Source organism: Humulus lupulus, chromosome 9 (assembly GCF_963169125.1).
Source record: "Humulus lupulus chromosome 9, drHumLupu1.1, whole genome shotgun sequence".
NCBI lineage: Eukaryota > Viridiplantae > Streptophyta > Magnoliopsida > Rosales > Cannabaceae > Humulus > Humulus lupulus.
Window position 1 is genome coordinate 32,665,857 of NC_084801.1, and position 144,179 is coordinate 32,810,035.

At 39.2% G+C, this 144,179-nt stretch overlaps 1 protein-coding gene across 1 annotated transcript; it reads left to right on the plus strand.

Moving 5' to 3' along the window:
- The first annotated feature begins 18,175 nt into the window (after positions 1-18,175).
- LOC133799591 (protein LONG AFTER FAR-RED 3-like) lies at positions 18,176-77,890 on the plus strand. Its single transcript, XM_062237593.1, has 5 exons — positions 18,176-18,229; positions 18,346-18,444; positions 18,787-18,861; positions 19,694-19,825; positions 77,717-77,890. The coding sequence occupies exons 1-5, from the start codon at positions 18,176-18,178 to the stop codon at positions 77,888-77,890; spliced, it is 534 nt and encodes a 177-aa protein (XP_062093577.1).
- The last annotated feature ends 66,289 nt before the right edge of the window (positions 77,891-144,179 follow it).

Sequence of the window (144,179 nt, forward strand, 5' to 3'; positions counted from 1 at the left end):
GGTGGGCTTCTGCCCCCACCTCTATCTTCATTTCTCTGATCGACATTTCCTCTGCCTGAGTCGGCCTCATTATAATTGTGGCCATCTCTGAATCTTGATTGGCTACGATGGGATCGACTGTTCCCTCGGTTACCTTCCCGGGCTGGAACCTCTCGAGCGTTAGAGGGTGGCCTGCGTTGGTCAGTAGGTCCCCGTGCATTATCATGCCATGGGGGGCCCCGGACCGCAGAGCCTGTCTCTGAGTTCCCTCTGTTACCAGAAGGACGCTGTCCTCTGCTCGGAGGGTTTGGCTCTTCACCCATATGGCGTCTAGGACTGCGGGGCGGCTCCCCAGCCCTATTCTGCCTTGGTTGCGGGGGATTGCCGCGACCAGCCTGGGATGGAGGTTGTACTTCAGGATCCCTCAGCGGAACGTCGTCCTGTGGCATCGGTGGCTGCTCGGGTCTTTGGGGGCTCGAGGGCTGAATCGGTGGGCCAGGATTAGGACCCCTTTGGGGCGGCCCATTTATAGGTTGATCAGGCTGTGAGGCAGGTACAGCCTGATTCCTAGCCAACTGTAAGGTTGCTTCGAGGGCTGCCATGGCCTCCCTCTGGCGACGGTCCATCTCTGCCTTTCTTTCACTTAATTCTTGGTGCTATCACTCAATTTCTTGTTGCTGTCGCGCCATAATCTCAGCGGCACTCTCCTGGCTGGCCCTCAGATTGGCCGGTTCATCCTACAATACCCCAGGGTATTCCTCGGTATCTCAGAATCCATTTCTTCCTCATCAAACTCTTAATGTGGCTCATTCTTAGCCATGTTTGGGGGTGGAGGCGGTTGAGATGGTGCAGCGCTAGCCGCCTATCCAGCCTTCTTTGTGGTTTTCGCCATTGATACTTCAACAATATTCTATCAAGCTCTCAATGAAAGCACCAGAATGTTGACCCTGATTTTGGTCAAATGACACGGAGTCAAAATTGTTTGATGTGGACAGATATGTTGAAATGAGAATAATGACAAAAATAATAAAACACACAAGAATTTATAGTGATTCGGCCCCAAAATCTGGTAATAACCTACGTCCACTTGAGCTGTTATTGATATAATATTTTAAAGGAGTGATCAAAGAACTAGGGTTCAATGAGTTTCACCAACCTCTAAAGAACAAAACAATATATTGTTACAGATAATTAGAAAGCCAAAATTCCCTTCCTTGAGCTCTCTTTCTCTATTTATAGGCTCAAGGAAGATTACTTTAATTTGTTACAGATATTCTTTCCTAATTAATCGGATAATCAAGAATTATTGGAGACACTCTCGGGATTGACTAAGATCTTTATAAAATTATCTTGAAATATGCGGAGTGTACGACCATGCTGGTCATAGGAAAAGCTCAACTGCCTATGCTTGCAATATTTCACTGGTCGATACTCTAACAGAATTCTGCCAGGTGTCACCCACGTGTCTAGAAATCACTTGCCACGTCATCCGTGCCTGTTTTTTGGATAACAGTTATGATTAAGCTTTTGCAGTGGATAATCATAACTTGACCAAACTAAGCGGTACTTTAATGTTTAAAAGAGAAAATAAAGAGTTATTTTAAGTATTAAACAATAAAGATAAGAATGTCTTATAAATTCTCTAAAATTAATTTGACCGATCCTAAGGCGGCACTTTAATTGTTAGAAAATTTTATCATGGAAATTAATATTTATTTTATGTGTTTTAATTGTGCTCATGCATCACGTTTAATTTCTAAAAACTTTGGTATTTATTTTCCTAAATATAATAATATTTATTTGTATTTATTGCCAGCAAAAATGTCTATTGGTGAATTACACACCGATGCCTTTCTCAAATCCTTTGTTTTTTAACCTGAAAATATGCAACACTGGTTTCGAGGCATGTTGACTATTTTTTCTTATAAGAAGATGATGTCAATTGTCTGTGAAAAACCTCCAACAGAACCACCTCTGGCTACTAGCTATGAAGCAGAAGAAAAATATGCAAATTGGATGAAATCCGATCGATTGGCACGTTATTGCATGCTTTCAACCATGCTTGACGAAGCAAAGGAAAAATATATACACTATGACTCAGCACATGAGATGTGGCGAGCAATGACAGAGGAATTCTATGCTGAGTGTCATCGTTTATATCAAACGAAAAAGGTAAATATGATTTACGTATATTTTTTCAACTATGAATAGTAGATTCAAACACTATGAATATAAGATTCAAATTTTTGGATAGTAGATTCAAAAATATATGCCACTAATCTAGATTTCTTTTGTCTTTCCTTTTGCAGAATCAGAACCCTGAAAAGGAGGAAGAGACTGATGAGGATTTTGGTAGCAAGTAAGGAGCTAGAGAAGTTGGAGAGCAGCATTTTTTTAATTAGTAATTTTATTGTTAGTTGAACAATTTAAATTTCTTTATTTTGTTTTAGAAATTTTAGATTTCTTTAAACAAAGAATACTACAGTCTAGAAATTTTGTTTATTGTTAGTAATTTTGATTATTAATATTTGAAAACTTATTTCTATTTTTGCATAACATTTATTTCTTTTATTAATAAAGTAGTTATTATTTAAAGAAATTATCTATTTACTTGTTATGCAAATGCTTTGGGATAAACAAAGTTTACATACTTATAATGAATGACAAATTTTATAATTTTTAATTACTTAAAAACACCTAATCCTAAATCTATTAAACTGATTCCGATAGTGAAAAATATCTTTAGCACTTGAGATTGGGCCATATGTTAGGAATGAGTTTCCTAATACGCAGCAGAATGGTGGTGTGGTTGGCCCAGTGTACAACAAAATTTTTTGTAACATATTTAAACTACCTTTAAATATGCGGATCCATTAATATACATATATTAATCATGAACAAGATGCTAATAGAAATCATACCTCTTGAAGCCTATCAAGTGTCCTTGCTATCTTTTCGTATTTAGAACGATCTTCCTATCCAAGCCGCTCCCACGTACTCACACCAAGATCTTCCAAAGTGTTCTCTACTCCTCAAGAAATGTGTGGGCACTTAGAGAATGAAGGATAGTTTATTTGTGATTCTTCTTGATGTACTCAACTCATGAGATCAAGATAATAGGCCTAAGAATTGGTTCTTTATTTTCAGGGAGAGAGAAAACTATCGTTCTATTTTTCACAGAGCGAATATGTGTAGAGTAGTCTCACTCTCTTTTCTTTTCTATAATAATAATCTGATTAGTCTTACTTAACAGAAAATATTCAAAATTTAAAAATAAATCTGTAACCATTTTACAATTTAATTTTTAATTAATTAATTATTCTATTAATGAAAAAATCCAAAAACCAATTTTCGAATTATCTATTAATTAATTAAATAAATAAATAAAATTGAAAATCTCATCCCTGAAAAACACTGGTGCTACACGCCACACACAGTCCTGGACTGTGTGTGAACGTGTAGCTTCCTAATTTCTAGGGATATTTGTTTTTCAAATTTTATTTAATTATTTATTCAAATTTCTTTGTCAGATAAGATCTAACAACCTGATAACTAATTCAAATTTGAATTCAAATTATTTATCTTTTTAATTAATTATCAAATATAATTAATTATTTGAATAAATATTAATCTTTTAAATTCAAATCCAATTTGAACTTATCAAATTATTTTCTCCCACTCAAATAAAGATATTTAATTAATTCTACTAATTAATTAAACCCAAAATTTTCGAAAATAAATATTTAATTAATCATAATTTCGAAAATTACAATTAATTAATTATTTAATTAAATTTCAAAATTTAATTATTTAGTATAATTTCGAAAATTATACAATAATTAAATATTAATTAATTTGGTTAACTACAACTAATTTGTAATTAATTAATTAATCACCATTATCATATAATTGCATATTTGGCCTGAAGAACAAATTTCTTCCTAAATATGTCTTTAAACTATTTTCCCTTCATATCAACTCTTACCTTGAACAGCGTTGATAGAGCCGCTATGGGGACCTATGGACCTATAATTCCAAGCTCCAATAAATTTGAGATTATTAATTAAACTCTTTAATTAAATAATCTTAATTTATTAATCTCATGATTATTCCACTATAAATATTAGATTGAACTCTTGTAATTATAGACATTTCATTTACTGAGTACTTTATAATCATAAAGCGTCCATTGATTTAATCATTGCATACAACTTGACCCTCTAATAATGGTTCATAATTAATCGGGAATAAAATTACCGTTTTACCCTTTTAATTATGTCTTGTTTCCTTAAGTACCATTGACTCTACTAGTGAAGGTTAATTCATAACTAAATTATGAATTTGAGCTCAATAACCTTTCAGTCCCAAAAGTCAACCCTTAAGAGAACCATCATTCAATCTCTTCCGAGAAGGTATAGATTCCATATCTGTATACTTTGTCCCCAGCCATCTATATTAATGAGCTCCCAAAACAAAAGTTTTTAGCCTGATCATTCTGACAGACCCTAACAAGTGAATCAAAGAACTCATATAACATAAACAGGAGTTCATAGTAACCTCAGGATTAAGATCTATTTGTATATGATCATCAGTTGATATATTTAATTAATACTTCGAAACGGTATTTAACTAAGTATTAATAAACATATCTGGTCCAGTTCTATATATTCTCTAATATATAAAGCACCTCCACTAAAGTGTCCTACCACACTAGTGATCTGAATCTAGATCACATGTATTCATAATACTATTGGACCGTACTTGCAGTAATTAATCTAAAGATTCCATAACTTTATTTTACTGCGAACTATTCAAGTTCATTTATCTCAAACACAATCCTCTCGTACTAATACGTGTTTGAGATTACATTCATGAACTTAGGAATTTTCCTGATATTTACATAATATTATCATAGAATAATATAGTCCATAAAATATATGCATAACAAATTCAATTTATTTATTTATTTCATAAAAACAATGTCTACTACATATGCTTTCAGGGCACATCTCCAACACCATATTGGTCTAGACGGAATAAATAGGCTTGTAAAGGATAGTCCTTTAAGAGAACCATCTATTAGTTCTCTCCCTGTTTAAAAATCTTGTCTAGAAGGCAAAATGACCAAGATACCTTTCTCTGCTAAAGGTTCAAGAGCCATAGAACCACTTCAGCTAGTACATATGGATGTTGCATTCCACTTAATGTACAAGCAAGAGGAGGTTGTGAATATTTCGTCACTTTCATTGACGATTATTCGAGATATAATTACCTATAATTAATGCAAAGAAAATCTTAGACTTTTGGAAAGTTCAAAGAATTTCAAGCAGAGGCTAAAAAGAAATTAGGTAAATCACTAAAAGGCACTTCGATTTGATCAAGGAAGAGAGTACTTGGACTGTGAATTCAAGAACCATCAACGTGAGCATGGCATTCAATTCCAACTCACTACACCTGAAACAACACAGTAAAATGGTGTTTCAGAAAGTCGGAATAGAACGTTATTAGATATGGTTAGATGAATGATGAGTTTCTCATCATTACCACTGTCATTTAGGGGCTATACGATTCAATGTGTTCTATACACATTGAATGATGTTCCACCTAAGTCTAACCAAAAGACATCCATAGAATTATGGAATGGTTGTAAACTTAGTTTACACCATTTTAGAATTTGGGGGTGTCATGCATACATGCTTAAAAGGAAGACCGAGAAGTTGGAAACGCGCTCTGAAGTGTGTATGTTTGTGGGATATTCCAAAGAGACTAGAGGTGGAATTTTCTATAGTCCAAAAGAAAATAAAACCTTTGTATTGACAAATGCAACTTTTCTTGAATATGACTATGTTAATAACCACAAACCTCGTAGTAAGGTTGTACTGGAGGATATGGTCTCAAATAAAGTCGCAAAGTCACCAGTAACAATTAATGATAAAACAACCAAAGAAACCACAATTCCTGAAAAGGAAAAACTAGTGCAACGTCATAGTGGGAGGATTGTGTGACAACCTATTCGCTACGAACATGAGGCATACGTTCTTGTATCAGATACTAAAAAGGACGATCCATTGACTTTTGAAGAAGCAATGGAAGACCCTGATGTTGATAAGTGGTAAGATGCCATGAATCAAGAAATGGAATCAATGTATTCCAATTCAGTCTGGGAACATGTAGATCTGCCTGACAATGTTAATGCCATTGGATGCAAATGGATCTCCAAGAAGAAAAGGGGTGCAGATGGAAAGGTAGAGACCTATAAAGAAAAGCTTGTGGCCAAAGGCTACACACACACAGATGGTGTAGACTATGAAGAAACATTTTCTCCTGTGGCCATGCTTAAATCCATTCGCATACTTTTATCCATAGTTGCCATCTATGATTATGAGATATGGCAAATGGACGTCAAGACAACCTTTCTGAATGGCCACCTTGATGAAACCATTTATATGGAACAACCAGAAGGGTTTATAAAGAAGGATCAATATCAAAAGGTATGCAAATTGTTGAAATCCATATATGGATTGAAACAAGCATCAAGATCTTGGAACTTAACATTTGATGAAACTATTAAAACATATGGTTTCGAACAACATGTTGACGAAGCATGTGTTTATAAATACATCAAAGGAAAAATTGTGGTTTTCTTAGTTCTTTATGTTGATGATATCCTACTCATTGGGAATGATGTGGAGACATTATCAAATGTAAAGAAATGGTTGGCTGACAAATTCTAAATGAAAGTTTTGGGAGAAGCGAGCTATGTTCTAGGCATTAAAATTCTAAGAGATAGAAAGAACAAGCTCCTAGCACTTTCACAAGCAAATTATATTGATAAAGTGCTTGAAAGATTCTCTATGGAGAATTCCAAAAAGGGTCAATTGCCGACCAGACATGGAATTACTCTTTTCAAAGATCAGTGTCCAAAGACACCACAAGAGCAAGAGGATATGAGAAAGTATCCCTTTGCATCAGCTGTAGGGAGCCTAATGTATGCAATGTTATGTACTAGACCTGACATATGTTATACAGTAGGGATTGTCAGTCGTTATCAATCAAATCCAGGTTTGGAACACTGGATTGCGGTGAAACATATTCTCAAGTATCTAAGGAGAACGAGAGACTATATGCTAGTATATTCGGGTAGTGACCTTGAACCTGCTGGATACACTGACTCAGATTTTCAACCTGACCAGGATAGTAGAAAGTCTACTTTTGGGTCAATATTCACTCTTAGTGGTGGAGCAGTTGTCTGGAGAAGCATTAAGCAATCCAATATAGCTGATTCAACAATGGAAGCTGAATACATAACAGCGTGTGAAGCAGCTAAGGAAGCAGTTTGGCTGAAAAAGTTCTACACAAATTTGGAAGTAGTTCCAGAAGTGGAGAAACCACTTGTTCTTTACTATGACAACAGTGGAGCAGTGGCCAATTCTAAAGAACCAAGAAGCCACAAGAGGGGAAAGCATATACAGCGCAAATACCACTTAGTCAGAGAAATCGTACATAGAGGACATGTGTCCATTCTGAAAATCGCATTAGAACACAACCTGGCGGACCCGTTCACGAAGACGCTTCCAACAAAGCAATTCGAGGGTCATGTACGTAATATGGGATTGAGAGAAATGCCTCACTTGCTTTAACTACAAGTGGGAGATTGTTAGGAGTGTGTCCTAAAAGCATGTAAAGTCATTTGTTTATTCTGTGAATAAATAAATACAATAGTTTATTATTATTGTTATATTTAGATTATTAAATTATTATTTGAATAATTTTGTAAATATCAAAAGAATTTCATATTCATTATTGAGGATGTGATCTTGTATTAGTACGAGAGAATTAAGATCACCTGAATGAATAAAAATAGTGAACAACAACAAATTAAAGTTATAGAATTCTTTAATTGGAGTTGTAAGTACGGTTTACTGAGTATCACAATGATACAAATAATCTAGATTCGGATTATTGATGTGGTAAGACATCTCGGTAGAGGTGCTTTATATAATATGATTATATATGACATGGACCAATGTGAATTAAAGTCTTTATCCAAAAACCATTTAACAATAAAGACTTGTAATTCATATCATAACTGATGGTCATTTATAGATCAACCTAAACGAACTCTTGTTCATGTTTATTAAATCTTTTGATTCATTCGTTAAGGTCTCTTCAAAGAATGAGGCTAATGACTTTTGTTTTGGAGATTTAATATCATGGATGGCTGGGAACATGTATCAACAATACGGAATCTAATCTTTCCTAACGGATCGTATATTAGTTCCCTTAAGGGTTAATTTTGGAACTGAATGATTTTGAGCTCAAATCTATAATTAGATTATAGATTAATTATTCACTAGTGAATTAAAGGTACTTAAGGAATAAGAAGTAAATTAGAAAGGTAAAATGGTAATTCTTCCATTCTAATTTATGAACTAATTAATTAGAGGGTTGAACTATTGTAAGATGGTTATATCAATGGTCGACTTAAGAAAAGATTTCTGTAAAAGTATCTCTATAACATAAAGAGTGCAATTCTGAATTTATAGTGGAGTAATATCAGAATTAATAAATTAACTATTATAATTAAAAAGTTTAATTATTTAGTTTATTTATTGGAGCTTAATGTTATAGGTCCATGGTCCCTGAAATGGCTCAAACATTCACTAACAAAGGTAAATACAAAAATGGGCAAAAAGGACTTATGTGATAAGTAAAATAATTTTCTATGTATCAAACATAATTATTTTTTAATTATGTGTAATTAATTAATTAAGAATTAATTAATTATTTGATTTAACAAAAATATAATTAATTTTGAATTAATTTATTTTTGGGATTTTTGGTATTTAAATAATAATAAAAATTGGGAAAAATCACATGTCATCATTGGCATGTGGTACACGTGTAGCACAGTGCACAGTCACTGTGCTACACGCATAAGACACTAAGAAGTTTCTTGGTTCCACAATTTTAGTTATTTAAATATTAAATAAATAATGAGATATTGTAATTTGATTAAAATATTATTATTTAAACAAAAATCTGATAACTGATTAGTTATTTTCAAAAAAATTTAAATAACTAAGATTTTATTTTAATATATTGGATATATTAAATATAGGATATCAGTTTTTCATAACATAACTTTTCAGGGATAGAAAAATATCTAGAAATCTCTCTCAGAGAAAGCGAACAGTGACATAAACAAAAGTCACTATTCTTCACAAAACCTAGGTCCAAACTTTATCAGATCTCATGTATTGAGAACATGTGATAAATAGTTTTTTGCCTATTGTTTGTATAGCGAGCCCACACTCGTTCTTTGTGTGCTGAGAACATTTTGGAAGATCCTGGTGTGAGATCTCAAGAATTTAGCCATACAAAAAGATAGTAGCAAGGAAGGACCTGAGGTAATTTTTCTATTCATGTCTTTGATTCAATATATATATATATGCATGTGAAGAAGTAGATCTAGAAATCTTATAGGATTAAACTAACAATTTGATTGTTGTTCCGCTGCGTATAATCTCTGATTTGATAAATAAAACCAACAAAAAATACATTTGAAATAGATATTTTCGTAATAAGCTGCTCGAGATACATGTTTTTACATTCATACTCAACTAGCTACATATTACTTAAATAGATGCATTTTCAACGATCATCGATGTTATTATTTCAGGTCTTTTGTAGCACATTCACTTACTATCATTATATCTAGCCAGTCTTTGATGTCGTATAGAATTTCTTTATGCTACGTGTTGCACAAGAGTGCCACATCATTAGGCTGATTTTTTAGGTCTAACAAAAAATAAATTAGATATTTAATCTGATACCATATTAGAGATTAGAGAAATCTGAACTTTACTATTTTGTGCAAAAATCTTAATACAATGAGGTAAACAATCTTATATAGCTGGACTATAATTAACTTTATGATAGTGTAACTAACTAACAAATATTGTTACATTTAATAATCCATGTTCTATGTTTTGGGGTTATGGGTATTATTGTAGTTGGTTTATATTTGAGCGATAAAATTATTAAAATCAAAGGTGGAATCCAATATAAAGGAGTGGTTGTTCTTTTATTGTTGGATTATAAGAGCTTGAAAAATAATAATCAAGAAAAATGAGCACTAGAATAGTGTATTGATTGGGGGTAGCATATGATTATGCATAATTATTAATGATCTTTTGTTATTGCAAGTTTAGTATGCCCTACTCCCGTAGAGAATGCAGTGGAAGAAAACAATATGGTAAATCATTTCAAACTTTTGGATTAAATATTGGGCTTCGTTTAAATAAATTCTTTCCTTCGATGCTCTTAACTTGAATCTCATTGTCATTGAATTGGATTTTACTTGAAATTTAAAAATGCTTCCATCTTTGATTGTGAGAGCTTGTGTTAGTGGAAGAGATCAATTTGACTAAGGTCATATAATCTCTCTGCTGCTAAAATTTGGCTGCACAAGATGATTGTTACTATTGAAGGGTTTGTCTTCAATACTTATTTTATATTGGGACTTTTCCTATGTACAGAAAGGATTGTGTTGCAAGGGTTTCAATTTGTGCGTAAAGGAAAAAATAAACGCAACTTTTTTCTTTATCTGTTTGGATTGTTTTAGAGTGGATTCATGTGTCCTTAGTATTTACTTATCCAGTTTGATAGTGAAACCCCAAAATATTACTTGTTATTCATATTTTCGCTTCCCTTGAAACTGTAAAACATGAATTGGTAGAGCTGAGGCAAGGCATATAAAATTGTTGTTAAGGAACTAGGTTACTTTTAGCTCTATCACTACTACAAAAAAAAGTCATTTGGGTCAGTTTCCAAATGCCACAAATTATTTATTGCGTTAGTTTAAAAAGTAACACTAAATCTCGTGACGCAAAACTCTCTAGTATTTTTGTGAGTTGGGCACTGACAGTTTTCAACTGACGCAAACACTAGCATTTATGATAGTTCTGCACTATCACAAATGTTATGTTTGTGGCAGTGCCCAACTGACGCAAACCACCTTAACTTCAGAAAATAATCAAAATCAAATCTCAAAACCTAGATTTAAAAAAAATTAAAAAATCCATAGATTATTCAAAATCAACAAAATTAGTGCAACTAAATTGTGAAATATACAACATAGAAATGTAAAAGCAATAATACATTATCAAAACTTCATTAACAACAAAAGCAGCAATTAACACACAAAAAAAAATTAACTTTATACAATCAACCAAACTTCCCTTAAAAAAATTTCTAAACTTAGGAACAAAAATTATTTTCAAAATTACAATATTGTTGAGACTCAATCTGTTCGAGCCACCACCACCACTACTTGCCAGCACCTAAGTTATCCAAAGAACCACCACCACCAAGAAATTCCCGCAAAACAAAACCCAAGCAGAGGAAAAAAAATGATAACAATATTAAAAATATTAAGAACATGATTAGAACAAAAAAACAGAAAAAGAGAAGCATCTCACCCCCATAGCCCCCCGATCTCAGACCCTGAGCACCCCGACTCCCCGACCTCACAACACAGAAAGAGAGAGAGAGAGAGATTACGATATATGTACCCAGACTCCAAGCCCGCATCGTAAGTCCCAAGTCCTCGCCAAGACCGTCAAGCCCCACCGTCGTGTCGTTCGCCTGGTTCCCAAAAACCCACCGTGAGTGAGAGAGAGAGAGAGAGAAAGAGGCCATGAGGGAGAGATGACACGAGAGAGAAAGAAAGAAGATAGATGGGAAAATGGGAGAGAAGAGAGAGGCTGAGATGGAGAGAAACGAGAAGAGAGAATGAGAAAATTAGGTTACAAATTAAATGGGCTTCAGCCCATATTTCTTTTATTATAAATGCATTTGCATTAGTGAGTCATTGACGCAAATGACGAGGATTGTTACAGTGCCCCATTGATGAAAATTTTCCCCTCAACAACTTCACCGAGCCAATAATGCAAATAGTCCCCAATAACAACCTCAGTGTTTAACCTAACGCAAATACCCTTTCTTTTGTGGTAGTGTCCAACTACCACAAATGTTGAATCTCTATCAACGGCGTCAGTCAACTACATTGACTAATGCGTTTGACTGACATAAAAGAGGTATTTTGGTGTATTGTATGTATTTATTATTAGAGGTACCACATTACTTGTAGCTCTTTGTCTGTTTTATTAAGAGTACCAATTTACTTTTAGTTCTCTGTTTGTATCAGGTTACTTTATAACATACTACGTTATCTTATGTTAAAAAAAAGAGTAACCCAATCTAGAACAAATGTATTATGTTATTTTTTATGGTAACTTAATTTGAAACAAATATACTAGGTTAATTCTGATGGTAACCTAATCTGGAACCAAATATCATATAAAAACTAATGTCCAGTAAACAAAAAATAAAGGGTGAATACCATTTTATACCCTGTATTGTGCAAAAATTACCAATCAGACTTTCTGTTTTGTTAAATGACAATTCAGACCCTACGTTTTGCAAAAGGTAAAAAAAATTATACATTGGGCTCGATTTTGGCCAATTTTTTTTAAATATAACTAAAATGCCCTACTTTTATAAATTATTTAATTTAATAGATAAAAATTGAAATAAAAATTAAAAAAAGTCAATTATAAAATAAATCAAAATTAAAATTTAAAGCCACATATTCAATCAAACCCACAAATCAAAAATCATAATCCATAACCAAATCTCAAATACCCAAATCAATTAAACCAAATCTCAAATACCAAAAATGTCCATCACCCTTGGGTGGGGTGGTGGGGGCCTTGGTCATCAAAGCCATGGTTGGGGGTTCAAACCTCCCCCAAGCTCAATTAATGTATATTATGTATAGACACAGGTATTTATCCTTGAAGATGGTGGTATTGGTTGTAATGCCTTGCTAATTAGGGTATGTTACCACTTTTGAATAAAACTAGTGTTGGTCTCGCTAAACGAGTCATTTGGACTAAAACATGTGATTAAGCCACTAAGGGTTCAAGTGTTAAAAATTTGGTCAAGAAGTCAACATTTACATTAAAAGAAAACTTTAATCATTACATGGGATCCCAAAATACAAGTTTAAAAGTCGATTATAACTCAGGGAATACAAAATAAGTCGGCTTAAGTTGCAAAACATGGTCCAACCCTACTTCCCCTGCCATATCTCGACCATGGTGGTCGAGTGAACTTCTTATGTACATGTCACCTCTAATGCTCTCCAACTCATGGCTGGCCAAGCTTCTCCTTACCCTTACCTACACCACAAAGCACCTGTGAGCCCAAAAGACTCAGCAAGAAAACACATTAACGAATTCAGATAGTCAACAAAACATAACAACATGTTCAATAGCAATAACTAGAACCAAGCATACACACTGTACAAGTAAGTGACCATAGGGTCACACAAGTGCATGTCGCACTCCGTTCATTCATATGGCATCTGAGCTAATCAAGGGCATAATGCACTCCCAGGGTGGCCTAGCGGTAAAGGTTTGCTGTCAACGCGCATAATGTCGATCACGACTTATAAATCGAGTCATACAGATGCTTGACTTATAAGTCGAGCCTTGGAATCCCTCGACTTATAAGTCGATCCCCTTTTTAACCAAATATACCCTTGACTAGCAGGTCGAGCTTTAATTCGATGCAACAGACAGATTCTTGGCTTATAAACCGAGCTTCCTAGTCAGAACAAACATCCACATAATACACTCATCATACACACGGATACAATGCATTACAGTGTACTGAAACAGATATGCACATGCATAATTATAATCATGCTCACTAGCTAGGCCTGAGATCTAATTACGTTTACATTTGAAAAATGGGCCAAGCCCAAATCATATTACATTAATAGCTAGGTCAAGCCCCAATCATGCATCTCACGCATTGGGTGCAATTTTCTTACCTTTGGTACGAGTGTAAGCAATTAGGCAGGAAAGTACGACTCCCGAGAACAATCCTCGTCTGAGCCCTCACAGTAACCTAGTCACGACCCATAAATAACATTCTCATTACTATTCGATTCAATACTTTAATCCCGAGACCAATCCCATGCTCTCAAAACTTCTAATTCCCCCACAAGGGTGGGGAAATCGTCCCCCGAGCCTTTGGGCCTATGCCCTAAAAATGCAAAATGAAGGCCCCTGAAAATAGCCTAGCACCACCGCACACAGCTAGGGCCCCCTTCTATGCAATATCCCAACGCCACGGCTTGGTAGGGTCGTGGCACCCCTACGTGAACCCAGAAAAAGTGGGTTTTTCCACCATTTTTCTCTGAGCCAAGCTCTCAAAACTTGCCGCAAAATTGCCTAAAAGTCCCAAATGAGTTTAAAACACTCAATAACATATCATAAGTAGTACCAACACCTCAAAAGCTAAACTCAATCAAATCATAACCCATCCCTTGATTTAAAATTATTCAAAAACTTAAACCACAGCTAAGATTTACCAAGAAAACAAAGCAATACCTTACCTTAAAGAAGAATCACGACCCTTATGCTTCTCCTACTTGAATTCCCAGCTTAAACTTTAAAAACAAACAAGGTCCTCCAATGGTGTGTGAGAGAGGGAGAGTTGTGAGTGTGTTTTTTCCTTAGTGTCTTGTTTCCTTCCTCTGAAACCTTCTAGTGCTTAAGTCCTTCCAGCTTGGCAAAAGACCAAGCTACCCCTAGTTACATTATTACTCAACAAACGCCTCCAAGGACGAATCCGTCCTTGCCACATTTCCTCGTTAATCATAATTAACATCTCTCAAATTCCCGTTATCTCCAATATCCTGAAATAGTCACTAAATAATTCCCCATTACCCAATAAATCCCGGTAATGTGCTAAATTACTAAAATACCTCTAAGTTCACCCCGAGCCGGGTATTTGACCCTGTTATGACTAAACTGCTAACTTGCTCCCTATGATCGCCTCATGCCAGATAAACTAAATATATCCACATAATAATGTGGTCTCAATCATAAAACACACATATATTCAAATATGCCCTGAACAGGCCAAAATTACGAAAATGTCCTTCTAATAAGAAATGGGCCCATATGCATGCTTAGTACACCTAAACATGCAAGCATAATCATATCATAATATAATTCACATAATAACATGATCATAACACCTAAGCATATAATTAATTCAATTATTGCCTCCCAACCCCCTAATCTAGGCACTAAGCCATATTATGGAATTGGGGGCGTTACAATTATCCCCTCCTTAGAGGAATTTTGTCCTCGAAATTTGACCTGAACAGCTCAGGATACTAATCCTGCATGGTTGTCTCCAATTCCCAGGTCACCTCCTCGACGTTTATGTTTTTCCATAATAACTTAAGTAAAGGTATGATTTTATTCCTCCAGACCTTGTCCCAACTGTCTAATATATTGACTGGCTACTCCTCAAGGGATAAGTCTACCTGTAGCTCCAGATCTTCATAGCTCAGTACATGAGCCTCATCATATACATACTTCCACAACTTCACAATATTGAACACATTGTGCACGGCTGACAATGTCAGAGGTAAGGCCAATCCATATGCCACCTGACTAATCCTCTCTAGGATCTCTAAAGGTCCTACAAACCTAGGGCTCAGCTTGCCCTTCTTCTAAAAACTCCGCACCCCGTTTAGTGGTAAGACTCTAAGGGAGACATAGTCTCCCACCTGGAACTCCACGTTCCTGCACTTCAGATCTGCGTAACTTTTATGTTTACTCTGTGATGCGAGCATCCGAGCAATAATCTTCTTGATATCCTCACTGGTCCTCTGAACTGCTTCAGGACCCAAGTATATTCACTCACCCATCTCATCCCAGTGAATGAGTGATTTGCATTTCCTACCATACAACATCTCATAAGGGGCCACTCCTATGGTCGCCTGGTAGCTGTTGTTGTAGGAAAACTCTATCAGAGGCAAATACTTACTCCAGGACCCTTCAAAGTCTAGTACACATGCTCTTAGCATGTCTTCCAATAGATGGATAGCCCTCTCAGACTGACCATCAGTCTGAGCATACTAAGTTGTACTAAACTTCAGTTGTGTGCCCATCCCCTTCTCGAAACTTCCCTAAAACTTGGAAGTGAAAATGGGGTCCCGATCTGACACGATCGACCTCAGAGCACCACCAAGTCATACTATCTCTTTCACATAGAGATCTGCATACCGATCAACTGTATAAGTCATCCTCACTAGTAGGAAGTGAGTTGATTTGGTATATCTGTCTATAATAACCCACACACCGAATGGTGTTGGCCCACTGTCCTGGGCAATCCACCACACCAAAAACTACTTTCCACAACACATAATTATAAGTCTTTTGAAAATGTATTATAATATATACTATGTAAAAAGTGGTAATGTAATAGAAATAAAATATAAAAAAATAACCAGCCTACCTTGATACCTTTTTTCCCATTCTCCTTCTCATCTCTTTCTCTTCCCTTCGCCCTAGCCGCCACTCCCGTAACCACCATCATCCTCAGCTCTGACCACCTAACCACCATCCTCACAACCCTTTTTCTCCGAGCCAAGCACCAAACCTAAGGCACCCATGAACCTAACCCTCGAACCAAGTGACCCCAGATGGGAGCCCACCTCTGCATACCTTCAACCCAGTGCGACTTCCATTCGCGAGCCACCACCAGGCGCGATTCTGCACCTGTTCCTCTATAGAGCCCTGAGTGTGCACCAAGCAAGGGCCTAGATTCCACAAGCCCAGGCGCGCCTCCCCTTAATGTGAGGCCACGTGTGTCTCCAAGAAAACTCTTGCATCGAGAACTCCATGCACCCAAAAAAAAAAATCGGCCCCGACCTCAGCTTCATGAGCTCCTTTTTAAGCAACACCACAACCCGAGCCCCAATGTCGTTCCACCACTAATGAGCTGCTCCTTTGTAGATCTTTCTGCGTAATATTTTTATGTACCTTGGATTGGTTCAGTTGCGTTTGTGAATTGTTCCTCTTGAGTTTCCATCTTTGGTTAATTCTATTATGTATTGTGGAAATATTGCTCCTGTCTTGATCTTTGAGTGTAGCATTGTGATTTTGGGGAAATTACACAGGGGTCTATTGTTGTTTTCTTTGATCTGTGAGGGTGGCATGTTGCTTTTTGGACAGTCATTTCTCCTGAACTATCGATGAAAAATATTGCTTGAGTTGAATCTTTGGCTTTGGATTGTGTTCTTGAGTTGTTTGTGATGCTTAACCACTGGTCCTTTTGGATATTTAACTGTGCCTTGATGTTATTGGGAAGCTTTGGTAGTTGATATGCACGCGGATATATTGCTAGATTGCCTTATTGCTTGATAATATTTTATTTGTGAAGTTCCATAGCCATTCTTGGCTATCATTTTACACCCTTATGGTAGCCACAAAAACAAGAGATCAAAAGGGAAAACCCACCACTCAATCAACCCCAGCACTAACAAAAAAGAAAACCATAGCTAATAAATTGACCCCAAAAGCCACCAAGCACTACACCATAGCCATTATGCAAGTTTGGTTTGTTTTCATTAAGCAAAAAAATCATAAATGGAAAACAAAATTTATGTTAGTGCCCATCAAAAGCTACGGATAGATCCAACTAAATTTTATAACTTCCATGCCTAGTTAGTTACCACATTTGCTAGTTAATTTCATACTGAAGAATAAGTTGAACAACTCTAAATTAATGCATGCATGAACCTTGTTTTTTAGTTCTCTCAACTTTTACATCCTTGAAAGAATGGGAAGATGCTAGTTTGTTTAAAATGAACATTAAGTTATGTGATTAATTTTCCTCATCTTGTGTATTTATCTCGTATTTCTATTTTTGCATCAAATAGTCATGTAAACAAATTTAAAAATCAATATTCATTTGTCCTTATCTTAGTTTGAGTATAATATATTTTTGCGTCATATAGGCTTGGTCTATTTAATGCCTTTTAGATTTATGTTTGTGTTTATATTCAAATTTCTTTCAATAATTAACTGTAGTTGGAAGTACTGGCTGCACTAAGGACCTTGATAACGAAGTCAAAGAGAATGCACAAATTTTTTCTTGAAAATGATATTGTTTTTTTATTTACTTAAATTGCTTTGTTTAAGAACTGTCGGCCTTTAGATCTAATTTGTTGAATGTTTGTAGCTGAGATTCTTTGTGCTTTCTTCGCATTCACTTTTGCTATGCAGAATTATCGTTTATTTGAATCTTTTTTCTATCTAAAATGCCAATCATTATAGTTTTTTGTAGTTTTTGTATCGGATCATGTGTTGTTACTGTATCAAGTGGAAATTTTTAATTGTATTACAATCTTGTATTGCACATTCTAACCTAAGATACATGAGGAAGCATGGTGGGTTATAAGACTTATAACTGTTATTATTCTTCTTTCAGGTAGCCATTCATGCTATAGGTGATAGAGCAAATGACAGGATCCTTGATATGTATGAATCCATAATTTCTAAAAATGGAATAAGGTATCGAAGATTCCGGGTAAGATTTTTTGCTCTAGAATAGGGTAGAAAATGTGATATGATTCGTTGATTAAGGAAGAAAAAATTCTCTTTCTTATTTAGGCATATTACAATCTACAAAAATAGGAGCAAATCAAATTAAATCTATAGTTGTACATCCAGATTTCTTGGAACAAAAGAAAATCTCTAAATTTACAAAATACAAAAAAACCAGGCAACAATCAGACCAGACTCTCTGATTTGATCAAGATTATTAAAGTTACCATAATCTAAAGCTCCAAGTAGCAATTATGTATTGCAAAGTTTTAATATTGATATTTTTTTCCATGCTTATTTTTGCATGACTAGAGCTAATTTTCAGATTGTGCATGCCCATCATCTTTTACCTATGACTGCAGACCAGTTTGGTGAACTAGGGATTATTGCTTCAGTACAGGTTCATCACAGCTCTTTGCTGCACTCTAGTAACATACTATAACATTTAAGGTTACAAGAAATGAAATATAAACACCCATTGCCAATATTGTTATCTACTGTTTGAGTTGGGGTTTATTTTATTCAACTTTTAATTTTTAAAATTTATTTATTTTGTTTTAGTTTTTTCAAGGTGCTTTTCCTTTTGGTTATTTGTTTTTGTTTGGTGGTATAGTAAGTTGCTGAAGTATAGTAAGTGTTAGTCCAATCTTTAGTAAGAATTGGTTAGAGTTGTGAGTGTCTTTTAGATCATGTTTGGAAAGAATGATAGGGTTGGAGTGTATAATGTTTATTAAGTGTTTAGGTTATGTAATTAGAAAGCATATTAGAATTCACCTAATGAGATAAATAAGTCTAATTGATAAATGTGGGATAATTTTATTCTAACCAATTCATGTATAAACAATAAAAGTATGTGGTGGCAGGGATACGCAGACATGTATAGGTTGCTGAGATTACAAGCATATTTTTAGGGAAAATACCCATGTCATGTTAGTGTCATTACTGGTCAATTAATTTATTGATGATACTTTACGTAATTCATGTTTAGGATTACTTTACAGAGAATGAGTTCCTTTACGTTTGTTGAATTGGTTGAACTTATAAATACTTTACGTAGAATTGGTGTAGAATTGGTTGAACTTATAAATACCTCAATATTTGCTCCACCTTGGCGTAGAATTACCTCAATATTTGCTCCACCTTGGCGTAGAATTGGTTGAACTTATAAATACTTTACGTTTGTTGAACCTATTTATATATTTTAGGTAATTTTATATGTCAAATGTTAACAGCCAGAGCACCTATTGTATGATTTTGAATCTGCCACAAAAAAGCTTGGATTGGATAGGGCTCGAAAGGGTTCTTATTTGTTTGGGTCACTTCTAAGTGGCAATGCTACTTTAGCATTTGGTTTAGACTGGCCTGTAAGTTTATTGGTCTATGCTTAGGGCTTTTGCAGCTTCTCTCTCTCAAGTATTCACCCAGTTAATTCATCCTCACAACTAATCTGATTTGTCTTAGGTTGCATACATAAATCTTTAGGCAGTATCAGAACAGCGATGACTAGAAAATCTCCTGCATGGGAAAGTGCATGGAATCCTTGTGAAAGTATTTCTATGAGTGATGTATTAAAGGCGTAAGTAAAAAAATAATGTTTGTTCTTTTTCATTTTCTCTATTTTGGGTATATTAGGATAAGAGAACATATGATGTTTTATTTATAAGTAGTACTAATCAGCTCGACAAAATGATTATGAAAAAATAACAAATTAATGTTTTAATGTTCCATATGGGACAAAGCAAGACATTGGGTAGCTATACGGTTGTTCAACACAAAAGAGTTTGTTCGATTTTCTGATCTTTGTAGAGATTGGCAGTATTTTGTGTAATATTTATGCTGCAGTCTTGCTTCTGAGTTTACTAGGAGATTTTCCTAGTGTTTTGCTGCTTAGCAGTTTGTATCATGGGGTGATTTGTTTTTAAGTCCCACATTTTCCTTTTATTAATTTCCATTAATATAACAAGTAGTGGTGTTTTGTTTAATTTTTTTTTATCAGTATTTCATGTCTGTTTTTCTTCATTCCAATCATTATTTTGTCTTCATTAATATAAGGTTATAAATTATGTTGGACCTCAAATTAACTTCTGTATAAATTTAATATGAATTATACCATGAATATACATTGATCTTAAAACATTTTTTCTCATGTTTTGACCTAAGAAAACTAATAGTCGATTTTAAAATATATGTTTGATAGTTCATAGATTTATTTTTTATGTATAGACTTTGTCATACACTGTTTGTATCATGTATTATAAAGTATGCACGTACGGATTTATTTATAGAACGAAATAAACAAGAAAATATAGTAATAATGACAACTGTATGTATGATCTACTAAAATTAGTAGATTGCCCAAATCGTTAAAGAAATTCCAATTGAATATCTCTTCATTGATATAAATTCTCAATTGAAGTGATTTTAATTAGTAGCACTAACTAAAAAGAGTTAGAAAAAACAATTTTGTACACCATATACTTATTCTCCTTTTTAGAAAAAAGAGAATTGTTTGATTACTGAAAAATTTGTGAATAGAAAGTGAAATTTGACTCCACTCTCCATTTATTTGAAATTCAACTCTGACTATGTCCTTTTTTACTTGTCCATTTTTCTTGTTAATCTTCTTCTATTGAACAATATGTTTGTTATATGCCCGAATATAAAAATTCATTTGGCATCTATGGGCTGAAACCTATTCACCAAATCATTTTTTAGTACATAAATCTCTTTGAGAAGAAGATTATTTTCAATAGTTTTTTTATAAAAAGTTTTTTTTTTTAAAAAAAGCCATGGGAAATATTAAGTTGCACAATGGTTTTATCCAAATGAGCAATAAAAATCAAACAAAAAATCTGTTCTATTTTGTTAAGTTTCGATTTTATCTTGCATTTATCTTCTAGAAACAAGAACTTCAAAATTTCACAGAGGTTACTCATGATCATATCAATTATTAAAGAATGATTTCTTCAACATTTGAGTCATTGTTATTACGTTTACTATTGTAATGTACTCCCTGATTGAGACTACTCATATACTTTTTTTATCTTTTCCAATCATTAATATGCAACATTGAGCCATTGATCTTATAAACAAGAAGAGCGAGAGAGAGAGAGAGAGAGAGAGAGAAATGTTTATAAAGCTATATTGTAAGAGAAAGTAGTTAAGTTAGATATTTCTATTATGACAAGCAATGTTAACTTTGTTAAGTCTTTTGTTATATAATTCTATCTTTGATAAATGTTTGGCTTGGAAAAGTTCCATTTTGATAAAATGTTTGGTTTGGAAAAGTTCCTAAACTCAGGCCACTAAGCAGCTTTTATATATATATATAAAAGCCATATATGAACAATGCAGAATATGACCATGAACTATATTCTTACAAAATATATCTTGAGAGAAAAATTAATAATATGATAACCATATATACCAAAAAATTAATATATAAAAGAATTTTTTTTACTTATTGTATCATTTAATTTTAATTTTGTATTAATCTTTTAGGTATTGATTATATTCTTTAGATTGTGGATCGAATTGGCAAGGAGAATTGCAAAGTTAATTGACTTGATTATTAATTGCAAGAGGTGCGGAAGTATGTTCTCTTAACTCTTTTATTAATATCATACAAATGTTAGAGGAGTTTGAATATCTTAAATATTCATTCGTAGAGAAGTAGATTCTGAGATTAAAATTGTGTGCTGCAGTGATAACGGAAGGTTGAAAACTTGTGTGTCTTAGAGAAGTAGATTCTGGAAAATTTGTTTGTGTGTTGCCGTGATATAAGGAAGAAAACTTATTGTGTGTTGTTTGAATTTTTTTACTTGGTATTGATAGATGGTTAGGTAACCTTTATATGGGAAATGATGTCAGATTTTATCTAGAACTATGTACTATCTTCTTACAAATAAATTGTGTTTGCTTGAATTGGTTTTATTATATTAATAGATATCTCGCCTGGGGTGTGATAGATAATTCGTCCTAACTATGTGATGCTTACTATACGAGAAGTTGTTGGTTCAACAATTGCATGGCCTTCTCAAAAGGTTATTCCAAGAGGTATTTATTTGGTTGTTTGATTATATAAATGCTTGTTCAACATTAAGCGATATGCAATCCAAGATTATGATATTATTATTTGATTGATTTGATAGGGAAGATGAGAAAGACAAAATGATAACTTGGCCAATTTGAATTAATATTATGCACCATTTAATTAAAGTTCTAAGGTCACTTGAGTATAGATAGTTGTAGTAATGTGTGTAATATAATAACTTGTTTATTATTCAAACTCAATTATTGTAAATTTGGTTATGCGTCATGATATCATTGCCTATTTTAGATGAATGATATGATATTTCACGACCTCATTAGTTTTTATTTTATGTTTTATTTACCAGATTCAACAAGTGAAGAGCAAAACAAAATCGGATTTGGAAGGCTTTGGTGTGCTGACATTTGGAAGATCATGAATTCCTACCTTTACTTTTGAATATGTAATTATTTAAGACTATTGTGAGAATATTTTGTTTATGTTAATTAGGCAGTGTTTAATATCTTAAGACTTTTGGATTGTTTTTTAGATAATCTTGAATGTATTTTGACACAATTATTTAGTTATATTTGTTATGAACCATATAATTGGTACTCAAAAATATACCTGTACAATGTTAAGGGTGTCTTAAGTATATTAAATGAAGCGGGTTTGAATTAAAGAAATAAAAAAAAATTATAATGTATAGGTTTATATAATAATAATAATACAAGCTTATCCAAATATTAGAATAATACAAAAAAATGTGTTATTGTATCTTTTACAATAACACTAGTTTATAAGCATAAAATTATGTTATGCAACTATTTTCTATAATGCAGAAAGTGTGTTATTATAAAGTGTATCATAACACTACTTTATAAGTACAAAAAAGTGTTTTATAATCTATTTATAAATAGCATAATGAAATACTTATCTAACTATTAAAATAACAAAACAAAAGTGTTATCGTAGGCTGTACCATAACACATGTTTATAACTGTGGAAAAGTGTTTTGCAAAGTGCTCCGACCTAAAACAACATCGCTTTCCCTAACACATAAAAAAGTGTTATGATATATATTTGATAATACTTTTTCGGTCTTATTGAAAGTATTTTTTTTGGTAGTGATCCCATCACAAAATCCATTGTGATGCCTTCCCATTTCCACTCTAGGGTATCCAAGGGCTGTAATAGCCTCGCTGGTCTCTGATGTTTAGCGTTGATCTGCTGACATGTCAGACACTTGGCCACATACTTGATTATGTCCCTCTTCATCCCCGACCACCAATATAAAGTCCTCAGGTGCTAGTACATCTTTGTGGTGTTGGGATGCAAAGAGTAGGGGGTAGTATGAGATTCATCCAGAATCTCCCGTCTGATAAGAGTATCCATTGGAACACAATCTGACCTTTATATCTTAGTAAACCCATATCTAATACTATATACTCCCTAGCTACTCCAGTTAGGACGTCCCCTCTAATCTTCATCATTTGTGGCTCTTTTAACTGACTCTCCTTTATTCTTTCTAGAAGAGTAGATTGCAGGGTAATGTTGGCTAACTGGCCCACTACCAACTCAATCCCTGCTCTGGTCATATATTCTGCCAACTCCTTGGATATCTTCCTTCAACTATACAATTTTCCTGGACCTCTCCGACTTAGGGCATCTGCCACCGCGTTGACTTTCCCTGGATGATAAAGGATTTCACAATCATAGTCCTTCACCAGTTCTAACCAATGCCTCTGCCTCATATTCAAATCCTTCTTAGTGAAGAAGTACTTGAGGCTATTGTGGTCAATGTATATCTCACACATCTCTCCATAAAGGTAATGCCTCCATACCTTTAATGAAAAGACCATTGCTGCAAACTCCAGATCAACAGTAGGATACCTTTGCTTGTAATCTTTCAACTGGCGTGATGCATAAGCAATCACCTTCCCTACCTGCATAAGGACACACCCTAACTTTTTGCTTGAGGCATCGCAATAAATTACAAAATTTTCCTGATCTGTCGAAAGACTCAAAACTAGAGCGATAATCAATCGTTGCTTCAGTTCTTGGAAGTTGTTCTCACATCTAACTGACCATGCAAACTTCTAACTCTTGTGTTTCAGCTTTGTCAGCGGGGTAGCTATCCTTGAGAATCCTTCCACAAATCTACTGTAAGAACCTTGGCCAATCCCTGACAGCCTTGATCTTAGCAGGGTCTACCTTGATTCCATCTCTACTAACAATATGACTGAAGAAATTCACATGAGGTAACAAAAACTCACACTTCCTGAGTTTCGCAAATAATCTGTGCTCTCTCAACCTCTGTAAGACCAACCTGAGATGTTGCTCGTGCTCTTACTCGGACTGTGAATAAACCAAGATATCATCGATAAAAACGATCACAAACTGATCTAGATATTCCTTGAACACCCTGTTCATCAGATCCATGAACGTTGTCGGGGCATTAGTCAAACCAAATGACATGATAAGGAACTCACAATGCCCATATATGGTATGGAAGGTTGTCTTTGGTATCTCTTTCTCCTTGATCCTCAACACGTGATAACCAGATCAAAGATCTATCTTCAAGAATACCATTTTACCGTGCAACTAGTCAAATAAGTAATCTGTAACGACCCAAAATCGCTAATAAGGCTTAAGGGCCTTGATTAGTATGACATGAGAGCATAATTGGTATCTATGTGAATGAATGATTAAATGCATGACTAAATGAGTAAATGAATATGATTAGATGTATGACTATGAGTATTAGTATGCATGTAGGCCCTGATTAGGTTATAAGGGTATAATTGTAATTTTGGCCCGTTAAGGGCATAAACATGATTATTTGTGATAAATTTCTGAGACCACATTATTATGTGGATATATTTGTGGTTTGAGACTCAAGGCGATCCTCGAGAGCGATTTAGCGAAAAAGTCACAGTGGGGATTTATACCCGACTCGAGGGAGCCTGGGGGTGTTTTCGGGAAATCGGGAAATATATTGGAGACTATTTGATACTGAGGAAAATAATTGGTGACTAGTTAGGTGTCGGGATGTAAACAATAATTATTAGTGACACTCGAGGAATTAGCGAGATTTGGGAGTAATGACCAAAATGCCCTTAGAGTGTTTTAGAAGGCTTGATTTAAATTGGAGGGTAAAAGAGACTTTTTCCTATTAAGATATATACTTATTATATCTGATTATTTGGAGTTAGTGGGAGTTGTAGAAGATTATAGAATCAGAAGGAAAGAAGAGGAGAAGGAAAAACAGAGACTTCATTCCTCCTCCATTCGGTTAGACATCTCTCCACCATTTGTTGTGGTTGTTGGAGCTGGAAACTCAGGGAAAAGGCTAAGCAAGGTCTTGGGGGCTTTGATTCTTGGAGGTGGTTGAGAAGCTAACTGGAAATAGCAGCTAATTAAGGTAAGGATTAAGGGTTTTAACTGAATTTTCCTGGATGTGTTAGGTTGAATTCTGATTTTGGGTTATTGATTGAAACTAAGGGCTTGAACTTGGGGATTTAAGGAGCTAAAGTTTGGAAGAGCATCTAAGACAACCTAGGGTCGAATTCACCCAACTAAGGTAACAAATTCTAACTTTGAAATTCTGGGTTTCTGGTTTTCTATGGTGTTCTTGAGTTCTTGGGCTCAAGAGTGATTTCTGTGTTTGATAATATTTTGGCTGAGCTTTTGATGTTGATGGGTTGTCTTGGTTGAGTTATAGTGGGTTGTAAGGTCAATTTTGAGGTTGGGTAAGTTTTGGAGTGGTTTGATAGAGCTTTGGCTCAGGGAAAGTTTGAAGGAAAAACCCAGAAAGTGGGTTGTACTGGTTGTAGCACTATAGCGCTAGCAGTAGGGCGCTACAGCGCTACACTTCGTGTTCTAGGGGGAATTTCACTATGTTTGTAGCGTTGTAGCACTACTCTGTTCCCATAGGTGGGTTTTTAAGTTATTTCTTAGGGTTTTCGCCTGGGGGCTTGGGGTTTGATTCCACCACCCCGTTTGGTGGAATTAGGGCTTCTTGAGAGCTCGGGATTGGTCCCGAGGCTAGGTTTTGGAATTGAAGTTTGGTGATGATCCTAATTTGTAGCTGTGACTAGGCGTACGCTAGGGCTCGGACGAGATCGTGCTTGAAGGTCAATTTTGCTAACCAAAGCTATCGGAATCTAAGGTAAGAAAATTGCACCTGGTTAGGTGGTTAAGTTGGGACTAAGTGTTCCCTATACTTGTATACATTACTGTATGATTGTGATATGTAATTGTACTGGGACTAAGAGTTCCCTTTATTTGTATATAATGTCATGAGGTGGTATTACGCCACAAGGACATATGATAAATGACCTAAGAGTGCCGGAATCAATATTTGTGCACAGGGCGCGGCTCAGCCACTGGTAGCTGAGGACAACTTATTAATCACTGAGCTCGGTTAAGCTGGCAGGAGTTAGTGGGTATAACACTGGGGGCGGCCTAAGTGAGCCGAAGACAGTGGGTTAAACAGAGAGTGCGACCTAAGGGCGCCGACCCTGAGAATCATTTGATGGTTGTGATAAACTGTTGAATATGAATATGATTAATGTTGTTAACCTGATGAATATGATATGTTGATTATCTGGATGACAAATTGTTAATTTGTCGTTTGTTATCATTGAACAAGTGAATTTTATGAATTGTTGAATATTTGGTCATGCTTGTGAAGTATTTGATTATTGATATTGATCGTGCTGCGACATTATGTTTTCTTGCTTGGCCTCGGCTCACGGGTGCTACGTGGTGCAGGTAAAGGCAAGGATACGTTGGATCAACAATGAGTTGGAGAGTTCTGGGGGCGAGGTGTACATTGTCAGCTGATTGGCTACCATGCTCGAGGGTTTGTACAGGGACAGAAACCTAAAATGTATATTTTGCCATTAGAGTGGCCTGAGTTATTTACGACTTCTAGAATTTTTGTAAACGTGTCTTTTAAACCGTGTTTTGGGATCCCATGTACTAAACAATAATTTTATATGAAAATTTATCTATTTATGACTAAAACCTTTTAACCTTTTCCTAATTATGACTTTAGGATCATGTTTTCAACTATATGACTTGACTAGCAAGTCTTGCACCTTTATAATCACACAGTGTAACGGTCTTGGCTATCCAGGGTGTTACAACTTAGTATTTGAGCCGTCTAGGTTTAAGGGTTCCTGAAGACTGGCTGGACATGTACACTTGCCATTGAAGACAAGCTCGACTCAGGGTTTCATAATTGAATACATGAGATTATATGCTTAAGTGCTTATATGGAATGTGAATGCATTAATTTGTGTGAGCAATAGGAAGCATGAGATTCTGAGAGGGCTTGGCCCTTGACTGCTGTGTGATGATATCAAGGCATGCTAATTAGCATTGCTATTGCATGTGGATGGATATTTGGATAACGGTTTGTATATTGATTATAACTGGTTAACTGATTAAATTGAATTTGTGTGTTTTATCTGTTTATTGGTATATGAAAAGCAAGATGAACATGATTATATTTAGTGGCAATGAAGTTGTTAATTAATGTATAGCAATGTGGATTGATGTTTGTTATGCTTTATATGTGTATGGCTATTGTGATTGTTTGGATCTGCCCGTGGAATGGTTCTGGATATGAACATCAGGGTGGCTGAAGGGTTTAGTTAGTAATGGCGTTACATAATCTATCCTTGGTAGTGGATACATGTTCTTAATGGTCAACTTATTCAGTTCCCTATAGTCTATACACATCCTCAGAGAACCATCCTTCTATTTTATAAATAGGACTGGCACACCCTATGGTGAGAAACTGGGCCTGGTAAAACGCAAGTCTAACAACTCATGTAATTGTACCTTTAGTTCTCTCAAATCTGTTGGGCCCATTCATTAAGGTGCCCTAGACACTGACTTTGTCCCTGGTGGCAGCTCAATGACAAATTCTATCTCTCCGTGTGGCGGCAACCCTGGTAATTCCCCTAGGAACACATCTAGGAATTCACAAACTAACCTAGTCTCTTTTGGCCCCACTGGCACAACCTGAGTGGTATCTACCACACTGGCCAAGAATCCTATGCAACCTCCTCGCAATAGGTCTCTAGCCCTTAATGCTAAAATCGTAGGTACTTGGGGTCCATGCACAATGCCAACAAATACGAAGGGGTCCTCATCCTCAGGCTCAAAGGTTACCATCTTCTTTTTACAATCAATGGTTTCCCCATATCTAGTTAACCAGTCCATCCCCAAAATCATATCAAAGTCGGTCATAACCAACTCTATCAAGTCAACAGACAACTCCCCGCCGTCCACTATCATTGGCAGTGATTTGACCCATCTCGTGGAAACCACTAACTCTCCAGTGGGTAATAATGTCCCAAACCCCACAACATAGTAATCACATGGCCTACACATTCTATCAATAATCCTACTAGAAACATAAGATTGTGTAGCACCAGAGTCAATTAGTACAGTATAAGAAATGTAGCACTGGAAAGGTGAGCTATGACTACTAAGGGCCTAGCCTCAGCCTCTGCCTATGTAAGTGTAAACACTCGAGCTGGAGTCGAGCTGTCTACCCTTTTCAGTTCCTCCTTCTTCATTCTTGGCCAGTCCTTCTTGAGATTCCCCACAATCCAACATAAAAAGCAGGACTTTTCCCGACACTCCCTAAGACGACGCCTTCTACATCTGGCGCACTCTGGATATGTCTTTCAGTTCTCATTGCCACCGTGGTGGCCAATCTATACACCCCGTGGCCTCTTATCCGGGCCAGAAGCCAAAACAGTATCCGGGGTCTTCCTTTTCTAGTCACTACGACCTCCACCCCTACCAGATCCTGTAAATGGAGGTCATGTCCTCCTGATATCTCTTATGGTCGCGTTCTCGTGCCAGATCTTGATCTCAGTGCCCTCTGCAGTAAGGGCTCTCTATACTACCTGGGCGTATGTCATCACTCCAAGTACTGTTGTAATTTTGACATCTTGGGCTATCATAGGTTGTAGCCCCTGAAGGAATCTTTCCTTCATTGTCCCATCAGTGGGCACCAATTTTGTAGTGAACTTGGCTAATCTGTCAAACTTCAGGACGTCTTTTGTCACTGACATACTCCCTTGCAATAGTATACTGAATTCGTCAGCCTTTGCAGCTTTAATTGCCTCATTATAATACTTCTCATTAAATAGAGTTCTAAACTCTTCCCAGATCATTGTGGTTACATCCCTAGTTTGGGACACCACCTCCCACAAGATCCAGGCATCCTCCCGAACACATGTATGTGGCACATGCCACTCTCTCATTGCCCACCACCCTCATAAAGTGTAAGATGGAGGTAATCATAGGCATCCACTGGTCTGCCTTTAGTGGATCTGCACTACCCTAATAAACCAAAGGGTGCTATTTCCTGAACCGCTCATATACCAATTCTCAATGGTTCTCTATCTCTATCTGCCATTGTACGGCCAGTACTAGAGCAGCAAATGGAGCCTCTAATGCAGTGTTCCCTGCCAAAACATGCTATTGCCTCAACTGGTGAATTTCTTCGTCCTGCCTCTGTAGCCTAGCTTGCATATCAGCAAGCACCTGTTGCCAATTTTTAGGAGCTGAAAGAGAGTTTTGACCCTAGTCATTACTTCCAACCTGATTCTTAGCGCCAGCTGGCTCATTAGATTGCCCTGGAAGCATACTTCCAAATCTATCTACAATCAATGACTCGTTTTATCAGGCAGTAATAAAAATATTCCACATCATCCCATGGTTAAAAACTGATCAAATGAGCATTCACATGCAAGCATTGTCAATGCATGTGAATGCTTATTTGATCGGTTTTGAACCGTGGGATGACATGGAATATTGTTATTACTACCTGATAAGTCGAGTCATTAATTACAGATAGATTTCACACATATACAATCATGCTAATAAGCATTGCGATTCATATTCTTGCTTAACCAAGATGCTAATAAGCATGTTCCTAACAATTACAAGCACTAACAACACTAATAAGCACGTTCTTGGCAGTCATATACATAACATAATGCTATTAAGAAATTCCAACACTCAAGAGCAATAATGATGCTAATAAGCATTTTCTAGCACGCATAGATCAATAGCGATGCTAATAAGCATTCCTACTAACATTTAACGGTGCTAATAAGCATCTCCTGGCATACATGTACATATAGCAGCGCCAATAAACATTTCTGACATTTAAGAGCAATAATGATGCTTATACACAATCCTACAACATTTACAAGCCATTATTGTGCTAATAGGCACATCTTTAACAATCATACAACAGTCAAGGGCTAGGCCCTATGAGAATATCTCATGCTTTCTATTTAAACAAGCATGTAAGGCATATATATTTCATTTAAGCAAGTGCACACATAGCTATATTAATAGTTACCAATCCCTGAATTGAGCTTGTCTTTAGCGGCAAATGTACATGCCCAATCCATCATCAGGAACCCTTAAACCTTGGAAGCTATGGTACCAACGTGTAACTCCCTGCTAATTAGGGTCTGTTACCACGTGTGTTTAAAAATAGTGTTGGACTCGCTAAACCAGTCATTTGGACTAAAACATGTGATTAAGCCACTAATGGTTTAGGTGTTAAAAATTTTGGTCAAGAAGTCAACATTTCCATTAAAAGAAAACTTTAATCTTTACTTGGGATCCCAAAATACAAGTTTGAAAGTCTGTTATAACACAGGGATTGCAAAATAAGCCGGCCTAAGCGGCAAAACAGGGTCCAACCCCAGTTCCCCTGTGATATCTCGTCCGTGGCGGTCGAGCAGACTACATATACACACGTCACTTCTAATGCTCTCCCACTCATGGCTGACCAAGCTTCTCCTTACCCTTACCTGCACCACAAAGCATCTGTGAGCCTAAAAAACTCAGTAAGAAAACACATTAATGAATTCAGATAGTCCACAAAACATAACAGCATGCTCAACAGTAATAACTAGAACTAGCATACACATTGTACAATTAAGTGACCATAAGGTCACACAAGTGTGTGTCGCACTACCGTTCATTCATATGGCATCCAAGCCAGTCAAGTGCATAATGCACTCCTGGGGTGGCCTAGCCATAACGGCCTGCACTCAACGCGCATAATGCCGATCACAGCTTATGAGCCAAGCCTTACAGACCCTCGACTCATAAGTGGAGCCCCTTTTTAACAAAATATACCCTCGACTAGCAGGTCGGGCTTTAATTAGATGCAACAGACAAATTCTCGGCTTATAAACCGAGCTTCCTAGTCAGAAAAAACATCCACATAATACTCTCATCATACACACACATACAATGCATTACAGTATAGTAAAATAGATATACACAGACAAAATTATAATCATGTTCATTAGTTGGGCCCGAGCCCTAATTACGTTTACATTTAACAAATGGGCCAACCCTAATCATATTACATTAATAGATGGGCCAAGCCCTAATCATGCATCTCACTGACCCACAAATAACATTCTCATTACTATTCGATGCCATACTTGAACCCCAAGACCAATTTCGTTCACTCGGGACCTTCAATTCCCCCACACAGGGTGGTTAAATTTTCCCCTGCCCTGGAACATCCTTGCACCGCAGCTCGGACGAACAAGGTCAAGGCAACCCTAAGCGAACCCAGAAAAATTGGGTCTTTCTACTTAAAAAACAAGGTCCTACAATGGTGTGTGTGTGTGAGAGAGAGTAACGAGAGAGAGAGGGAGAGTTGTGAGTGAGTTTTTTCCTTAGTGCTTAAGTCCCTCCAGCTTGGCAAAAGACCAAGCTACCCCTAGTTACATTATTACTCAACAAACGCCCCCAAGGCCGAATCTGCCTTGCCACCTTTCCCCGTTAATCATAATTAACATCTCTCAAATTCCCGTTATCTCCAATATCCTCAAATAGTCACTAAATAATTTCTCATTACCCAATAAATTACTAAAATACCCCTAGGCTCACCCCGAGCTGGGTATTTGACCTCGTTATGAGTAAACTGCTTACATGCCTCCTCGGATCACCTCATGCCGGATAGCCCAAATATATTCACATAATAATGTTATCTCAATCATAAACACACACATATGTTCAAATATGCCCTCAACGGGCCAAAATTACAAAAATGCATTTCTAATAAGAAATTGGCTCACATGCATATGCCTTTCTAATAAGAAACGGGAACAAATGCATTCTTAGTATTCCTGAACATGCAAGCATAATCATATCATAATATAATTCACATAATACAATGCTCATAACTCCTAAGCATAAAATCAATTCAATTATTGCCTCCCGGCCCCCTAATCCAAGCACTAAGTCATATTAGGGAATTTGGGGTGTTATATTGGTCCTCCAAGGTGGTGGTGTTGCTGTGGTTTCGCTCCCCCTGTGATGAGGTTCTGTCCCTCCTTCCCCCCATGGGTGTTCCTGGTGGGCTGTGTCGGGTTGGGAATTGTAAATAGAATTGGGGATCATTATCATGTTCTATACATCAATTGTAACATGTAATGATATTAAAAAAAAAATCTCAAATACCAAAATCAGTTCAATTAGATTTCTTCATCACAAAATAATTATATGATTTGAATGAGGGACAAGAACATTTGAGCAAAACAAAACTAATAATTTTCTCATCACAGATTCAATCAAACCTACATAGAAAATTCACAAATTAATAAAATAAATCCAGACCTTACCCTGATTTGATCATCACAAATAACAAAATAAATTTAAAAAAACTTCATCTAACACACCCAAAATGACAACTTTAAGCCTTTCACTTCTCAGCTTCAGGTCCAAAAATGCATATCTAACCTAGAGCACAGCTTGAATAAGATGAAGAGCCTCGTGACTGGGAGTGGAGGTTGAACAAGATGAAGATCCTCGCGACCTAGATCTACGACGTGTTTCTCCGGCCTAGATTGATCCCTGTCCCTTCCAGTTGTCATTATGAATAGAAGCATGTTGTTGCCGTGGAATGGATTCTTGTTGCAGCTAGAAGAACCATGAGGCAAGAAGACGAAGAAGAAGAAGAGGAGGTGGAAAGGAAAGGAAAGGAAAGGAAAAAGAACAAAACTCCAGTTTGTCTTTGTCCCCGTCTGCACCTTTTGGCTTCCATTTTCGACGAGTGATAAAACCCCAGCCACGAGCGTTGAAGCCCCGTTGCGTGCCACCCCATCCCCTTCCAACGCCCATCTCTGTCAAATTTGAAGCTCAAACAACAAGATCTTCCACGGCTGAAGAGATTTGCCTTCAACGACTAAGATGAAGAAGAAGATCGCCCGTGTGCCTAGCCGACAATGATCTCCACTCCTGTCGTCATTGGCAACGATTTGGTCCAACGAGAATTATAGCAAGGAGAAGACAAAGAAAAGAAGAAAATGAAGAGACAACATGGACGTACAGTTTTCCTTTTAGGGTTTAGATATTTTTTATAATTTTTAATTTAGCTTAAAGATTATTTTAGTTTTAAGTATAAATTTAATCAACTAATTAGTTTAATTAAGTTTTATGGTGCTTTATTTTTATTAAAATATAATTTTAATAATTTTAATTTTGATTTTTTATTTGCTAAAATTAATTTAAAGTTTTAACTAATTTAAATATATTTTAATAATTGTTTTTTTTATTAAAATATATTTGTTTTAATCAACTAATTTATAAAAATATAAGTATTTTAGTCATATTTAAAAAAAATAACCAAAATTAGGCCCAATGTATTATTTTATTCCATTTGCAAAATGTAAGATCTAAAATGTTATTTAACAAAACAGAGAATCCGATCGATAATTTTTGCATAACACAATATCAAAAATGATATTTACCCATAATTATATACTAACCTTAATTATATACTAATCATAAATTTACCATTGAATAATTTCGAGAAAGATATTCGAAAAATGATATGGAAAACTCAACTAACTCAAGGTACTCAACTTGTCCATTAATATTCATAAGTTTCATTATTATAGCATCATTGGCAAACTTGACTATTCTGAAACCATCTTATTGGTTGGAGATATACCGCAACAAATGTGAGATATGATATCTCTTATTAAATACTTTCTTTCGCAAACCATTTGCTTGAAGTCGTACCTCGTGGCACGAAATTCAACACATTTGAAATAAACCCCCAAAGTGGAAATCTATGACTGGATTTTCAATTTCGAAAAGTGACAGGACACTGCTGTAGCCGATTCATCAGCTCCTACTGAAATTAGTGTTTGATTTGGACTTCTTAGCACTAACACACTATATAATAATCTAAATCACATGCTTCGGGAGTATTTATAAAAAAAGATTCATAGGATGAACCACGTTGACTAACTACAGGATATATATATATCATTATTAAACACGGTAATTAATTAATTGCTTAAGATAGTTCGTTAGAGCAACGTTGCTCTACCCTATATTTCAAAATATCTCATGAAAATTTTATTTTATTTTATATTACATCATACATTAATTTCTTTATATTTTTTTTATATTATTTATAAATATTATTTATTAGTTAAAATCAAATAAAAAAAATTGAAAAAGAAAAAAATAATAATAAAAAATAACTAATAAGAGAGAGAAAGGAAAAAAGATGTAAAAATATATTAAAAAAATATTTACATTCACCTTTAATGCTTGGTACATTTAGTTTTACAATTATGGGTATTTGTGCAAATGTATTTTAGCTAAGCATTTAAAGCATCCAATGGAGAAGGATTTTAACCCATTTAGCTATTTTTTTTTACATATTGACATATATAAAACATCTATTAGGACTGTTCTTAGTTAAGCTTTCTGTTTAGTGAGTTGTTATTTAACCAGCTATATAAGCTGGATTTATTCACCTTTTTACAGAGTACTTTTTCAGCTTTATAATAACAAGAAAGTTTTCTCTCTTTCATTTCTAATATGGTATCAGATCCAAACTAATCTCTGAGTTTTCAAGATTGATTCCTTACCAAGATTTCAAGATCGCTCTTCTATGGCTAGACCTAAAACTCGAAGCTCTACTGTCGATAACACTCTGATGACTTAAAATCCAGTTGATGGTGCTCTACCACCATCCCAATCGGTCAACCATGGAGTTTTCTCACATTGCCGATAAGCCACCGCAACTGCGACACAACCCACACAACGACTAGTCAACTATGGTGATCTCCCTACATCAACTCGATTCAACCCTCTAGATTCTTTAGATTGACATGCCTAAGTTGACAGAAATCCATACTCCTTAGGCACCAGAGATCACCCATGGCTCATTCTCGCATCTCCCCCACTCACTAATCAAAATATTTAGGATTTGCGTCGTGATTTCAAGATTTCTATTAGGGCAAAGAAAAAATAAGCCTTCCTTGATGGATCCCTTTCACAACCAACTCCAGATAACCCTTTTTTCTGTAACGCCTCGTGTTTCGGGCACCTACTAGTAACCGGTTCGGACCGGTGAAAACTTATATGAATATTATTTTGATTAGTAATATAGGCTTGAGAAGCCAAAATCATGCTGTTCATGATAGCCATTAAGTGTGATGTGTGATTGTAGCCAAATTAGAAATTCGAGTCTCAGACCGACACGAAAACCCCAACTGGGTAAAATCTCGGATAAATTTAAGTTGAATAATTGTGGCAAAAATAATATGGGCATAAAATTTATTGGAAATTTATATTAAAATCTCTAGAAATGCATTTTTTGTGAAAAATGCACATTATAGGCAAAAAAAAAAAAGATTTTGGTTAATTAAATTATTTTAAATAATAAATATTTGAGTGTGACTACTTAAATTAAATTGCAAAGTCTATTTAATTTAATTACCCTAGATTCAAATTTCAATTAGGAGAAAGTAAGAAAAATTACCACAATAGTAATTTTTTTGGGAAAATTACCATTAGCCTAAGTTTGATCAACTTAAGTTAGAATAATTAGAAATTAATCCAAGGGTAATTGGACATTAGTGGGTCGTCAGCTGGGTGTGGTAATTTTATAATTTTTAGTCCAATTTTACAACCTATAAATAGGTAAAATGTCAAAAAGTCTTCATTTGTTACAAAATTTTGTCTCTGCAAAATTTATTCTCTCTAAAACTCTCTTCCTTCTCTTATTTTATCTCATCAATTCCTACATAAAAACTCATATATCATGTCTTCCTTCTATACACATAGTATTAGTTTGAGTTTAAAGTTAGAGAAAAGCCAGACAATCAAATGTAAAAATCTTAACTCTACTTTGTCAAAGTTTGAGTTTTTGATCTTAGTTGAGTTTCCATGTGAGTATAAACTCATTTGTGGTATTATGGGGAGTACATTAATGTAGAGGAAAGGCTATGCAAGGGTTTGAAGAGCTAGAAGTCACCTAGAATACAATTAAAGTCATCAAGAGGTATATGGTCACCTCCCATGAGTTTTTATTCAAAAATTTTGTTGAATCTGATATGCTTAATTTATTTGATGTGTTTAAATCATATTTTGGGGCTTTAATAATGTTTATCTACTGTTTCATCATGCATGCAAGAGAGTTTGGATAAATGTTAGGGTTGGAATCCAACATTCCATATACAAAATTATGATTTTGTAAGAAAAATGTTTAAGTCTGAATTTCCAAGGGGTCAAGCGAATTGTTTATTAATCCAATTCTGAATTTTCTTGTTTGAATGGTTAAGTTTGAGATGTATATATACTTATAATGTCCAAAAACGTGCAAAATGATTTATAATGACTAAGTTATGATTTTTACAAAATTTGTGTGTAATTTGGAAAATTGCTTTTGAAAATCTGGGTAAACAACCGACTTTGAGTGGTATTTTTCATGGGCAAATAATTTAGCTTTTGACTGATTTTTCGAAATTTGTTTTGTTAAATAAAAAGGATTCAAATAACCTAATTTTTGGAATTCATAATTTTACATATCCTAATATAGGCATAATAATTTTTATACCTAAATAACAAACTAAAAGGATTTTATGAACTTCCAAAGTTCACTAAAAAGATTGGTTTTTCTTTAGGCAGATTTGTAATAAGGTTTTAAAAATAGTTTTCACAAAGTTTAATTTTTAATGAAATTCGGCAAGAAGTTTCTTGGAATAGCTAAGTTTAATTCGGCAAAATTTGAAGATCATTGGAATTATAGTTTTTAAAATAAAAATTTCTAATGTAGGTTTCCTACAACTTAATTTTACAAAGTTTTTTACTTAAGAAAAATAATGGAAATTTATCTTAGTATTTGACAAAGGAATGTGTTTTAGTAATAGTAATTTTTAGTGTAGGTTTAACACAATAAAATAAATTATTAATAATCTAAATATTTGAAAGTTAATATTTTATGAATTTTTTATTTATTTGGTTTAAGAAAATTTAAAAAGGGGTCCAATGCCCAAAATTTTCCAAAATTAAATTAAGATAATCTTTTTAAATAAAAATCAACTTTTTATTCCAATTTCTCTTAATTAATCTAAAACTAATCAAAATTTATTATAATTGTTTGAATTCAAATTTAATTATCAATGATTTTCAATAAAGTGATTTTATTAGAAAATATGTGATTTTTATTGGTAAAAATCAAGAAAATGATAAAATCGGTTAAGCTAGGAGGCTTCCAAAACTAGTTTCTATGACTAGGCTCGATAGTGAAAACAGAGTGAGAAATTTTGTAAAAAACCAACTTTAAAATAATTAGACTTGTTAAGAGAAGTTTTGTCGAAAGTTTTAAATGCCGCTTAGAAGACTAAACTAAGTAAGGGCGATAATACCCTTACTTAATAAACGATAACGACTAAAATGTTCTGATAGTTTGTTTATAACTTAATTTTCATAATTAATCTGAGTTTACTATATGAATTACACTATTAGCAAAAAGAAGCGTATACCTGTGGCTTAAGGATTTACGCTCGGAGCAAAGGAACCCAAGTAAGTCAACCTTTGACTTCTTTGGCTACAACACGAAACATACTAGTGCATTGATTGCTAGAAATAGAATGTTACACTAGTTGTGGGAATGGGCTAAATTAAAGAAAATGATTAGGGAGTGCTTAGACCCTTTCTAGGATTATGCGGAAGGTACCCTGCCTATGTTAGCAAAAGTGCAGACTGTTTCTGCCTTTCACATTCTTTTATCTGGTTCTAATCCGTGACAATTATTATCGGTACGGTTCAAATTTATGACAATTATTATTGGTCCGGTTCAAGTCCTTGAGAATTACTATTAGGTCCGGTTCAAGTTCGTGACTCTCTGTCCTATGCATACTTGTAAAACCTAGAAGTCTCGATGAGTCGGTGTAACTCTCGTTACACTCTTGATAGTACTTATGCCCTAGGTAACACAAAGGTTACCCAAGTTGGGGAATAAGGCAGGGTTATTAGTGATTAAGAGTTGGGTCTCCACTATTGTTTGTTTTTAGAGGGCCGCCCAAACACCCGACTTTATTGGCAACTCCCAAGTTAGCTTCTAGAATTATTATTTTTTATGAATATTTTTTCTATATATATCTCCTTGCTCTGGGATTTTCTGCGTGCAGGGTTGATTTTACTATTTCTTGTTATCAAGCATAACTATAAGTTTGTCAGAATGCTTATGCATTCTTGAATTGTCTGTTTAGGGTTCGGATTTATCCAGAACTCTAATTCCGTAAGTGGTTTGATTTCCAATCAATGAATTGGTTATTGACCCCTATCTACTTTTATGATTTCATGCTGTAAGGATGAACTTATGAAGCATTTTCGCTTACCTAGTAGTTTCATGTTGTAGGTAAGTGCAAGGGCAAAGTGGAGCAGTGAGCACTGGAATCTGCTTGCGGGAGTGTACATGTGGCCCGACCTTTGGGAAATGTTTTGAGAAAATGTCTTTTGGGGCTAACATTATTTTATTTGTTATGTTTACTTTAAATTTTTAAGAATAGAAGTAACTGGTTAAGTGTGTGCACACAACTTTCTTTTTTAAAAAAATTTACGTGAATTTTTGGGGAATGTTTATAATGAAAATGTTATTTGCTGCATTTTTTTGGTCTTGTATTTTCGGGTTTTTACACTTTCACTCTTGGCATCGATGTAGTAAGATGATTATGTCCTAGATCCTACACTCACTGTCTCCAGAAACTAAAAGTACCATAATGTTTCTTAACACTGCATCAGCTATGTGGTATGAGTTGAACACCATATTCGACCAAGGCAATGGCCCACAAGATGTTTGAACTTAGGGAAACTCTAATTGCTCTACATCGAGGGGTTGACTCAATTACTTGCTACTTTTCTAAATTGAAGTCAATTTGGGATGAGATTGATGAGTTACGACCACACACCCCGTACACTTGTGCTACGTTAATAAACAATCTTTATTTCCATAATCAAGAACTGGTTCTTCAATTCCTAACTAGTCTAAATGAATCATTTTACTATGTCCAAAGTTTAATCCATGATTGTCCATGAAGTGCTACAACGCAAGCTTGGCTCTTCTTACAGTTCTTCTTTGATATTTTTTGCCTCTCCTTACACCAATCATCCTTCCAGGACCAAGAAACCACGTCCCACTTGCTCCCACTATAAAAAACCTATAATTTTAAAAGACAAACGATATCTCCTCAATGGGTTTCCTCCTAGCTGTGGAAATTGCAAACCTCTCACAGAAGCCTCCCCTAATAGGGACAACCGCAAGCCACCTGAACATCACATCCCTCCTGAGTTAATGCAAGCTACTGGATCCACTACTAATTCTACACAACAAAACTAGATATTACTTACACAACAACTCATTTCACTACTTAGTCACCAACTTCAACAAGGAGGTCCTACTGTGGAATCCTCTCAACCCACTGCTTCTAACTTCTCTAGTAACAAAGTCCCACTATCATTGAATTCTTGGATTCTTGATAGTGGAGCTATACACCATATTTTTTTTATAAAAATTATTTTCAATCTTTTGATAACATACTATTTGCTACTCATGTCACACTTCAAAATGGAACTTTTGTCAAAGTTAAAAATATAGGCACAATCAAACTAAACAATGATATTACTCTTCATAATGTCCTACATGTTTCTCAATTTAAATTCAATATGTTTTCTGTTTGTTCTCTAATAAAAAAATACACTCATTACCATAACATTTACTTATGATGCTTATACAATACAAGAGCAAACTTTGAAGATTGGGACTGCTAAGAAGATTGGAAATCTATACTACATTCACCAAGACACTCTTTTACTTTTAGGTTCTTCAAAAACAATTTCATGTAATACTATGTATGATGGCAGCTAGTGGCATTCATGGGCCATCCCTCTATGCCTGTTACAAGAAATATTAATAAAACTCTTCATTTTTCAAACTCTATTCCTTATTCTAAGCATTGTCATATTTGTCATTTAGCAAAACAAAAAAAAAAGCTGCCATTTATTTCCAATAACAATTTCTTTACTCATGCTTTTGACTTAATTCACATTGACATTTGGGAGCCATTTCACCAAAATTAGTATTGAAGGTTACAAGTTTTTTCTCACAATTGTTGATGATTGCACTAGATTTATTTGGCTTTTTCTACTTAAATCAAAAGTTGATGTGAGCTTTATTATTCCGTAATTTTGTACTTTTATTACCACTCACTATGATACTAACATTAAATCTATTAGGTCTAACAATGCTAAGGAACGCGAGCACAAACATATTTTGAATGTTGCAAGAGTACTTTTATTTCATTCAGCCCTTCTATTAGCTTATTGGAGTTTTTTGGTAAGAACTATTGTATATTTAATCAATCGCACTCCTTCTAAAGTGCTGAAAAGTAAAACTCCCTTTGAGCTCTTACACCAAAAATTGCCATTATGACCATTTAAAATCATATGGTTGTTCAGCATATGCTTCAAATTTAGTCGACTAAAGGCATACATTTTCACATCATTCAAGACCTTGTATATTTATTAGGTATCCCAAAAAAATTTCATTTTCGTGATGTTCAATTATTTGTCGAAGATATGTTTCCTTTAACATATACTAATCAACCTTCTTTGGTTGACAATGTTTTTCCAATTTCTATTATACCTAACTTTTCTAGTACTGCAGGATCTACTCGCCACATCCCTGAAAGTTCACAACATCATGATTCTCTTGATGTTACTACAACAATCCAAACACAAAAACCTCCACAAGCACCTATAAAAACTAGATCAGGTCACCTGATCACCAAACCCCCACATTTTAATGACTATGTTTGTACTTATACCACTCCTATTCCAGGTGTACTCCTTCTTTCCGAGCTGCAATTTTAGCTACTACCACTGCATCCGAGCTTACTAGTTATTCCAAAGCCTCAAATCTTTATGAATAGCAGCAAGCCATGTAACAAGAATTACATGCTTTCGAGTCCAAAAACACTTGGGACATTGTGTCTCTCCCAAAAGATGCTCATGTTTTTGGTAATAAATGGATATGCAAAATAAAGTGTAATCCAAATGGAGCTATCAACTGTTACAAAGCTCGCTTAGTTGCCAATGGATACACACAAATAACTGAAATAGATTACTTCGATACATGCTCTTGTTGCAAAATTTACTACATTAATCTAATGCTTGCTTTTGCAAGTACGAATAATTGGATTGTGCATTAGATGGACATCAACAATTCCTTCCTCCGTGGCAGCCTTGATGAAGTAATTTACATGAAAATTCCTCTAGGATATAGTCCTCTGGGGGAGCTACCTCTAAATGTCGTTTGCAAACTCAAGAAGAGTCTATACGACCTCAAGCAAGTGTCAAGACAATGGTATGCAAAGCTCAACCACACACTCATTCAAGGTGGATTCAAACAGTCCCCATTTAACCATACACTTTTTACAATAATTATCTCAGGTGTTTTTTTAGCTTTACTCATTTATGTGGATGATATAGTCATTGCAAGTAACAATGAACATACTGTTACTCAGTTCAAAAACCAATTGGATAACAAATTTAAGTTAAAGGATATTTTCCCAATCCGTTTTTTCTTTGGCCTTGAAATTTGTAGAAATAAAAATTGTATTTCTATCTCCCAAAGACCCTTTACTCTTCAATTATTGTCTGATACATGATATTTAGGCTCCAAGGTAGCCTCCACTTCAATGAAACCTAATGTCAAACTCACCAAAGACTCGAATGATCCATTGCATGATCCTATTGCCTATAGAAGTTTAATCGGCAAAATGATATATCTCACAATCACTCAACTTGACATCAGCTACGCAGTTAACCATCAATGTTAGTTTCTTATTGATCCAAGACAACCCCACTTACATGCTGCCCTTCGCATATTACCGTATCTCAAAACATCACATGGACAGGGCCTTTTCTTTCCCTCCTCGACTACACCAACTAAATCTCTCCAGATTTCTGCATTTGCTGATGCTGATTGGGGCAGTTGCGTTGACACTAGGAGGTCCATTTCTGGGTTTTGTGTCTTCCTCGACAACTTTTTGATATCTTGGAAGTCTTAGAAACAAACCACAATTTCTTGTTCCTCTGCTGAAGCCGAGTATCGGGCAATGGCAAACACAACTTGTGAGATCACATGGCTACTTGCCCTTCTAAAAGATTTCAACATTCATCACAACACTTCAGCTTTTCTTTTCCATGATAATAGCACATCCATAAATATCTTGGAGAATCCATTATTCCATGAAAGGACTAAGTATGTAGACAATAACTGTCACATAGTCCGAGAAAAAGTCCAAAGTGGAATGCTCAAAATGATTCATGTGAACTCCACCAACAACTTGGGTGTAACTAAGGCTTTATTAGAAAGTGTAATTTTTTACACCAACAATCCCATGAAAGGACTAAGCATGTATACAGTGTTTAACTCCCCCTCAAAATGATTCTAATTAAGACTTTAGTCCCTATTGCTTTCAATTCTTTACTCTCTAAGATGGGTGTAAAAAATTTATAGAGTCCATCTTGAGGGGAGTATTAAACAATGTAAGTAATTAGTTGTCTAAGTTAGTTAATTAGTTAAGTTTTTGTTTAGTGAGTTGCAATTTAACCAGCTATATAAACTGGATTTATTTACCTTTGTACAGAGTACTTTTTCACAAAAATAATAACAACAAAATTTTCTCTCTTTCATTTCTAATAATCATTAATATCCTGAACTCTTTTTTTTTCATTATTATTATTATTACTCTACAAGTTGTCTAAATGACACTAAAAATGAGATATGATCGTTCTTTACAAAGAAATAACATATATAGCTTAGATTGTGTTTGTGTTTTTCTTCTCTTTTGATTTTTTTTTTCTTTTTTCTTATGAAAATCAATACATTTTTTTTTTACTTTAAGTCACTATAAAATTTGTAATTAAAAGTAAAAAATTTACCACTAAAAAAATATCATCATATCTATGGTATCACTAAAAAAATTATAGTTAAAAGTATTAGTTAGAAAAACACCAATTTGTCGTAACTAAATGTGTTTTAATCACAACAATTTTTATCATTATATATAATAGCTTGTGACTAAAACTACATTAATAATAATTAGTAACTAAGATATTACTTTTTAATCACAAAAAGCGTTTATTGTGAATTTGTGACTAAAAACTAGTCTCTAGCTAAATGATAACATTTTTGTGGGTAGAGGCATAGCGTAATAGTATTACATCTCTCACAAAAGAAAAGGACCAAAGTTCCAATCCCCTCCACTTATGCGAGGAAAAAAAATGAATGCACATTTTTTTGTAGTGAATGGTACAATGCCTGCATCATTTATAGAGTTTTACACTTAAACCTAAACTAGTATGTTTTAATTAGTATACTACACATAACACATATTTAGGGGTATAATAATAATAATAATAATAATAATAATAATAGTTTATATTATTTTGAGGTCTATATTTTACGTTAATTCCACGATGGACGTCATCTGTTATAAAAAATAAATACATTTTTAAACCCTATGTTTGTCAAATGGTAAAAAATGGTCTCCTAAATCTAAATTCCCTCGAATTTTTTTTCTCCCAGGCTTTATTTACAAGGTCATGGACTTGGAAAATGTGTAGAACTATGATAGGTATTAGTCTTTATGAGGTTGTATTTGAAAATATTTCGACTGAATTCAGATTCAGATAACCATTTTGAATCATTTTACAAAACACATGGTACAAAAATTTATTTTTTAAAATAGAGGATCCGTCGTAGAATTAAGCAAAAATATAGGGACTAAAAATTGTATAGACTCGCCTAATAATAATATTGGTAAAAGGTTGAAAAAAACACATATTTGCACTTAACCATTAGTTATTCATACATTTTTTTTTTAATTTGAAAACTAAATAGATTATTCCCTTAAACCATATCAAACAAAATGATGCGTATGATTATATCAACAAAATTTCATACCATAATTTTTTTTAATGAACTCAGCTATGCCATTAAATTATCGTTCACTACTACAAATATTGTCTTTTACTTAATATGAAGAAAGAAAAAAAAATTAGTTTGAAAGCACATATTATTCCAAATAAGTAAAAGAGTTACTACTGGAGGATATGGTCTCAAATAAAGTCGCAATGTCACCAGTAACAATTAATGATAAAACAACTAAAGAAACCACAATACCTGAAAAGGAAAAACTAGTGCAACGTCGTAGTGGGAGGATTGTGAGACAACCTATTCGCTATGAACATGAGGCACACGTTCTTGTATCAGATACTGAAAAGGACGATCCATTGACTTTTAAAGAAGCAATGGAAGACCTTGATGTTGATAAGTGGCAAGATGCCATGAATCAAGAAATGGAATCAATGTATTCCAATTCAGTCTGGGAACTTGTAGATCTGCCTGACAATGTTAGTGCCATTGGATTCAAATGGATCTACAAGAAGAAAAGGGGTGTAGATGGAAAGGTAGAGACCTATAAAGCAAGGCTTGTGGCCAAAGGCTACACACACAGAGAGGGTGTAGACTATGAAGAAACATTTTCTCCTGTGGCCATGCTTAAATCCATTCACATACTTTTATCCATAGTTGCCATCTATGATTATGAGATATGGCAAATGGACGTCAAGACAGCCTTTCTGAATGGTCACCTTGATGAAACCATTTATATGGAACAACCAGAAGGGTTTATAAAGAAGGATCAATATTAAAAGATATGCACATTGTTGAAATCCATATATGGATTGAAACAAGCATCAAGATCTTGGAACTTAACATTTGATGAAACTATTAAAACATATGGTTTCGAACAAAATGTTGACGAAGCATGTGTTTATAAATACATCAAAGGAAAAATTGTGGTTTTCTTAGTTCTTTATGTTGATGATATCCTACTCATTGGGAATGATATAGAGACATTATCAAATGTAAAGAAATGGTTGGTTGAAAAATTCTAAATGAAATATTTGGGAGAAGCGAGCTATGTTCTAGGTGTTAACCGAGTTTTTCGGCAACTATCTTAAAGAAGGATATTTACTAATTATAATAAAGAGAATAGAGGATCGACACAAGATTTTTACGTGGTTGGGGCGTTAACTAGCCTTAGTCCACGAGTCTGTATATAAGTCAGTATTAGAGCTAGAATAAGCTTTTACAATGGAGTTGTTTAACTGTATTTGAGCAGAGTTTCTGCCTTCTCTCCCCTTTCTACGTTGCATTACAACTTATATTTATAGAGTGAGGGGGACATCAGGTTTGGGCCGGGCCTGACCCGGGCCCATTTGAAATATGTGTACAGGGGGCCTCCCTAGTAGAGGCCCGAGCTAACAAGATATATAGTACATCAAACCCAAACCAGCTCAGGCCTAATTAGTTACCCTGAGATGCAAGCATTCTCCCGACAAAATGACACTTTGGCTCTGACCACTTCGAATCACGAGGTAGATTCAGGGGACAAGACCGGTCAGAGTACTTGGCTGCGTAGTCCTGACACGCCAGCAGACAATCCCAAGGAGACCCTTTCTGCAGGTGAAAAGTGGGGGGACAAGACCCACGCGAAATGAGGCGGCTTCAGTGTCCTGGACGCCTGGCCCATAGCCTGGGGATGAAGCGGTCCAGGTTCGTTTACCTTGGGCCCGCTGCGTTTACTTCGGGCCCGGACCATTCTGGGCCCGGGAGCAGGACGCGATGGCCGCGATGATCCGAGGCACTCCGGACAGTGCCGGGACCGTTCGAGCCGAATCATGAACTCGGAGGTACTTCCCGGACCCTTCTACACAGGCCCAGTCCGTAGTCCGCGGGTTGGGCCCAAATACCGAACCGGCCCCTCTGACCGTGGGCCGGGGCGAGGGCCCAAAACCCTGAGAGGAAATGGGGATAACATTTACCCCCCAAGCCTTCATCCCGGTTATCCGGGTGGAGGGTTGCACCACCCTCGCGGTTCTTGCCAAGTTTCCTCCACAATTTCTGCCAGGGCCAGGAGGCTCGTGGGAAGGTAGTGGCTGGGCCAGGTTACCCAGCCCGGACCATTTGATGTACCCCGGGGACGTTTACCCTTGGCCTGCTTCAAGAATAGCGACACGTGTCGCCATGTGATTGTTGCGAGGGCCTCGAAGAGTCGCCTAGGCCTCTTAAAGTCTGCTAGGCCTGGGCTAGGGTGTCAGCACACGTCACGAGGTGTCTCATCCGCACGGGGAGAGTCATCATTGATTTCCTTGGAAAGGGGCGGACCGTAGGATGGGGCGTCCTTTGAAATCCACCACTCCTGGACCGTCGGATCGGAGGTGCTGAGGATCCAGACCACAAAAGAGCTCATAAATGTCCTCTGCGCTATCCTCGGCCGTCGAATGAAGAGGCATCTGACCGTTGGATCGGGGGCCAGCATTTGAGGGCTGATATAAAGACTCAGACTACAGGCATTCGGCATTTTTCCATTTCCGACCCAACTTAAGAGAAAGAAAAACCAGAACGCTCGCAGAGCTTTGCATGTCCAACCTCGCCGACGAAATACTTCGCCGTTTACTAGTTCTGCGCCACCGCCTGTTTCCCAGGGCCTCAACTTTCGTTCTGCAACCTGACGGCGCTTCTCGGACTTGCCCCACCGACGAACTGCTCTACCGGCTGTGCCACTTCAAGAACGAGGTTTTGCCGTCCTTACGATCGAACAACCGCCAGCTTCAGCCGTCGACACCACACAGTAAGTATTTTCTGATTCTGTTGTCAATTTTGTGAACCTAGGCTCTCTAGACGCATGCACCTAGGCTCCGTGCTTTAGAATTTGCTAGGAAGGCTGCCCAGTTTGGACGGCACCGTTTCGGATGATCCCTGGATAAGGGATGGACCGTAGTAGCCTTTCCTCCCGATCAGGGTCCCGGGGCTTTTCGGGGTCCCGGGCCTGATCCGTCGGGACTCCGAGCAGTCCTTAGGAGACTCCCTGTACCTCGACCGACTCTATTGGGTTCAGGTACTGACTGCTTGGCCTTTCTTTCTTTGTTCCCAGATCGTCACTCATGGCCACGGGCGTCACACTTCACTCCGAAGAGGAGGTTAATAGGGCCCCTGTAGTCGTTCCCGGCTCCAAGACGCCCAAAGGCAACAGGTGGGAGATGGACGTAACGCCCAACCTGTTCCGGAACTACCGGATGATGCAGCTCCTGGAGACGAGGCTGGGCATCGAATCGACTCCGGGCCTATTTCACAATCGTATGGCCAGGTTAGAGGAGCGGGCGCATACGTCCGTGGATGGATTCGGGGCCTGGAGTGCTGGCCACATCAGCGCGGGAGCTACGCTTCCGCTTCATGACTACTTCGTGCGGTTCCTGACGTATGTGGGGATCGCACCATTCTAACTGCTGCCACAAGCATACTGTCTGCTTGCTGGGTGGAAGGTGTTCTGTGTCGTGAAAGAGATCGCGGATCCTACCCCGGCGGAAGTCCTGTACTTCTACAAGCTGGCGCCGCAGGTCAACGCCAAAGACAAGAGCCAGGACGGCTTTTACAGGCTGTAGCCGCGGAGTGGCTATCCGGCACCTACCAGTACCTGGAAGCACCCCCCGGATGTCAGGCATTACTGGTTTATGACATCCGGGTTCCTTATTGACGAGAATCCCACGCTGCTGCTAGACTTCCAGCGAGTGGGTAAGTACTTCCCCGGACCCTCTATTTCACTCCCCTTTCATTTTCCATCTCTCATCGTATTTTCCGGGTCGCAGGTCCCTTCATCCAAACCCTCCTCACCGCCTTTCTCCTGGAAAGGAGGAGGTTCTACGCCAAGCTTACCGCGGAGGAGCTGGACGTAGGGGACTATGTCAACGACAAAAACCTCCGGCTAGTAGGGTTACTCGCGGCCACCCAGACCATTGTAGTCCCTAGCTTTCGGGGCATCCCGTTTGAGAAGAACGTCGAGGTCCGGAGCAGCTAGCCCTTGACCACATCGCCGGGGTGGTGAGAGCGGCGCGGGCCACCGCAGCCCAGTGTAAGAAGAATCAGCCCCCGGTGGAAGAGGCCACCTCGGAAGAGCTGGAAGAGCTTTTCGAAGATGCCCTACCAAACGTTGGGACTCCCGGGGCTAGCGTATCGGGGCGAGGTAACTCCCCTTTAGTCTTAATTTATGCCCCTCAAGTTGGGGATTTGGCTAAGGATAGGCTAGAGTCGCCGGGCCTCGCATTTGGGGCTGATGGGGAGATGAGGCCCTCGTCTCCCATCCCTGTAGGATCAGAAACCCTAATGTTCCTGTCCGGGTTCCTCCAGTATGGGGGGTTTCTAATCCCGGACGACGTAGGAGACCGGATACACTCATTTGCTTTAAGGAAATTGAGTCTCGCCCGGGGCCCAGACGAGGGTTTGCCCCGGGCTCATACTTTCTTCTTACTGTTGTGCTTTCCCGTTCGACTTATCATACTAACTTTGTTTTTCTGTATTTTTGCAGAGGATTCCAACATGTCTGACCCGGCCAGCGAGATGAGGAGGCTTATCAAGGAAAGATCAGCCTTGAAGGCGGCTAGGAGGCCAAATGTCGTGGCCGGCGCGGAGCTCCCCCCAACCAGTGAAAAACCCGGGACAACGCCCGGCCCAGGCGAGGCACTGGCCGTTGTACCATTCCGGGCCATGGAGCCGGCCGCAGACGGTCTCCCGGACCAGCCCCCGGTAATCGATTTGGAAGCGGGCGAAGCCACAAGCCGGAGCTCTGGGAAGAGAGGCCCCGGAGATGATGCCCGGGAGGGCAAACTCGGGAAGAGGCCTCGGGCGACGTTGTCAGAGACAGCCGAGGAGTCACACGGGGAGAGCAGGCTACCCGCGAAGGAGATCCCTGCTCCGCCTGTCCTTCCCCTCCGCCCAACCCTTCTCGAGGAGGGGGAGTCCGCCCTGCGGGACGAGCAGTCCCGGTTGGTCAACCGGACCTGGGAGAGCGGCCGATGCTGGAGAGACGACGCTTACAAGGCCCTGATGATTCGTCGCCAGGTCGAGTTTTCAGATTGTCCCGCCGAGTTCAGCGCTCCTCAGCCGATCGTAGATCGGCTAGCTGCTGAGGTGGGCTTCCGCCCCAAGCTGGGCCAGGACATTGCCCCCCTGGCCGCTGATCTGCTCGATCAGGTCGGGAGCACTATGTCTAACCTCCAGCTGAAGAGGTACGCCACGATAGCCAATCCGGACGGGCTGTTCATTTCTCAGGCTCTCCGCCACCAGGCTACCGCGGTAACTTTCAACTCATGTCCTTCAGTCATTCGTTGGTGGTGACTCTTTTTTCTAACTTTCGTTTGTTCCAGGTTGCCTTGTTATCTCAGAGGAGTGCCGATTTGATGGCCGAGCTTGCCCTCAAGATGGAGATGGCCAGGCTGGAATTAGAGGCGGTCGAGAACCAGAGGAAGATCGCCAAGGAAAATCTCAGCAAGGAAAAGGCCCGCCTCCAAGAAGAGCTGGCCCGCGCGAAGGCGGAGCGCGAGGAAATTAGCCGTGCCAAGACCGGGGTGGAAGAGGAGTTGTCCCGGACGACGAAGGTTGCTGACGAAAGGGCGACTCTCTTGGAGACGGCTGCGGCACAGTCCGTCTAGGACAAGGAGGAGATCCGAGTCCTGAAAGCCCGTGTTCTTGAGCTGGGTGACTCCCTTCTTCAGGAGAAGGCGGCACACGACACCACCCGTCGTGAGAAGGAGGAGGCCGACAACTTAGTGGATGTCACCTTTAACGAGGCCATTTATATGGCCTGGTGCAAGGACAAGAACATGAACCTCCTTATCTTCCCCGATCCCGACTCGAAGCGTGCCGAGTATGAGGCCAAGGAGAGGGAGGATGCGGTCCTCCGGGCGGACGCGCTGTAGGCCCTTGTCTCGGCCTCATTTTTTTTGTTAATTAGTTTAGCTTGTAATTTAATTTCAAACACTGCTTCTTCCTTTGGTTTTTAAAAGATTTCTCCTTTCACCATTCAGTAAGAAGTTGATGTCGCGACTAACCGATTGCAGGGGTTTTGTTCCGGTTCCAACGGCCGGAACTGAACCCAACGACTAGTCTTTGCACTGTTCGGGGCCCTTGGGGATTTGTTTAACCCGGAGTGTGCCTTCCCTGGAATTTTAGGTCCTGGGTTTGTTCCGGGGTTGACCTAGCGCTTCTGTGCTCCGAGGATCAACACGTCCGGGTCGGACGGACTTTATACCCCCGGACGGTGCTCGTCCGGGTGGGACCGGCCTTGGGCTCGGTTCCCTTTCATTTTTATATTCCCGGACATCGCTCGTCCGGGGTGGGACCGACCTTGGGCTCGGTTCCCTTTATTTATACCCCCGGACGTCGTTCGTCCGGGGTGGGACCGGCCTTGGGCTCAGTTCCCTTTATTTATACCCCCGGACGTCGTTCGTCTGGGGTGGGACCGGCCTTGGGCTCGGTTCCCTTTATTTACACCCCCGGACGTCGTTCGTCCGGGGTGGGACCAGCCTTGGGCTCGATCCCCTTTATTTACACCCCCGGACGTCGTTCGTCCGGGGTGGGACTGGCCTTGGGCTCGATCCTCTTATTTTTATACTCCCGGACATCGTTCGTCCGGGGTGGGACCGGCCTTGGGCTCGGTTCCCTTTATTTATACCCCCGGACGTCGTTCGTCCGGGGTGGGACCGGCCTTGGACTCGGTTCCCTTTATTTATACCCCCGGACATCGTTCGTCCGGGGTGGGACCGGCCTTGGGCTCGATTCCCTTTATTTACACCCCGGACGTCGTTCGTCCGGGGTGGGACCGGCCTTGGGCTCGGTCCTCTTATTTTTATACTCCCGGACATCGTTCGTCCGGGGTGGGACCGGCCTTGGGCTCGGTTCCCTTTATTTATACCCCCGGACGTCGTTCGTCCTGGGTGGGACTGGCCTTGGGCTCGGTTCCCCTTATTTTTATACTCCCGGACATCTTTCGTCCGGGGTGGGACCGACCTTGGGCTCGGTTCCCTTTATTTACACCCCCGGACGTCGTTCGTCCGGGGTGGGACCGGCCTTGGGCTCGGTTCCCTTTATTTACAACCCCGGACGTCGTTCGTCCGGGGTGGGACCGGCCTTGGGCTCGGTCCTCTTTATTTGTACCCCCGGACATCGTTCGTCCGGGGTGGGACCGGCCTTGGGCTCGGTCCTCTTTATTTATATACTCCCGGACATCGTTCGTCCGGGGTGGGACCGGCCTTGGGCTCGGTCCTCTTTATTTATACCCCCGGACGTCGTTCGTCCGGGGTGGGACCGGCCTTGGGCTCGGTCCTCTTTATTTGTACCCCCAGACATCGTTCGTCCGGGGTGGGACCGGCCTTGGGCTCGGTCCTCTTTATTTATACCCCCGAACATCGTTCGTCCGGGGTGGGACCGGCCTTGGGCTCGGTCCCCTTATTTTTATACTCCCGGACATCGTTCGTCCGGGGTGGGACCGGCCTTGGGCTCGGTTCCCTTTATTTATACCCCCGGACATCGTTTGTCCGGGGTGGGACCGGCCTTGGGCTCGGTCCTCATTATTTGTACCCCCGGACATCGTTCGTCCGGGGTGGGACCGGCCTTGGGCTCGGTCCTCTTTATTTATATACTCCCGGACATCGTTCGTCCGGGGTGGGACCGGCCTTGGGCTCGGTTCCCTTTATTTATACCCCCGGACATCGTTCGTCCGGGGTGGGACCGGCCTTGGGCTCGATCCTCTTTATTTATACCCCCGGACATCGTTCGTCCGGGGTGGGACCGGCCTTGGGCTCGGTCCTCTTATTTTAATATTCCCGGACATCGTTCGTCCGGGGTGGGACCGGCCTTGGGCTCGGTTCCCTTTATTTATACCCCCGGACATCGTTCGTCCGGGGTGGGACCGGCCTTGGGCTCGGTCCTCTTTATTTATACCCCCGGACATCGTTTGTCCGGGGTGGGACCGGCCTTGGGCTCGATCCTCTTATTTTTATACTCCCGGACATCGTTCGTCCGGGGTGGGACCGGCCTTGGGCTCGGTTCCCTTTATTTATACCCCCGGACATCGTTCGTCCGGGGTGGGACCGGCCTTGGGCTCGGTCCTCTTTATTTATACCCCCGGACATCGTTCGTCCGGGGTGGGACTGGCCTTGGGCTCGGTCCTCTTATTTTTATACTCCCGGACATCGTTCATCCGGGGTGGGACCGGCCTTGGGCTCGGTCCTCTTATTTTTATTTTTATGCCTGGGATGACCCCCCCCGCAAGTGAGCAGAGACTGGTCTATGGTCACTTGAGATAATAGCCCTGAGGCTCACATTTTCATGGAAATAATAGCCCTTTATGACGTTTTGCACACGTCATTTTCATTGTTCTACAAAAGGGAATTAGCCCTGAGGCGTACATGTTATAGCGTAAACATTAAACTTGGACGAGCCCTTAGGCTACTGGTAGTATTTACGGAGGTGTTCTGCTTTCCAGGCTCGCGGAACCTCGGAACCATCGAGCCGCTTCAAGCGGTACGTCCCGGGGCAGATCTCTTGCTGGATCTCATACGGCCCTTCCCAATTGGGGCCCAGAACCCCTACCCCCGGATCCTGAGTGGCCGGGAAGACCCTCCGCAGGACCAAATCGCCGGTTTCGAACTTACGGCTCTTGACTCTGGAGTTGAAGTGCCGAGCGATCTTGCCCTGGTACATCTTTAACTGCACTTGCGACTCTTCCCGGATTTCCTTGATAAGGTCCAGAGATTCTTGGAGTAAGGCATGGTTCTGGGTGGGATCATACGTGTCGCGACGATGGGACGGGATGGTCGTTTCGATTGGGATGACGGCTTCGCATCCGTACGTCATTGAGTATGGGGTGTGCCCGGTTGATGTCCGTTCGGTTGTCCGATAGGCCCACAACACGCGGGGGAGCTCTTCGGGCCACTTGCTCTTACAGGCCTGAAGCTTTTTCTTCAGTGTTCCTTTCAGGATTTTGTTCACGGCTTCGGCCTGTCCGTTCGCCTGGGGCCTGGCCACGGCGGAGAAACTCTTCACTATACCGTGCCTCTCGCAGAAATCCGTGAAGTGATGGCTGTCAAATTGTTTCCCGTTGTCAGACACGATTTTGTAGGGGAGGCCATACCGACACACTATGTTGTTAACGACGAAATCTAAGGCCTTCTTGGACGTGATCGTGTTCATAGGCTCCGCCTCAACCCATTTCGTGAAATAGTCTACCGCCACAATGGCATACTTCACCCCTCCTCTCCCGGTTGGGAGGGATCCCACAAGATCGATCCCCCACACTGCAAAGGGCCAGGGACTGTTCATCAAGGTTATCTCTGTTGGGGGGGCCCGAGGGATCTTCGCGTACCTCTGGCATTGTTCGCACCTGCGGACGTAGTCTATGCAGTCCCTTTTCATGGTGGGCCAGAAGTATCCTTGGCGCGGAATCTTCTTGGACAAACTGGGTCCGGCTGTGTGGTCTTCGCAAAAGCCTCCGTGGACCTCATGCATGATGGCGCCCAGCTCAGTCCCGGACACGCACCTGAGGTAAGGCATGGACAGTCCCCGGCGATAAAGTTTCCCGTCCATCATGACGTATCGGTGGGCCTGGTACAAAAGCTTCCTGGCCGCGGCTCGCTCGTTCGGAACCTCCCCGGTGGACAGGTAGCGGATCAGCGGCCCCATCCATGAATTGGAGTGATCGACGGCATGGACGGTCGGAGTCCCTATGCTTGGGACGGGGAGATGGTTGACGGGGACCAGCCCAGCCAACTCGGCCTCTGCGTCGGTTGCTAACTTCGCTAATGTGTCCGCAAAGACGTTCTTCTCCCGGGGTATCTGGCGAATGGAATGTGCTGCGAACGCTTGGAGCATCTCCCTCGCTTGGGTTACGTACGCCGCCATTCGCTCTCCCTTGGTCTGATACTCCCCCGAAATCTGTCTGACTACCAGCTGAGAATCGCTGTATATTTCGAGGTTCGCCGCCCCTACTTCTCGGGCCAGACGCAAACCGGCTATGACGGCCTCATGCTCCGCCTCGTTGTTCGACGCTTTGAACTGGAAACGGAGAGAGTTTTGTAGCTGATGCCCCTGCGGGGATACCAGGATGATCCCGGCGCCGGCCCCGTTCTCGTTCGATGCTCCGTCCACGAAGACTTTCCAAACGGGAGAAATGCAGGCTGCGGGGGCACTCTCTTCTGGGGTGACCCCGGAACATTCGACGATGAAGTCGGCCAGGGCCTGTCCCTTAATGGCCACCCGGGGCATGTAAGATATATCAAATTGGCTCAGCTCCATGGCCCATTTCAGGAGTCTCCCCGACGCCTCAGGTTTCTGCAACACCTGCCGCAGGGGGTGGTTGGTTAAGACCTTTATCATGTGGGCCTGGAAATAAGGCCGAAGCTTCCGGGATGCCGTCAGCAGACAGAAAGTCAGCTTCTCGATTAGTGGGTATCTAGATTCGGCGTCTAGTAATCGCTTGCTCACGTAGTACACCGGGAGTTGAGTCCTCTCCTCTTCGCGTACCAACGCGGCGCTGATGGCGTGTTCGGTTACGGCCAGGTATAAGTACAAAAGTTCTCCTTCGACTGGCTTCGCCAGGATGGGGGCCTTGGCCAAGTTCTCTTTCAGCTTCTGGAAGGCTTCTTCGCACTCGGGTGACCATTCGAACCGCTGGCTTCCCCGGACGACGTTGAAAAAAAGGACGCACTTGTCCGTGGCCTTGGAGACAAAACGGCTTAGGGCGGCCACTCGCCCCGTCAGGCTTTGAACGTCCTTGTGCTTCCGGGGAGAGGCCATGTTGATCAGGGCCTTGATCTTCTCGGGGTTGGCTTCAATTCCTCGGAAACTCACGATAAAGCCCAGGAACTTCCCGGATGCGACGCCGAAGGTGCACTTCTTAGGGTTCAGCTTCATCCCGTACTTCCGGATAACCGCGAAGGCCTCCGCCAAATCGCTCGAATGTTCCCGCGACGTCTTGGATTTGACCAGCATATCGTCAATGTATACCTCCATGTTTTGACCCAGCTGGGCCATAAACATTCGATTGACGAGCCTCTGGTAGGTTGCTCCGGCATTCTTGAGTCCGAAAGGCATGACGACATAGCAGTAGATGCCCTTGTCAGTTTGGAAACTGGTGTGCTCCTGATCTGCCACGTGCATGGAGATCTGGTTGTAGCCTGAGTAGGCGTCCATGAAACTCAAGATCTCGTAACCGGACGTAGCATCCACCATCTGGTCTATTCGGGGGAGCGGGAAACAGTCCTTCGGACATGCTTTGTTGAGGTCCGTGAAGTCGATGCAAGTCCTACACGTCCCGTTAGGCTTTGGTACTAAGACCGGGTTGGCCAGCCATACGGGGTACACGGCTTCGCGGATGAAGTTAATGGAAGACAGCTTCTCTACCTCCAGCTGGAGGGCCTCGGCCCTCCCTGTCCCCAAAGGTCTGCGCTTCTGGCGGACCGGGGTCGCGTTTGGGTCAATACTCAACGCGTGGCATATGATGTTACGGTCGATCCCGGTCATATCAGAGTGGGACCATACCAGAAGATCCTGGTTTCTCTTGACTTGGGTGATAATGGCGGCCCGAATGTCTTCCGGCAGGCTTTTTCCCACTTGGATGACCCTGGCAGGGTCGGACTCGCTGATGCATACCTCTTCTATTTCGTCCATTGGCTCAAGAGCGCGTTCCTCTCCCAACCGTGGGTCCAGATCGTCTTCGTCCTGGATAGCTTGCTCGGGCTGGCGGAGTGCCGGCCCGACGGGCTCATCCCGGACCATACAAACAGGACGGGCAGAGATATGGTAACACTTCCGCGCGCTTTTCTGGTCTCCGCGGACCGTCCCAATCCCTCTGCTGCTGCACGGGAACTTCATGCATAGGTGGCGGATGGAGGTGATGGCCCCGAACTCGACCAGGGCGGGCTGGCCAAAGATGGCGTTGTAAGCGGTTGGGCAATCCACCACCACAAAGGTGCAGAACTTGAACGAATGCTGCAACGCGTCTCCCAGAGTAACAGGCAGCTGGACCTTTCCCATGGGGAGGAGTGCGTCTCCGTTGAAGCCGTAGATTTGGGTCGGGCACGACGCCAGATCAGCCTCCGTCAGGCCAATGGCGGCAAAGGCGGATTTGAACAACAAGTTGACGGAGCTTCCGTCATCCACCAACACTCGGGACACCATCTTGTTGGAAATTTGAGCATCTATGACCAGTGGGTCGTGGTGCGGGAAATGGACGTTACGGGCGTCGTCTTCCATGAACGTGATGGGGAGGTTCATCAGTTTGGGGCGCTGAACAGGGGCCTGGACGAGGGCGCAGACTTCTTGGTCATGGTCCAGCTCGCTCAGATAGCGCTTTTGATCATTCTTCGAAGGGCCCCCTAGGTGGGGTCAGCCTGAAATGGTCGACACGTGCCCGTCCACTCGAGGGGGCGCTTCCCCGGAAGGATAGGGCATCCCAGGACCGGGGGCCTGCGTGGCGACAGCCCCCTGAGGGGTCTGTGCCGGGAACCCTTGCGCGTACCCTCCCTGGGGCGGGTATGCACGGGTCGTTGCCGGCGCTGCGGACTGCGCACGATTTGCTGTCATGCCTGGGACGCCTATGGGCATCCTTACCCACTGATGGAGGTGTCCCAGCTTGATGAGGTTTTCAATTTCATCTTTGAGCTGCCGACACTCGTCGGTGGTGTGGCCCACATCTTTGTGATAGGCGCACCGTTTCCTGGTGTCTCTGGGGTTCCTCCCCCCCCCCCCTAAACATGGGGCTAGGTTTCCGGTAATAGACCGCTCTTTCCGTAGCCAGGTAGATGTTTTCCCGGGTATCCACCAAGTTAGTGTATTCCGAGTATTGGGGCTCATAGCCCCTCTTCCCTTTTTTGGCCGATTCCGGCCGGTTCTGGCCTTTGCCGGCCCGCTTACTCCGGGAGGGATTCACGCTTGCCTCGGTTACCCCGGTCTGCGATTGCTGGGCCACGACGGGGGCCATGCTGTGCCCCGCCGGCACGACACCATACCCGAAGAAGGGCGTTGACTGGGCCGGGGCGTACCCCGAAACGGCAGGACCGTACACTGTAGGCGTGTAACTAATGCCGGGCGCGACTACCCCCCCCGGGACGATGGGGGGCGATGCGTAGGACTGCGCGGGGAAATGTCCCGCACCTCCTGGAATCGTCTGAGCGACTGGGTGAGGGGCCGAGGGCCACCCGAAGGCCTGGATCTGGGCCTCCTCCCAGTTGATGAATCCTTGGGCCCTCCTAATAAATTCTTCTAGGGTGGCGGCTTTACTGCGCTACATGTCGTCCCAGAGCGGGGACCCGGCCCGGATTCCAGACTGTAGTGCCACCAAGCGCTGTCCGTCGTCGACCTTTGTCTTGGAGGCTTCTTCAGTGAAACGCTGGATGTAGGCCCTCAATGTTTCTGCGGGCATTTGCTTAATATTGGCGAGGGCACTGATTTGCATGTCCATCCTCATGGCGGCCACGAATTGCTTCCGAAAAGCCGACTGTAGCCCGGACCATGTTTGGATGGACCCCGGTTTAAGCCTTTTCCACCACTCTTCGGCGGGACCGCCCAACGTGATGGAGAAGCAGAGGCATTTGCCGCTGTCGCTGACGTGAGCCACGGTCATGAGTCGGTTGTACCGGGACAGATGATCCCTAGGGTCCGTGCTTCCAGTGTAGGCGGTGAGAGTTGGCATCTTGAACCCCTTGGGCAACACGGCGTCTAAGATATGTCTCGCGCACGGCTCCTTGTCCTCTTCGTCAGAGTCAGTGTCCGCGCCCTCTTGCTTGCGGACCAAGCGGTCGGTGACCTTTTTTAATGCTGCCATTTGCTCCATGAGCTGCCTGGCCGCGCTGTCCTCCAGGGGGATTCTCTCGTTCCGCCTATCGTTTATGTCGTTCCTGAGGTCGCCGTTTCGAGGAAGGATTCTTTGCTTGCGGGCCCGATCTTTCCGGGCATTCAGTCCGTCACGTAAATCTACCCGGGAAGTGTCGTCCCCGGAGCTGAGAGCGTCACGATCCTCGCGGCGGGGTCGTTCCCGATGGTTCTTGTTGACCGAGGCACTCGGGTGCAAAGACTTTTCCCTCCCGTTCAACCTTGGGGCGGGCCAGGGCTGATCGTCCTGCGGCCGTACCCCCTGCGGATCGATTGCGTGGCCTCGTCCTGGGACGGGGCACACCTTCTCTTTCCTAGGTAACGGTCGTGAACGTGCCCCGGCTTTACTGACGGGGGTAGTCTTTTTCCGAGTCGTCCGTCGCTCCTTGTCTGGGACTTTCGGAGCCGTGTCGGGGGGAGGCTCTAGGAAACGGATTGGGCTGGCCCCCCTGGGGCCCTCGGTTTGCGCTTGGGGAGCGGGATGTTGCGTTTCTGGGTGCGGGCCAACTGCGGGGTTGGCCGCCGGGCCCTGCGCGGCCATCAGCGCTTGCAGGGCATGGAGAGACTCTTGCACCCGGCGGTGCGCCTTCGCCTGCTCAGCCATCCTGATCCTGGATCTGCTGCCTCAGTCTAGTCACCTCCGGGTCTTGCTGATCGTCGCGAGGGACCTCGGGATCCGCGGCTTCATCATGATACTCCCCCTCGTTCTCCTCCTCATAGTACTCTTCTTCGTTTCCTACTTCGTACTCCGTCTCATCCTCGTAGTCTTGCGACTCGTCTTGGTGAGATGTCTGAGGAGGCACATCTTCAGGCAGGTTCTGAGGGATGTGCTGAGAAGGCAGTGGGTCTTCGTTGCCCTGCTCCGGGTTGGCAGGGTCGAAGGTGGTGTTACGAGTGTTCACCATCGTAGTAAAGGCCTGACGTTGGCGCTAGCTTCCTTCAGCTCTCAATGAAAGCACCAAACTGTTAACCGAGTTTTTCGGCAACTATCTTAAAGAAGGATATTTACTGATTATAATAAAGAGAATAGAGGATCGACACAAGATTTTTACGTGGTTGGGGCGTTAACTAGCCTTAGTCCACGAGTCTGTATATAAGTCTGTATTAGAGCTAGAATAAGCTTTTACAATGGAGTTGTTTAACTGTATTTGAGCAGAGTTTCTGCCTTCTCTCCCCTTTCTACGTTGCATTACAACTTATATTTATAGAGTGAGGGGGACATCAGGTTTGGGCCGGGCCTGACCCGGGCCCATTTGAAATATGTGTACAGGGGGCCTCCCTAGTAGAGGCCCAAGCTAACAAGATATATAGTACATCAAACCCAAACCAGCTCAGGCCTAATTAGTTACCCTGAGATGCAAGCATTCTCCCGACAAAACGACACTTTGGCTCTGATCACTTCGAATCACGAGGCAGATTCAGGGGACAAGACCGGTCAGAGTACTTGGCTGCGCAGTCCTGACACGCCAGCAGACAATCCCAAGGAGACCCTTTCTGCAGGTGAAAAGTGGGGGGACAAGACCCACGCGAAATGAGGCGGCTTCAGTGTCCTGGACACCTGGCCCATAGCCTGGGGATGAAGCGGTCCAGGTTCGTTTACCTTGGGCCCGCTGCGTTTACTTCGGGCCCAGACCATTCTGGGCCCGGGAGCGGGACGCGATGATCCGGGGCACTCCGGACAGTGCCGGAACCGTTCGAGCCGAATCATGAACCCGGAGGTACTTCCCGGACCCTTCTACACAGGCCCAGTCCGTAGTCCACGGGTTGGGCCCAAATACCGAACCGGCCCCTCTGACCGTGGGCCGGGGCGAGGGCCCAAAACCCTGAGAGGAAATGGGGATAACACTAGGCATTAAAATTCTAAGAGATATAAATAACAAGCTCCTAGCACTTTCACAAGCAAATTATATTGATAAAGTGCTTGAAAGATTCTATATGGAGAATTCCAAAAATGGTCAATTGCCAACCAGACATGGAATTACTCTTTGCAAAGATCAGTGTCCAAAGACATCACAAGAGCAAGAGGGTATGAGAAAGTATCCCTATGCATCAGATGTAGGGAGCCTAATGTATGCAATGTTATGTACTGGACCTGACATATGTTATGCAGTAGGGATTGTCAGTCGTTATCAATCAAATCTAGGTTTGGAAGACTGGATTGCGGTGAAACATATTCTCAAGTATCTAAGGAGAACGAGAGACTATATGCTAGTATATTCGGGTAGTGACCTCGAACCTACTGGATACATTGACTCAGATTTTCAATCTGACAAGGATAGTAGAAAGTCTACTTCTGGTTCAATATTCACTCTTGGTGGTGGAGCAGTTGTCTGGAGAAGCATTAAGTAATCCAGTATAGCTGATTCAACCATGGAAGCTGAATACATAACAGCTTGTGAAGCAGCTAAGGAAGCAGTTTGGTTGAAAAAGTTCTACACAAATTTGGAAGTAGTTCCAGAAGTGGAGAAACTACTTGTTATTTAGTGTGACAACAGTGGAGCAATGGCCAATTCTTAAGAACCAAGAAGCCACAAGAGGGGAAAGCATATAGAGCGCAAATACCACTTAGTCAGAGAAATCGTACATAGAGGACATGTGTCCATTCTGAAAATCGCATCAGAACACAACCTGGTGGACCTGTCCACAAAGACGCTTCCAGCAAAGCAATTCGAGGGTCATGTACGTAATATGGGATTGAGAGAAATGCCTCACTTGCTTTAACTACAAGTGGGAGATTGTTAGGAGTGTGTCCTAAAAGCATGTAAAGACATTTGTTTATTCTGTGAATAAATAAATACAATAGTATATTATTATTGTAATATTTAGATTGTTAAATGATTGTTTGAATAATTTTGTAAATATCAAAAGAATTCCATATTCATTATTGAGGATGTGATCTTGTATTAGTACGAGAGAATTAAGATCACATGAATGAAGAAAAATAGTCAACAACAACAAATTAAAGTTATGGAATTCTTTAATTGGAGTTGTAAGTACGGTTTACTGAGCATCGCAATGATACAAATAATCTAGATTCAGATTATTGATGTGATAAGACATCTCGGTAAAGGTGCTTTATATAATATGATTATATATGACATGGACCGATGTGAATTAAAGTCTTTATCCAAAAATCATTTAACAATAAAGACTTGTAATTCATATCATAACTGATGATCATTTATAGATCAACCTAAATCCTGAGTATTCATGAACTCCTGTTCATGTTTATTAAATCTTTTGATTCATTCGTTAAAGTCTCTTCAAAGAATGAGGCTAATGACTTTTGTTTAGGAGATTTAATATCATGGATGGCTGGGAACATGTATCAACAATACAGAATCTAATCTTTCCTAACGGATCGTATATTAGTTCCCTTAAGGGTTAATTATGGAATTGAATGATTTTGAGCTCAAATCTATAATTAGATTATAGATTAATTATTCACTAGTGAATTAATGGTACTTAAGGAATAAGAAGTAAATTAGAAAGGTAAAATGGTAATTCTTCCATTCTAATTTATGAACTAATTAATTAAAGGGTTGAACTATTGTAAGATGGTTATATCAATGGTCGACTTAAGAAAAGATTTTTGTAAAAGTATATCTATAACATAAAGAGTGCAATTCTGAATTTATAGTGGAGTAATATCAGAATTAATAAATTAACTATTATAATTAAAGAGTTTAATTATTTAGTTTATTTATTGAAGCTTAATGTTATAGGTCCATGGTCCCCGAAATGACTCAAACAATCACTAACAAAGGTAAATACAAAAATGGGCAAAAATGACTTATGTGCTAAGTAAAATATTTTTCTATGTATCAAACATAATTATTTTTTAATTATGTGTAATTAATTAATTAATTATTTAATTTAACAAAAATATAATTAATTTTGAATTAATTTATTTTTGGGATTTTTGGTATTTAAATAATAATAAAAATTGAGAAAAATCTCATGCCATCATTGGCATGTGGTACACGTGTAGCACAGTGCACAGTCACTGTGCTACACGCATAAGAGACTGAGCAGTTTCTTAGTTCCACAATTTTAGTTATTTAAATATTAAATAAATAATGAGATATTGTAATTTGATTAAAATATTATTATTTAAACAAAAATATGATAACTAGTTAGTTATTTTCAAATTGTTTAAAATAACTAAGATTTTATTTTAATATATTGGATATATTAAATATAGGATATTAGTTTTTCAGAACGTAACTTTTTACGGATAGAAAAATATCTAGAAATCTCTCTCAGAGAAAGAGAACAGTGACACAAACAAAAGTCACTATTCTTCACAAAACCTAGGTCCAAACTTTATCAGATCTCATGTGTTGAGAACATCAGATAAATAGTTTTTTGTGTATTGTTTGTATAGCGAGTCCACACTCGTTCTTTGTGTGCTGGGAACATTTTGGAAGATCTTGGCGTGAGATCTCAAGGATTTATCCATACAAAAAGATAGCAGCAAGGAAAGACCTGAGGTAATTTTTCTATTCATGTCTTTGATTCAATATATATATATATGCATGTGAAGAAGTAGATCTAGAAATCTTATAGGATTAAACTAACAATTTGATTGTTGTTCCGCTGCGTATAATCTCTGATTTGATCAATAAAAACCAACAAAAAATACATTTGAAATAGATATTTTCGTAATAAGCTGCTCGAGATACATGTTTTTTACATTCATACTCAACTAGCTACATATTACTCAAATAGATGCATCTTCAACGATCATCATCGATGTTATTATTTCAGGTCTTTTGTAGCACATTCACTTACTATCATTATCTCTAGCCAGTCTTTGATGTCGTATAGAATTTCTTTATGCTACGTGTCGCACAAGAGTGCCACATCATTAGGCTGATTTTTTAGGTCTAACAAAAAATAAATTAGATATTTAATCTGATACCATATTAGAGATTAGAGAAATCTGAACTTTATTATTTTGTGCAAAAATCTTAATACAATGAGGTAAACAATCTTATATAGCTGGACTATAATTAACTTTATGATAGTGTAACCAACTAACAAATACTGTTACATTTAATAATCCATGTTCTATGTTTTGGGGTTATGGGTATTATTGTAGTTTGCTTATATTTAAGCGATAAAATTATTACAATCTAAGGTGGAATCCAATATAAAGGAATGGTTGTTCTTTTATTGTTGGATTATAAGAGGTTGAAAAATAATAATCAAGAAAAATGAGCACTAGAATAGTGTATTGATTGGGGGTAGCATATGATTATGCATAATTATTAATGATCTTTTGTTATTGCAAGTTTAGTATGCCCTACTCCCGTAGAGACTGTAGTGGAAGAAAACAATATGGTAAATCATTTCAAACTTTTGGATTAAATATTTGGCTTTGTTTAAATAAATTCTTTCCTTCGATGCTCTTAACTTGAATCTCATTGTCATTGAATTGGATTTTACTTGAAATTTAAAAATGCTTCCATCTTTGATTGTGAGAGCTTGTGTTAGTGGAAGAGATCAATTTGACTAAGGTCATATAATCTCTCTGCTGCTAAAATTTGGCTGCACAAGATGATTGTTACTATTGAAGGGTTTGTCTTCAATACTTATTTTATATTGGGACTTTTCCTATGTACATAAAGGATTGTGTTGCAAGGGTTTCAATTTGTGCGTAAAGGAAAAAATAAGCGCAACTTTTTTCTTTATCTTTTTGGATTGTTTTAGAGTGGATTCATGTGTCCTTACTGTTTACTTATCCAGTTTGATAGTGAAACCCCAAAATATTACTTGTTATTCATATTTTCGCTTCCCTTGAAACTGTAAAACATGAATTGGTAGAGTTGAGGCAAGGCATATAAAATTGTTGTTAAGGAACTAGGTTACTTTTAGCTCTATCACTACTACAAAAAAAAGTCATTTGGGTCAGTTTCCAAATGCCACAAATTATTTATTGCGTCAGTTTAAAAAGTAATGCTAAATCCCGTGACGCAAAACTCTCTAGTATTTGTGTGAGTTGGGCACTGACAGTTTTCAACTGACGCAAACACTAGCATTTATGATAGTTCTGCACTGTCACAAATGTTATGTTTGTTGCAGTGCCCAACTGACGTAAACCACCTTAATTTTAAAAAAAAATCAAAATCAAATCTCAAAACCTAGATTTTAAAAAAATTAAAAAATCCATAGATTATTCAAAATCAACAAAATTAGTGTAACTAAATTGTGAAATATACAACATAGAAATGTAAAAGCAATAATACATTATCAAAACTTCATTAACAACAAAACCGGCAATTTACAAGCCATTAACACACAAAAAAAAAAAATTAACTTTATACAATCAACCAAACTTCCCTTAAAAAAATTTATAAACTTAGCAACAAAAATTATTTTCAAAATTACAATATTGTTGAGACCCAATCTGTTCGAGCCACCACCACCACTACTTGCTAGCACCTAAGTTATCCAAAGAACCACCACCACCAAGAAATTCCCGCAAAACAAAACCCAAGCAGAGGAAAAAAAAATGCTATCAATATTAAAAATATCAAGAACATGATTAGAAAAAAAAACAGAAAAAGAGAAGCATCTCAGCCCCGAGCCTCATAACCCAAACCCTTGAGCCCCCTGTCCTCATAGCCTAGACCCCAAGAGATTTCACCCAAGGATTTTAGACCCTAACCCCCATAGCCCCCCGATCTCAGACCCTGAGCGCCACGACTCCCCGACCTCACAACACACACACACACACACACACAGAGAGAGAGAGAGAGAGAGAGAGAGATTACGATATATGTACCCAGAGTCCCAAGCCCGAATCGTAAGTCCCAAGTCCTCGCCAAGACCGTCGAGCCCTACCGTCGTGTCGTTCACCTGGTTCCCAAAACCCCACCGTGAGTGAGAGAGAGAGAGAGAGAGAGAAAGAGGCCATGAGGTAGAGATGACACGAGAGAGAAAGAAAGAAGATAGATGGGAAAATGAGAGAGAAGAGAGAGGCTGAGATGGAGAGAAACGAGAAGAGAGAATGAGAAAATTAGGTTACAAATTAAATGGGCTTCAGCCCATATTTCTTTTATTATAAATGAATTTGCATTAGTGAGTCATTGACGCAAATGACGAGGATTGTTACAGTGCCCCACTGACGAAAATTTTCCCCTCAACAGCTTCACTGAGCCAATAATGCAAACAGTCCCCAATAACAACCTCAATGTTTAACTTGACGCAAATATCATTTCTTTTGTGGCAGTGTCCAACTACCACAAATGCTGAATCTCTATCAACGACGTCAGTCAACTACATTGACTAATGCGTTTGACTGACATAAAAGAGGTATTTTAGTGTATTGTATGTCTTTATTATTAGAGGTACCACGTTACTTGTAGCTCTTTGTCTGTATTATTAAGAGTACCAATTTACTTTTAGTTCTCTGTTTGTATCAGGTTACTTTAAAACATACCACGTTATCTTATGTTAAAAAAAATGAGTAACCTAATCTAGAACAAATGTATTATGTTATTTTTTATGGTAACTTAATTGAAACAAATATACTAGGTTAATTCTGATGGTAACCTAATTTGGAACCAAATATCATATAAAAACTAACGTCCAGTAAACAAAAAATAAAGGGTGAATACCATTTTATACCCTGTATTGTGCAAAAATTACCAATTAGACTTTCTGTTTTGTTAAATGACAATTCAGACCCTACGTTTTGCAAAAGGTAAAAAAATTATACATTTGGCTCGATTTTGGCCAAACTTTTTTTTTTTTTAAATATAACTAAAATGCCCTACTTTTATAAATTATTTAATTTAATAGATAAAAATTGAAATAAAAATTAAAAAAAGTCAATTATAAAATAAATCAAAATTAAAATTTAAAGCCACATATTCAATCAAACCCACAAATAAAAAATCATACTCCATAACCAAATCTCAAATACCCAAATCAGTTAAACCAAATCTCAAATACCAAAATGTCCATCACCCTTGGGTGGGGTGGTGGGGGCCTTGGTCATCAAAGCCATGGTTGGGGGTTCAAACATCCCCCAAGCTCAATTAATGTATATTATGTATATACACAGGTATTTATCCTCGAAGATGGTGGTATTGGTTGTAATGCCCTGCTAATTAGGGTCTGTTACCACTTTTGAATAAAATTAGTGTTGGTCTCGCTAAACGAGTCATTTGGACTAAAACATGTGATTAAGCCACTAAGGGTTCAAGTGTTAAAAAATTTGGTCAAGAAGTCAACATTTACATTAAAAGAAAACTTTAATCTTTACATGGGATCCCAAAATACAAGTTTAAAAGTCAGTTATAACTCAGGGAATACAAAATAAATCAGCTTAAGTGGCAAAACAGGGTCCAACCCTACTTCCCTTGCCATATCTCGACCATGGTGGTCGAGTGAACTGCATATGTACACGTCACCTCTAATGCTCTCCAACTCATGGCTGGCCAAGCTTCTCCTTACCCTTACCTACACCACAAAGCACCTGTGAGCCCAAAAGACTCAGCAAGAAAACACATTAACGAATTCAGATAGTCAATAGCAATAACTAGAACCAAGCATACACATTGTACAAGTAAGTGACCATAGGGTCACACAAGTGCGTGTCTCACTCCATTCATTCATATGGAATCTGAGCTAATCAAGTGCATAATGCACTCTCAGGGTGGCCTAGCGGTATTGGTCTGCTGTCAACGCGCATAATGTCGATCACGACTTATAAGTCGAGTCATACAGATGCTCGACTTATAAGTCGAGCCTTGGAATCCCTCGACTTATAAGTCGAGCCCCTTTTTAACCAAATATACCCTTGACTAGCAGGTCGAGCTTTAATTAGATGCAACAGACAGATTCTTGGCTTATAAACCGAGCTTCCTAGTCAGAACAAACATCCGCATAATACACTCATCATACACACGGATACAATGCATTACAGTGTACTGAAACAGATATGCACATGCATAATTATAATCATCCTCATTAGCAACACCTGAGCTCTAATTACGTTTACATTTGAAAAATGGGCCAAGCCTAAATCATATTACATTAATAGCTAGGTCAAGCCCAATCATGCATCTCACGCATTGGGTGCAATTTTCTTACCTTTCGTACGAGTGTAAGCAATTAGGCCGGAAAGTATGACTCCCGAGAACAATCCTCGTCTGAGCCCTCACGGTAACCTAGTCACGACCCATAAATAACATTCTCATTACTATTCGATTCAATACTTGAATCCCTAGACCAATCCCATGCACAAGTAAGCATTGCTACCAAACATATGTCATATGTCGAATATTCAAACGTAGGGCATTCAGCATGCTTACTTAACAGTTACTAGCATAATTATTATCATGCACAAACACAGAGACTCAAGCTCTGATCAATCTCACAGTCAATACTCATGGCATGCCCTAATCACATGTTTCTCGTGCATCACATGCATCACACTTAATCATCCAGCATGCCTCAATAATAACCATACACAAGTGAGCAAGATTGCTAAGCATTCAATATGCTATCAATGTTTACATTTAAACATCCAACATGCATCAAGAATAACCATGCATGTCACATATGGGGTGCAGTTTTCTTACCTCTGGTTCGAGCAAGGATTAGTAAAAGAACAACCCTTGAGAACGATCAATCCTTTGATCCTTTAGCGGTCACCTAGTCATAACCAAATGTGGAATTCCATCAATAAAATAAATCATAAAAAGGTTTATAATCTAAAACCTCACTCCCGGGATCCATCCCACACTCTCGGGAATCTCAATCTACCCAAACGGGGCAAAGGAACCCATCCCCGAGCCTTAAAAGTCATCCCGAGCCCTAAAATAGGCTTGCTAAAAAATGGACCAGCGCTGCAGCCCTATTAAATGGCGCTATTTCCAAGTCAGAGAGGCCCAACTCTTTACCCTGCTTAGCGCTGCTGCGCCAATCACAGACCAGAATCCTTCTGGTTTCCTTCTTTGCGACTTCTCCTGAAAAACAACCCTTCAAACCAGCCCCAAACCTTACCAAAACATCCAATTCAACCCCAAATCATCATCTATATCACACCCTCATCAAAACCCAAGCATCCAAACTCAAAAACTCCCATTAAATCTAACTATCCACATCAAAATCTCCTTGACTGAAAACTAACAGAAAAACAGAGTAAAGCTTAAAGTTCATGGATGATTTCTTACCTCAAGCTGGTTTTGGGTCCTCTTCAATGGATGAATCAAGTCTATAACCTCCAAACCTTGATCTCCTAGCTTAATACCTCAAATTGGCTCTCAAAAATCAATAGGAAGAAGGAGGAGGAATAGGTACGGGAGAGAAAGAAAGATGAGGATGATGATGCTCTGTTTTTTTTTAACACTTCCACAGCCTTCTAATGGCTTAATACAACCTTAGGGTGAAAAGACCATATTGCCCCTAAGTCTAATTAAAACCCTTAACAGCCACCAAGGGCAAAACCAACATTTCCCGCCTATCTCGTTAATTATAATTAACACCCTCCAATTCCCATTATTCTCAATATTCTCAAACACCAATAATTCATATCTCGTTACCCTCTAATTCCCGACAACGTTCTAATCACTAAATTACCCCGAGACTCACTCCGAGCCCCGAACTTAATCCCGTTATGACTAGACCGAAAACTTGCATTCCATGATCGTCTCATGCCGAATGGCTCAAAACAATCCACATATAATGTGGTATCATTTATAATTCACCCACATGCATGAAAATACACAATCACGCCCTCAATGGGCCAAATTACCAAAATGCCCTTATAATTAAAATTGAACCCATATGCATGCATTCACCATCATATAATAATATAATTCACACAACACATGCATACAATCGTTAAATATCATAATAAATCAATTATGGCCCTCCCGACCTCCTAATAAAGGTCACAAACCTTATTAGGAAATTTGGGGCATTACAAATGCTAAGTACCATTGTTGATCATGACTAATAAGTCACAGCTACACGACCAGTACTAAGGGCCATTGTCATTTCTGACTAATAAGTCAGTGCCATTCACAAGTAAGCAATGCTGCCAGGCATTTACAATGCAACCAATGTCCATATATAAAGCACTCAACATGCCTCATCAATAATCATGTATGTCACATGTTTGGTGCAGTTTTCTTACCTCAAACTTGAGCATAAAATAAATAAAGTACGACCCTTGAGAACGATCTTGTCCTTAGGTCCTTAGCGGTCACCTAAGCATAAAAAAATATGAAATCCCACCAATAAAATGTGTAATAAAAGATTCATGGACTAAAACCCAGCCCTTAGGACCTCGAATCCTACTAAAACAGTTAGTAGATTCGATCATGAGCCTTGAAATTCAAAAACCCGCACCTAAAACTAAACAAAACCCAGCCTGGCTCAAAGAGGACAGGTAGGTCGCGACCTGCCCTAAGGGCCGCAGCGAGCCTCCCAGACAGACAGGCCCCCTGTTTGGGTGCCAGGGGCAGGCTGCAACTTGCTCTTGAGGGTCGTGGCGCACCTGCCTGATAGAGCTTAGTGAAGGCTCTGGGGTTCACTCAAGTCGCGACTTGCATGAACTCGATCGGGATTTGACCCCGCGTACCCAACTCCCCTGCATATTCCTCAATCCAAGCTTAGCCAAAACTCATCAAACAAATCCCAATATCATAACCAAACATCAAAATCATATTTTCACCATTCTAGCCGCAAAACCTAAGCCTCTCAACACCGAAAACACCTTCAAATACCTAATCCTAAGATCAAAATATCAAGCTTTAAAACCACCTAAAAACATAGTAAAAACCTTGAAATTTAAACTAAAATCCTTACCTCAATCCCAGAATTAACACCCTCAGGTTTTGCAATACAATCCTAAACTCTCAAGTCTTAAATCCTCAAGTTGATCTTCTAGCTTGCCTCAAGATTCATCTGAGAGAAAGAGAGAGAGAGAGAGGAAAGGAAAACTCTGTTTTTGCCTAGTTCCTTCTACAACCCACCCTTGGCTGAACATATACAATGGTCTAAATGACCAAATCACCCCTAGGGCCATCTAAAGCCTTCAAAGCCACCCAAGGGAAAAATTGTCATTTTTCACTTATCCCGTTAATCATAATTAACGTCCTCCAATTCCCGTTACTCCCAATATTCTGAAATAATTATCAAATCATATTCCATTACCTGGTCACTCCTGATAATGTACTAAACACCAAATTTAACCCTAGGCTCACCCCGAGCCCAGCCCAGTAATTAACCCCGTTATGACCAAACCGCTAACTTGCATTCTAGGATCGTCTCATGTCGAATTGCTCAAACATAATCACATAATAATGTGGTCTCACCCATATGTCACATACATGCACACAAATATACTAATATGCCCTCAACGGGCCACAATTATAAAATTGTCATTCTAGTAAGAAACGAGCTTACATGCATGCAAATACCATCATATAATAATGCAACTCACATAATCATGCAAATAATCACATATTAAATCAACTATGAGCCTCCTGACCCCCTAATCCAGGCACTTTGAGAGATTACACTAACCATTTCATTTTAATGTCTTTTCTCATTTGAATAAGTTGACGATACCACTTGATGTCCTGACCATTATCAAGTCCTGACGTGATTTTGTTTAAAATCATGAGCTGATGTATATGCATATCGTTTGTTGGTGGCCGATCAATCTGTTAGTTTGCATTTGGAAATATTATTAAATGTTCAGAATAACTTCATTTCTGTTCATTATGTAGTTTGACATTGTTCTAGTCGATTGATGGGTGTCTTGGGGAACTTTTATCTTACAATGGTATTCGGCATCTACATCTACATGTATATTAGATTATTTTTATGGATGATAGCCTTCATTTTTTCTAGAATGATAAGCCTAAATTCCAGATGCGGTTTGCTTTCTTTTTTATTTACACAGTATACTCTGGGTACGTTTGTCCATACTCTTCATAAGGGAGTTGATAAGAACTACTAGTTTCTTTCCAGACAGATTTTGGTGCAAACCAGATTTTGCGCAAGTATATACGATATTCTTTGAACGAAAGGCCATTCAACCCAGATTTGGTTGTTGATTTAGATCAGCTTAGAAAAGCTTCTGGCTTGGATGATTACCAGGCTACGGAGGTTTTAAATGAAATCCCAAGAAGAATTGTGCAATATATAAAGGTAACTAATTTGAGGCTGCATTGTCTTGAAGTTGTGTGCTATTATTGTTTACCTGTTATTATGAATACTATTGAACAGTTAGGGAAGAACCTACATAGGTCTTGGATCTTATATTATGTGAGGCCTGGGACAATAAAAGGAATAAAAACTCATACAGAACTGCTTCTTCGATCTTTCATTCTTTCTCTGTTTCATTGTTCTAATATTATGATTCTTGGTAGTAGTTCTGTCTTGAGTTTTTATTCCTTTCATTGTCCCCAGGCCTTTAGACAAAACTTGATATTAGGTTTGGCTCCGTAAAACAATATGCTGACATGATATCTTCAGGTGAGAAGTGGATTTTGACTGGGATTACGTGCTTTCTGTCTAGCCTGCTGTACTCTTTCTTAGTTATATTGTTTGGAGTTGGCATTGCCTCTGTGACCCCTCCAGGAAGAATGTCTTTGCTCACAAATACACTCCATAGTGTTGGTACGTTATGTACACATTATACATATAAATACTGCAAATTATTAGTCTACATATATGTCACTGTTGTTTTATTCTACATGCTTAAAATCCTTTGTTATTGACCATTGGAATATTATCTTCGGTTCAGTATTGGGATACATGACCACTATCTCGGTTTTTTGTAGTCATGACATCATAAGTATATCTATACTCTATCAGATGTGTGGATATTTCATAAAGTTCAATATTTCTTTCAATTTTCATTATACTTTTGTCTAGATGAAAATTCTTATATTATTTTAATAGTTTTAAATTTTTTTTTTTTAAATTGTTTATCATTGTAACGTATATATGGTGTATTTATTTTCATAGAAATAATTATGCATATAAATAACAAATCTACGAATACCTTATCAACATAAAAAAAATTCCTACAAAAAAACATAAAACAATAATAATAAAGAGTAACAAATCTGATAAAAACAAATAATATAATATTAAATAAGTAGCATTACTAAAAAAGAAATAAAAACAAAACAACAAAAATACACAGTTAAAATATTTATTTTAATAATCATAAAGAATTACGGAAACTATATTAAATATTACATAAAAAATACTCATAAAGATAATTCAACTATTAATCTAAAATGCCTAAAAAAAACTATTAATGTAAATTAATAATAATGAATAGCTAGGTGTCAATTTAATATAAAATTTAATGACTCTTCATTGCTCAAAGTATAATTTTGTTGACACGTTAATAAACTATTAATATAAATAGATATTTGCGACATAAATACATAATATTTTATACTTCTTACAGTTAAATACCCAATTTTTTTTATTTTTACGGCAAAAATACTCAATGTTCAATATACGTTAAACATAAATACCTAATCTTTTGTTTTTTGCAGCAAAAATACCTTAAGTTTTTAAAACATTACATTTTTCAATACATCATATGTTGGAGCTGTTAAATGTTGACTAACCAGATATATATCACTTTATAATTTAGGTATTTTTGTTATCAAAATATATATTTTAAATTTGTATTAATTTAAAATGTCTTTTCAATTCATTTTTCTAATTTTAAATATTTTAAAAAAATAAATAAATATGAAATGGACTGTATTTTTGCCGCAAATAAAAAAGATTAGGTATTTATATTTAACATATATTGAACATTAGATATTTTTGCCGTAAAAATAAGAGATTATGTATTTAACTGTAACAAGTGTAAAACATTGGGTATTTATGTTGCAAATACCCCTAATATAAATTAACAATAATGAAAACTTATTTATTATAAAACTTGATGACTCTTCAATGCTTCAAACACAGTTTTTTTTACACGATGCCACTTCTAGATTCTTCAAACAAAACAAATCAAAACATTAGATTAAAATACTCATGTTGACGTTATTTTTCAGCAACTTAAATATGAAGAGCACTAAACACAAAATTAAGAAAATAAATCAGACCAATCGGGATTTTACGTGGTTCAGTAGATAAAATCTGCCTAGTCCACGAGTCAATATTATTGAGTGGTGGAATTCTCTTAAATCTTTTACAAAGCAATTTTGCAGAGTATTCCTAGTACCAAATTGTGCGTATCCACAAATGAAATTCTTTAGTCTATTTATAGATTGGTTAACAAAAATATCTTCCATTTATTTCGGGAAGTTACTATTCAAATTTGAAATACATATAATTAAATAGATTAATCATGTAGTATCCCATGATAATCGAGATTTATTATCAGATTACAACAAATCCCCGATGAATAGGGATTTTCTAACAGTAACCGCATTCAAAATTGACTGTCGACCTCGAACATACAATGTACACACTTTCGAGATCAACCAACATCACAAGCTTGTCATTCTGGTTAACCTCATCCTTAGCCAGTGATTCCATCGAGCTTAACCATCATAGATCAACCTCTTCGAGCTTGCAATGAAGGTTCGAATTGCACTCAGACTTTGGAGAAGATCCATCCTTTCAAGCGTGATGCGTAAACTCGAACCTTCTTAACTGGTGCTCGATCGCCAATTGGAACAAATTAGAAAACATGTTAATTTATACATGTATTGAACCCTTACTCAACATTTTCGAGCTTACACTTTATGAGCCTACATTTCGAGGCTCATTTATGATGATTTCGAAATTTAGGTGTAACCTATTTCACCCTCAAAAGTGTTGGTTCGAATCCTATGAAAAGAAAGCTTTTGAACTTCTCCTTTCGAAAAATGTGCCACCTACCACACTCGATTTTGAACACACATCACTCGGGGATTGCACACCCAGAGTAATCAAGTACTCCGTATCTTTGCCCAGATCCTTTCATATATCTCCTTTTTGCTGCCAATGTTATAAATAAACCCCATCCATCAAATCATTTCTCAACCCGAACTAAAGGCCCAGATCCACTCGACCTTTGATATCCCCTTATTTCAATTTTCAAAGAGAAGAAAAATGAACCAGATGTTTTTTTTTCTCTTTCCATGTTCTCTAAACTGAAGAAACAAAGTAACTCCAGTATTTTCGACTCCGTGAAATCGTTCCTACAACCGCTCCTTCAGTCGACGATCTCATCATCTCCATAAACAACTTTGTGTAAGTTTATGCTCTTGATTATCTTCTGTTTGTGAGAATACCTTCACTAGTTTTTACCAGTTTCTTAAGGCTTCACTTTGGCACTAAGAAAGCTTTTGATCCGAGTAGATTTGATGTAGTTAGAATCACGATTTAAACTAGAAAAAAATTATGGAAGAAGCATGCAAAAATGGAGTTTTTCTAGTAATGGGGGGTTTTGTGTAGCTTAAGAAATAGGGTTTTGGTTTAGGGTTTTAAACACACGAATCCCAAAAATATCACCTTTTTGGGTAACTGCTAACTTTTTCCCTGAAAATCCGGGATTCTTTTAAACTGGTATTAACTCCCCACTCTCACAGGGGTGTATCCTTGAAGCCTGAACTTTACAATAGTCCGGGAATGACATCCGAGTTAATCTCACCCTTTCGAGCCTTTAGTCTCGATTGAGGAAATCTCGTCATCTTGAGCTTTTCGAGCTCGAGTTATCAAAATTATACTTTCCTTATGATTTTCTATATGATGGGCCCTCACCTTTTTCTTCCTTGTTAGATGTCACAGTACACTGAGAATCGGTGGAGGCCCGAGTTCGCTATCCCTGATCACCCATCAACGCCCAGTCCTGAGTGACCTTTCACTCGAAACCAATGACTGATCCGCAAGCATAAGGAGAGGTGTGAATAAGAAGAAATATGAAACCGCTTTCTACGTCAGATCGGTGAGATCAAAGAAAGAAAAAGGAAGAGACTCCGAGTGGCAGCTTATCCTGACATAGACCCCGAGATCAGGCCCATTCCCTTGGACCCTAATCTCAAAGTCACAGTCGCCTTTCCACATGGTACCCTATCATTTACCATAATGAAGGATTCTTCAGATCGTCCATCCACCTCCCAAATTCTTTCAGTCCCCACGAAGGAGGAATTTTTTGAGGCTGAGCACTACTGGAGCTTATTCACTTCCACCGGCCATATATCCGAGCTGCTAGCCTACCACGGCCTTAAAATTTCTAGTACACTGATATGTTGTTTTGCGACCTCAAATGAAAGGAGTTGCTATGCCCCGGGAGATGGCCATCTCGACCGTAAAATCAAGCTCGCCGCATGGAGTCACGAGCACAGGAAGACTCGGGCTCTGCTACCCTTGAAGACTTCAATAATTTTTTGGATTTCTTCGCGCTCACCCCCTTCCAGCTCCAGACCAACTCTATTAGGGTCTTGTCAACCCTCGGGTTGTTGTACCATGAGATGAAATGGGAAGGGCCTTCGGTACAAGAGATATTATATCTCTTATGTCTCAAGAGCAACCCTTCTCGAGCTCGTGGAGGAGACGACTTTTAATACTAATAGAGCTATCTGAAGGAGAAATGACTATTTAAGGATATGCCAAACCATCATCCAAACTTCAAGACCGCATTCTTCTGGACGGATGGGCTTTCTCCTTCCAACACATCTGTAAGTATTTCAACACACGTTTATCCATTTTTCATCGAATAACCAGGCTCGAAATATTCACACTGTTCTTGCCTGCAGCCAACTATCACTGCCTCACTCCATCAAAAGCTATGATGGAACACAAGGCAGCCATTCTCCAGCTTCCTTATGGTCGAAGGTCCCTGGCCTACCTTCTCCATGAAGACAAGCTCCGAGCTTGCGGCCTTTTAGGCGAAGTCAAACCCATCGATGACTTGGGGATTAAAAAATACTGGAGGTGGGAAGATGTGCCAATCTCCACGGGTAAGCTTCCCTCGAGGAGGAAGACCTCGGGCTCGCAATTTCGTACCTCAGCCGCTCATCATCACAATTGAACCATCTCTGGCAATGAAGCTCACCACGAGGCCTCAATGAGCTCGACTGATGGAGGTAAAGTTATGCTAGACCACTCCATGTGGTCTCCGTCAATGCTTAAACACAAGCCTGACGTGATCGTCGTGTGTGAAGAACTTATAAATAATTTCTTAGCGTGGTCAAGGGTGGATCTTAGAGTCTGTAGGTTCGATAGCTAGTTAGGGCAGTACCAGACCATGTAAAGTTTAAAGGAGGTCTAGGATGGGGTAGTTGCTCAATATGGGACCAATGATTATAGAGACATTTTGAGGCTATCTCCCACTTATAGAGAGGGGACTCCCCTAGAGTCGTCCGAGGATATGGGAATATCTTGGTGTCCGAGCTCAAGCTCGGTCGAGAGTACCAGTTAGGTTTCTATTATCCTTAAGTATTATTTCTTTTAATAACCCTGTTCGACTACTCATATACAATCTTTGTGTTTTTTAGGTGACATGGACTCAGACTTGGACAATGTGCTCAACAGGCCCATGGCCTCGAAGGCGAGCGAGTGCCATAGAGCATCACAAAAAGGAGGTTGCCCCTCCTAACTGTCTAAACAGATCGAGGTGGTCCCTCCAGCCTTGGTTCCCTTGGATTTGAGTCATGCTACCGAACCCACTTCTCAGTTCGGACTGAATAAAGCTACTGAGCCCGTGGTGCCTCCTACTATTTTTCCTCCTCCTATAGCCTAACTAATGCAGAGAATCCTTGCAGTCCAAATGAGAAAAGGCCACGCGGGAATGCCTCCTTTTGATCATAACCCATGTGCCTGAGTTTATGATCAATAGTGCAGTTGGAACACACGGAGTCAACCTAGGATCTGATGCTTTGAATCGCATAGGTCAAATTCTTAGCCACCTCGGGGCCCCTCAATGGGATTTTCTGACGTCCTAATGAGATGCCAAAACTCTTTTTGACAAGGGTGGCGAGCTGTTCGCCTCGATTAGTTATTTTTGTTTTAGTTCTTTTATTTTGTACTAACTTATGTTGTGTTTTGCTGACCCGTGTTTGTTTTTTTGTACAGGCATTTGTATCCTTTGTTCAACACAACTTCATGCTGAATAACGAGGTTATAGCGAGCAAAGCGCTTGCACTGGAGGCTAGAGACGCCCATCTGAAGCTCAAGGATGAACTCAAAGTAGCGAAGCTGGAGGTTGCATCCAGGGATGCAGCCATCCAGAAAATTTCTGAGCTCTAGTTGAGGCTAAAGACTGCTTTGAAAGAGGTCCAGAGATCCCCAAACTTGAATCGACGCTAGAGGCGACCTTGAAGGAGGTCGAGGCCAGGAACTCCGAAATCAATGAGATTTGGGGAATAAATGCCAAGCTATAAGAGAAGAAGAAGATGACCTTCGAAGTTATCGAGGGTGAGAAGGCTCGTCTTCTTGAGGAGTTTAAGACCAAAAAGGTTCACGCCGTTGACATGGCGATGTACTGAATTTGGGTCAACAACCCCGACCTCGACACCACCTTCCAAGCCCACCTGGAGAACAAAATCATCACCAAATGTAGGCTCGTCTTGAAGAGGAAGAGGCCAGGCTCGAGGCAGCGGAGGCAGCGGAGGCCTCTGGGACTGCAGCTGGAGAGGCATCTAACCCTTGAAGTCGAGATCATGGGCTGTGACCCATTACAATTTTTTTAATTCTATATCTTATTTGTATGCCCCCGGGGCAGTGACAATTTACAACTCAATTTTGAGCTATTTAATTATCTTATGACCTTATACCAATAGTAATTTCTATGCTCTCAATTTTCTAGCTCGAAAATCTTTATGAACATTGTTTAACCTTTAGCTTTTTGCCTTAATGTCGAGAATGCATTATTAAGGACCTGCTTATACACTTGTTTATTCGCACAAATATATATTGGATTTAAGTTCGAATTTCAATGCATTCATGCACATTTTATTCAAAATATCCATGTTCGACTTCGTTACTTTCAAGGTCGAACCTTACTTTTACCATTTACTTGAAAAGCACTTAATGGGCATGTAACCTTATTAGTCTAGTTATATTTTTCTTTTCCAGTTACTTTTTCTCACCCTTGAATATGACCTCGAGGTTGCGAGGTAGAAACTTATTTGAAAAAATTTCCAGCCCTAGTTTCGACTTAGTTTACAGCTGGTTTATCTAGAATTCCAACTATTTTATCGTCGGTTAGGTCTTTTTGGTTTGTTCTAGACTTGTTTAGCTCGCGTGTTTGGTTAATCATCCATACACTTATTAATCAATCTGGACATTTTTAATTCGCGTGTTTGGTTAATGATCCATACACTTATTAATTTTTTTCATGTCGGGTTAATAATCAAGAAATTTTTTTTTCATGCCGGGTTAATAATCCAAACATTTATTTTTTAAGTTGGTTTATTTTTATGTTATATTTTTTCAAACCTATGGTATGATTGTATACCACTTATGCCCCCTTAATATCCTATGATTGTGATCTTAGGTTATTGAATTTTGAGGGTTTACAAAAAAGTATAACAATAAAAAAAAAATACAACTTGTGAATGAAATTCATTACTTTATTGATAAAAAGAAAAAAAAAAAAATTTCTAATACATGCTTGGTTAAAATGGAAACATCATTCCTACATTACTGATAATAAGGTCATAGATGTTCACCATTCCAAGCTCGCAGTACCAATCCTCCGTTTAGCCTTGTTAGTTTATATACTCTAGGTCGAATAATAGGCTCGATTTGATAAGGTCCCTCCCAATTGGGTACAAGTACCCCAGCAGTCGGATCTCGCATGGCCAAAAACATGTGCCTTAGCACCAAGTCTCCCAATCCAAAATTTATATTTCAGACCTTTCAATTAAAATATCTAGTAGCCCGTTGCTGGTATGCCGCATTTTTTAGCTGGGTTTCGTCCTGTCTTTCTTCAATGAAGTCAAGAATTTCTTCGAGTTGGGATTAGTTCAAGGCCGGATCATACGCATCGCACCTTATAGTTGGGATTTTTACCTCGATAGGCAACATGGCCTCGAATCCATAAGCCAGGTAGAAGGGGGTATGCCCCGTTGAAGTCCTTGCCGTGGTTCTATAATCCGACAAGACGCGAGGCAACTCCTCTGGCCATCTCCCTTTTGATTCTTCTAAACTTTTTTTATGGAGCTCTTCAAGGTTTTATTGACTGCTTCGACCTGGCCATTTGCTTGGGGATGGGACACGGAGGAAAAACTCTTTATTATCCCGTTATTTTTGCAAAATTATGTAAACAAATCACTGTCGAACAGGGTCCCATTATCTGATACTATCTTCCTAGGCATCCCATATCTATAGATGATGTATTTTACTACGAAATCTAGGACTTTCTTAGAGGTAATGGTAGCCAAGAGTTCAGATTCGGTCCATTTTGTGAAGTAATCCACTACGACTACAACATACCTTACTGCACCTTTTCCAGTTGACAAGGAGCCTATGAGGTCAATTCCCCATATCGCGAATAGCCATGGGGAGCTCATTATGGTAAGATCTATGGGTGCAACTCGTGGTATTGATGCAAACCGTTAACATTTATCACAAAGTTTTACGTACTTGAACGAGTTTGCCTTGACTGTTGGCCGGAAGTACCCCTATCTAATCACCTTTTTTTGACAAGCTATGCCCCCCAGTGTGATCTCCACAAAATCCTTCATGGATTTCTTCCAAAATCTTTTTTTCCTCGAGAGGCGTCACACACCAAAGTAATGGCATAGAGACCCCCTTCTGTACAATTTTCCTTCCAAAATAGTATATCTTGGAATTTGGTACATAAGCCTTCTAGCCTTGTTCCAATCTGTTGGGAGACTTTCAGTTTCGAGGTAGTAAACTATTGGGGTCATCCAAGTGGGTTGTGAGTTGACCATATTTACATCTTCTTCATCAGGCTCATTATTACTCGAGGTCGGTAGAAATTCTACTGGAAGCACATTAAGTGTATCAACTTCGTTAGTTGTGGCGAGCCTGGCCAATGCGTATACATTTGAATTTTGCTCTCGGGGGACTTGTTCTATAGCGTAGAATTCAAACCCGCCGAGTGTTGGTTTCACCTTTTCTAGATAATCAACCATTTTTATACCACGAGCCTGATACTCCCCCAAGACTTGGTTAACAACTAACTATGAGTCGCTATAGCAATGTATGGCCTTTGCTTTGAGCTCGGTGGCTATTCAAAGTCCAGCTAATAACGCCTCGTGTTCAGCATTGTTGTTTGATGCCTCAAAGCCAAACCTTAGTGCTGAGTGGAAGCGATTTCCTGTTGGGGTGATAAGAATGATCCCTGCCCCCGATCCATTTTCATTGGAGGATCCATTGACATAAAGTCTCCATAGCTCGCGGGCTGGGGTTACAACTTCATCGTTGAAAATCCTAGTACATTCGACAATGAAATCTGCCAAAGCCTGACCCTTGATTTTCGTTCTTGGATGATAAGTAATTTTAAACCGTTCAAGTTCGACAGCCCATTTCAACAGTCTTTCGGATGCTTCAGGCTTAGATAAAACCTGCCTTAGTGGTTGGTCAGTTAACACATGAATTTGATGTGTTGGAAATAGGGTCGGAGCTTTCGAGATGCGTGCATCAGACACAGAGCCAGTTTCTCCATTAATGGTTATCTTGATTTTGCCCCGAGTAATCTTTTACTGACGTAGTATACATGTTCTTATATTTTCTTATCCTCCCGAACCAGTACTGTACTAATGGCGTGCTCGGTCGTAGCGAGGTACAATTACAAAATTTCTCCTGTGACAGGTTTAGATAAGATCGGTGGTTCGGCGAGGTGTTTCTTAAGATTCTGAAATGCGATTTCACACTCATCCGACCACTCAAAAATTTTTCTTCCTCTTAAAAGATTAAAGAATGGAAGGCACCGATTTGTAGATTTCGAGATAAACCTACTTAAGGCCGCCATTTGTCCAGTTAAGCTTTGGACATCTTTATGTTTTTTAGGTGAGGGCATGTCTATTAAATCCTTGATCTTGTTAGGATTAACCTCTATACCCCGAGCATTTACTATGAATCCAAGGAACTTACCTGAAGATACTCCGAATGAGCATTTTTGTGGGTTAAGTTTCATATTGTATTTTCTAAGTATGGAAAAACATTCAGCAAGATCATCTACATGGTTATTGTTATGTTTGTATTTGACCAACATATCATCCACATAAACTTCCATGTTATTACCTATCTACTCAGCAAACATCCTATTTACCAATCTTTGGTATGTGGCTCCAGCATTTTTTAGCCCGAAATGCATGACGTTGTAGCAGTACATTCTCTTGTCGGTTACAAAGCTCGTATGTTCTTGGTCAGGTGCATGCATTACAATCTTGTTATATCTAGAATAAGCATCCATGAATGACATGATGTCGTGGCCTGCAGTGGCATCTACGAGCTGGTCTATTCGAGGCAAGGAAAAATAGTCCTTGGGGCATGCCATGTTGAGGTCCGAATAGTCAATGCAGGTTCGCAATTTTCCAATGGGTTTCGGGACCAGCACAGGATTGGCTATCCAATTGGGATAAAAATCAACTCGAATAAATTAATTTTCTTTTAACCTCTCGACCTCCTCCTTTAGGGCTTTCTTTCTGTCGTCGTCCAAGAGCCTCCATTTTTGTTACTTTGGGGGGAAGCTCTAATCAATATTGAGTGCATGGCCTATGACATTTTGACTAATCCTTACCATATTCGAGTGCGACCACAAATACGTATTGGTTTTCATTAAAAAAACAAGTTAATTGCTATCTTGCATTTTCAGAAAGGTTATTTCTTATTTTGATCACCCTTGTGGTATCTTTCTCATTAAGCTCTACTTCTTCAAGCTCCTTCAGTGGTTTGAGATTTTCCCTTTGTTCGACTCTGGGATCGATCTCTTCTTCTATCTCGAAGACAGATCCGTCCATCTCTTGAATGATCACAAGTGTCTATGCACTTGTTTGGTTTTTCCCTTTCACAGAAATGTTGTAGCATTCCTTTCCTGTGAGCTGGTCTCCTTTTAGCATTCCGATGCCACTAGATGTCGGGAACTTGATGGCCAAGTGCCTAACAAACGATACTGCCCCCAGCCCAATCAGGGCTAGTCTTCCGAGAAGTACATTGTACGCCGACGATGCATCCACCACCATGAACTCCATCATCTTGGTTACCGAGACTGGATAGTCTCCCAAGGATTCGGGGTGTTCAATGGATCCCGTAAAAGCAATCCCTTCTCCTGCAAAACCATACAACATGGTCTCATCTTTTATAGAGTGGCCTTGTAAATAATATCCAAAGAGCTCCCATTATTAATCAGGACCCTGCGTACCCTTCTGTTCCCGAGCTGAAGCGTGATGACTAGGGGGTCGTTATGAGGAAACTGGACGTGTGATGCATCCTCTTTTGTAAAAGTGATGGGTTGAGTTTCAACCCTCTGCTGCTTCGGAGCTCGTGGTTCGGGCTCGTAGGGAGATCTGTCTCCAGTTTTGAGCTCGTTTACGTATCTCTTTTGGGCATTTTTTCCTGATCCTGGAAGATGTGGTCCCCTAGAGATGGTTACCACATCCTCCCCATCTATAGGGGGAGGTCGATCATCCTTCCGTGCTTGGGAGTTTTTCTGTTGGGAAAGTTGCGCAAGCGCTGCCCTCTGTCATGTCGAGGCTTGATTGGGATTCCAGTTTCTCACATGTTGCCTTTTGATTTCGCATTGGGTCAGGTCATCTAAATGGGACCTGATTCTCATTGGCAAGAAATATATTCTCCCGAGTTTCATTGAGCTCAGTATACACTGTGTAAATGGAGAAATACTTGTCTCCCTTTTTCTTTTTCCCCCTGTCAGCCTCAGGGTTATTCCTTTCATTCTTATTTATTTTTTAAGGGTTATCCCCAGAGGGTCATGACGTCGATGGGGCAGTTGAGTTCGAGGCCGAGTTAACATTTGTCATTGTAGTTACGGGCTAAGAGGTCAGATTTAATGCTAACCTCGCCTTTTCTACATTAACAAATCTTTGGGCCCTCTTGTTGAACTCGGTTAATGACCTTATGGGTTTTCTTTGCATATCCTCCCAAAGGGGACTCCCTCGTAATATACTAGCTCTTACAGCCATTAGGTGGCCACTGTCATCGACATTGCGGGCTCGAGCCACTTCTATATTAAACCTTGTAAGGTAACTCTTTAGTGACTCTCCCTGTTGTTGTTTGATGTTGGTCAAAGCCGAGGCTTCGGGCCTGATGCCTACCGTGGCTTTAAACGACTTCTTAAACTCCTTTGCTAGCTGATCCCAAGATGAGATCGAATGTCTTCTAAAATTTTCGAACTAGTTTTTTGCTGGTCTTGTCAGAGTAGCTAGGAACAACATACATCGGAGCTCATAATCAACATTGCTGGCTTGCATGATGGTATTGAATGTGCTCAGAAGACTGTATGAGTCTGAGTTCCCATCAAATGGTGCTACATGGGGTATTCTAAACCCATGAGGAAATGGAGTGTTGGAGATATGCTGGGCAAAAAGGCTCGAGCTATTCATCAGAGTCTTCCGCCTTATCAATATTCCTTTCATCCTGTAGGAGCTTGAACGCCCTTTCGAGCTAGTCAATTCTCTCCTGGACCAGATCCACTGGAGGGCAAGCTTGAACATGGGGGAGCAGGTTATTGTTTATAAAAGTTCCAGCTCCTTGTCCCGGTATAGGGTTATTTTGGTTTCCATATGCCGTCTGTTTTCGACTATTAAAATGGCTGCGTAAGTCAGGGTTCGTGCGATCGGCCTGCCCTCGGTTATGGTTCAGGTGATCCCGAAGGTCAGGATGATTTCCCTGATTTCCAGTATTCCTGGGCTCGGTATTATATATGCTTATAGACCGAGTGTAATCTGAGCTCCCACTTACGAAGCTAACATTTCTCTCCGACTGAGGGGCTTGGTGGTTATGAGGTGGATCATCCACTGGCCTCTGTGCCCCAGCCGTTTATGATCTCAACACACGGCTTCTCGATGGCTGGGGAGCTCTATGTTCTCAAGTAGCCTCTCTTTCGCCCCTATGTCCGGGTCTAGCCTAATGGTTCCCATCTCGACTGCCACTGCGAGAGGACCTCTATGGTGCAGGTCGTGGTGCCTCTCAGACCGGTGAGGGGTGTCTTATTGGAGATGGTGGATGTCTTATAGGCGATGGTGGTGGCCTCCCATTGTTGGGTCTAGATGGTCCAAAATTGGCTCGGACAGGTTCCGGGTTGTTCCTGACTGTTTTAGGGTTAGGGTTCGGAGTAGCTGGGGGAGCTCGGTTATTCCCTGTTCCTGTAGACACCTCCGCAGTCAGATTGTTAGTAGCCTCTACTCAAGTATTTCTTCTAGGGCGTTCTTCACCAAGATTTGTTCTGGGCCTCGACTGAGCCTGCTGGGCCCCTTGTTCAGCTCTCATGGCAGTCGTGCTCCATCGGGGACGTCCTCTTGGCCTCCAGGGTTGTGCCTAGACCTTAGCAACTTGTCTAGCCAACTCTTCGTTGCGCCTTGTAGCTTCTGTCAATTGTTGGCACAGTTGGCGATTCTCTAGTTCAACAATAGAAATGTATCTTTCCAGATAATAGTAGAGATCCTCGTCAGGCCTGAGAGCAGGTGGTCCTTGGGATTCAAAGGATGCACTCCCTTCGTCTGAGCCCTGGTTAGCCATGGGCTGCTTCCTAGGACGATGCGGGTAATCTTCAGTGCGAGGATTTTGATCCTCTGGTATTTGGGGCAATGGTCGCCCACCAGTACTGGGGTTGTTCATGGCGACCATTGGTAATTCATGAGGTTTCTAATTAAACAATCAAATGTCTTGCTTACTACTCTCAATGAAAGCACCAAACTATTGACGCCATTTTTCGTCAACTTAAATATGAAGAGCACTAAACACAGAATTAAGAAAATAAATCAGAACAATTGGGATTTTATGTGGTTCAGCATTTAAAATCTGTCTAGTCCACGAGTCAATATTATTGAGTGGTGGAATTCTCTTAAAGCAATTACAAAGCAATTTTGCAGAGTATTCCTAGTACCAAATTGTGCGTATCCACAAATGAAATTCTTCAGTCTATTTATAGACTGGTTAATAAAAATATCTTCCCTTTATTTTGGGAAGTTACAATTCATTTTTGAAATACATATAATTAAATATATTAATCATGTAATATCCCATGATAATCGGGATTTATTATCAGATTACAACAAATCCTCGAGGAATAGGGATTTTCTAACAGTAACCGCATTCAAACTGGACTATCGACCTCGAACATACAATTTACACACTTTCGAGATCAACCAACATCACAAGCTCGTCATTCTGGTTGACCTCATCCTTAGCCAGTGATTCCATCGAGCTTAACCATCGGAGATCAACCTCTTCGAGCTTGCAATGAAGGTTTGAATTGCACTCAGTCTTTGGAGAAGATCCATCCTTTCGAGCTTGATGCCTAAACTCGAACCTTCTTAATTGGTGCTCGATCGCCACTTGGAACAAATCATGAAACATGTTAATTTATACAAGTGTTGAATCCTTACTCAATATTTTCGAGCTTACATTTTACGAGCCTACATTTCGAAACTCATTTATGACGATTTCAAAATTTGGGTCCAACAACTCAAATAAAGAGATCTAAAGAATTAAACTCATTATATAAAATAGTAAAAAAAAAACCAACATCTACGTGTCAATTTAAAAGTGGCACTTCATTGTGATAATACTTTGATGTGTTTTTCTTCTTGTCATTCTTACCCTCTAACCTCTTTTTCTTTTCTTTTCTTTTTTTAAGAACTTTCGTAATCTTATTATTCTCTTTCCTTCACCAAATCAATGAGTTTCTGTTGCATCTGACTACAAACCTTACAATTTCCAGATCTGCTTTGTGTCCTTATTTTCTTTTAGGTCTCACACTACTAGCAACGTGAATCGCAAATTTCAGAATAGTCTGGGTTAATATTCTGACAACATAAAAGAGTAAGATCTTCTATCAGTGCTGTTTTCTTTTCAATTTCCTTTAATATATTAATCACTTGATGCTCTTTTTGGGTTTTACTTGATAATTAGAGAAGTTGCATGTAAAAATAATGTGTTCAAATATATTTAGCTTTTTTTATAATAATGTATATTATGTTCAAATAAAACTTTAATAGTTAGAATTAACAAAATAAATTAAAAATTTTGATAAATAATTTAATTTAATATTAGCAATTTTAATAATTTAAAAAGAAATTAAACAATTATAATTTTATCTAATATTAAATAAATAGCATTACTAAAAAAAAAAAAAACAACAAAAATACACAGTTTAAATATTTATTTTAATAATCATAAAGAATTACGAAAAATACATTAAATATTACATAAAAAATGTGGTATCCAGGTATTTCTTTTTTAATTATCTTATTGTTTTAATTAATCTAATTATTATGTGAATGTGTAGAAAGTAAGATGTGTTATATATGTGTGTGGAATAACAAAATAAAACTTTAATAATTAGAATTAACAAAATAATTTAAAGAAAAAATTTAAAAATAAATTAAAAAATTAGATTAATAATTTTAAAAGAAATTACAAAATTATAATTTAATTTATTATTAAAAAATTTAGTAATTTAAAAATAAATTAAAAAATTAGATACATAATTTAAAAAGAAATTAAAAAATTATAATTTAGTTTAATATTAAAAAATAGATAAATAATTTAAAAGGAAAGTAAAAAATTATAATTTAATTTAATATCAACAAATTTATAATGTAAAAATAAATTATTATTTAATTAAGATGAAAAAGTAAGTTTGATAATTAATAAAAACTAATTAAGAAAATAAAAAACTAACAATAAATCTAATTTTTTTTATGGTATAATAAGATTTTATAAGACATCATAAAACAACTAATGTTAAAAAATATTTCATTTTTGTTGTTTTTCTTTGGTGATAAAAATTGACCACCAAAGATAGGTTAGAAGTTTTATATATTATCACCTAGTGATAATTTTTTCTTAATTATTTTTAATCAAGAAAAGCCTTAGACTCGTTTGGAGAGGCCTGTTAAATATGCTTCTTCGAATTATCCAGGGCAGTATGTGTCCGCATGGATAGTTTGGATTTGTTGTGTATCTATAATTTGATAATTACTCATTTTATTGTTTCATTATTAGAGATTTCAGTACGTGTCTCTTTATTTGTTCTCGTAAGTAGGTAGACATAATTTTAGTCTGCGCACTTTGGCGAAGTTGATGCATTTGAAAGTTACGGGGAAGTGGCCAAACAACTATTTCGATGAATTGTTGAAGTTACTAAAGTTTGTATTTTCGAAAGATAATAAAATTCCCCTAACACGCTACGAGGCAAAAAATAAGCTGAGTAAGTTAGGGTTTGGATATCAATCAATCCATGTCTGTAAATATGATTGTTGCTTATTTTATAATGAGCATGCAAGCAAAGATTCATGTCATGTGTGTGGGATTAGCTGATGGGTCAATGAAAAGAAGAAGGGGAAAAAGGTTCCACATAAGGTGATGTGTTACTTTTCGTTGACTCTCATATTAAAGCGAATGTATAGTTCAAGGCTTACAGCTAATGACATGTTATGGCATCATACTGGGGGATCAATAGAAGATAGGGTGATGCGTCATCCGGTTGATGGGTCTGCATGGAAAGACTTTGACGCCACACATCCTGATTTTGCAAAAGATCCTAGAAATGTTCGTTTAGGCTTGGCTGCTGATGGGTTTAATCCTTTTGGCAACATGAGCTTATCATACAGCATGTGGCCTGTGAATTTGACAAAGTACAATCTCCCCCTGGCTATGCATGAAGGAGGAGTATTTTATGCTAACTCTGGCTATTCCTGGGCCAAAATCACTGGGTAAAGACATGGATGTATTTCTAAGACTCTTGGTTGATGAGTTAAAACAATTCTGGATTAAAAGAGTCCACACAAGAGATGGAACAAGGAATGAATTGTTCAAGATGCGTGTAGACCTTCAGTGGACAGTTAACGATTTCCCTGCTCATAGTAGCTTGTCTGGTTGGAGTGGGTAGAGGTACAAAGCATGTCCAACATGCAATGAAGACACCACTTCCATCCAAGTGATTGGTAAGACATCTTATGTCGGTCATAGGAAATTCTTGAGGACTAATCATAAGCATAGTAGAGACAAAGAATTTTATGGCAAAGTTGAGAAAAGAAATCATCCACAACAGTTTACTTCTCAACAAATTTTAGATCAAGTCAATGCTTTACCACTTCAAATGCCTAGTAAACATGACATACTTGGGGGGGGGGGGGGGGGTTGAAGTGCAAGAGAGGTGCAGAGGAAAGTAATTGGAGGAAAAAAAGTATTTTCTATGAACTTGATTAGTGGAGTTCAAACCAGTTAAAACACAACTTAGATGTGATGCATGTCGAGAAGAATGTGTGCGACAGTCTCCTTGGGACTTTGTTAGTTAATGATAAATCTAAGGACACCACTAATGCAAGACATGATTTAAGAATATGGGGGTTAGGAAATCTTTGTTGATTTACAAGCATTGCAATAAAAGGTTAATGAAACCGCATGCTCCATATGTTTTCACTCCTGAGCAGAGGCGTGATTTTTGTCAATTTTTGAAAGGAGTAAAGTTGCCAAATTAATTAACAGGGAACACCTAACTGAGGTGCAACAAAGAGATCTGGCTGCTAATCATAAATTAATACAAGAGAAAGAGTTTTGTTCATGGTTTCATAAGAAGGTAACTTGTACTTAGCAAATTTTATACTACAAATTACTTTCTTATTCTAATATATTTCTTTATTATTAGATATATGACTTGCACCAGCTTGGGTCATTAGTGAATGATGATGAATTACTAGCTTTAGCATCTGGGTCGGATCTATTGCCCTACTCCTACCAAGCATGTATAGTGAACGGAGTTCGATTTTTTTTATACATTCAAGATCAAAATCGAACTACACCAAATAGTGGAGTGTGTGTTGCATGAACATAAAGTTTTAACTATTACGGGCAACTTGAAGAAATACTCCAGCTGTCTTTTAGTGGTTCTTATTCGATGGTATTATATCGATGTAAATAGTTCAATACAGATCCAAAAAGAAGAAAATCATCATTGAAAATAATATCACTAGTATCAACGTCAGTGGTGAATGGTATAAAGATGAACCGTTCATACTAGCTAGCCAAGCGAAACAAGTATTCTACATTGATCATCCCAATAGAGGACGAGATTGGAAAGTTGTCCAAGAAGTGAATCATCGGCCAGTTTGGGACTTTCTAGACGCTTCATATATGATTGCTGATGTTGATGTCGTACATGACACCAACTCATCGAATTTTTTTTTGACTGTGGATCTCGGAAAGTTGGTTGTTCAGCAATCTGATGCACCAGAGACTCAAGTCAACATGACCCATCATCCTTCTTTAGTTGTTCAATATGATGATGGATTTATTAATGACAATTAAGATGATATGATAGAAAGACAGTGTAGAAAGAAGCAGAAGAGGAGGATGAATTGCTTGTCGACCTTAGTGATGATAATACTGATGATATTTGTTTACCCAAAAAAGACTCACTTGATGACATATCAAGATTAGTACGCACGTGAGATGTGCGTGGAAATTTAAGTGGTTATGTTCTGGTCGACCATCGACCAGATGAGAATTCACACTGCAAAGGGGATATTTCATAGGCGACTAGGGCTGGTCGTAGTATGTCAGATATTTTCTAGAGATATTTGATCCAGTATTTATGTCAAAAGTGTAATTTCCATTATTATTCAAATACGTTTGTATTAAATGTAATCAAGGCCCATCGACCCATTAGGAGATCCTTGAGTTTATAAATAGGACTCAAAGGACTCATGAGAAGGATATTTGAGGAACTGGGAAGAAAAATCATTGTTCTTACGCATTTCTTTGTATCTATTATTGAGCTTGTGAAACTTAGTAAACTCTCTTTTACTGATCGCAAGTTCTCATTACATTAATAAGAACACTAAGTGGACATAGGTCATTACCATCATTTGGGGTCGAACCACTATAAATCCTTGTGTCATTTATCTTCTTGACTTGAATTCATCTAATTTCTATCGTTTTATTTGACTCTGTGTCATTGACCAAATCAAGGGTCAACATTTTGGTGCTTTCATTGAGAGCTGAACTCAAAACCTCCAAGAAGATTAAATGGCAAAAACAACTAGGAAAACTGGGCAAACCTTTGGGAATGTGCCAAACCAACCTCCTCCACAAGGTGTAGCTGAGGATGAACCGCAGGTGGAATTGGAAGAGGAGGAGATTGATACTGCAACTTTAAAGATGACTTTGGTTGTGTTGCAAGAAGAATTAGATAATTTGAGAGCTAATAAAGAGAATGTGGCTAAAACAATGGTGTTGTAGCAGAGGGAGATTCACAGGCAACGCCAAGAACTGAATGAGCGGCAAGCTGACATGGACCGTTGACAAAGAGATGCCACTGCGGCCTTGGAGGTAGCCATTCAATTGGCACGAGGACAGCCTGCACCTACCTCCCAATCGGATCAGCCACCTAGTACTTACCCACAACAAAATCCACATTCAGAGCATCCCCCGCATCACCACAATCCGCCACATCCAATGCATCCTCAGAGGCCAGAGCCACCCCTTGCTGCTCAACAAGAAAGGCCTTTCTAGGATCCTAAGCAATAATAACCCTCTCGCACTGGTCAAGAAATCACATAGCAGCAAAGGCAGAATAGGACCGAACAACATCCTAGAAGCCCTAAACGCCAGACGGCTGAACAAAACCCTCCAAGCAGAGGACATTGTCCTTCGGGAAATAGAAGGCAGGTGGAGTCAGGCTCTGCGGTCAGGGGTCCCCCATGACATAATAATGCTAGGGGACCTACCGACCAATGCAGGCCTCCACCTACATATCGGGACATTCCAGCAGGGAGAGAGGGAAATAGTGTGAACAGCAAGTCGCACTGTCATAGGTCACAATTTAGAGACAGCCATGATTATAATGAGGCGGATTCTGGCAGGAGGAATGTTGGTCGGTAGCAAAAGGAGAAGGGTGAAGTGCAGAATCCCCTGCCAATGGAGAACTGACCAATAAGCCAGAATACTGGTGGACAACCTAAACAGCCCAATGTCTTTGACCGACTAGGTGTGAGCGAGCAAAGGCGTATGGATGAAGATCTAAGGGATGTTTTTAATGATCGAAGAGAAATTTACGATGAGTATTTCCCCCAGCACCGGTCGCTCCAGCAGTACCAGATGCTGTACAGGCTAAGCTAGATGCATTAAATCAGGCCGTCCAACAACTGGTTGGGAACAGGACACCCTATATAGAATTTGATTGAAGAAAGGGCACTCCCTTCTTGCAAAGAATCGCTGTTTCAAAGACTCCCAAATTTAAAATTTCGGTCTTTCCTAACTTCACTAGATTAGAAGATCCTGTATCTCACGTTAACAAATTCGAGATACAGATGGACATCCAAAAGGTGTCAGATGATGCTCGGTGTATAATTTTTTCGGCAACTTTATCCGAAACTGCTCAGGAGTGGTTTTTCAAATTCCCTCCAGCCAGTATAGTTTCTTGGGAAATGTTCATAAAGGAGTTTTATAGATAGTTCTATGCTTGTCGAGTACATCCAACCGAGGCCAATCAGTTGGTCGAAATACACTAGAAGGAAGGAGAGACCTTGGAGGGGTATATTCAACGATTCATGCAAGCAGTTGCTAAGGCCAAGACGGTTGGGGATGAGGGAAAGATGATGGCTCTTACTGCTGGGTACGACGCCACTCATACCTTTGGAACAGTTTGCGAAAGAATGGAGTCAAGAGCACTCAGGAATTTTTGGACCTAGCAGACATGTATGTCAAGCTCGAGGAGGCCATTTCCAATGAAGGAAAGTATCCTATAGATGACCAAGGCCAGAAAGAAAATCCCACTAAAGCTGCCAATGGCTTTGGGAAGCCAATGGCAACAGAAAAAATAATGGCAAGAATGGGGAAAAAAGGGGGAACCACGAGCTGGCAGTCTGATAACAAGCGTCCGAAGTAGAATAGATACAAGCCGAGGTTCACCAATTACACAACCCTAGTCAATAGTAGAGTGGAAGTATATCAGGCTAGTCACACTATTGTTCCCTTTAGGCGACTAGCCACAATCAGGAAAGATATATCCAAGAGAGACACTACCAAATTTTGTCATTTTCATGACGACTATGGCCATGACACCAATAAGTGCAACCATCTCAAGGATGAAATTGATTTCCTTATCAGACAAGGACATCTGAGGAGGTATGTACGAGCGGTTGGAGGTTCTCAGCGAAGGGCTCAAGGAGGCAACGAGCAGGAGCCTGTACGCCAACGCTCGCCTCCTTTACAGCCGGCTCCAGTTGCTGGTACATTGCTGACCATCTATGGAGGACCACACATAGCAGGTGACAGTGGGAAGGTAAGAGAAAGATATGCCAGAACCTTATGTCACGATCAGGATATTGAAATGCTGAACATCAAGGACCGAACTCTCAAAAAAGCTCAAACAGAGGAAGAATCAATAACTTTCTCTGAGCTAGACGCTCAGCATGTTCGATTTCCCCACTCAGATCCTTTGGTCATGGATGTTCAGATCACCAACATAATGGTTAAGCGAGTGTTGGTGGATACAGGAAGCTCAGTCAACATTTTGTATAAATCTTCATTGGAAATGATGAAGTTGTCAGTGCAAGATTTGGAACCATGCAACCAAACCATTTATGGTTTTTCTGGCAAAGGGCTCCCACTGACTGGCTCGATCAGGCTGCCAATCACAGCAGGGGCTGCACCTACAAACAGGACATTACTCGCTACTTTCATAGTAGTGGATTTTTTTCTCTGCATATAACGTTGTAATTGGAAGGCCCATTCTCATCGATCTGCGAGCAGTGACCTTAGTATGGAATTTGGCCATGAAGTTTCCAACCAACGCAGGAATTGGATGCATATTGGGAAACCAGCAAGAAGCACGAGAATGTTATAACTCCTTGATCTCAAAAGCAAAAAGAGGCAGATTGGGAGAAAAATCCGAGAAAAGGTTGCTGGTGACAAATCAAATACAAGCCCAATCAGGTGAACAGGTCACCAAATAGGGTGTTGCCCAAAGTGAGGATAGGGATTTAGATCCTCACTTTGGGGATTTTGAAGAAAAAATTGGACCCATGGAAGACCTCGAAGAAGTCCAATTAGAAGAAGCAGATCTGACCAGGGTTGTGAAAGTCAGTAAAAATTTAGAGGCAACTACAAAAAACAAACTGGTGGAATTTTTGAGAGAGCACCAGGAGGTGTTTGCCTGGTCGCATAAAGATATGGTTGGGATAGACCCAACGGTGATCAACCATGTCTTAAATATAGACAAAAACTATCCACCTGCGCAACAAAAAAGAAGGCTGCTCGACAAAGACAGATCGAAGGCCCTAAAAGAAGAAATCGAAAAGCTAAAGGAAAATGGATTCATCATGGTAGCGTTTTATCCATCTTGGGTCTCTAATCCTATACTGGTTCCCAAGCTGAATGGCAAGTGGAGGATGTGCGTGGATTTCACAGACCTTAATAAAGTCTGCCCGAAGGATTGTTTCCCACTTCCAAGAATCGACCAGCTGGTCGATGCTACATCAGGGCATGAAATTTTATTGTTCATGGATGCATACTCAAGATATAATCAAATCAGTATGCATCCACCTGATGAGTATCACACTAGCTTTTCAATATACACGAGACTTTACTGTTACAAAGTAATGTCCTTCGGTTTGAAAAACGCTGGTGCGACTTACCAGTGACGGGTCAACCATATGTTCAAAGAGTTGATCAGCGTTAACATGGAAGTATATGTCGATGACATGCTGGTTAAGTCAAAGAAAGCGGAAGAACACAACGAGGACCTGCAAGAATGCTTCAACATCTTGAACAAATTTCAGATGAAGCTAAACCCTCTCAAGTGTTCCTTTGGTGTTGGATCAGAAAATCTTTTGGGATTCATAGTAAACTCACGAGGAATCAAAGCTAATCCCAAAAAAATTCAGGCACTGATCGAGATGCAGTCTCCTACCAAGATTAAAGATGTTCAAAGCCTAACTGGAAGGATTGCCGACCTGAGTAGATTCATATCTAAGTCAACAGACAAGTGTGTTCCATTTTTTAATATACTCAGGGGTAACAAGAAGTTTGAATGGACAGAAGAGTGCGAGCAGGCTTTTCAGGCGTTAAAATCCTTCATGTCGCAACCACAAATCTTGTCCAAACCAGTCGAAAAAGAAACTTTGTTCATCTACTTGGCAATCATAGAGTGTGCTGCTAGTGATTTCTAATAAGAGAAGAAGACAAAATTCAGAAAGCAGTATCCTATGTAAGCAAGAGGCTAGTGGGGGCAGAATTACGGTATCCACCCATAGAAAAGTTGGCTTATTGCTTGATTCTGGCCTCTAGAAAACTACGACCCTACTTTAAAGCTCACCCCATCATGGTATTCATCGACCAGCCATTACGGTAAGTCTTGTGAAGACCAGAAGTCGCTAGTCGGTTATTAAAATGGGCAGTTGAACTAGGGCTGTTCAAAATTTCATATTCTCCACAAACATCTGTGAAAGGACAAGCTCTAGCAGATTTCGTTGCAAAATTCACTGGAATCCCAGTTAGCGAACCATGGAAGAAACAGAAATTCAACATCAAGCTCCTTCTTGGAAGTTGTTTGTAGACGGCTCTTCAAATGAGCATGATGCAAGAGCAGGTTCGATTTTAATCACACCCGAAGGACATTGGTTCCACTGTGCAATCAGATTCAACTTTACAATTTCCAACAATGAAGCCGAGTACGAAGCTCTGCTCGCAGGATTATGACTAGCTAAGGACATGGATATAAATTCACTAGAAATATATAGCGATTCCTAGCTAGTAGTTAATCAAATTATTGGAGACTATCAGGCTAGGGGTCTCAGGATGGTTGCATATTTGAACAAAGCAAAGGAATTATTGGAAAAATTTGAAAAATATACTCTCCAACAAGTGCCTCATGATCATAATTCAAATGTTGATGCCTTGGCCAAGTTAGCAAGTGCGAAAGATGCTGACGCCTTGAGCATAGTAACGGTTGAACATTTTTTGGCACCGACCATTTAAATACATGAATCCTCACTAGTTATTCAAGCTATAAACACGTGGACGATGCCCATAATCGAATATCTCGAGCAGGGATTGCTTCCAGCAGAAAGAAACAAAGCGAGGACACTTCAAAGACAATTAGCTTGATTAATTCTGGTCGATGGAATTTTGTATAGAAGAGGGTACTCAATGCCTTTATTACGGTGTGTTTCTAAGGAGAAAGCTATGGAATTGATGTGAGAGGTCCATTAAGGCTTCTGTGGAGATCACGCTGGAGGGCAGAGTTTGTCAAAAAAGATTCTAAGACAAGGGTATTTTTGGCCTACCATGAATGAGGACTCTATGGATTTCATTCGAAAATGTTACAAGTGCCAGAGATTCTCCGAGATACCGCAAGCATCCCCAAATGAGCTCAAATAAATGCAAAGCTCGTGGCCATTCGTGGTATGGGGAATTGATCTGATCGGGCCTTTACCTATAAGAAAAGGGAATGCCAAATATGCAGTACTTGTTGTTGACTACTTTACAAAGTGGGTTGAAAGTGAGCCACTAGCAACAATAACGACCAAGAAAGTATTGGAATTTGTTGTCAAGAACATTGTATGTCGATATGGGTTTCCAAGGAAAATTTTCTCAGATAATGGCACACAATTTGACAGTGGTCTTTTCGTAGATCAGCAAAAGGCGTGGAATTATAAAAAAAAAATCGTTACTAGCTCATCCATAGGCAAATGGACAAGTTGAGGCCGTCAACAAGACTCTGAAGGACACACTAAAGAAAAGATTCGAAGAAGCAAAATGGGCATGGCCAGAACAATTACCAGAAGTACACTGGTCGTATAGAATATCCCACCGAACAGCAATAGACCATACGCCATTTTCCTTGGCCTACAGGTATGAAGCCATGTTGCCTGTTGAGCTAAATCCACCATCACATAGAAGGCTCACATACGATCAGAGCACTAATGATCAATTATTGATGGATTCTTTGGACTTGGTCGGCGAAAGGCGCGAGCAAGCTCAACTTTGAGTGGCGGCTTACCAACAAAAGGTCGCTCGATATTTTCACTCTAAAGTACATAAAAGAAAGTTTAACATAGAGGATTTGGTACTTAGAAGATTTTTCTCAACACTTGTGACCAAGCTGCTGGAGTGCTCGGACCAAACTAGGAAGATCTGTATCAGATTGAAGAAATCCTTCAACCAGACACATATAAACATGCTCGCTTAAATGGAGATCTCATTCCTCGCTATTGGAATGGAGAACACATGCACAAGTATAATCAATAAACAATTCTTTTTAAAGAATTTTCTTGTATTAATTTTACGTTTTGCAAGTTTATGAACAAGGGCTAGTAAGTTAATTGACTGGTCGCTTATAAGTGTAAGATCAATTCTTGATCACTCGTACATACACGATTTTGTCCATTTTATTACGAGAAATAATGAGAAATTTGTGCAACCAGTTATTCTTGCCAATTATTGTATTTATTACAAGTATTTGTTGGGTTGTTTTGCTATATTATCGTTAATTGTTTATAAGTACGTGAATAGTAATGTTTGAATAGGACTTGGTCATGGAAAGTGACTGAGAACCTTAGGCTCCTCGATCACTTGGGGGGCATATAAGATACTAAGCAACCAAAGCATATTAACAGGCATATGTAAACACACGAGCAAAATAAGGGAAATCATACTACAACACTTAGAGTGCTTTTAAAAAAATTTGGTTTAATTTTGTAAAATCTAAAAAAAGTGTTATGCTAAGTTTGGTCATATGAGTAATGTTGTAATAATACCAAATATTATAATATGATAACGAATTTTTTTTACACCGCGAGTAATTGCTGATGGGATGTAATTAATAATTAACAGAAAAGTCGCCTTAAGTAGCAAAATTGTCTCAACATTACAAATAATAAAAAAAAATTATTAATCATTGTGCAGCTGGAGAAGGTCTTGCTGAGGGTGTTGGTCGACTGTTTTCCTCGCATATTCTTCGGTACCGTCGACGCCTGTCGCTAAGGAAATCTCAAGAGATTCCTGAGCTTTCTTTTCCTCTTCCAAGCGAGCAGCGTACTTGCCCAGTTCGACTTGCCTCATCTGCTCGGGAAAGTAGTCAAAGTTTTCCCCTGTGTTATTCTTCCAGAACAGGTAGAAACAGTTGAAGGTCGCTCCTTTGAACTTCTCCAGGTTCTGGGAATTGGTTTCTTCGAGCAGCTCAACTCGCCCCTCTAGCTCAGTGGCCTCCTCCATGCTGGACGCCAGGTCCTCTTGGAGTTTGGTCGCCTCTTTGAAGTTTTTCTCCAAGGCCACCATGAATTTTTCTCTGGCAGCAAGAGCTTTGGCCAACTCGCCTTGGCTCCTCTTAACCTCCTCGGTTAAACTGGCCACTTTGTCTTCAGCCACCTTAACCTTCTCCTCGCACACCTTGGTCTCCTTGGCATGATGCCAGCTATGGCTCATGGTCAGGATACCCAACAAACAGAAAAAAGTGAACCAGTTAGGGGCAATTGGAGAAAATGTTGCTCGACTGAAACTAAAGAAAAAAAAAAGAGAAACACACTTACACTAAGGACTTCAGACAGCCTGTGGGTCATGACTTGGATGTTCTTCAGCGGAGGAAGATGTGAAAAGGCTTTCTCGTTGCGGGGTGCCTCGACAATCTTTGTAGCTTCTCGTGCGTAGCATTGTAGGCGCTGCTCAGAAAATCAGTGGCCAGGGATCTCCCCGCCTGCTCGGAGGGAGGGCCATGGCGAGGAGGAGGAGGGAGCGTTGTAGTTCTGGAAGGAGTTGGAGTCGGAGGATCTTCTCTTTGAGCCCTTTTCTTGGAGGGATCACTACTGCTCTCCCCAGGATGCCTCCTGCTCGCTTTCTTTTTGCTCATGGGAGCTTCAGCATTTACGTACATATCGAAAGCATCTTCAGAAGGCATGACTGCAAAACAAAAGCAAACGATCAGACAAAGTAGTTTGAAGAAAATGGAATAATGGAAAGGGAAATTCTAAGTAGTGTACCCGAACTATTATTACTGGTCGATATATTATTTATATAACTACAACTACACTCACTCTCTACCTCGAAGAAGTCTGAATTAAAATTACTAGTAAAAAATTTAAAGTTTCCATCCTTGTCAAATAAATGATAGGGGTTGGGAAACTATCCAAGAGTGAGAAGTCTATACTGTTCTTGTCAGAGGACTCAAGTATAGGGCCGGTATACTCCAATAGTTTTTTCTTTCGCCTCCCATGGTGGGTAGGGGCAGTAGTAGCCCGAGGGTTGCTGGGTGGTTCTCGGATGGTCACTCCCATTGGTCGTTGCCTTTGGGGTTGTGACACATCTTCTTATTGGTCGGGGATTTCCTCTCCAGTGGCACTCCCCGCGGTGGATTCCCTCACCTCTTGATGAGGTTCCAGAAGGTCGACCAGCCTTAGATTGCTCTGAGTTATTAGCTCCTTGGCGCTCTTCTCTATGTTCATCATGCTGGCTAAGGCTGTGGCCCTTATCTTCATCTCTGGAGTGGGGTTTGGTCGGTGCCACGGACCGAGGCGCAACACCAATTTGCTAAGGATAATGAAAGGGGAAATCGACAAAAATAAACGACCAGAGATTGGAAAATTTACCTCCTCGAGTCAAGGCCACGTTATCGAGGACCAGGTCTATCGTAAGGAAGTACTCCTGGAAGTACTTTCATACGTTGCATTTGTAGGTGACATCACTCAGGAATATGCGAGTAGATTCCTGGTGGCAGAAGTGGAAAAATCCCGTGTTATTTTGGTTAGGGTTGGATTTTAGATCGAACAGATAGTTGATCTCTTGTGGTGTAGGCACATGCCATTTTTTGTGGTTATAAAGGATATAGAGTGCTGATAGTACTCTATATTCATTGGCTGTTATCTGAAAAGGGGCGACCTCGAAATAATTGGCCACTGCTTGGAAAAATTCGTGCAAGGGCAAGATTTCCCCTGCCTCGATGTGAAACCTCGACCAGGCCCTGAAAGCACCTCTAGGCATGTTTTACCTTTGGTCAGGTGTGGGTTTGTGTAAAGTAACTCCAGGAAGCCCATGCTTCTTGGAATACTTAGCCACGGTCCTGGTCGATATGACACTAGGAGGGGCAACGTAGCAGTCCATTTCTGCTCGGGGGCCATCGCGGGGATAGGCTTTTGGCTGAATGTCTGGTGGAGAGAAATTTAAAGGTTAAGGGTCATTTGATGGACCGTCAGTATTGGTTGATGGTTGGTTAGAAGGAGAATTGGTGGTTTTCTTTTCTTGCGAGCTGTGTATTTGACACGACCCATGTGTGCCTGACTTTCTGAAGGACTGGTCGTGGGATTTTGATGTGAAAATGAAGGCTCAAGGAAGGGAAATGAAGGTTATTCTTGCTCCTCAAACAACAATGCGAGAAGATCATCGTCTATTGGTCTCTCACCTCCCCAAGGACCGTGCATGAATATTTGAGAAGCGTAAAGTGCAAGGGAGAATTTATGACCAATAGATAAAAGAAGAGAAATATAAGGATAACGTTGCTCGTGTATTTAAGCATTTATACGACCAGAAACATCCTAATATAAACACTGGAAACATGCGAGCAGTTTGAAAAAACATATCAAAAAATGAAGGTGAAAAGTTTTTTCGAGAAAACTTTTGACTCCGAGAACAGGCGGGAAAAACCTAGTTTTTCCGAAAATAGTAAAATCAAATTTTCACTTCGATTTCGAGCCCTAAATCAGTACTCCAATGTCCCACATTAATTTCTAAACATCGTCTAGTGTTTTATCAAACCTAAAATCCCTATTCTGGCATGTTTCCATACGTCTTTGTATGAGCTCGATTACCTGAGAAGCTTCTTATCAAGAACAATGAAGACACAATCAGAAAAACTTACGAAATTTATTCTGAGTGCATTAAAGAAAAGGTGAGTTCAAAACTTACTTGGATTATGGTTTGTAGGGGAATCACGAGGATTGTTGCTCGAAGTAAAGTTGAAGGTGTCTCAGATCAGTATATTTATACTGATCGTGGTGCAGTTGAAAAGGTAATGATGGGAGTGGGATTTCAATGTATGGGAAATCGCAATAACCGTCAAAATATTTTTGGGAAACTGTAAAAGTGATGATTGCTTACTTTTTCAAAAAGGGGCTGACAGATGTGACAGGTTAGACAAATAATTGGTCGAGTAAGTTTATTAAATGCTGGTCGCAGTAAAATAAACTTGCGGGGGGGGGGGAATGTTTACCCAAAAAATACTCACTTGATGACGTGTCAAGATTAGTACGCACGTAAGATGCGCGTGGCAATTTAAGTGGTTATGTTCTAGTCGACCATCGACCAGATGAGAATTCACACGACAAAGGGGATGTTTCATAGGCGACTAGGGTTGGTCATAGTATGTCATATATTTTCTAGAGATATTTGATCTTGTATTTATGTAAAAAGTATAATTTCCATTATTATTCAGATACGTTTGTATTAAATGTAATAAAGGCCCATCGACCCATTTGAAGATCCTTGAGTTTATAAACAGGACTCATGAAAAGGATGTTTGAGGGACTAGGAGAAAAAATCATTGTTCTTACGTAATTCTTTGTATCTATTATTGAGCTTGTGAAACTTAGTAAACCCTCTTTTACTGATCGCACGTTCTCTTTACATTAATAAGAACAATAAGTGGACGTAGGTCATTAACATCATTTGGGGCCGAACCACTATAATTCTTGTGTCATTTATCTTCTTAACTTGAATTCATCTAATTTCGATCATTTTATTTGATTCTGCGTCATTGACCAAATCAAGGGTCAACAATGTTTGCCCGATAGATGTTGATGTAATTAGTGATGATAGTGACTATTCTACTTAGTTTTGTATCTACTATTAAATGTATTATACATATTGAGAAATAAAAAGTTTGTTTCCAAATAGCATGTTTCAAATTACCTAATCAATTAAAATAAAATTAATTATAAATAAGAATTAAATATTAACATAGATAGGTTCAATTATTGTCGTGTTAGCAGATGTCAACATATGTGGCTAGAGCTCACAGTGGAGACACTGGCGGTGATCCTCCACCGGATCCTACTAGGATCCCGACTACATGCGAGTCAGGTAATTTTTTTGTTCTTTTATTCACTCACATATGTTTATCCTGTATATACTAATATTCTATGTAATGTTAATAAAAAAAATACAAGAATCCCAACTAAGAGAAAAGGTCGGGGCGCAACTATTAGAAAAGATCTAGATGAGAGGCAACGTAAAAATGGAAAAACCACTGGACGTAACGTTTTGTCCGTGAACATATAAGGTTGTTTGGGGTGAGCATGCTGCTTTTTTTCGCATCATGGGCACCCAAATTAAAACAAAAGTTCGTGGATATTTCGATTCATGGGAATCAGTGCCTAGACAATACAAGGACCGGGTCCTTGCATGATAGAGGTAAAAAATATATTAAATTATTATTTTTAAAATGTATCTTTAATATGGTATATATATTATTAATATTTTTATTTTTCAATTTAGTTGTATTATCAAATAGAGGGCCACGAGGATTTCTTGAAGTGTTTAAATGGTATTGATCGAGAGAAGAAAGACCGATACCGTCATAGGAAAATAATAAGACACGAACACTTTGAGAAACACTACAATGGTCCAGAGGATTGGTACAAGGTTCTAAATAAGCCAACCAAGGTTGTTAACAATGCAGAGAGGAAACAGATCTGTTGGTTATTTACAAGTTCAAAATTTATTGCGCACTCCGTAGAGAATAAGGAAAATCGGAAGAAATAGAAGTATTCTATATCGCAAGGTACAAAATCGATGGATGCCATCCGTCATGAAAGAGTAAGTGAAAGTTAAAATGTTATCAAAATTATGTTTTTTTAAATTATATGTTCTCTAACATTTGTGATATACTTTTTAGGCGAACCCAGACCTTATTGAGTCGTGGAAGGAATACCACTCGAAGAAAACAACAAATGATTTCGTGAACGACGATGCTCGCCAAGATTATGTAACGTTGAATTATGTTTTTTAATATTCATAGAGTTATATTAATTGTTAGTGTCTAACGTTTTCTAAAAACAGGAAAAACTTAAGGCTGATTTTGAGTTACAAACTCAGCAAACATCAGCTGCCGCTTCCAATAATGATGATTCGACAACAATTGATCAGGTGGAGGTACTACAAAAAGTATTTGGCCAAAGCCGTGACACGAGCGAGGAGTGGGCCGCAAATTGAAGAGGTCGAGGTCATGATCTACCCAACACTCTCACTTCAGCAAGTCTCAAGCTCTCCCTCAATGTTCTTCATAACATATAAAAAAAATTTATAGAATAATCTACAGAAATTGACTGACCAATTTAATTTCTTGTCTCAATTTTTTCCACCTTCATTTCGTCTACCAAACATTCAGATGTCGCCTATGCCTGATAGCGACAATACTTCTGGAGCTTCGTCTTCTCCACCTTCAGCTCCAGCTCATCCTTCCATGTACGTGGCAGCACCGTCTCCATCTATGGTAGCTCCATACATGTACAAAGCAACACCATCACCTTATCCGTGGCCGATTTCACCTTCGTCACAGCCGCCATATCCCTACATGTATGGAGTAGGATTGTCCACACCACCTCCCTAATATACCTAGCCAATATCGCCGCCGCAGCCACCACAGCCACCACAACAACCACAACTACAACAAGAAGACAATAGGGAGGACGATATGGATATTTGCTACCATAATGTATTAACAATATCGATAATTGTTATCTTAATGAAATAATTTTAATATTTAATATAATATTTTTATTTTTAATATATTTGTTTTCAATGATTTAAATTTTAATCAATAATTTAAATTTTAATTAATTATTTAATTTTATTATTTTTTATAAATAAAATATTTTTAGGAGCGACACTCTGACATTTAAATATCATGGGCGACACACCGACTAACATTTACGCCATGTGAAAACATTTGGGGCGAAATCTCATGGTATTAGGGGCGACATGTCGCCCTTTATAATCAAGTATCAGGGGCGACACATCAACTAAAGTAATGCCAAATGTGCAAATATTTCGAGTGACATTCCAACTTTTAAGGGCGACAGATATTGGATTATTAGGGATGACCCGGTGAGTCGTTCCTAATGTACACTATTAGGCTCATTTTATTAGGGGTGACATATCACGAGCGACTTTTATGGTTATTAGGGACGACATGCATTGCTCCTAAAATCGATTTTTGTTGTAGTGCGAGAAAAACCAAGTATTTCGCCCCTAATAACGATAAAAGTCTCCCCTGATCTGTCTGTAGTGTCCCAGACTTTACTTAGCTAGTTAGATAGTAGTAGTAGTAGTAGTAGTAGTAGTAGTAGTAGTAGTAGTAGTAGTAGTAGTAGTAGTATGATAGTCATTGTGGATTTTGGTTCAAGCTGGGACTTAGCTGAACACTCGTAGCAACACTTACATATTTTATAAGTTTAACCTATAGTTTAGGAATATTAATTATAACATAATGTTTTATTAACATAGCTGATTATAAAGATGTTATTTATTATACTATAAGGTTTCGATAGAATTAATAAGATCATGACACTTGTCGTGTGCAGGTTTATTTAAGGATTTAATTATAGTTTTAAAAAAGAAAGTTCTAGAAAACTATAGAACCTTCCAAGACCATTAAGAGCATGACATTTTTCACAATCTTGTTTATTTGAGGATTTAAACATTTTAAGTGGATAATTCAAAAATAAAAGTTTGTAGAAGCTCTAGACCCTTCCAGAACTTGCTTGAATCTCGTATTACTCAGTCAAACATGATTAATCAATTCAGAGAAGCATAAGCCTCTCCAAATAGGTATAAGTCCTTTCGTGATAAAAATAATTAAGAAAAAATTATCACTACGTGCTATATATAAAACTTCTATCCTATATTTGGTGATCAAATTTTATCACCAAAGAAAAGCAATAAAAATAAAAAAAAAATTTAACACTAGCTATTTTATGATGTCTTATAAAGTCTTATGATACCATAAATAATATGATGTTTATAAGTTCTTATTTTATAATGTTTTAAATTATTATTAATTCTTATTTAAATCATTATTTAATTGCTTTAACCAATAGTATTTAGTTTTATTACTTACTTTTTAATTATCAAACTTACTTTTTCTTCTCACAAACTAATATTAAATTTACGAATAATATTATGTTTAAAAAGTTGAATATATGAATGATTTATTTTTAAATTATTAAATTCGTTAATATTAAATTAAATTATTTATCTAAATTTTTAATTTAATCACAATAATGTAAGTCGTTCTATCCGAACCGTAACTCCAAGCTTTGTGTTGTTAGAGTAAACTCCCCATGAATGATCGGCCAACTCACACTCATAGGAATAGGTGGCTCATGTTACTAGAGCGCAGCCTAATCAGGCAGGGAGAGCAAGGACCACTTCCAGGCAAACAAGAGTCCCCCTGAATCAACCAGCTCTGATCCGTCCAAACAATCAGGTTCAAAGAAACGAGGAAATATTACCACTAGTTAGGGACATCAGAGTGGATGACATGTGACCTAGATTGGTGCGCCCTGATGGACAACGAATGGCCTCACCGATAAGGCACCCACCATCACTGATTCCTTGGCCAATATAAAGCAACAACAAGGTGAGACTCTCAAGGCCTACATAAACTGATGACCAACATACGAGCTTGAGGAAAAGACGCCGATGACAATGCCAAACTTATGGCAATGCGATCAAGAACCACCGTAAGAGGTGAATTGTGCAAGGAACTCCAAAGAAAATGAGTAAAGGATATAGGTGAATTTCTGGCCCAGGCTCAAGAATGGATAAACCTCGAGGAGGCTGAATCCGCAATAGTCAGGTTCCCACTCAGCCCGCAGTAGTGGTAGCGAATACTGCACCTATAGCTCAGCCAGCTACCCATAATAACCAGGCGAGGAACAATAACAAAAGGAAGGGAAATAATGAAGGTGACTAGGTGGGGTCGAAGAAGAATAAGGTTGGGGATAAGTATATGGCTCGATATTCACTGCGTATACCGTCCTAACAGACACACAGGAGAACATATATCTAGAAAATTTTGCTCACCTTATGTGGAAAAATCTAGAGCCCATGAAGAATCAATGAGCAAAAAGAGACCCAGCCAAGTTCAGTTGTTACCATAATGACATTGGCCATAATAATGATGATTTTCACCAACTGAAGGATGAGATCGATACTCTCATTTGGGTTGGACCATTAGCAATATACGCCTGAATCTGGTAGCTCCTAAACAGCAAGCCATGCAGAATCCACGAGTAGCTAAGGAAAATCTAGCGAACACACCACTGGCTATTCCAGCTCCAAGAAATCCACTCATCTCTCCTCCTGTCGAAGGAAGGCATATCGCCACAACCACGGGTGGACCCCATTTGGCAGGTACAAGTAATGGGGCCTAGAAAAGAGACATCCAGGAATTAAAGACCCATGATGGTCAATATTCAATCCTGAGAAACGCTTATCAAAGCAGTAGAAAATGGACAATCAACCCATCATTTTTTTGGAAGAAGACACAAGCCATGTCCAATTCCCGCACAATGACACGCTGGTCATAACCATTCAGCTCGTAAATAGGAGAGTTCAGAGAATCCTGATTGATAACGAGAGCTCCGTGAATGTGCTATTCAGGTCCACCTTAGAAAGGGTAGGACTATCAGTGACAGATTTTAAGGCCTCATTCACTACTCTATATGGGTTCTCAAGAGAAGGACTAACAACCATTGAGACGATCGAGCTCATGGTAATTTTTGGTGATGAAACTCGTGCTGTGGTGAATATGCTTGAGTTCATTGTCACAGATTGCCTAACTACCTACAACACCATTCTAGGGCAACCAACTTTGATAGTGTTTTAGGCCATAACTTATGTCCGCCATTTGGCCATGAAATTCCCTTCGCTTGCTAGGATATGTACGATAATAGGGGATCAACTCATAGCGAGAGGATGCTATATCATTTCTATGAAGGGAAGATCACAACCCGGGCAGCAGACCATGGTAATAATTGAGGAAATTGAGGAGCCTCGAGCAATGGTAGTTCTTAAGGAGGCAGGAGAACCTCAAATAGTGGAAGTTGAGGTCGCTCATCAAGAAGAATTTTACCCACTAATAGGTGAGGACTGATCTAAGCTCCAAGCCTTGGAAGAGCTGGAAGAGGTAATTCTCAATTAGGAAGAAACTTCAAAGGTTGAAAAGATTGAGAAAACCCTTAGCAATGAACAAAAAGGAAATTTGATCGAGTTTTTGAGGAACAACCTCGATGTCTTTGCTTGGTCACATGCCGATATGGTGGAAATTAGTCCTAATGTCATCATGCATACACTGAATATAGACAGGAACATACCTGCCAAGCAACATAAAAGAAGGATGTTGGGAAAAGAAAGAGGAGAGGCTCTTGAAAAAGAAGTAGCCCATATCATAAAGTGTGGATTCATTAGGGAGGCAAAATATCCAACATGGATTGCAAGCCCTGTTTTGGTTCCAAAACCTAACGAAAAATGGACAACATGCATAGACTTCTTTGATGTCAAAAAGGCCAGCCCAAAGGATTGTTTTCCTTTGCCAGGGATCAATCAGCTTGTAGACACTATGTCTGGCCATGAGCTCATGCCTTTCATGGATGCGTATTCTGGATATAACCAGACCACGATGAACCCTACAGACCAAGAGCATAACAGTTTTATGATCGAGCATAATGTGTATTGCTATACCGTCTTGCCATTCAGGCAGAAAAATGCTGGAGCCACTTACCAGAGGCTGGCAAATAAGATGTTCATTGACCAAATCAGGAAAAGCACGGAGGTGTACGTTGATGACATGCTCGTCAAGTCAAAGTCTGTAAATAACCACATGCCTGACCTGGAAGAATGTTTTACTGTACTGAGAAAGTACAACATGAAGTTGAATCCTCATAAATGTTCCTTTGGGGTTTCATAAGGATAGTTCCTAGGCTTCATCATTAATTTTAGGAGGAATGAAGCTAATCCAGAGAAAATTAGATCGTTGTTTGATATGCCATCACCTAGGTCGCGAAAATAGGTACAGAGTTTAACTGGAAAGATCGTCACCCTCAACTACTTTTGTGTCAAAATCAACCAACAAGTGTCTCCCCTTCTGCAATTTTCTAAAGGGAAATAGACAGTTTGAATGGACTGATGAATGTGATCATGATTTTCAAGATCTGAAGAAGCTCCTAGCTGAACCTCCCATCTTATCAAAACCTATTAGTGGGGAGGCTTTATATCTAAATTTGGTCATAACTGAAAGCGTTATCAATGATGTTTTAGTTCGAGAGGAAGATCGAACTCATAAGCCAGTATATTACATCAGCAAGAGGATTTTGGGAGCTAAGTCTCTATATCCTCTGATCTAGAAGCTGGCGTTTTGTCCGGTCTTAGCTTCGAGGAAGCTTAGGCCCTATTTCCATCACTTAATATATGTCCTAACTGATCAACCTTTGAGACAGGTTTTGCCAAAGTCTGAAGCCTCAAGATCTTTACTAAAGTGGGCCATGAAACTCAACCAGTTTGAGATTTTGTATAAACCACGAACAACTATAAAGGGGTAGGCCCTTGCTGATTTTGTGGCCAACTGCACCAGTTTTCAAGACGAGCCTATGAGGGAACCTGTACAAGACTTGTAGAAACTGTTCGTCGATGGATCTTCAAATGAAGACGGGTTAGGAGTTGGAGTAATTTTGATCATGTATGAGGGGCATCGCTTTCAAGGCCGAGTACAAGGCATTGCTTGCTGGAATTCAGATTTTCAAACAATTAAGAGTGAAGGCCATCTAGTGCTTTAACGATTCTCAACTCACGGTAAACCAGGTGCTGAGGGAGTATCAGGCTCGTGGGATCAAAATGGTCACTTATTTGGCTAAGGTAAAAAGTGAACTATCGGAATTCAATTTTTACTCCATAGAGTAGGTCTGACGTGAGCAGAACACAAAACAGACCCGAAAAACCTCATTACTACCATGAGAGAGAAAAGGGTTTAACCTATTTTCCATCATTTTTCTTCCAATTTCTTCCATCATTTTTGCTATAAAAAAAAACTCATCTAGATCATAGAAAACTAGTTATATTTAATTTTGAGAGGAAAAACTTGTTCATATATATAATGGGTATGGTTGGTGGTCCAAAATACCCATTGTTTTGGATTTTTGAATGGATTTTTAACATCCAAACACGTTTTTGAGCTCTGAATATGTATGGATCATTTAATATTTGTTCATATGATTTTTTATATTTTTTTTGCTTATTTTTTCAGATTTATTATATTTTTGTATAATATATTGATAATGTATAGGTCTTAAAGGTTGATAATCTTGATTTGGAGTTGCATTTGACTATTTAAAAAGGTATGAATCTTCCAAATATGTGTTTAAGATAATTTTTTTTATTAATCCGAATTTAATATTATTATATTAATAAATTTATAACTTTTTGTAATTTTATAAAATATTATTATTTATAACAATTATTTGGTGTATTAATCAAGTTAATATTTTATTGTTGAAAAATCCAAATTAATATGTAGGTGTTGTAAAAAAAAATCAAGCTAATATTTTGTTACAACAGTCATTTGTATAAATATGTTTTACAATTTAATTTGTATTAAATATTAAATATGTTTGGTACTAGTTATACATAAACTCAATAATTTTAATACTTTATTTTTGTTTAAACATTTTAGGAAGATTATTTTTTTGGCGGTATTTTGCTTTTGAATTGGCAGTTAATAATTTGAAGAATAATTTGAAGGTGAGTAAGTATTTTAGTTTTATTTATTACTATTGCACATATTTATAGAATTATAGTTAAATCATATTAAATTCGGTGCAATTAAGTTTGAAAATTAGTGAGGTAGGTTCTAGAAAATTTGTGTTGTGGTGGTATAAGGATAAAATTATGCATGTTGATTGTTGTTTTTCTTTGTATTGAATTAATAGGTACTTATGAAATTGAGAAATGTTATACTGCCCACATTTTTAGGATTTATGAATTGAACATGTTTTTAAATATGTAGTATTTATTCATAGAGTTATAATTTTAACTTTTTAGGTTTGGCAATATGTTTTGAATAGGATATCGGGAATTTGCGTGTTGCGATGATAACCATAAGTTCCAATTTTAAAGTAACCTTATCCTGCCTCTTGACTAGATAAGGTTACTTTGAATTAGGGGCTTATGGATACTGTCAAAATTCAAGGCAAGTACTCAAGATGGAAAATGGATTAACATGAGTTCTATTATAATTAGAGACTAAGCTTTGCTTTTAGGTATGAGGTATTCCTCAAATTTATGATAAACTTGACATGATTATGCTTATCTGCTCTGTGAATTGTTGCAAATTTTAGTTGTAAATTGAATGTCAACAGGTTTGGGGAAATTCTGCTAATTTTAAAAAAATATATTTAATACTTAAGAAATTTCAATATCTCAAATAATTACTTAGGTGAACAACATATGTTTAGTTGTATGAACACTTTAGATGTTTATGTGATACTTGGCTTTTATTTCTGTATGAATGTGTATATATATCTACATTAAGTCTATATAGTTTGTGAATTTTATTTTATTTTAAGTTTATTGGAATGTTCAAACATATTTATTAATATTAAAATAACTGCAAATTAGAATTAAAAAATAATTATAAAAATATTTTATAAAAAACCAAATAATAATTCAAATAAAATAAAAATATTTTTTTTAGGAAATATAACTTTAACTTCGGTTTTTAGATACTTTTAACTTCGCTCAGATTAATTTCGGTTAATATCTCCGTGAGATCCGAAGAATAACAAGCGAAAAAACAGAAGTTAAAGCCTATATTTTGTAGTAGTGTTCGTGGTACAACTCCCAAGCACTTAAAGAAGTTTCTCATAGTTTCGCGAATGCGGTACGAGTTTCCAAATGGGTAGCTCGAGTCAACCGCAGGTTGACAAGAAGGAGATTGTCTAGCTAGATCTTCAAGTCGTATAATAATAGCTTGAGCGTCTCAATGTTCAAGTCGCTTTAGCCTACCTCTAGCTCACATAGTATGCATTAAGCTCATTGCCGACGCAAGGAATACACATACTTGGTTCCTGATGACTCGGAGACTTTATATGCATAATTAATATATTGTAAGCCTTGCCTGATAAATGTATACTATAAGGAAATCAATGTATTTAAGGTATTTATATGCACGTTTGGGTAGTTACCCACACTTGTAAGTTACTCAATGTGAAATGTTACCCAATTTTGTCCATTGAACCCCTATAAATAGAGAAAGAATGGACAGATAAAGGGATCGAACTTTGTATGCAAAAAATCTGCCAAAATTGTCTTAAACAATTTTTCCAGAGATCCTAAAGAGAATAACATCACTATAAGAAAAACTAGTTTTAGAGGCAACAATATTATAGGTGACTTGTTGTCGCCCATAATATAAGCATTATTAGAGGTGACACGGTGCCAGACGCCTCTAATATTGATAAATTTTGACCATCATGTGTAACGGTAAATATTTGCAGTATTATTTTGGGGAAATTTTTCCAAATAGTTTGTTTTAGTATTAGGGGCGATGCGTCGCCCCTAATACTCTTACCCGTCACCCCTAAAAGTTTTATATACCCAGCCCTTTCTTACAATTTCTTCTTCTCTACTACGTCGAAACCACCATTTCTACTTCTTCTTCTTCTCTCTCAAAATCCCTATCTCCCTCATTCTCAATTCCCTCTCTCTCAAGTCCCTCTCACCATTATCACCACCACCACCTCCACAACCATCTCTCTCTCCCTCACCCTTCGAAACCCCCAAATTCCGATCACCACCATGTCGGCCACCACCACGCTGACCACCACCACCACGTCGATCAGACTGTCGTAGCCCCCACCACCATGCTGAGAGGACCAGTCCCCCACCCCAGCTACCAATTCGTACACGGCAGTAAGTGGAATTTATTTATTTATTTGTATTTTTTAATAACTATTATTTATATTTAGATATATATATTTATATATATGTGTTGGTGTGTAGAATTTGAAGGAGAAAGAAGAAAGGTAATAGCATGGAAGGAAGGTATTTTTTTTTTATTTTGTTTGTGTTTTTTTTTTTGTTAATTTAGTTGATAAAAAATACATTTATATATGAAATGTTTGAAGTTTTAGAATTATTAGTGTTAATATGTGTTTAGGTAATATTAGTGTTATTATTATTTATTTAGAAAAAGTATATTGTGAATGTATACTAATATGTGTTTAGAAAAAATTATTGCGAATGTGTATAGAAAACAATATGTGTTTAGTGTTATTAATACATTTGTAGAAAAATATATTGTGAATATGTGTAGAAAAATGTATAATATATTGTCAATGTTCTGGGCATTTTTTGAATGTTATTTGTAGGCTTTTAAATTTTAGGGATAGCTTAGAATATAATCGTTATGCTACTAAAATTTCGAATAATTTGAATTAATAAAATAAATTAAAGAATAAATTAAAAAATTAGATAAATAATTTAATTTAATATTAAATAATTTAATTTAATAATTGTAAAATAAATTAAAAATTAGATAAATAATTTAATTTAGTATTAACAAATTTAATAATATAAAAAATTATGTAAATAAGTTAAAAATAAATTAAAAGATAGACAATGATTTAATTTAATAATAAAAAATTTAATAATTTAAAAATAAATTATAAAATTAGATAAATAATTTAAAAATACTCCTATGGGACCTAGTCCTATGGGACACACTAGTTCTCCTTCAGACGTTGTTTTCGGTTACATGGGGGAAATTGAGTCATTATCTCGTCAAAACGCCTGTTGGCATGGGCGAGATGGCTCCTCAACTGAGCATTCTCCACCTCAACCACTCCTATGTAACCCAGAATGTTAGAAAGGTGGTTTGACGATGAACTGCTAGTGACATGACAATCCCCATCCTGGTTTTGGGGTTGTTTTCTAGGGCAACGGGGAATAGAAGTGCCCTCTCCAGCAAGATTGATTGCATGGAACTCTCCATGATTTTTGGGCCTCTCCAACTCATTCTCGTTCATTCATCATCTTACCACCATTTTGGCTGGGTGAAAAAAATTTCAGAAAATATTGATAAGCCTAATTGATCTCTCACTGAAAGGACCAATTTATTAACGCGGTTTTTTGCCAACAGTGAACTAAGAAGTCTGAAACAAATAATTAGACTTTTTGGAAAATTTTAAGTAAATATCGCACAAGAATTTTTACGTGGTTTAGTGATTTAAATTCACCTAATCCATGAGTCTATGTTATTCTCCTTAGGATCTCTAGAAAAATTGTTTAAGACAATTTTTTTTAGAGTCTTTACATACGATGTTCGGTCCATTTATCAGTCCATTCATCAGTCCATTCCCTCTCTATTTATAAGGGTTCAATGGACAGATTTGGATAACGTTCCATATTGAGTAACTTACATGTTTGGGTAACTTCCCAAACGTTCAAATAAATACATTAAATACATTGATTGCCTTATATTATACATTTATCAGGGAAGGGTTACAATATATTAATTATACATATAAAGTATATGAGTCTTCAGGAATCCAAGTATGTGTATTCCATGCTTCAGCAGTGAGCTGACTGCATACTAGGCTAAGCCGACCTGAACATTGAGATGCCCGTCTATTATTATACAACATGAAGATCTTGCTAGACGATCTCCTAGATATCTTGTCAACCCGCGATTGAATCGAGCTACCAATTTGGGAACTTGTACCAAATTTCCTAGAACTGTGAGCAGCCTCATTAAATGCTAGCCCACAGTGCCGCAAACCAGGACATGTCAGTTCGTGTTTTTCAGGTACAACAGGCTTGAACTTGCCATGCTCATCAATATGCATTCAACTAATATCTGCAACTCAAGCGAAAGTAAGGGGGAGAGCTCGAGAGCCTAGTAAGGAAGTACAAACATCCAAACAAAACATCTCAAAACTCATAACCACTTTAGAAACAAACATAAAATCATAACTTCCTTAGTTCATACAAAGTTGAAGCATTTTCAAGGAATTAACTTAACTCTTACTATTCATCTATCTTTCTAGTTTTCAAACCACTAACATATTGTAACGTCCCAAAAATGCTAACAGGGTTTAGTGCCTTGATTAGCGCTCCGAGAGGGCACAACTGGATATATGTGTGATTAACTAATTAAATGCGTGACTATGTGGAATGCATGATATATATCATAATGTGAGTATGATTATATGCATGTTTATGAGTATTAAATATACATGTGGGCCCATTCTTAATAATTGGGGCCTATTTGTAATATTGGCCCGTCGCAGGCATAAATGTGATTATATGTGTGTAATTATGATAACTATGTTGTGCTATTATGAATTCTAAGCTTAATTTTCAGGGTTAATTATGATTTGGGTGTATAAGTAGGCTGGGTTCTAGGTCTTTGACATGGGAAAAAACACTTGAAAAACCCATGGGATTTTGGGTTCATGGGGGCGTGCTGCGACCCAGTTCATGGGTGCCACGACCCGCGTGCCCCAGATGCCCTGGGAGGGCTGCTGACTTGAGGGTGCGCTACGACCTTAGGGGATCAAGTCACGGCTTGCCTCCCCCTAATACAAGAGGTCGTCCCTTAAACTTGAGGTGCACCATGACCCTTAGGGCCAGGTCGCGACCCGCCTAGACAGTTTTGGCCTAGGTTTGTCTTAAGACTTGGGGATTTAAACTTAAGTGCTCAGGATGATTTCTACTACCCGATTTAGTAGAAATCGAGGTCTTGCTGGCTAGTATTTGAATCCAAAGTTTTTAAATGGTTTAGGATCTTATGGTTATTCATTATCGCTGTGTGACTAGGTTTTACTGCAAGGGCTCAAGAATTAAGGATCGTGCTCGGGGTCATTATATGCTTGCTGCTCGGGATCAGCGGTATGAAAACTTTGCCCATGTAGCTATGTTTGGGACTAAGGTTCCCTTTATTTGAATATATGCAATGTTTGACTGTATTGATGATATGCTTTATATGAAAGTACGGCCTAAGGGTGCCGGGGTTGCTGATAAGCGCACTGGGTGCAGCTCGACCAATGTGAGTCGAGGTCAGCTAAATAATTAGAGGACTCGACCTAAGCGAGTCGGGGTTAGCTGAGTAAATAGAGGGCTCCGCCTAAGGGGACCAACCCCTAATAACAAGTATTACTGATTGAGATGTATGCTTGATAATATATCCTTTGTGCTACTGTTGAGATTGTTGCCTATAATCTATTATCAGTTGAATCTGGTGAATTATATTTATTGTATTTATACTGTTGCCTAGTTGTGCATGTTATTTAAGTTTTTCTTGCTGGGCCTTGGCTCACGGGTGCTATGTGATGCAGGTAAGGGAGTAGATAGCTGGACCAGCCATGAGTTAGAGAGCTTCAAGGGCGGTTTGTACATATGTAGCCTGCTCGATCATCACGATTGGGATAGCTTAGGAGGAACTAGGGTTAAACCTTGTTTTTTCCGCATAGAAAAACTAAATTCAATATGTTTATCTTTTACAAGTTTGTAAACTGATTTTTTGGGATCCCGTGTACAAACTTAATATTTTAATAAAAAATAATCATTTTGTTGACCAAAATTTTTATTACATGACCTTGACTTAGTTTTTAATTACACATTTAAGTTTAAACGACTTGCTTAGCTAATTATGCACTATTTTAAACACACAGTGTAATGATCTTAATTATCCAGGGAATTACAACTTGGTATCAGAACGGTCTAGGTTTAAGGGTTCCTAAAGGCTGGTTGGGTGTGTACACTTGCCGCTAAAGATAAGCTCGTCTCACGGTTAGGATTTTAATGACATGATTATGTGGTTAATTGTTTGAATCGAACCTTTGTGCCTTATCTACATGTTAGTATAGAAAGCATGATGTGTATGAATTTATTTGGTAAAAATGGAATTTGATAATGAATGCATGAGTAATGTAAATTGGTGCTTTTCTTATTGTGCGTGTGATTATTGTGATTGTTTGGACCTGCCCGTGGGATGATTCTGGATATGAACATCAGGGCTGAGGGGTTTAGTCGGTGATTGCGAACTGATTCAGAATGTATGTACTCAAGATAGTTAATTGGACCTTGTATTGTTAGAATGGGGGATGTAGGTGATAGTTAGGGTCGGAACCCTTCATTTGCCCCTGGAATTCACAGGAGATGTTTGCTGGTATGTGAGTAAGGTTGCTAGATCAGGATAAGGAGATTAGATAGTTGAGGCCGTGGGTTTCATTGGGGAAACGTTGCTTCGTATGTCTTGACAGTAAGGGCACCAGTGTTGGTTCAACCTGAGGATGGAAAACAGATAAGAGTTATTGTATGAACGACGTTAAAAGCATTGTCTTCTAGTTTTCAAGGAAGGTTTGGGTTTGCTCAAGAACTGATCAATAAATGGCATGATTAACTCTGTGCTTGATGATATGAGAATGTTAGACCATGATAGAGTAGTGGCACCACGCGCATGCGGTAGGAGGATGCCTTGATGTGGTGGAGAATAGTACGCCTAACCTGTAATGTCATCATAATGGGTTGGGAGGAATTCAGACAGTGACTTGACAGAAGATACTACTATGATGCATTTTGAACTGCGAAGACTAAAGATGTTATGAACTCGGTTCATAATGGTAGGACGATGATAGAGTATGTCAACAAATTTGAAGGGTTGGTCAACCTGTTTTTGATTTGATACAAGCAGGTGTAGGCTAGAAAGAATGATTTATTTAAAGACTAAACTATGGGATGGCCCAGAGCACCAGGGTCGCTCCAGTGTATGAGATTTTCATCTACGCTTGAGTAGTAGGGATGGCTTTGTTATTAAATACATAAGAAGTAAGATATGGAGTGTGAAAGTCATAAGGAAAGAAGCGCAGACAATGGTATTCCCATTAGCGGGATTAAGTAAGGGCAGATGCTCAGTAACCAGAAAAGAAGGACCCTGATAGTTTTACTACTCCTGGTTCTGACAGGAAGGGTTATAGTGTACAGGTTAGCTGCCAGGGTAGCGATGAGGCTTGGTAAGGTTATTTAGTATTTGCCAGATGCGGGAGAAGCCATATGGGAGGATGCTAAGTGAAGGCATGTTCTCTACATGTAATAATTAAGCACGTTAGGGTGGATTTCTTGAGATTGGACTAAGGAGGACTGGTCTGCCTTGTTAAAGTCAGAGCTCGAGACTAGTCCTTTGGAGGCGAGCGGTTAACTAGTTAGTCCTCGTACTTTGTTATATAATGAGTTGGAAGAGTTTGGTGCTGCGTGTCTCCCAGAAAAGATTCAGATATAAAGTACATGCTTCAAGGTTGTTATACGATGGGGCTTTATATATTAGAGCCTGCTAGGGAAGAATTGGAATACAAGTGGTAAAAGGTTTATGGTAAAAGTGATTGAACTTGTCATATGAGAGTTTTGATATGAGCCTCAGTAGGAGCTGATCTGTTAAATAAGGGAAAACCATGGATTGCAGAAGATGGTGGTAATGTCTGGACTTGAAAGGGAAGGACCAGGTTGCATCTACAGGATGCCTAGGCATTGGGGCAGATATCACTTGGAATATATCAGTTATACTGAATGGAAACTAGATTAGCCAGTAAGGTTTTAGATGGGTAGACTATGGGCTTTGGGTATGGATAGACTCGATATCAGGGACATTATGAAGAATAATAATAACTTAGCGGAAAGAATTAATGGTTCAGCTGAAGAAAGTATTTGATTTAAGGATGAATCAGATAGAGCATCGTATCGTGGGACACGTCGACATCGCCTGTTGAGGATGAATGGTTCAATTGCCTAGTTGCAAGATAGGACAATGTTCTCAGGAATTGATTTTTGATATGATTATTACCAGCTGAGGATCAAGGAAAGAGACATTCTTGAAGTTACTTCTTGGACCAAGTAGGAAGTAATGGATTATCAATGAAAGTTCTTAACTGACCAATGCTTCAACGACACAGGTAAGTTGGACAAGCAGAGAATATAGAAACGACATGGATGAGTCATATCAAGGTTGGTTGGGAATGTGTGGGTGTACTCCAAGTTAGAAGCAGAACACGAACGACTACTGCATTGATAATATTAAGACTGATGAAGCAAGGTTTCAAGTAAGGCTCCAGAAAGTGTAAGCTTTGATTTCTCCGAAGGTACTCAAGGTCATGTTATAGGAAGTAAAGGGATCATGTATGGAGGAATTCAATCAGAAGTCACAGAGAAATTATTGAAGAATGTCCGAGGGGTGAAAAGTACAATGAGACCAGCAAGACACATCAGTTACAACTCGAATTTTTTTCAAAGATAGATACACTCAAGATTAGGATGACACAAGAACCTAAGGTTGGAGTGAATGGATAGTTTTGAATCAGATATTCAGAAGATAGACTAAGAATTGGTTGGCACCCTATGGTATTAGAACATGTATGCAATGGATGGATACAGAAGGAAAACGAGAAGGGTATTGTCTTTGCTTAAGACATGGAACTATAAGGCAGTGCATTAAAGACTAAGATCCACCTAGGTATAGACTGAAAGAATGATTGTTCGTGCTTCACGGAAGATGAAAGAATAAGAACACGAATGTTATACATGGAGCATTAAGTTGACGATACAACTAGATAACCATGGTTAGGGTGCAGTGTGAGCACCTGCGGAATAGAAGTGAATGTATTAGCATAAAGCATTTGAGTGTTTGGTCATATGTAGAGGAACAACCTTGAGACCAAGACCTAGTGGAAATTAATAGGTTATTTGTATTGGAAACCCTTGATTGCATTAGGGAAAATTAATATGGAAGTTGACCTCCAAAAATTGGACAGACATGTCCCAATTGGATAGGACGCCACATATTACAGTAAAGTTAGACGAGATAATGATCAAGATAGATATGGTATGTGCAATTGACAGTGGACAGACATAACTCTATGGACAACGAAATTCTGAGAGAAGATCTTGTAGGGATGGTTCAGAATCCTACTATTGTAGTATGAATGTATTAAAATATGAAGATATGATAAGTGATCAGCCTGGTGTTGAAGTGGAGATTCTAGATGCATACAGTAACCACGACATTTAAATGGATGTTGAAATTTAAAAAAACTCGTATATTGGAAGGTAAAAAGGTGTAGTAGTGGACCGTAAGAGTGGACCACATTACATGACAAGTAATAAGGTTGGACATGAAAGGTTATAACTCGACAGATGGAGTTAACACACCTTGGTCTGTGTGAACGGGTGACATAATAAGGCATTTGCGCAACAAGAGATTGTATGTCCCCGTAGAACACAGAAGTTGATAGTGTCGGATTGATACCCTTTACTTTCCAAGTTCAGGAAAAGGATATAGAAGATAAAGAGTATAAGTTTGTAACGCCCTGGTTACCCCAGAACAGTTACGGTGATCAGTGAACCAGAAATTTAATTCGCTACCCGAGTTCTTTGGTTAAAAACGTGCTTCTAGTTATTATTAACAGGCTAAGGTGGAAAATCAATCAAAAGGAAAGGATATATTTTATTTAGAACATAAAATTGTTCATGGGCCCATAAAAACTTTTACAAGTTATTTGCAACTCAAAATGGTCATTACTGTTTCAAATTTACAAACCCGGCGACCTAAGCAGCAAAAATAGGGTAAGCCCCCTAGTTCCTTTGAGAACTCCTTGGCTGTGATGGTCAACCGGTCGCATATGTACACAACACCACCTAAGCTCTCCACTCAAGGCTGGGTGAGCTTTTCTTTCCCTTTACCTGCACTACATAGCACCCATGAGCCAAAGCCCAGCAAGAAAACACAATAACGCATGAATATAACATCAACAATGATCATAATACATCATTCAGGACTTTTAGTCAAAAATAGAGGAGTGACAATTGGAAAAGTCACTAAAGTGGGATTAGCTCCCTTTAGCTATGTGACGATAGGGTCACCAGGGCTTAACAAATAAGTGAACCTTTCTCTAGCTTAAACAAGAGAGGTGTATGATGACTTGTCACCAGCATAACCTACCTCATGACCATAGAGTCATAACCATGGGATTCTGCTCCCTAGCCATGTGACAAGCAGCCACCTAAGCATTAGGCCCTCGCTCTGAGTAACTAGCTTAGACTAGTCAAGCTCTTATAAGTTTCATCAACCTTAGGGTTGGTCTAGCATTAATGCTTTAGATTCATTCAATGCTGATATCATTTAGATCTAATCTTTAATTGGCTTTCCGTTCAGGACGCTTATGTCGTTTTTGACTCACAGGTCAGTAATATGAGACCAGTGCCGTCCTTGACTAATCAGTGCCATACACAAGTAAAAAAAACTCCGGTAGCATTTAATATGCAATCGATGTCCACGTTTATCAACCAACATGCCTCAACAACAATCATGCATGTCATATACACAGGGTGCAGTTTTATTACCTCTGGTTCGAGCGAGAAATATAATAAGAACGACTCCTGAGAACGATCGACCTTTTGATTCCTTCATGGTTACCTAATCATAACCAATTATAACCTCCATTAATAAAAATCAACAATGAAAGGTTCTTGACCTACCCCACTCTTGGGACCTCGAAACATACCTACACGGTGAGTAGATTCGATCCCGAGCCTTAAGGATTGAAACCTTGAGCCAAAAACCCTTAAAAACACTCAAAATGGGATTTTGGAGGAACAGAGTAGTGCTAAAACGCTGCTCAATAGTGCTCCAGTGCTAAACTCAGAACCCCAAACCGCCCAACAAAAATCCTGTGTAGCGCTATAGCACCCCCTGACGGGCGCTATAGCACTACCCCCAGCCAGACACTCCCCTGAAATCTCTTCCTTCGACTCCTTCCATTCCAACTCGATTCTAATGCTTCCAAGCCTCATTTTTGGTGCCAAATGAACCCAAAACCATCCTCACATGCCCCAAGCATCAAAACCACAAGAACCCTAGCCAAAACTTCCAACAAAACCAATCATCCAACTAAGAAATCTCAACTGAAAACCACAACTAAAACAGAGAAAACCAGGGATTTTAATGGCTATAAACTTACCTCAAGCTTAGATTATGATGCTCTTCAATGGTGGAACACACTCCCAAGCTCTCAAGACTTACTTCCCAAGCTTGAATCCTCAAGTTAGGCTAAAAAATCACTAAGAAAAGAGGAAGAAAAATAGGTACAGGAGAAGCTCTTGAAGAAGCTCTTGAAGATGCTCGGTTTTCCTCTTCTTTCTACAGCCTTTAATGGCTTATATCTATCCTAGGGGTGAAAAGACTAAAATACCCCTTGGTCAATTAAGGGTTTCTAAAGGCTCCCAAGGGCAAAATTCGTATTTCCCACCTATTTCGTTAATCATAATTAACGCTCTCCAATTCCCGATATTCTTGATATTCTCAAACACCAATAATTCATATCTTGTTACCCTTTAATTCCCGGCAATGCTCCAATCATTAAAAATCACCCCGAGACTCATCCTGTGCCCCAAACTTAAACATGTTATGACTAGACCGCTAATTAATATTCCAAGATCGTCTCATGCCGAATAGCTTGAACGAATCCATATTATAATGTGGTCTCAAAAATATGTCACCGACATGCATACAAATATACAATTACGCCCTCACCGGGCCAAATTACCAAAACACCCCTGTAATGAAATGTGGACCAACATGCATGCATTTAACATCATATTATAATATAATTCACATAAACATACATATTATCAATTAATGGCATAATTGAAAAGTTATGGCCCTCCCGATCTACTAATACAGCCATTAAACTGCATTAGGGATTTTGGGGCATTGCAAAGATTGAAACCTAGAACTATTGGTTACCTTCAGATTGACTGGCAATCTGAAGAAATGATTAAGATTTTGAAGAATTATGCATCGAATTTGCAAGTGTTTGGGGCATCAAGACAAGTACGGTCCATTGGTGGAATAGTCACTATGGTGAATGCCAGTGAACGGCTAAGGTGACTCAGCATAAGATATAGTAAGGTCGAGAGCAAGAAGTACTTGTTCTAATTATTGAAATGAAAGATAGAGAATATTAGGATTCAGTACTTGTTCGAGGAAACCAATGAAGATATTAGGATTATTAGGGCAGAAGTGTCTGTATCTGAAAGGACATAAGAGTTTGCGAATTTCAAATATGGGAACACGAAGTTCCAAGATGGGAGACTTTGTATTTCTTTGAATATTGTAGGCAAGAAAGGATAAGATATTTTAGGAAAGAAAAAATATTTTTGACTCCCATTTTAATAAGGTTTATGGTGCCTGCAGGCTAGCCTTACCCTAGTATGGGTGGTGGCTTATAAATGTTACTGGTGCCAATGTCAAGGAAAGAAATGTATGATATCACTGCTAATGAGGCAAGGAGACCCTAGGATTCTAGCGAGACTTATTTCACAAGGAAAAGCTAATGGAATTATGATAAATGAGATAAGGTTTTATGGATTAAGACTGTCACTCTAATAAGAGTACTACTGAAGGATAAAAGGGTAAAAGACTAGACTTTGTGGTTACAGTCAGGTTTACGGGATTTGTGTTCCGATGTGTGTGAATAAATTTTGAGGACGAAATTTCAAAAAGGAGGGGATAGTTGTAACGTCCCAAAAATGCTAATAGGGTTTAGTGCCTTGATTAGCATGCCGAGAGGGCATAACTGGATATATGTGTGATTAACTGATTAAATGCATGACTATGTGGCATGCATGATATATATGATAATGTTATTATGATTATATGCATGTGTTATGAGTATTAAATATGCATGTGGGCCCATTCTTGATAATTGGGGAAATTTGTAATATTGGCCCGTCGTAGGCATAAATGTGATTATATGTGTGTAAATGATTGAGACCACATTATTATATGGATATATTTGCATTATACAACTCGAGGCGATCCTAGTAAGCGGATTGGCAGAATAGTCACAACGGGGTCCAATACCCGGCTCGGGGTGAGCCTAGGGGTATTTTGGGAAGTTTAATGTATATTTGGGGTTTATTGAGTAATGGGTAAATAAATGGTAATTAGTTGAGCATGACAGGATTAATTGGAAATTGGTAGGATGACTTGAGGAATTAGTGGGAAAAGGGGGCAAAATTTCCATTTTGTTGTTAAGGGCAATTAGGAGGCTGAGTTAATATCAAGGGCAATATGGTCTTTTTGGTTTGTGGATATGCTCATTAGAAGCCTGTAGACACGAGGAAATAGGTAGCGTGTAATTCTCTCTCTCTCTCTCCCTCCTTAGTCGGTTTAAACTTTTTCCTTTGGTGGGCATTGAGGCAAGTAGAGTTCTTGGTGAATTGCTGAGGAAAAGGTTGAGAATTTAAGCTTTGAACCTGGAGAATTGAAGATAGGATCACTGAAGATTTAATTCAAGGGCTTAATCTATAGTAGGGGTAAGTGAATCTTTCTGTTCTTGACTGAATTTTTAAGGTTGGTATAGCTATATTTAAGTTCTAACTTTGAGTCTGAATCTGCGTTTTGCTGAAGATATGGATTATTATGGATTCTAGGCTTGATTTGCAGGTTTGTTTATGATTTGGGTGTATAAGTAGGCTGGGTTCTAGGCCTTTGAGATGGGAACAAACACTGGAAAAACCCATGGGATTCTGGGTTCAAGGGGGCGCGCCACGACCCGCGTGCCCCAGATGCCCTGGGAGGGCTACTTACTTGAGGGTGCACCGCGACCTTATGGGATCAAGTCGCGGCCCGCCTCCCCCTGATGCAAGAGGTCGTGCCTCTGACTTGAGGCACGCCACGACCCTTAGGGCCAGGTCGCGGTCCGCCTATACAGTTTTGGCCTAGGTTTGTCTTAAGGCTTTAGGAGGCTCGTGGATTTAAACTTATTGCTCTGGACGATTTCTACTACCTAGTTTATTAGAAATTGAGGTCCCAGAGGCTAGTATTTGAATCCAAAGTTTTTAAATGGTTTACGATCTTATGGTTATTCATTATCACTATGTGACTAGGTTTTACCACAAGGGCTCAAGAATTAAGGATCGTGCTTCGAGCCATTATATGCTTGTTGCTTAGGAACCAAGGTAAGAAAACTGCACCCATGTGGTTGTGTATAGGACTAAGGTTCCCTGTATTTGAATATATGCAATGTGTCACTATATTGATGATATGCTTTATATGAAAGTACGGCTTAAGGGTGCTGGGGCTGCTAATAAGCGCACTTGAGACACAGCTCGGCCAATGTGAGCCGGGGTCAGCTAAATAATCAGAGGACTCGGCCTAAGCTAGCAAGGGTTAGCTAAATAATCAAAAGCCTCAGCCTAAGCGAGCTGGGGTCAGCTGAGTAAACAAAGGGCTCGACCTAAGGGCGCCGACCCCTAATCACTTGTATTACTGATTGAGATGTATGCTTGAGAATATATATTTGGTTTTTTTAGTTTAATGCTTGTACTCTGTTGAATAATTGGACTGGTTCGGTCAAGGTTGACTAAATGCTACTGTTGAGATTGTTGCCTATAATCTATTATCAGTTGAATATGGTGAATTTTATTTATAGTCTTTCTACTGTTGCCTAGTTGTGCATGTTATTTTAAGTTTTCTTGCTGGGCCTTGGCTCACGGGTGCTATGTGATGCAGGTAAGGGAGTAGATAGCTGGACCAGCCATGAGTTGGAGAGCTTCAGGGACGGTGTGTACATATGTAGCCTGCTCGATCGCCACAGTTGGGATAGCTTAGGAGGAACTAGGGTTAAACCTTGTTTTTGTCGCTTAGGATGACTAAATTCTCTATGTTTATCTCTTACAAGTTTGTAAACTGATTTTTTGGGATCCCGTGTACAAACTTAATATTTTAATAAAAAATAATCATTTTGTTGACCAAAACTTTTATTACATGACATTGACTTAGTTTTTAATTACACATTTAAGTTCAAACGACTTGCTTAGCTGATTATGCACTATTTTAAACACAGTGTAATGGTCTTAGTTATCCATGGCGTTACACATACACTTTGATGTCTTAACACGCATGACATCTATAATAAACACGACATTTAAACTTATCATAGCCTATCATTAACTTAGTATGACATAACATGAAACTAGTCATAGCATAAACACCACAAGATCATAGCATGCATTCTCAAACATTACATATGTCAAAATTTCTCATTCATACATAAACATTAAAGGAAACAAGTATTATGGAATAGAAGGTGGGTGAGGAAAACTATCCTCATGAGACCACATTGGTTAATTCTGGGGCAACTACTGTCCAAGGTTCATACATGGTAAACTCATCTATCCAAATACTTGTGCCTACAATCATCATCATAAACATAGCAAAGACATAATACATCACATCATAACCAACAACTATAACATGAAACTATCATCATAACTCATGAATACAAAACCACACATAAATGTGTTAGAAGCTGGGAGGAAAACTATCCTCAAAGTCCACTTGGTCACTGTTCTGGGGCATCAACTGCTAAATGTCTTATCTTCAGAATACTTGTGCCTGAAAACATTAGTATACAACATAAACATGGAAAATAAAGTCCAACTTCCTTACCCCTGCACGAGTGACATTGAGAGAAAAATTATGTGGGAAAACATTAAATCCAAAACCTTATAAACATCAAATAAGTCTCTATGAATACCCATCAAATTATTTAAAGTCAAATTCCTAAAACAAAACCTAAACTAGATCAACATCCTTTCAAAATCACATTTATTCTAACATAAATCTAAAATAATAAAAACTTCAAATGGTTACCTTCTTTGAGTGATGACCGAAACCCCAAGCAAGGTTTCCTTTCTTCATGTTTTTTAAAATCCTAATCACCAATATCACATCTCTTATAAATCCACAAAGATGAAGATAATACTAAAAACTAAATGTAGAATACTTACCACTAAACCCCGATCCTCTTTTTCTTCTTCTCTTTTTCTCCATTGAACTCTCTCTCTCTCTCTCTATATATATATGGGATTTCCTATTTAATCATAAATCTTCAAATTAAACTCTTCCCATAATAGATTATTCGAATATTCTAGAAATTTACGAGGTTTATTTCTATCATCATGGTCATTCCATTTACCATTTAAATAATAAAGAAAATCTAATTTCTTTTCAATGATTAAAAACCTATTTTAGAATCAAATGCAATATCTCCAAATACCCCTTACATAAAATGTCCATATTTATAATATGGCAATTTTCCAAGAACTTATCTCTTGACCTAAATCAAGATTACCATTAACCTCTTTCTCTATATGCCACATGCCCATGTGGTCTTGCACCCACATATGCACACACACACACATACTCACATACAAAAGGAAAGAATGCATTAGAGAAAATAAATTAATTAACTAATAAATAAATAACATGTAATTAAGTAAATAGAAAAAAATATAACGCAAATAATATATATTTGTCTTATTTTAGTGTAGTAACTATTTCCTCTTTTGCATCTTATTTTGACACTCCAAAGAATTTCTGATCCTTGTTGCTCTGCTTTTGCCTCTGATGCTTCCTCATTCTTCTTACTTTGGCCAGTCTGACTGTTATTCCATCCTTGGATGTTGTACTTTACAAATTATGTTTCTTGAATTGACTTCCCTTCTTGACCTTGCTTGCAACTAGTCCTCTTCTAAACTTGGTTTTAACCTCTTTGAATACTTTTAACTCTTTATTGTCCATTCAAAATGGCTTTGTAATATCTGGTCACACAATTTAATAATTTTTATTTATTTGTTTAAATAATTATTTTTTAATTGTTTGTTTATTTATTTAATAAGTGTTTATTTTATTAAAAAAAGATGTTAGTTGCCATTTATGTGTATGTGGGAACACCTTGGTCGGGTGTGGCAAGGAAATGAGACATTGTTATCTTGAGTGGATCATGGACATCAACTGGAATCAAGGTAAGAAATTATGGAAAGTTTGGTGACTTAATGAGCTAGTATTTGGGAGCTAATTTTTGAAAATAAAGAGGTGACTAAAGGCTTTATAATTGTTGATTGATTTGAAGAGATCTTTAAAGATTAAAAGGTGATTATTTATCAATTAAGAATAAGGTCCAAATGTGAGCCTACATTCTTAGATTAAGTAAAGAATCATTGGTGGATTGATGACTAGTAATTTCAAAAATTAGGGTTATTAATGATTAATCGATATATTTGATTTGAGGAATGAATAAGATGATCAAATGGTGATCATCTCAATGAATTTCGACATTAAGGGTTTGATGAGCAATTAAGAATGTGGTTGAGAAAAACACTAGGTGTGTGAGACACATTAGAGCAATTTGAGTGAATTATTTATGGAAATCAAATCAAGGTTTATGTTGATTGGAGATTGAAGATCAATTAGCATTAATAAGGATTAGTATCAATTAACATTTATGGTTGATTGTTAATTTGTGATTTTTAAAATCATGGTGATTGAAGGAAATCAATCATGTGTATGGTAGAAGAATAGAAATAGGTTCAATAAGATCAATAAGCTTTGATGGTGATTGGATTCAATTATCGTTAAAGTAGGTTTGATGGTGATATTTTTTGGAGACTATATATAGTGGGAAAGGAACTCTAATTTTCGTGCACACCAAGAAGGAGAGGGTGTGAGAGAGAGAAGATAAGGAGGAAGAAGGATAGGGCATGAGGAGAAAGAAAGAAAGAGGAAGAGAAAGAGAAGGCCGAGAGGTGAAGCTCACATCTAGGGCTCATGTTTGACACAAGGTTAAGGTGAGATTCTTGTTTCTATTGTTTAGTTCATAAGCTTCTTCTTCTCTTTGTACTTGATGATCATTGGAGAGGTTTGGTTCATATCTAGGGTTTGGATTTCAAATATCAAGAAAGGCTAGGGTTTCGAGGTTCCAAGATAGTGAAATTTTAAGAGGTTTGACCTATACATACTCTAAAGGTACCATGGTATTTCTAAGTTTGATTTTCTATTAGCATTTGCACTATGTTTAAGAGTTGACCATTATAAGCATGTTTTTTTTTATTATTTTGGGTGTGGTGCACGTGTTGCATGGGCCATGCAAAGAGGTTTGGGCATGTGGCTTAGATATTTGGGCATGATGTTGTTCTTACAATAAGGTTCTTATTTTATGATTAGGTTTTGATAATTGAAGCAGGATCTTTTTCTTGTCAAGCCTCACCCCCACACCAAGGTAAGGAGGTTAAACATGTTTGCTTAATTGCTAATTTTTATCGAATGCATATTGTATGCTAAATGTTTCAGGGCATGTACTTGGGAAGGTAAAAGGTGGACAGAGGTTGCCACAGCTTTGACCATAGTGGTCGTAGAGAGGACCCCAGGGCTTCCTCGTAGTATCTTTTCCATTTACATGCGTAGTTGTTGCGATAATTTCAATGTGCAAGTATACACAATCGTAGGCAAGTAATAATAGAGATAAGTAGAGTATTGTCCCACAGATATTGTTTATTAACCACCAATAATTGATTTCCTAATTCAATTTGGCTAATAAATTCTAGATTCAAGAATATCAAGAACAGAAATAAGAATTAACAAAACTGACAATTAACTAATAACATAAATAAATAAAAGCAAACTTAATTCAATGGATGAAAACCTAGGGTATTTAATTTCATCATCTATTCACTTTATTACTTCATCACTACCTTTTCACTATTCTCTCTCTCTTATTGTGATAGCGGATTTACTAATACAATATATATTCTTTTTAGGATATATAAATCTCTCAACCTATATGTGAATCTTTACACCTCCATGATAAATTCCAACATAAGGCAAGCATTAAGAATAGAAATCCTAAAAGCTACACAAACCATATAGGTACTCTCGTCCTATATCAAAATCTATGTTTATTCAACTATTGCATATTTAACTTTCACCTATCAGATTTTGAATCAAATTCATAAGCTATGCAAATAACGACATCAAATTACTCACATTCATTAAGCAGAAATTGATTAGATCACAATAAAGAAGAAGAAATCATAGAAATTGCATCAACTAATAATAAAGTATCAAGAGACTACATTAAAACCCTAGAAAATAAAATTAGTTCATAATTAAATTCATAACATCCATAGATTCAGAAAATAACATAGAAAAAGAAATTAAAGAAGAAAAGGTGAAGAACTCTTGATGAATTCCCCAATCTTGATCTCCAAGTTCCTCTTGTTCTCTAGCGGCCAGTAGTCATTTGAATCGCTCATAATTATGTTTTTATAATAACCCTAGCGATTCCCTGCGAAAAGACCATCTTGCCCCCATAAAAATACAATTTTCGAACGCTGTATGAACTCAAGCGTCATGACCCTAGAATGATAACCCCAGTCGAGGAGCCTCTAACTTTGATGGCACCGTGATTTAGCATTCTTGCACTGTAGTTCAAAATGATTTAGCGTCGCGACTCAGTATTGAAGCACTGCAGCTCAGAATCCAGAGGTATAGAAACCTCTCTAACTTAGACAGTGTCGTGACCCAGCTTCAAGAGCCGCGACTCAAAATAGCTCCATCTTAAAAATCAACATTTTATTCTTCCTTTCGACCATCGATCTCTTCTAAAGTGCTGCGACACGACCAATTTCCATTTAATGCAAGAAATCTGCCATTTATCTTCAAATTATCCCTTGTTTACACCACATCCACACCAACCCTTGAGTAATCACTAAAATCTAAAAACACACAAAACAAAAGCATAATTCTGCAACCAAACAACTTAAAAGATTAAAAACACACCCTTAAAACTATAGCGTCCCAAATTACCTAATAAGGTCTAAGGCCTTGATTAGGGGGCTAGGATGGAAAATTATGGAAATTATGTGTTTATGTGATATATATGTGTGTCATTATATGATTATGTGAGTTGCATTATAATATGACTAGATATGCATGTTTAGGTGTATTAAATATGCATGTGGGCCCATTTCTTATTAGAATGGAAACTTTCGTAATTTGGTCCATTATGGGTATGTTTGGAATATATGTGCATATATGTGATATATTTGTGAGACCACATTATTATTTGGATATATTTGGGTTACTCTCCACGAGGCGATCCTAGGGAGCAAGTTAGCGGGAAAGTCACAACGGGACCTAATACCCAATTCGGGCTGAGTTAAGGGGTATTTTGGGTATGTAGTACATTACTGGGTTATCGGGTAACGGGAATCAATATTCGAGGATATATTTGGATTTAGTGAGATTAGGAGGGGATTTCAGGGATTTTGACCATTTTTCCCTTGGGAACGTTTTTCGAACCCCGAGCCTTGGGATTCGCTTAGAGTTACTTAGAGTCTAAGTAACCTCACAAACACCAAAACAGAAAAAACAAGTTCACTCAACACTTAGAAAACTCTCTCTCTCTCTCTCACTCAATTTCCTTGGGAATTCTTGCAATCTAAGAGGAATCGAAGCTAGCTTAGGCTTGAGATTTCTTGGGAAAGAGCTTAGCATCACTTGGGGAAACTGAGGTAACAATTTCCAACCTTGAATCTATCTTTTTCTCTGGTTTTTAGTTAAGTTTTGGAGTTTATAACCCTAGTTTTGAATTTTAGGATTTGATGAGGTTTTCGACAAGTTTAGGCTTGAGTTTTGTGTTTTTTGAGGTGCTGAGTTGATTGGAAACTTTACCCTGGGGATTTAGAAATATTTGGATAAGTTTTTGGTGGGTTTTGGCTTGAAGAAAACGTGGAAATTTCTGAGTTTTCATGTCGAGTCGAGGCCCTGTTCTTGGGCCGCGGCCCTCATGAACGAGAAGGAGAAGAAGGACCTGAAATTCCATTTGAGTCGCGGTGCAAGTAGAGGCACACCGCAGCGCAAGTAGGCGCACGCCGCAGCGCATGTGGTCCAGAGGAGAACCCCTAGCCTCTTTGACTTAAGGCGGGTCGCAGCTCCTTTGCCTTGGGCCACGGTGCTTGAAGGGTTTTTCAACTCCATGAGGGTTTTGAGTGTGAGAACTCAAACCTAAGGGCTCAGGATTGATCCTACTACTCGATTTCGTATAATTCAACGTCCCAGGGGCTAGGACTTGGTCTGGAAGCCTTTATTCACTTGTTATTGATGGGATTCTCTAATTGGTTATGACTAGGTTATCGCTAGGGCTCAGAATCAGGATCGTGTTCGAGGGTCATTCTTTATGTACATTGCACTCGGACCTAAGGTAAGAAAACTGCACCCATTACGTGATATATGTGATTATTTCTTGACACAATTGTCGATTATAACTATGAATAGGGCCCAGGCCTTGAGAACGAGCGTGATTAAGTTATGTTTGTGCTTGTTGATTAAGCATGATTGAATGCTCCATGTCTAGATAACTGTTAAATGATTGTTGCATTGTGTACGTAATTAGGGCTCGGTCCCATGAAGGAGCATGGTTATTACTATGTTTGTATTTAATTGACCGAGATATATGATTAATATGTATGCATACTTGTATTGTCTGAAGCATACTTATATGCATCTGTATATATATATATTAATATGTTTGTCTATTTATCTGAATATTTGGTTAAGGCCTTGACTTATTAGTCGAGGGCGGCAATAGCGGGCTGCGCGCTGGTCGAGAGGTTTAGGCCCAATCAGGGACTTACTATTGCGTTACCCGACCCTATGGTCATTGGAAAACAAAGCGCTTGGCTAGCTTTATGGCTAGCTACTCAAAGCTAAGGGAAAGAACCCCAGGTCACTCTATGGTCACATAGTTAGGGCATAGGGACCCAGGTTGACTCTATAGTCATGTATTTAGGGTAGCGGGCCCCAGAATAATTCAATGGTCATTTATTTGTAATTTTATGCATGCATGGGTAGGTTATTACTACTGGGAATGGTAGATAGGTATCTGGAATCTGTATTTACGTTTTATGCACATGTTTAAGTTTTCTTGCTGAGCCTTGGCTCACGAGTGCTATGTGGTGCAGGTAAGAGGAAAGGGAAGTTAAACCAACCATGAGTTGGAGAACTTTGGTGGTGGTGTGTACATATGCGGCTACTTGTCCACCACGACCGATGATTTCTTGGAGGAACTAGGGTTGCATCCCTTATTTTGCCGCTTAGGTCGGCTGGTTGTAACTTTTGAGTTTTATTAGCCTTTTAGACGATATTTTGGGATCTCATGTATGAATGTAATATTTTTAATAATAGTCAACATTGCTCACTTGACCAAAAATTTTAACCCTAACCCTTGTCATTAACCTTAGTTACACGTTTGTAACCAAGTAACTTGATTAGCAAGTCAGGCACTATTTAAAGTACATAGTGTAATGGTCCTGGATTAGGAGGACGTTACAACTTCGTATCAGAGCTGCCAAGGTTTAAGGGTTCCTGAAGACTGGCCAGGCATGTACACTCACCACAAAAGACAAGCTGGACTCAGGGTTTGGTAACTACTTATTTTAAGTATTAAACTATTTAAATATATGTATACACCTTACCTACATGCCACATTAGGGAGAATAAGATATTTTGATAGGGCTTGGCCCTTGACTGTAGCATGAATAATAAAGATATGCTTATTAGCATTGTTATTGCTTATGCATGCAAAAGAACTGCTTATTAGCGTTGTTATATGGACATGTAGGTCAGGACACTCTTATTAGCGTTGCTATTTGCATATAGGCCAGGAAATACTTATTAGCACTCTTAATACTAACAGGGATTAAAGAACATGCTTATTAGCATTTCTATACATGTATAAATGCCTAAACATGCTTATTTGCATTGTTAATTGCTTATGTATGTCAGAAATGCTTATTAGCATTGTTATTTGCTGATGAACATCAGGATGTGCTTATTAGCACTACGATTGAATGTATTACATGTTGGCATGCTTATTAGCATTGGATTTTTTTGTTTGTTCAGTCTTGGAATGTGAAGCGACAAGAGGTATATTTATTACTTACCTAACGACTGATTTGATCACTACAGAGTGCGATAGCTATCATTATGCATCCTTGAAGGTCAGAGAGGTTGGCAGGCCAAGAGATATAGACCAATGAAGAGAATGACCATGGCCAGGCCCCACCACCAGCACCAGAGAACTGGCAACGGGTGCTTGCTGATATGCAAGCCTGGTTGTAGAGGCAGGAAGATGAGATTTACCTCGTGAGACAGCAACAAGTTCCAGCAGGGACCTACAGCACGCAGTACCAGCAGTGATACACCCAGTGGTACCTGCGACAATACAACCCTAGGCAGGGGGAGATAGATTGGAACCCCTGTATGAGAGGTTCAGGAAACAGCACCCTCCAATTTTTTAGGACAACTCCGACCCATTGAAGGTTGAGTAGGGGATGACTATGATAACCACCATCTTGGATTTCATAAGGGTATGTGGTAATGGGAGAGTGGCCTGCGCCACTTACATGTTTCGGGAGGATGCTTGAATACGGTGGGAGGTGGTATCCCACACCAAGGTAGTAAATACTATGGAATGAGAGGAATTTAGAACACTATTCAATGAGAAATACTACAATGACACAGTTAAAGCTGCGAAGGCTAAAGAGTTCAGTAAGTTACTTCAAAGCAACATGACAATGACTGATTATGCCTTGAAGTTCGACAGATTGGCAAAGTTTGTCGAGGATCTGGTGTGCACTGATGAGACTAGAAAGGAGAGATTTATCCAAGGGCTACAACCTATGATAGCCCAGGATGTTCGTATTACTATTGTGTCAGGGATGACTACCTATGCATAGGTTATGGAGAAGGCACTTATAGATGAGAGCGTAGAGAACAAGATCTATCCCGAGAATGCGGCCAGAAGGGATTCTAGGAGGTCGGGACCTCCATTTGCAGGCATTGGTAGGGGTGGAGGCCCTAGTGACCAAAATAGAAAGACTCAAGATACAACTTCAGCTCCAGGGCCATATAGGAGGCCACGGGGCATATAGATAGGCCATCACGGTGCCGGTGAGACCTGGAAAGCATTCCTAGAGTGTACTCGGTACAGGAGGTGACATATTGGGGAATGTCAGGCGAAGGTCTGCTTTGTCTGTAAGAGAGTGGGATACCTAAAGAAGGATTGCCCGAAAGCTAGAGAGGAAGAGCCCAAGAAGGTGGACAGCCGAACGCCTGCTCGGGTGTTCACCTTGACCCAGGCAGAGGTCGAGGCTAGTGCCTCGGTGGTTAGAGGTCAGCTTTCTAGCACTGGGACCCTTTATATTGTTTTGATTAATTCAGGTGCTACGCACTCTTTTGTTGCTAGTTGACTATTGATGGACTGTGTAGACCTTGTGACTTTTATCATGTAAGGTTTGGTACTATGCTGCCTACTGGGGAGTTGGTTGTTTCCAGAAGATGGGTCAAATTACTCCTAGTGATATTGGATGGCAAGGAGTTGTCAATTGACTTGATAGAGTTTGTTATGACTGACTTTGATATAATATTGGGTATAGACTGGTTAGAGAAGTATGGGGCAACAATAGATTGTGATAAGTCTAGTTTAGGGTAGTTTTAGAGTGTGTTTTAGTCTTAGTTTCGAGTCAAATTGTGAGTTTTGTACAATATTATGCTTGTGTTTGTTTTGTTTTCAAGTTCTTGCTATTTATTGGTGAATGGAGAGGAAATGAGCGGATTTGATGATGAAAAGGGGTCTTTCTAGAGTCTTTGGCCATTTTGTGTGAATTCGAGAGAGTCGAGAATATTTTGACAACTCTGGTGTAAAAAGAAGGTGAAGAAAAAGTGAAATCAAGAAATTTGGAACAAGGAGTCGCGACTTGCCTTTACAAGTCATGGCCTGCATGAAGACAGAGGCGATTCGGTGAAGGGAACCAAAAACAGGCAAGTCGCGACTTGATCTATCAAGTCACGGCGCCTGAGTTTCTAGAGGAGGAAGCAATTGGTAGAAAAAAGGTGGCCCGCGACTCAGGAATAGGCAAGTCGCAACCCGCCTCACTAAAATTTGAAAAAATGTGTTTAAATACGATTTTTTAAGTCATTTTTGGAAGGGGGAGTTCTAAAGAGTCATGGGATTCGTGATTAGCAACTGTTCAACATTATTGATCTATTTTTCTTCACCTTTCTCTTAGTTGTTAGTAGTTTAATTTTATGTTTCTAAAAAATTGTTTAATGATTTTAGTCATATCTGATATGAACTAAATCCTCTATCTACAGGTTAATGTAGTCGCTTGGATTTCTATTTAATGTTATTATGATGTTCTATTGATTCTTCTTCTTTATTCTAATTTATATAATGTTTGCTTGATGCTAGTAAGTACCTGATCAATATTTACTTGATTTATGATTTTGATTCAAAATTCGAAAGATGCGAATTGAATATGTTATCGTTATATAGACATAGGTTACATATTGGACGAAGCAAGAGAATGGGTAGAAAGAGGATATGGTACCACCAATTTCTACCAAGTATCCATGGATGAAGCCTATTGGATGTTGGAAGACATGGCGAAATACAATGAATGGTGGTATTGGAAATGTTCAATGACCAACCAAGGGTGGGAGAGCAATTATAGCAATATGGAGCCAACTGTAAACACTTGCACTCAAGAACCAAATGAGGACAAATGGGATAATTTTGAAGAAGTAATTTTAAAGAGAAACCTCACAAAGTGGCTCAATCAAGTTCATTGGAGGTATTGATGATGGAGAATATGGCTAAAAAGACACCTTAATTTAAAGCCAAGATTCATCTTTGATGAATTTGGAAAATTTAAGGGAGAAAGCACAAAGTGAAGAGGTTTATTTGGGGAGTTGTAAGGAGATGGAGCTACCAATGGAAGAATTTGAACATCAAATGGAGCCCTCTTCAATTCAAAGTAATGAAGAAAAGGGAGAGAAAATAGTAATGTTGAATGCTATCTCTACCCAAGATGTGGGTAAATTGTTTGAACAAAGTAGTGAAGAAAGGATAAATCCACCATCACACTCCATGCAACAAGTACTCAGTCCTCAATATAGTACGCTAATGGTAATGGGAAGAGTACACATATGACGATCCTTATTGGCCACCACCATCTCCACCTCTATTAGCATCATTCATTGGCATCCATCATGCTTATATTTCCAAAGAAAGTCAAGTTGAACACTGGAGCTCATCAATTCCAAATCTTGCCAAGCTTGAGGTTATTTGCAATGACAACCTCAAGTTGTCTTGTATGACGCTTATTATGGGCGTCGACCACTCATTGATGTGTTTCGACATATAAAACACTGACAATGGCGCAATGCATTGGATTACTAGGAAGTTTTCTTTTCTTTTTCTTTTATTTATACATTAGGGAAAATGTTTAGATTAAGTTTAAGGGGAGGGATTTGACTTTTATTGCTTTGCTCATTGTAGATATCTTAGTTTGTTTAAGTTTTGTTAGGTTTATATTTATTTTATTTAATGTTTTGGTTAGTATTTGTTTAGGGTGTTAGTGTGAATCAAGTTGACAATGATTAGCCAATGTTAATATAATTGAATGATGTGCTATATAAATTGAATGAAAATAAAGCTACAAAAATCTGTGTGCTTGGTTGAATATTTCTTACCATGTTTACAAGAGTCTACTTAAATAATTGAGAGCTTAATCATGATTTTTAATAAATTTTGTGTAATTGAACAATTTGTATGCTTCTTGAATGTTGAAAAAAATTTAATTACTATGAAAAATGTTGTTATCCTATAACTTGTTTGCTTGCTATTTGAGATGAAATCATAGATGATGCATGCTTAGGAAGATGATTTAGGAAATTATTTGGAACGTTTGAGCCTTTCAAGCCAACCTTGATTTATTAAATCCGTAGTTACCAAATTTTGAGCATAATTTGATTATTTTTGTTTGACACTTATTTTGAGCCTATGAGAAGTGTGGATGCTAAAAATTCGATACCGCTTAAAGACCCACATCTCATGCTAAGGTCCCGTGAAGGCCCAAATATGTACATGTGCCTACACCCCTAGACGTGTGTCGAGTAGCCTTTCCAAGTGAAGACCTGTTAGCCACATGATGCCCTATCTCGTGCCTCGCACACATGGTGGTTGCACCCCCGTCTTGCGCCTCGCGCGCCCAGCAGGTGCACCCCGTGGGACCCTCGTCTCGCGCCTCGTGTGCCCAGCAGGCGAGCCTCGTACACCACGTAGCAGGACCCCCATCTCGCGCCTCGCGCGCCTAGCAATTGCATTGCACAATACCCCCATCTCGCACCTCGTACGCCCAGTAGGTGCCCCACGCGAGACCCTCGTCTCGTGCTTCGCGCGCCCAATAGCTACACCACACTAGACCCCCATCTCTTGCATTGCGCGCCCAGAAGATGCCCCCTGTAGGACCCCTGTCTCATGCCTCGTGTGCCCAGTAGGCATGCCTCGTGCACCACATAGCTGCACCCTCGTCTCGCTCCTCGCGCACACCAATCAACCACACAACACCTCGTACTGCGGAGCCTCACAACTCCATGCTTTCCATGATAGGTTTCACCAATAGAGCTATTATATGAGCAGAGGAGGAACATTCAAAGGTTAAAAGAATAGGCAGCCTATGAGGGTATGAACCTACACGCGACTCAAAGAGATCGTACGGGTATGAAGTACGTGCTAGGGTACGACTCTGAAGACCCCAGGTATCTGATCCTCATATCCATGCCAGACAAGTAGTGGTTGTATGAGTAAGGAACCTACTGTGGTCCTTCTTAGCCAACCTCTAACATTCGTGCTAAACAGGTGGTGGTGGTACACCCAGGTACTAAAGTTGAGGTGCTCCCGGAGACCCTTGGTGTGTACTGGAGTCGACCACCACGGTCCTGGCACCACTACCATCTGTAGACTGCATATGCAGAGTCATGTCCCCAGGGACCACCATGTACAGTGAGCCAATAGTGCTCTACTATAAATATGACCTCCCTTCACTTGAGAAGGGGGGGGGGGATTTTTGGAGAATTTTGTAACCATTCATTGCTAATGAAAAGAGATAATAAATATTATCTCCATTTTTCACTCTCTAGAATTCCAGCATTTTAATTTTATGTTCTTGAAATCGTAAGGAAATTTGCCTGAAGTTTAGTGAGTTTAAGTTCAATTTTGTTACAACACCAAAAGTCATTGATCTAACTTAGTTGACAAGTTCTTACTATCAATAGTTTGGTACCATCTATGGGAAGGATAAGTGCCAAGCCACTATTCTTCTATTAATTCTGGCGGAGAAAGATTCCAAGACGTTCTAAGCGTCTATGAGAACCACGAGAGGTCGAGGTCCACCTCGACGGAGATTAGCTGAATGCCTCCATGAAGAATCCTCCGCCACCCAAAAATGTGGATTCACCAAAGGATCCCAGGGTTCCTGAAGATGAAAGGTAGGCTTTATCCCCAGCTGTCAAGCCTGATGAGAACCATCCAAGACTAGCGCCTGCTCCTACGGGAGGTGCCGGAGAGTTTCCACCCCTAAGGCCACCACAAGTGTCGAACTCTGGCAGGCAAGATCTGGGTCCATCAATGCGCAGGCCAGAAAAGAATCCCTGAGTACATTCCATAAGCTTGAGCTCTAAGTCTCAATTTTATGAAGAGGAGATACGCAAATTACATCGAGAGAACCAAAGCCTAGAAACCCCCTTAGAGAATATGCAAGAGGTGTTGAATGGCCTACTACAGGGAAAATCAAGCATGCCTCTTCCTAGGCAAAAGGAGAAAGGCCAGGAGGGTGGAGAAACCACAGTCCCTATGGATGATGGAAGGACACGACTCTCCACTAGTAATACCCCTCGGACAAAGCAACATGAACATCCAGGATAAGCGAATCAGCCTAAGAGGCCAGAGTGGAAGAACAACGCTAACCCTCATAACGAAGTTGAGCTCACTTCAAGGGAAACATCCTCAGACTTAAGGGAAGAACTCAACAATAAAAGGATAAACGAGAGGACTACACCTCCTATGGCTCCCCAGGAAGACAAAAGGAAAGGAAAGGCCAACCTATATGACATGATAGACTCCTTGAACAAAAGGAGACAAGACCTAGATACAGAAATGAGGAGACTCCGGAGAAAGATAATCACCGCATCTGGGTGGCACACTGTCGACAACGAGTTCGATTACGAATCACCCTTCATTAGGGAAATCCAAGTCGTTCGGCTCCCAGCCAACTTCAAAGAGCCTCACATGACCCCTTATGAGGGAAATATAGATCCCAAGTACCATCTGGACGCGTTCAATGACCTAATGAAATTGAGAGGAATTAATACCATAGCCAGATTCCCCTGCTTTGCTGTTAAGTTAAAGGGTCCTGCATACAAATGGTTCAAAAGACTCCGGCCAGGGTTCATCAGGTCTTGGCAACAATTTTCTGATGAATTTCTCCAACAACATCACGCTGTGCGTGATTATACTATGCCAGGCACTAGCCTGGCTAACGTAAAACAAGGAGAAGACGAGAGTCTAAAGAGCTATATCCATAGGTTCAATATGGAGGCAACCAATGTAGGAAGCTTGACCTAAGGAGAGTTAAAAATGGCCATTACGGTCGGAGTGCGCCTAGGTAATAAGCTGTGGAATAACATGCTAAAGAGGGAGGTCACTGACTTAGATGATTTCTACGAATGAGCACAGAAATACATCCGTGTTGAGGTTGGTCACGAGAGCCTTAAGGCCTGACTAGGCGGGTCACCTCCAAAACCCTCAATCTGTGAAGGCCTAAGTAGCACAAAGAAAAATAGGGTCTATGATGGGTCGAGAGATGATCGGCCTCGGAAGCCCCAATGCGTTGATGAACGCAAACAGACCCCATACACCTTTTAGATTGACCTAACGCACGCTAGGGAGCATATCTTAGTCACGAATAAGAATTAGGTCCCCTTCAGGAGACCCCCGCCAATGAAGAAAGATCGATAAAAAAGAGACCCCAGTAAATATTGTTAGTATCATAAACACATTGGCCATACCATCGCTGCACTCATTTGCAGGTAGAAATCGAATAACTTATACACAGGGGACACCTGGGTAGATACGTTCGCAGAGAAAACCAAAGACCGGAAGAAGGAGTATCCTCACCACGAACACAAGATGTAGCCTCCGAGGTGCAAGGAGAAGTTAGGAACATCTTCAGAGGGCCATGGTTTGGAGGCAAATTGAGGAAGGGGCAAGATAAATACGCCAGAGAAGCCAGGTGAAGTCCACCTCCATGCATCTTAAGTTTGGACCAATGCCCCCCAAAGAGTTTTAAGGGGGAGAACGACTCGGTAACCTTCACCAAAGAAGACGCACAGGGTGTGCATTTTCCTCACAATGATCCCTTGGTGTTGACTGTACAACTTGCTAACATGAGGGTGCATCAGGTCTTTTGGGTTAAAAAATGCAGGTGCTACTTATCAAAGTTTGGTAAACAAAATGTTTGCAAATCAGATAAGAAGAAATATGGAAGTATATGTAGATGATATGTTGGTAAAGACAAAGAGGGCAGAAGAGCTCACAAGCGACCTCGATGAGATGTTTGACACCCTCCAAAGATTCAGAATGAAGCTGAACCCGCTCAAGTGCTCCTTTGGTGTTTCGTCAGGGAAGTTCCTCGGTTTTATGGTAAATTCCTGAGGTATCTAGGCCAATCTTAATAAAATCATAGCATTATTGGAAATGAACCCACCACAAAATAAAAAGGATGTACAATGCTTGACAGGGAGAGTAGCAGCTCTCAATAGGTTCATTTCCAGATCCACCGACAAGTGTCTCCTCTTCTTCAGTGTCCTAAAAAGGAACCAAAGGTTCGTTTGGGGTGAAGATTTTCAGGAAGCCTTCGCTAAGCTAAAGGAACACCTCAGAAAATTTCCCCTTTTGACTAAGCTAGAAAAGGGGAAAGATTGTACCTGTACTTAGATGTGTCAAAGCATGCCATATGCGTCGCCATAGTCAAAGGAGAAAAGAAGCATCAGCAGCCCATATACTATGTCAACAAGCGGTTGGTAGACGTAGATACCCAGTACCCAAAAATAGAAAAATTAGCATATGCCTTGGTAGTGGCTTCGTGAAAGCTAAGGCCTTATTTTCACACTCATGCTATTGAAGTGCTCACCAACACCCCTTTGCATCAAGTCATGCATAAACTAGAGGCTTCAGGAAGGTTGCTAAAATGGTCAATTGAATTAAGTTAGTTTGACATCATTTATACCCCCAAGAACCTCGATCAACGAGCAGGTACTTGCAGATTTTATAGTCGATTCTGCTTACCGACCCCATGAGGAGGGAGAAATAGAAGAGGATGAACTAACTTGCGGAGGGGAAAAGGAACCTGAAGAATGGAGCCTCCATGTACACAGGGCATCCAACGAAGGAGGGGTCGGCGCTGACATAGTAATGACAGGACCTGAGGGACATAAGATGTATTGTGCATTAAGATTCAGATTTGGAACTTCCAATAATGAAGCAGAGTATGAAGCACTCCTAGCTGGCCTGCGACTGGCCAGGGAGCTGAAGGTAACACATTTGCATGTCTTTAGGGACTCACTTTTAGTAGTATTTCAAGTGAAGGGAAAATATCAAGCTAGAGGCCCAAAAATGTCTGCATACCTGGCCAAAGTAAAAGGGTATTTGGATCAGTTCAAAAAGTACACCATAGAACAATTCCTAAGATAGCAAAACACGAATGTCGATGCTCTCGCAAAACTCGCCTTTACCTGAGATGAAGATACGCATGAGTCCATCCTTGTTGAATACCATTCCAGGCCAAGTTTAACAGAAGAGGAGGTTTACATGATCAATACTCCCGAGGAGTCATGGTCCACACCCATCTTGATGTACTTAAGTGATGGAATGTTGCCTTTGGACAAAAAGGACGCCCGTAAGCTGATTTACAAAGCAACCCAATACACCCTGGTAGATAGAGTCTTGTATAAAAAAGCCTTCTCCACCATGCTCCTACAATGTATAGACAAGGAGGAAGCTTCAAAGGTTCTGCAAGAGATACACGAAGGAGAATGTGTAAATCATGATGGGGGGCAATCCACAACAGAAAAGGTCGTACGATATGGGTATTATTGGCCTACCATAGAAAAGGATGCAAGTGGCTTCATGAGAAGGTGCGACAAGTGCCAACGACATGCGAATTACCCCAGACAGTCACCAAATGAACTGGTGAGCATGACCAGTCCGTAGCCCTTTGCTGTGTGGGGGATCAACTTGATTGGCAAGTTACCAACAAGAAGAGGGGGAGCGAAGTACGCTGTTATAGCAGTCGATTACATAACTAAATGGGTTGAAGCAGAACCTCTAGTCAATATAACGGCTAAGCAAATCACCACCTTTGTCAACAAGTTTATCATCTGTAGGTATGGAGTACCCTACAAGATAATCTCTAACAACGGGACCCAGTTTGAAGGGCGGTTATTCGACGAATATTGCAGAGAAAGGGGGATCAAGAGGAGTTTTTCTATTGTAGTACACCAGGAAGCCAATGGTCAAGTGGAGGCCATCAACAAGATCCTAAAAAGGAACCTGAAAAACAAAATTGGAGAACTCGAAAGGAGCCTAGGTCGAAGAAGTGTCCAATGTGCTTTGGGCCTACAAGACCAACCCCCCTTCCAGTACTGGAGACACGCCTTTCGCCTTAGCCTATGGGTGCGAGGCTATTCTTCCAATAGAAATGAAAGTCAACTCCTTCCGTATATAAGCATACGATGACCAGACTAACCACGCAATATTGGCTGAAAATTTGGACCTGTTGGAGGCGAGAAAAGAAAAGGCACAACTGAGGTTGCAGCGTAGCAACAGTGGGCCACAAGGTACTATAAATCAAGGGTTCAAGAGAGGACATTCAGGGTCGGAGACCTCGTGTTAAGGAAAGTTCTGCCAAACACTTGCGACCCAGAGGTCGGTGTACTAGGGGCGAACTGGGAAGTACCCTACCATGTTGCCTAGGTGGTGCCCCCTAACACCGACAAGTTGGCACATTTAGATGATACCATGGTACCCAGAGCGTGGAATGCAGAGCACCTAAAAAATATTATCAGTAAGACCTCCATATCTGAGGCAAGAATATCATTACTTTGTCTAAATGTGCAAGTTTAAGTGTAATAGCTATGAATTAGAGGGGTAACTTAGATACCCTTGTACGGAGTAGAAACATTGTTGCCATAAATACCTATGTACTCTCCTCATTTTTAATGGATATGTTTCTTATTGGCATGTCACACTCCTCATTTATGTAACCACACATCTAACTCTCGGGTACCTATCACCAACTGAAACTGTCAAAATGGATGAGCAAAATGATCAAATTGCCCGACAAGATAAATCTCACAAACCACTTGGGGGCAGAGTATATAGCCCAAAAGGGTCCTAAAAGAGACCCTCGTAGAAAAAAAAAAGAGAGAAATAAAGAAGAAAACCTTGCAAAGCATCTCTTGGGTTCACAAGGATTAGCTACCCTTATGAACATCAAGAGAGTCAAAAGGTCCTACAGTAAAATCCTCCTGATAAAGGTTGATACCTCTAAGAGAGGAAAGGCCTCGGGGAGAGCATCCACCAATAAGCCTAGAGCAGCCACTATGCCGTCTAGCCAAAAAGGGTCCTAAAAGTGACCCTTGTAAAAGTAGTACTATTCATAATGATGAGAAGGACGCTTCTCGCAAGAAATAACAAGCGTGCGAAAAAATATATAAAAGGATGGCTAGAACCCAAAGGGTCAACATATCCTTACAAATACAATCAAGGTGCACCAAAAATACCATCACTACCGCTCCAAATAAAGTATCAACAAGTTATTAGAAAAAAGAGAGACCTATCGAACCCCTTTGAGTGGAATCAAAAGGACCTCAAGCATAAAGAAAAAAGAGAGACCTATCGAACCCCTTTGAGTGGGCTCAAAAGGACCTCAAGCATAAAGAAACGAAAACAAATGATCACATATATATATATATGTAAAAGAAGAAAGTTGCGACAATATTGTAGGATAAGTCTAGTTTAAGGTAGTTTTAGAGTGTGTTTTAGTCTTAGTTTCGAGTCAAATTGTGAGTTTTGTATGATATTATGCTTGTCTTTGTTTTGTTTTCAAGTTTTTGCTATGCATTGACGAATGGAGAGGAAATGAGCTAATTTTATGATGAAAATGGGTATTTTGGGAGTCTTTTGCCATTTTGTGTGAATTCAAGAGAGCCAGGAATATTTTGATGACTCTGGTGTAAAAAGAAGATGAAAAAAAAAGTGAAATCGAGAAATTTGGAACAAGGAATCGCAACTTGCCTTTACAAGTCGCGGCTTGCATGAAGACAGAGGTGATTCGGTGAAGGGAACAAAAAACTGGTGGGTCATGACTTGATCTATCAAGTCGCGGTGCCTGAGTTTCCAGAGGAAGGAATTGGTAGAAAAAGAGGCGGGCCGCGACTCAAGAATAGGCAAGTCGTGACCCGCCTCACTAAAATTTGAAAAAATGTGTTTAAATAAGATTTTTTTAGGTCATTTTGAAAAGGGGGAGTTCTAAAGAGTTCTGG

Bases quoted from the DNA above. Each gene is read 5' to 3' on its own strand.
- LOC133799591 (XM_062237593.1), top strand. From the start codon at position 18,176: ATGCCAATCATTATAGTTTTTTGTAGTTTTTGTATCGGATCATGTGTT. The intron at 18,445-18,786 runs GTAAGATTTTTT...GCTAATTTTCAG, and splicing joins TAAGGTATCGAAGATTCCGG to ATTGTGCATGCCCATCATCT. The intron at 19,826-77,716 runs GTAAGTTTATTG...TTTTTTGTACAG, and splicing joins CATTTGGTTTAGACTGGCCT to GCATTTGTATCCTTTGTTCA.